General features: G+C 41.7%; 7 protein-coding genes, 2 long non-coding RNA genes, 4 other non-coding genes and 1 pseudogene across 21 annotated transcripts; 10 read left to right on the top strand and 4 right to left on the bottom strand.

Annotated features, from left to right (window-relative positions):
• The first annotated feature begins 5,018 nt into the window (after positions 1-5,018).
• Positions 5,019-6,111, top strand: LOC110505130. Its single transcript, XR_002470693.2, has 4 exons — positions 5,019-5,210; positions 5,302-5,420; positions 5,518-5,591; positions 5,733-6,111. It is a non-coding gene; the product is annotated as an uncharacterized LOC110505130 (long non-coding RNA).
• A 3,700-nt stretch (positions 6,112-9,811) lies between these two features.
• LOC110514095 (ribosome biogenesis protein BMS1 homolog) lies at positions 9,812-40,787 on the bottom strand. 2 transcript variants are annotated; one of them, XM_021593647.2, is made up of 22 exons: positions 40,630-40,787; positions 33,864-34,055; positions 33,335-33,525; positions 32,943-33,022; positions 32,345-32,533; positions 30,649-30,791; positions 30,228-30,349; positions 29,740-29,933; positions 28,938-29,089; positions 27,876-28,525; positions 27,275-27,376; positions 26,884-27,038; positions 26,498-26,579; positions 25,902-26,170; positions 23,870-24,058; positions 22,971-23,151; positions 20,946-21,004; positions 18,553-18,675; positions 15,059-15,206; positions 12,836-13,011; positions 11,323-11,484; positions 9,812-10,601 (listed from the first exon to the last, which is right to left on the bottom strand). In XM_021593647.2, the coding sequence occupies exons 2-22, from the start codon at positions 34,043-34,045 to the stop codon at positions 10,374-10,376; spliced, it is 3,777 nt and encodes a 1,258-aa protein (XP_021449322.2). In that variant the 5' UTR covers positions 34,046-34,055; positions 40,630-40,787; the 3' UTR covers positions 9,812-10,373. The 2 variants fall into 2 exon arrangements, with proteins under 2 accessions (XP_021449322.2, XP_021449328.2); XM_021593653.2 differs by having other exon boundaries at positions 33,864-34,051; positions 40,630-40,785.
• A 6,445-nt stretch (positions 40,788-47,232) lies between these two features.
• Positions 47,233-54,466, top strand: LOC110514079 (homocysteine-responsive endoplasmic reticulum-resident ubiquitin-like domain member 2 protein). Its single transcript, XM_021593645.2, has 9 exons — positions 47,233-47,338; positions 48,130-48,515; positions 51,590-51,667; positions 52,087-52,203; positions 52,724-52,884; positions 53,077-53,202; positions 53,354-53,686; positions 53,803-53,914; positions 54,091-54,466. Exons 2-9 carry the CDS (start codon positions 48,369-48,371, stop codon positions 54,268-54,270), a joined length of 1,254 nt encoding a protein of 417 aa, XP_021449320.2. The 5' UTR covers positions 47,233-47,338; positions 48,130-48,368; the 3' UTR covers positions 54,271-54,466.
• A 3,540-nt stretch (positions 54,467-58,006) lies between these two features.
• Positions 58,007-65,090, top strand: snrnp48 (small nuclear ribonucleoprotein 48 (U11/U12)). Of its 2 annotated transcripts, XM_021593606.2 has the most exons (13): positions 58,007-58,322; positions 60,102-60,428; positions 60,536-60,617; positions 60,727-61,220; positions 61,758-61,891; positions 62,195-62,308; positions 62,584-62,644; positions 62,763-62,843; positions 63,499-63,684; positions 63,809-63,930; positions 64,032-64,135; positions 64,261-64,428; positions 64,587-65,090. In XM_021593606.2, the coding sequence occupies exons 4-13, from the start codon at positions 61,181-61,183 to the stop codon at positions 64,663-64,665; spliced, it is 1,089 nt and encodes a 362-aa protein (XP_021449281.2). In that variant the 5' UTR covers positions 58,007-58,322; positions 60,102-60,428; positions 60,536-60,617; positions 60,727-61,180; the 3' UTR covers positions 64,666-65,090. The 2 variants fall into 2 exon arrangements, with proteins under 2 accessions (XP_021449281.2, XP_021449288.2); XM_021593613.2 differs by lacking the exon at positions 58,007-58,322 and having other exon boundaries at positions 59,895-60,434.
• Positions 65,091-65,888: 798 nt separating this feature from the next.
• Positions 65,889-91,531, top strand: LOC110513982 (fibril-forming collagen alpha chain). Of its 3 annotated transcripts, none has more exons than XM_021593599.2 (27): positions 65,889-66,222; positions 69,294-69,378; positions 69,696-69,761; positions 70,864-70,997; positions 71,105-71,245; positions 71,496-71,549; positions 71,694-71,747; positions 71,993-72,046; positions 72,361-72,414; positions 74,132-74,185; positions 74,464-74,517; positions 74,807-74,860; positions 75,005-75,058; positions 76,092-76,136; positions 76,474-76,527; positions 76,628-76,681; positions 77,006-77,059; positions 77,853-77,924; positions 78,020-78,055; positions 78,298-78,342; positions 78,460-78,492; positions 78,918-79,064; positions 79,212-79,388; positions 79,482-79,572; positions 79,724-79,801; positions 79,958-80,194; positions 91,300-91,531. In XM_021593599.2, the coding sequence occupies exons 1-26, from the start codon at positions 66,202-66,204 to the stop codon at positions 80,167-80,169; spliced, it is 1,977 nt and encodes a 658-aa protein (XP_021449274.2). In that variant the 5' UTR covers positions 65,889-66,201; the 3' UTR covers positions 80,170-80,194; positions 91,300-91,531. The 3 variants fall into 3 exon arrangements, with proteins under 3 accessions (XP_021449274.2, XP_036828132.1, XP_021449267.2); XM_036972237.1 differs by lacking the exon at positions 91,300-91,531 and adding an exon at positions 80,947-82,548; XM_021593592.2 differs by lacking the exon at positions 91,300-91,531 and having other exon boundaries at positions 65,890-66,222; positions 79,958-80,824.
• LOC118947118 lies at positions 67,395-67,859 on the bottom strand. The gene is made up of 2 exons (XR_005041774.1): positions 67,745-67,859; positions 67,395-67,567 (listed from the first exon to the last, which is right to left on the bottom strand). It is a non-coding gene; the product is annotated as an uncharacterized LOC118947118 (long non-coding RNA).
• On the bottom strand, positions 81,772-93,387 carry LOC110514034. Of its 4 annotated transcripts, none has more exons than XM_021593628.2 (6): positions 93,205-93,387; positions 87,664-87,776; positions 87,176-87,298; positions 87,059-87,095; positions 86,901-86,960; positions 81,772-83,019 (listed from the first exon to the last, which is right to left on the bottom strand). In XM_021593628.2, the coding sequence occupies exons 1-6, from the start codon at positions 93,236-93,238 to the stop codon at positions 82,964-82,966; spliced, it is 423 nt and encodes a 140-aa protein (XP_021449303.1). In that variant the 5' UTR covers positions 93,239-93,387; the 3' UTR covers positions 81,772-82,963. The 4 variants fall into 4 exon arrangements, with proteins under 4 accessions (XP_021449303.1, XP_021449298.1, XP_021449318.1 ...); XM_021593623.2 differs by having other exon boundaries at positions 87,664-87,791; positions 93,205-93,385; XM_021593643.2 differs by lacking the exon at positions 86,901-86,960 and having other exon boundaries at positions 93,205-93,386.
• A 34-nt stretch (positions 93,388-93,421) lies between these two features.
• LOC110514021 (CD83 antigen) lies at positions 93,422-96,499 on the top strand. Its single transcript, XM_021593617.2, has 5 exons — positions 93,422-93,546; positions 93,638-93,774; positions 94,537-94,771; positions 94,923-95,023; positions 95,162-96,499. Exons 1-5 carry the CDS (start codon positions 93,519-93,521, stop codon positions 95,312-95,314), a joined length of 654 nt encoding a protein of 217 aa, XP_021449292.1. The 5' UTR covers positions 93,422-93,518; the 3' UTR covers positions 95,315-96,499.
• A 7,711-nt stretch (positions 96,500-104,210) lies between these two features.
• On the top strand, positions 104,211-106,784 carry LOC110503922 (annotated as a pseudogene).
• A 311-nt stretch (positions 106,785-107,095) lies between these two features.
• Positions 107,096-107,167, top strand: trnae-cuc. The gene has a single exon. It is a non-coding gene; the product is annotated as a tRNA-Glu (tRNA).
• A 1,170-nt stretch (positions 107,168-108,337) lies between these two features.
• On the top strand, positions 108,338-108,419 carry trnas-aga. The gene has a single exon. It is a non-coding gene; the product is annotated as a tRNA-Ser (tRNA).
• A 1,128-nt stretch (positions 108,420-109,547) lies between these two features.
• trnas-aga lies at positions 109,548-109,629 on the top strand. The gene has a single exon. It is a non-coding gene; the product is annotated as a tRNA-Ser (tRNA).
• Positions 109,630-109,739: 110 nt separating this feature from the next.
• Positions 109,740-109,821, top strand: trnas-aga. The gene has a single exon. It is a non-coding gene; the product is annotated as a tRNA-Ser (tRNA).
• Positions 109,822-112,445: 2,624 nt separating this feature from the next.
• On the bottom strand, positions 112,446-123,290 carry LOC110513964 (scavenger receptor cysteine-rich type 1 protein M130). Of its 2 annotated transcripts, none has more exons than XM_021593581.2 (13): positions 122,987-123,290; positions 121,787-121,867; positions 120,040-120,339; positions 119,423-119,737; positions 118,278-118,337; positions 117,983-118,129; positions 117,345-117,458; positions 117,111-117,227; positions 116,822-116,968; positions 116,495-116,578; positions 116,201-116,335; positions 115,912-116,013; positions 112,446-113,189 (listed from the first exon to the last, which is right to left on the bottom strand). In XM_021593581.2, exons 1-13 carry the CDS (start codon positions 123,075-123,077, stop codon positions 113,047-113,049), a joined length of 1,836 nt encoding a protein of 611 aa, XP_021449256.2. In that variant the 5' UTR covers positions 123,078-123,290; the 3' UTR covers positions 112,446-113,046. The 2 variants fall into 2 exon arrangements, with proteins under 2 accessions (XP_021449256.2, XP_021449258.2); XM_021593583.2 differs by having other exon boundaries at positions 117,983-118,126.
• Between the last annotated feature and the right edge of the window lie 19,223 nt (positions 123,291-142,513).

Below are 142,513 nucleotides of genomic sequence, written 5' to 3'. Positions count from 1 at the left end.
TGTATGTATTCTCTCCTGCTTGGCTCTATGGTGCACAGTCTGGTACTCTGACTAAAGTGCCAGAGGTATGAGGAGAGACATCCTCCTTTGTATTTATGGGAACAAATATTTCCTAACACTTTGGATCCTACAGTGCCTTGCGAAAGTATTCGGCCCCCTTGAACTTTGCGACCTTTTGCCACATTTCAGGCTTCAAACATAAAGATATAAAACTGTAATGTTTTGTGAAGAATCAACAACAAGTGGGACACAATCATGAAGTGGAACGACATTTATTGGATATTTCAAACTTTTTTAACAAATCAAAAACTGAAAAATTGGGCGTGCAAAATTATTCAGCCCCCTTAAGTTAATACTTTGTAGCGCCACCTTTTGCTGCGATTACAGCTGTAAGTCGCTTGGGGTATGTCTATCAGTTTTGCACATCGAGAGACTGAAATGTTTTCCCATTCCTCCTTGCAAAACAGCTCGAGCTCAGTGAGGTTGGATGGAGAGCATTTGTGAACAGCAGTTTTCAGTTCTTTCCACAGATTCTCGATTGGATTCAGGTCTGGACTTTGACTTGGCCATTCTAACACCTGGATATGTTTATTTTTGAACCATTCCATTGTAGATTTTGCTTTATGTTTTGGATCAATGTCTTGTTGGAAGACAAATCTCCGTCCCAGTCTCAGGTCTTTTGCAGACTCCATCAGGTTTTCTTCCAGAATGGTCCTGTATTTGGCTCCATCCATCTTCCCATCAATTTTAACCATCTTCCCTGTCCCTGCTGAAGAAAAGCAGGCCCAAACCATGATGCTGCCACCACCATGTTTGACAGTGGGGATGGTGTGTTCAGGGTGATGAGCTGTGTTGCTTTTACGCCAAACATAACGTCTTGCATTGTTGCCAAAAAGTTCAATTTTGTTTTCATCTGACCAGAGCACCTTCTTCCACATGTTTGGTGTGTCTCCCAGGTGGCTTGTGGCAAACTTTAAACGACACTTTTTATGGATATCTTTAAGAAATGGCTTTCTTCTTGCCACTCTTCCATAAAGGCCAGATTTGTGCAATATACGACTGATTGTTGTCCTATGGACAGAGTCTCCCACCTCAGCTGTAGATCTCTGCAGTTCATCCAGAGTGATCATGGGCCTCTTGGCTGCATCTCTGATCAGTCTTCTCCTTGTATGAGCTGAAAGTTTAGAGGGACGGCCAGGTCTTGGTAGATTTGCAGTGGTCTGATACTCCTTCCATTTCAATATTATCGCTTGCACAGTGCTCCTTGGGATGTTTAAAGCTTGGGAAATCTTTTTGTATCCAAATCCGGCTTTAAACTTCTTCACAACAGTATCTCGGACCTGCCTGGTGTGTTCCTTGTTCTTCATGATGCTCTCTGCGCTTTTAACGGACCTCTGAGACTATCACAGTGCAGGTGCATTTATACGGAGACTTGATTACACACAGGTGGATTGTATTTATCATCATTAGTCATTTAGGTCAACATTGGATCATTCAGAGATCCTCACTGAACTTCTGGTTTGCTGCACTGAAAGTAAAGGGGCTGAATAATTTTGCACGCCTAATTTTTCAGTTTTTGATTTGTTAAAAAAGTTTGAAATATCCAATAAATGTCGTTCCACTTCATGATTGTGTCCCACTTGTTGTTGATTCTTCACAAAAAAAATACAGTTTTATATCTTTATGTTTGAAGCCTGAAATGTGGCAAAAGGTCGCAAAGTTCAAGGGGGCCAAATACTTTCGCAAGGCACTGTATTCTTGGACAGTTAGACACAATGCAAAAAAATAAAAATGACTAATTACTGTCCATGAGTAACCTCAACCTTGTGGGTGTTTGGGCCAATAAAGTGCCAACTCAATTCTACCACTGACTAGTCTCTCATGCCCCTATGAACGGGGACACAGGGCAATAGTTTTTAATCTAAACCAGACCTTTTTTACTGGAGTACACTCATTTTCTTGACACACAGTAGCAGTTTATCAGATAAGAAGTCAAGAAGAACAAAAAGTAGATTGTTGTAAGGGTGTATTACATCCTGTGCTGGCCCCATTGTCATATCCATGTATGTGTATACATTTTCCTCCCAAGACAGAACTGCCAAAGAGGATGGAGTTGCAATCTACTGCAGAGTTCTGTCATGCTATCCAGGTCTGTGCCCAAACAGTTCGAGCTTCTACTTTTAAAAATCCACCTTTCCAGAAATAAGTCTCTCACTGTTGCCGCTTGTTACAGACCCCCCTCAGCCCCCAGCTGCGCCCTGGACAACATATGTGAATTAATTGCCCCCCATTTATCTTCATGGTTAGGTGACCTAAACTGGGATATGCTTAACACCCCGGATGTCCTACAATCTAAGATAGATGCCCTCAATCTCACACAAATTATCATGGAACCTACCAGGTACAACCCCAAATACGTATACTCGGGCACCCTCATAGATATCATCCTGACCAACCTGTCCTCTAAATATTGTTTTTATTTACTTTCTGCTCTTTTGCACACCAATATCACTACTTACACACCATCATCTGCTCATCATCATCTGCTCATCTATCACTCCAGTGTTAATCTGCTAAATTGTAATTACTTCACTACTATGGCCTTCCTCACGCCATTTGCACACACTGTATATAGACTTTATTTTTTTCTATTGTGTTAGACTATACGCTTGTTTATTCCATGTAACTCTGTGTTGTTGTTTCTGTCGCACTGCTTTGCTTTATCTTGGCCAGGTCTCAGTTGTAAATGAGAACTTGTTCTCAACTAGTTTACCTGGTTAAATAAAGGTGAAATAAAAAAAACACCTCTGCTATCTTCAACCAGGATCTCAGCGATCACTGCCTCATTGCCTGCGTGCGTAATGGGTCCGCGATCGAACGACCACCCCTCATCACTGTCAAACGCTCCCTAAAACACTTCAGCGAGCAGGCCTTTCTAATTGACCTGGCCCGGGGATCCTGGAAGGATATTGACCTCATTCCGTCAGTAGATTATGCCTGGTTATTCTTTAAAAGTGCTTTCCTCACCATCTTAAATAAGCATGGCCCATTAAAAAAATGTAGAACCGTGAACAGATATAGTCCTTGGTTCACTCCAGACCTGACTGCCCTTGACCAACACAAAAACATCCTATGGTGTTCTGCATTAGCATCGAATAGCCCCCGCGATATGCGACTTTTCAGGAAAGTTAGGAACTTATCGGCAGTCTCAACAGCCTTGGTTTCTCAAATGACTGCCTCGCCTGGTTCACCAACTACTTCTCAGATAGAGTTCAGTATGTCAAATCGGAGGGCCTGTTGTCCGGACCTCTGGCAGTCTATGGGGGTGCCACAAGGTTCAATTCTCAGGTCGACTCTTTTCTCTGTATACATCAATGATTTCGCTCTTGCGGCTGGTGATTCTCTGATCCACTTCTATACAGATGACGCCATTCGGTATACTTCTGGCCCTTCTTTGGATACTGTGTTAACTAATCATACAACTCTCCTTCTGTGGCCTCCAACTGCTCTTAAATGCAAGTAAAACTAAATGCATGCTCTTCAACCGATCACTGCCCGCACTTTCGCCCTCCTAGCATCACTACTCTGGACGGTTCTGACTTAGAATATGTGGACAACTACAAATACCTAGGTGTCTGGCTAGACTGTAAACTCTCCTTCCAGACTCATATTAAGCATCTCCAATCCAAAATTAAATCCTATTTGGCAACAAAGCATCCTTCACTCATGCTGCCAAACACCCTCGTAAAACTGACTATCCTACCGACCCTTGACCTCGGCAATGTCATTTACAAAATAGCCTCCAACACTCTACTCAGCAAATTGGATGCTGTCTATCACAGTGCCATCCGTTTCATCACCAAAGCACCTTATACCACCCACCACTGCGACCTGTATGCTCTTGTTGGCTGGCCCTCGCTTCATATTCATTGCCAAACCCACTGGCTCCAGGTCATCTATAAGTCCTTGCTAGGTAAAGCCCCGCCTTATCTCAGCTCACTGGTCACCATAGCAGCACCCACCTTTAGCACGCGCTCCCATCAGGTATATTTCACTGGTCACCCCCAAAGCCAATTCCTCCTTTGGTCGCCTTTCATTCCAGTTCTCTGCTGCCAATGACTGGAACGAATTACAAAAATCACTGAAGTTGGAGACTCATATCTCCCTATCTTTAAGCACCAGCAGTCAGAGCAGCTCACAGATCACTGCACCTGTACATAGCCCATCTGTAAACAGCCCATCCAACTACCTCATTCCCCATATTTTTCTTTTTTAGCTCCTTTGCATCTCTACTTGCACATTAATCTTCTGCACATCTATCACTCCTGTGTTTATTTGCGAAATTGTAATTACCTCGCCACTACGGCCTATTTATTGCCTTACCTCCCTAATCTTACCTCATTTGCACACACTGTATATAGACTTTTCTATTGTGTTACTGACTGTACGTTTGTTCATCCCATGTGTAACTCTGTGTTGTTTGTGTCACACTGCTTTGCTTTATCTTGGCCAGGTCGCAGTTGTAAATGAGAACTTGCTCTCAACTGGCCTACCTGGTTGAATAAAGGTGAAATAAAAAATAAATTAAATTATGTGGGAATGTCCGTTCTACATGTACTGTTGGTACATGGAATATTCCTCAACTGCATATATCATAAATTGCTATTGCAAATAGAAGTATTATGTTCAACAACTGACATTTTCAGATATTATTTTGACAAACGCACTCTGGTGCTTACAATTCATTCTCTATTGTCATAGAGTTGGTGGGCACTGTCATCTTTGTGATATGACTTTCTTTAAGCACATACTGATGAAATTGTCACTTAATATTTTTTTCTTGAAGTCTACAAACGCTCGACATTTATTCACTCTGTGAGGGTTGGATCCTATATGCTACTTTTATTATTGTCCTGTAAATGGTTCAGTGCCTATAATTTAGGCTGTGTGTAGAATGGGGCATAAAGGAAATTACCTCTACTAGATTATAGTGATAAGGAAAACAGCATTCAAATTTGGCTTGTGTATTAATTTGCCTGTAACTAAATCAGAATTCCATTATGTTTACATAAAAAAGAGAATCCTTCAAAATGAGAAGATCCTGCTATGGAAAAGATGACTGGGTGGAAAGGAGTGGAAAGTGGAAAGGAGGGGAAATAACTCCCACCATGCAGCAGGACACCTTCAGCTGTGGGGTCTTTGTAATGCAGGTTTGATTGTTAGTTATATTTTCAATAATGAATTGTTATGTGAGCTGTTATGTGACTATTAGGTCAAAAACTATTTTATTTTTTGATGTAGCTGGTCAAGGAAGTTGCACAGAACTTCCCCAACATCCCCTCCCAAATTGATATGGAACCTTCAAAAACACATGGAGCAACTACGAAAATAAATGGCTGAGGATATACTAAAAATGTCTGGTATGTAATGACATTTAATTCAAAGAAAATGTAAATTCTTTATTTTTATGTAGTTGAGTGGGACAGCCATATGTTCAGTTCATGCCTATGATTTCAGAGTTCAACAAAGCCAACAACTGCTTCATGTGTGCCACTGATAAAGAACCTGGATGTGGCCCAAAGACTGACTGGGTTAGTAACTTTATTTAACTTGTTTATACTCTTTTGACAACAGTGACGGCATGTAAGACAATTTATGATATAACACAATGGATGGCTAATTCGTCATTCTGCATTGATATTTATAATGTGTTACTCTTTGTTTTGTTTTAGATTGCATGTTTTGCATACCAACGGTGGTTCCATGTGATGTCACTAGGAATGAAGACAAAATAGTTCAGAGTAAAGAACACAAACTGGAAGTGCAGTCTTTGTTGTTGGAAATGTATGCTTATACCCCATCCACACTGAAGAGGCTCTGACATGTACATCAAACAGGAATAAAGAGAAAGTTAACTTCAAATAAGTATGAAACATTTCAGTGTTACGTGTCTGTTGACATGTTGGAAAAGATTAAAGGTCTACAATTTCTGTTTAATTTGTCAATATTACATTTGTATTCATTGATTTACTGGCCACCATTACTGTGGTTACATGTTCAGTATATGTATTGACCAGCAAGCCACTGCAGCCTACCTCACCAGCTCACTCTCCATCCCTGCTTTGGACAAATAATAGCATGACTCTCGTACTTATCCCTTTTCCTTTATGGTTGATATTAACAACGAAAGGAGATATTATCTGTCTCTCTCCTATTGTGCACCGTTGTTAAATACTGTGGAAAAATAAGTACTTAGAACCACCAATTATTATAGATAAATATTAAAAGGTAAACACAACACTGGACTGAACCCCCTAGTTGTCAAACTAATATTAATGTACAACAATATAGAAGAGGCATGACTAGAGGTTGTGCAATATGGGTGTATATCTACTGCACGCTTCTTAGGTGTGTAATTGACATGACCAAGGAGCTATTGAAATGTAAAACTATGAAAAATGTACGTTACACCGTGTGATTTTACAGTACACAAACAAGAGTGTGCAATATAGAAGGGTACATTCTGCACCAAGTCAGAAGGTCACATGATCAAGGAGCTATTGACATTTTACATTTAGAAAAATGTATGTAAAAACGTGTGAGATGAAAATGGACAAACTAAAGGGTGTGCAAAGTGTAGGCCCACTGAGTGGACATTCTGAACCCTGTTTGAGTTCAGTAGGTCATATGACCAAGGAGCTATTGAAATTAAAAAATGTAAATAAATAAGTTAATAGTGCGAGATGTAAATCGACAAAAAATAAATGTGTGCAATGTGTGTCTATGCCATCGGGTTAGCTAGAACCAGTTTTGAAAGTTATAGGAGTAATGGTTAAATAGCTATTGAAATGTGAAAAAATTGATTTGTCACTATGTTGACGGTCCCTAACTGCTGTTGGTGGACGTAAGAAAGACTACAGGCAAATATCCAACCTGAAACTGTCTTTACCTCGGTGGACAATCGGCAGAGTTCAAATATGTTGTTAAACATTTGTGACAGACAAGGGACGTTTATTTATTTTTTAGATGTGTGTATGGCGTTGCCGAAACAATTTAAGGAATTGCCACATTTCGTGACTAAGCAGCAATTTAACATCTGCAGATAGACTAATAAAGCACTATAATTCACCTTTTGCCCACCTTGCAGTGTTTTGGTTGATGTTCTGCATAGCTTGTAAGATAATTTGAGAACTTTTAACCATCATTGTATCCATATTATTTAGCACAAAGAAGGACACATTCACTATGCTTTCTCTATGGGGACAAGTTAACGAAAACAGACAACCAAAATGGACTACCACAGTGCATCAAGTGAAGTGGAATTTTCTTCTTTCCTTAACCTGCAAGGATTTAAAATAGGTGCTGGATTGTTGAAGACATCTCCCTGGTAACGACCCACAATAGTACTTTCACCTATTTGGAGTTATCATATCAGTGCAGATTGCAGATGAGACAAAGGAGTCAGATCCAGCCAAAATAACTGTAGTTAGTGACATAGTAATCAGCTGCTGCACACGAGATTCCCTAAAGACACACCGCTACGACCAAAAGTGACTTTTCGTAGCAGGTTAGGAAACCCTAACCCTTTCCCTAACCTTAACCTACTTCTAACCTAGTAAGTTTAGGCAAAGGTTTCGTGAAAATGCTTTCCTAACACGCCACACTTTATTTGACCTTATTTTTAAACTGAAAAAGTCTATGGTAAACACAGGCTTCGATTTGACACGTTTTATTCTATGAGATCATGTCCATCCGCTAACGCCACTTTATGAACTTTGAAGCATTCATGTAATCACAAAAGGCATTCATTAAAAAGTCATGTTAACCGACTATCTCAGAACACAGCGTATTAAATCTCCTTAGCCTGTGTTAATCTATATTCCAATGACCACTAACAATGAAAATACATGTTCTCAAAGATGGATGGCAGGTGTGGGAGGAGGCGAGATCAGGTGGGACCAGTCTAGCCAATGAGAGTGCAGATACGAGTGACAACAGGCCATAGAGACAGAGGACTTTTTTGTATCTGACAGTAAAGTACCACAGGTTGAGTCATCATACCCATAAACAGGGAAACAGTGACCTACGTGATTCGTGTAAGCCACTATAGAGAGATAAATTATACCACACACTTTCCCTCTTTCTCAATACAGTGGATACAAATGCCAGGTGTACTCTGTCTGAAAGAGACCCTTTGTTGGCATAATTGATATCATGCTCTGCTGGCACATTGTCGAACAGATGTCCACAGGCAGAAAGTGCATAATGTGCAGTGTAGCCCAAAGATATTGCTTTTGTTGAACTTGACAGTAACACGTGTGTTTCTGAGTGGGATTTGATTTTTTTTTTACTCAGGATATTTTTGCACATATGTAGGCTTGTGCACTTGATCAATGTTATAGTGGCCACTATAATAGAGCAAAAATAGAATGGCTATTTCGTTCTATTTCTACTTTAAGATGTTTTTTTCACAAGTGTAATATTTGTGTGTGTGTGGTCACAAGCGTTCTATTATAAAGGCTGTCATGGCTAACTGCAAAATTTGTGTTGTTTTTTTTCTCAATTCCTGAGTGTCATTTGCTGTAAAGTCTAGGCAACAAATAACATTGGATTGATTTATTGACATTTTTTAGCTGTGAGTTAGGTTCACATTAAACACTTTATTTTACACAGACTGATCATGTTGATCATATTCTTTGTTGTTTAATTCGTTTAAACCTGCATTTCCCTCTAGCAAGATTTTTTTTTGTTCACTGCAAAGGAAAAAAAAGTGTCACCTTTTTGGTCCCTCACTAGTTTGCATCCCTGCATAAAACCTAGTGGTCAAACGGAACGGAAATGGTTCCAATCGCTTTTCCACCATTCATTTTTCTCCATGGGGGTTTTAGAAAATCATATGGGCCGTGTTTCGTGTCGGCTTACCCTGGCGTGTCATTTAAAATCTCTCTAGTCTAGGACAAGGTGGCCTTTATCAATATATTTGCCTGTAGTTAACCCCCCAAAATTAAATGCTAATGTAGCCATCATAAAGAACTACAAATGCCACGATGATCTGAACGAGACTGCCGAATAGAGGCAACGGTAAGAATCTCTGGATTAACTATATGTTAGCAAAATTTAGTCATGAATAAATGTCTTTAAAATGGCCACTTCTGTGAGCTGTCTTGCATCAGTTTTAAATTGACACAATACCTGTTAGCAAAGGTGTCAGAGATGACGTGCCGGATCTTGTAGGGATTTGTAGTCTGGCATGAAGTCTAATTAGCATTTTAAAATCAGTGTAAAAAGAGCTGAATATATTGATGTCTCCTTGTCCATGAGAGATTACCACGGTTATCAAAACGTCCCGCCAAGGTAAGTCTACACGGAACACAGCCCTTATTTTAAGTGTTTCTAACATTCCCTATGTGAAAAATGAAAAGTGATTACCATTACCCTGTTTGACCACTAGGGTATTATGACACCTCCGCTGTGGGGCTCTAGCGTCTGACAGCCACAATGGTGCTGCCCATGATATCGCCATTTTAAAGTAGTACATTTTTCTTCATTGGCTGATTGCTCCCAACTCAGGCATCCCACTCAGTTGACTCCTTTAAAATGGTGGAAGTCCACAATGGCAATGTCCATGATGAGTTCTCTCTGACAATAGGCACAACTTCAAAGTTGCTGAAATACCATGTGCTTCCACATATCAGTGCATTTGTAACATGTGTAACAACCTAGCCATTACGAAACTTCTACTCGATCAAAATTATTATAGAATTACACTTACTTTACTTTTATGTTCTTTTAGAGTTAAGGCACTCGCATACTATTTCTGTAATTTATTTTTTATTAAAACACCACGCAAGATTGAAGCTAGACAAGTGATCAATATATGACTAATATACAGTTCTTTCTAGTTCCTCTATGGAACCACTCTTAATGAGGTGCCAATAACTGGGGTTGAAAAACCACATTACACAACCAGGCTACAGAAGCTGAAGGATGTTCATCCATTCCTGCAGTACTGGGGTCTCCTACCCCAGTACTGCAGACCCTCTGGGTGAAGATTCCCCTTGGCACAGATCTAGGATAAGCTTCCCCTCCCCCAATCTTGCCTTCATACTGGATGCAGAGACATACAAATCGTATCCATGAATGAGTTTCTGACTATAGGGAAGTAGACAAAGGGCTTCATTACCAAAATCCCAAAGTATCCCTTTATCCATTAACGGGGAAATGCTAAACTGACCCAAGATCAGCATCTAGGGGCAATTTCACCCTACTCCACTGCAGCCCAACAGATTATGCTTAAACAGAGGATTATTCCATTGGCAGGCCGAAACACTGGTTATTACACTGGTCTTTAAGAAGTCATATTGAATTACAAATCAGTCATCAAGCGGCGCCCCTTTTAGACTGGACCTCTGACTCTTCTTTTCCTTCTGGCCCATCATACGGTAAAGCTTCTTCTTTGCCTCCTTCTGCCTCTTGAGCTTGTCCTCCTCCGCCTTGTCCCGCTGCCGCAGGAAGCCCTTGTGCTTAGCATGCTGCGCCGTGTGCGCTTTCTTGCTCTTGTAGTTGTGCACCGTGCTCAGTGCATTGAGCAGCGCCGCCACCTGGTGGACAAGAGAAGGCACATGCTCAGATTTAAAATGCAGTGTCATTCCTGTTTTTGTGTGTGTGTGTGTCAGGGGCAGTCATTGAAGCCACAAATGTTCAAGGCTGATCGCGGTACTGCAGGCAGTACAGTGAATGAAAAAAATGACAGTCTTCGTGGTCCATCTTACTGTATAAAAAATTATAAGACAATCATGTTACCAATAATTACTTTTATACACCGGTTGTAAGTCCTTGAAACAATTATTTAAAAATCTCACACAGAAGTTATGGATAATTTGTTGAAGGGGCAGCACTGAGCCTGCAACGTCACTTAACCAACTTAATTTGGCTTCAATGTGCTATGGAGTCTTCACATAGGAATGAATGTCGTCCCGTCATCAATGGCTTTGTCCATTCATATATACAGTTATTGATGTGCGTGCCCACCATATATTATGGGGGGGGCGACAGTGTAGTTTTTTTGTTACAGCCCAGCTTTTACACCGATTTAGATAATCAACTTCGTCTTAAATCTAGACCACCATTTGTTGAATCAAATGTGTTACTGCTAGAACACAAGTCTGCACCTTGGCCAGCCTGATTTCTTATAAAATAAGGTGGTGATATATGCTTTCACAGCATATTAGTACATCAGAGATAAAGAAAATGAGCAATTCTGACAATCATCACAGAATCCAATGGGATTTTTCCTTATCGTTTCCGTAAGGAGACCTTTACCTTCCTCTCGTGGGGCTCCCGTATGACAGCGGGCCTCTGGAGGTCCTTGGGTGTCTTGCCCTTGGGCTGGTCCTGTTTGGGCTTGCTCTTGAAGGGCAATGCCTTCTGCAGCTCCTTGGGGATGTGCAGCTTGTTGAAGTGGCGCTGCGCTCGCACCACCGGCTGCCAAGAGGGGAGAAAGGTTCAAGGGTTAGGTCAGAGGTTCAGAATCCAACCAGGCCAATAGTCTGGCTTCAGCAGATACCTTTTCATACTACAGACGCTGTGAGACATTGGAGCTGAGAACAGATGTCAAATGGTGCCAGAGAAGATGGAGCGTTAACGTGGTGAAATCAGATTTAAACAAACTTTACTGTCCACACAATGTGGAAAGTTGCCTTTGGTTTCACATACGGACAACAGACATTAAATGCTGGGCGCTAGTTAGAGATACGTTTATTCTGATGGGCGAGCAAGAAAAACGTGTAATATTGGTCACCATGGATGTCACGGTGACATGCGTTGGGAAGCATGATGACAAGCCTGTGCGAATGACCAGTGCACCGGTGTTGTATCGAGGCGCCTGCCAACCAGAGGTGCTTCCCACGGGGCAGCTGTATCACGGTGTTGCTGGTGTTCGCTAACGTTCCCAAATATTTTGCGACAACTTTTTTTATTCCAAGTAGCATAGCAGCCTTTATGAGAAATAACTTCTATTGGTAACCACCTGGATGTCACCGCGTGATACAGTCTACTCAGTGGGGAGAGCACGCACGGCAAGCAGGTGTTTCACAACATCACCCCCGCTTGCCGAGCACAGCTTTCCCACAGATCCTTTAACCTTACAGCGAGGGAAGTAGTCAGGCCAATATACCAAGGTGACAGCTAAAGCACAAGCAAAAGTGGTTGCTTAGTTGTAGTGATTTTTCATTGAAAATATACAAGTAGGATATGTATCTAAAAAGTTTTACAAAAGTAAATGAATCCTGAACACTTTCCCAACGCCGGCCACTACGATATGTAGCGGCTCAAATGATGTGTTTAGTGCACTAACGCCCTGGACAGGAGCTAGTGATAGAGTATAGCTCTGGTCCAGGGTGTTAATGCAATGCACACATGCCATCTGAGATGCAAAAACACTATCTGAGACACACACACATGACTTTTGAGATTCGCCTTCAGTGCACAGCTGGATGGTTCTCGGATTGGCAGGAAGTAGGAAATGCACTCATGAATGAATCTGTGTGGTGTTATGTTTAGCTATGCACCATTTTTATTTATCAAATCCTTAAAGTTACATTATTCACCCAAAATACCTAAAATGACTAATAAACACACCTCTTGTGAACAATAAACAGCTGATAGTCTAACTGCCTCCATATTTAATAAATTGAGCTTCATCAAAAGATCAGATCACACTTTATTTGGATAGTCCCCTATAGATAATCTACAGATGGTCAAACTGTTGATATGCAACTGCTTGCTAGGTATACGGTTAGGTTTAGCAGCAGAACAGTGAGCGGACATTCCTTACCTTGTACAGTGAGTCTGTGTTGGGCTTGTTGCGGACCCCCATGTCGTGTTTGAGCTGGCCCACTGTTCTCATGCCCGACCAACTGTCCTTCTGGCCCGCTGGCATCAGCAGGGAGGTCACGGGGTTGTAGAGCTGAGGGACTGACACCGGGTACCAGGAGCGCAGGAACACAATGTCTACACACACACACACACACAAGTAATTAGTAACATTATGGCTGACCCCAATTATTTGACTGGTCGATTGTTTGGCCGACAAATATTTTTTTTTACGTCGAACAGTAGCAAATATATATTTCTCAGTGAACTAATCCAATGATTAAACACTGTTTGCAGAGCGCACAACCTATGCTACACTTGTGAGAAACAGGTTTGGATTTATTACATTTATGAGTTTTGTCAATTTAGTTACTGTCTTTTGTTTGGAGCACTCCTGTCAATGTTGAGTAAGGTTTACGCATAGAAGTAGGCGTATTGGCTACCTGGCCTGATCGCAAATGTTGACATATAAACGTTCCCATTTTGGGATCTGATAGAATTTCTGATTGGCTAATGAGCTGTGGAGCTTCTCAAAGTAATGTTGTTTTCTTCACCTCAAACAAAGTCTGCTTTTACATCCATTGAAAATGACAATGCCGAGCTCACTGGCACAGGAAACTCTGCTTGTGTCTGTCTACATTTGACACATACATGTGACTTCTGCTATCTGAATACAAAGACTGCAATGAAAAGACTGGTCTAGATGCACAAAAGTGTGGTCTGATTGTGTTCAGATCTGGCTGCCCACTTCAGAAGGTAGTCAGGCTGCATTGTGTGTAGTAGGAGAAGTCATCAACACTCCTCCCACAAGTCTCAAGAATACTTCTGTTCTGGGACCGAGGCACCTTTTAATTATAACGTTGGAGTAAATGTGTCCCTAGTGTGTGAGTAACGTGTTTGCTGGCCTCATAAATGCTAGCCAGCTAGCTAATATTTTGAATATAATTTTTTGGGACTAGAGTTACGCTAACCCGTTTGCAATCCCTTTGGTGTTGCTTGCTAGCTACAGAGGTTAGCTGGCTAGCTACAGAGGTTAGCTGGCTAGCTAGCCTCAGTAGTTATCTACTGCCATCAGTTGTTGTGTTATCATATTTAGCCTATTTCACCGTTTGTAGAATGCATACTGGCATTTGAATATAGCGTGGAATAGGGAATCCGGACATGGTAGACACATTTAAATGTAGGCGTAGATGCATGATGCGTACGGAATTCCGTGAGCAGAACTCTATGATCAGAATACTAAAGCTGCGTGAACTGTCAAGTCTAGACACGGCCTCTGGGCCCAGAATATTTTATACAATATTGCAAGGCGCTTCAGGTCGGACCTAAGTTAATACAATGTTTCAAGTTCGTTGCAGAAAGGCCACGCGTAGCCAATATTTATTTTTATCAGGATATTTTCTACCTGCAGGCTGCAAGGTTTTTATTTGTTGGCTTTATAGGCTATTTTTACATAGTTGGCAAGGGTAGAAGTTACTTTTTAGGTTAATCATTTTAATTTGGATAGACATTATTATAAATAAAATGAAACTGTTGCACGAAAATGTACATATGAAAACCATAACTGGCACGCGATCAGTAGAAATGGTAAGATAAATTTGCATTCCACACATTTGCTAATAGCCCATTACCAGCAACTTCAGATGCGTAACGGCAGAATCTGCAAAAGCCAGTAGGAGCTGTGGGGGGTCAGGCCATGTTAAGGCTTTTTTCTTCAGTTTCACCAATTGATTGGTCGAAAGAACAGACGCCTTTCGGTCAACCAGTATTTTTTTTAGTAGGGGACAGCCCTAAATAACATACCAGGAGCACAGCTAACCAATATCTACAAAACACACAATTCAATATCTACACACAAGAGTAATGAACAACATGTAACAGGGGCACAGGGACGCAATATGTAAACACACCCAGAAGTACTAGCTAGGAATATAAAGGCAGTATTCCGTGTAAATTACTGTAACGTCCATAGAAGCTTCCATAAAATGTGCAACCAAAACAGTAGGAGCAACCTGCTGCAGGCAATTTGTCAAATTGTATAAATCCTACTACTACTGGAATTTTGACCATATTACTTTCACCTATCCAAGCCTTCAGATCTCCACAAGCTCATAGAGGGTAGGGTGAGGGGGCTACAGGTTGTTTTTGGGACTATGAAATGCTCTAGACTGCGCCAGTTGCTCACCACTCATCAGCAGCCTGTCTTCGAACGTGGCTCTGTAGGCTCCCGCCGGCGTTGACAAGGCCTTCTTAATTTGACCTCTGACCCCACTGACTGTTCGGATGGAGCCCCCTTCAAATTTCGCCACCTCCAGCACGGTGTTGAACATTCCCTGGGAACAAAACAGAGGTGTAAAGCTCACGGTTTTCTTAATTTTGGGGGGTGGACCTGAGTCTCATTCATACTCAGAGTAGTAGGGCTGACTTTATATATTCACACAACTTCTAAGGACATATACATAAGGTTGACATACCAAATTTCATGGCCCCATGTTCATCGGTTCAGTTCTTATCACACCAGGGCTATGAGGGCCATCTAGTGGTGTAGCGTGGACGACTTTGAATGCAGCAACTAATCATTCTCAAATTCATTAGAGGCTAATTCATTGAGTCTATAGATGGGTTAGCTGACAACGTCACGAAAACTATGTGCACGCGTCAATGGGGCAGAAGTCTGAGTTGTGATTCTGTTGGTAGCTATCTGGCCACCCAATGACAAGAAACTGCCATGTGGGGAATCGTAAGTGACTCGTTTCAGCTAGTTTCATCTTGTACTTGATACCATGTCTTGTTTTGAGGTGTTTAGACTGATTTAAAGTTAATACTAATATGGCTAAAATTTACTAGCTAGCTAACCAACAACTGTAACAATGTTTTTGAGAGACTAAACATTGGAGAAGAAAAATAGGTTCACATGTTGTCGACAATCTAACCCAACCCAGTCTGTTTTGCCCCATAGCAGCGCATGTGTCGGTTTTGTTGCTAAACAACCAACCCGTCTATATACCAAATCTGATTTATGATTTGTAAAGGAATTTTAGCATTAGCATATGTGCTAACGTGCATCTATTGGTACAGTGCAGCCATATGAATGCAATAACAAAACAATTCTAACCCATTGAAGACTGATGTAATGAGTCGAAATACAAAATCTGGAGTGAATCTGATGCATGGTTCATGAGGAGAAGATGATTGACTATTCACATTACATATTCAAATAATGAGTTAATAGTTTCCTTGTTTTTTGAGATATCAATACCAAATACAGTGCGGATCATCTTAGGGAAGTCCATGTTAGCGATTACAAGTTTCAAGTTGGTAGGCCACTGTGGAGTGGATTTACAGTGCTTAAAATGGACACGTAAAAATGTTAAGTATTCTTTTTTTGCATTTTAGTCCTAATATGCATCTACTGGTATCGTGTGGCCATCTTTGAATGCATCAACATTATTTTCTCATTCTTTAGGGACTATTGCAATTGGTCCAAAGACGCCAAGTTTGAAATATTTCCTAATTTATCAATAACCCAGCCATTTCTTAACAAATTCCTTAGCTTTTTTTCAAACTAAGTTAAGAGATGTAGCATGGGCATACAGTTGAAATCGGAAGTTTACATAAACTTAGGTTGGAGTCATTTAAACTCGTTTTTCAACCACTCCACAAATTTCTTGTTAACAAACTATAGTTTTGGCAAGTCGTGCATGACAAGTAATTTTTCCAACCGTTGTTTACAGTCAGATTATTTCACGTATTATTCCCTGTATCACAATTCCAGTGGGTCAGAAGTTTACATACACTAAGTTGACTGTGCCTTTAAACAGCTTGGAAAATTCCAGAAAATTATGTCATGGCTTTAGAAGCTTCTGATAGGCTAATTGCCATCATTTGTGGCAATTGGAGGTGTACCTGTGGATGTATTTCCAGGCCTACCTTCAAACTCAGTGCCTCTTTGCTTGACATCATGGGAAAACCAAAAGAAATCAGCCCAAAAAAATTGTAGACCTCCACAAGTCTGGTTACCCTTGGGAGCAATTTCCAAATAGCTGAAGGTACCACGTTCATCTGTACAAACAATAGTACGCAAGTATGAACACCATCAGACCACGCAGACGTCATACCGCTCAGGAATTAGACGTGTTCTGTCTCCTAGAGATAAACATACTTTTGTGCGAAAAGTGCAAATCAAACCCAGAACAGCAGCAAAGGACCTTGTGAAGATGCTGGAGGAACCAGGTACAAAAGTATCTATATCCACAGTAAAACGAGTCCTATATCAACATAACTTGAAAGGCCGCTTAGCAAGGACGAAGCCACTGCTCCAAAACCGCCATAAAAAAAGCCAGACTACGGTTCTCAACTGCACATGGGGACAAAGATCATACTTTTTGGAGAAATTGTCCTCTGGTCTGATGAAACAAAAATAGAACTGTTTGGCCATAGTGACCATCGTTATGTTTGGAGGAAAAAGGGGGAGGCTTGCAAGCCGAAGAACACCATCCCAACCATGAAGCACGGGGGTGGCGGCATCATGTTGTGGGGGTGCTTTGCTGCAGGAGAGACTTGTGCACTTCACAAAATGAATGGCATCATGAGGAGGAAAATTATGTGGATATATTGAAGCAACATCTCAAGACATCAGTCAGGAAGTTAAAGCTTGGTCGCAAATGGGTCTTCCAAATGGACAATGACCCCAAGCATACTTCCAAAGTTTTGGCAAATTGGCTTAAGGACAACAAAGTCAAGGTATTGGAGTGGCCATCACAAAGCCCTGACCTCAATCCTATAGAAAAGTTGTGGGCAGAACTGAAAAAGTGTGTGCGAGCAAGGAGGCCTACAAACCTGACTGTTACACCAGCTCTGTCAGGAGGAATGGGCCAAAATTCACCCAACTTATTGTGGGAAGCTTGTGGAAGGCTACCCAAAACATGTGACCCAAGTTAAACAATTTAAAGGAAATGCTACCAAATACTAATTGAGTGTATGTAAACTTCTGACCCACTGGGAATGTGATGAAATAAATAAAATCTGAAATAAGTCAGTCATTCTCTCTACTATTATTCTGACATTTCACATTCTTAAAATAAAAGTGGTGATCCTAACTGACCTAAAACAGGGAATTTTTACTGGGATTAAATGCCAGGAATTGTGAAAAACTGAGATTAAATGTATTTGGCTAAGGTGTATGTAAACTTCTGTCTTCAACTGTACATACTTTGATGTTATTTGGATTTATGGTTAATGAGAATACGTTTTTCCAAAATGTCCAAGATGGAGGGAAATCTATCACTCTAAGTGAGTGATTATAACAGCCCTATAGGCCAAATAGTGCCATTATTTTTGACCAAGTTACTCATGGCCTCTAGTTTGTGTGCCAAAAAAAAAAGTCAAGAAAAAAAATAGGTTTTCCTTTGCTGTGAACCATTCATTTTATATTAATATATTCATAAAGCATAATGTACACACAGTTGGTCCATAATTTCCACGAGCATTTCGCTACACTCGCATTAACATCTGCTAACCATGTGTATGTGACAAATAACATGTGATTTGATTGTGTTAGATTATTTATCTTATTCTGTTCTACAACAGATTAACAAACGCCTCAAATGTCTACCACAAAAAGTAAATATACTGTAGCTGAACTATGGTATGTCAGTAGTGCTATGAGGTGCATCCTACCTTGATGAATGATGTGTTCTTGTAGATCTTGTATGGGTAGCCAATCAGCTTGAGCTTTTTGACTATGGTCACAGATTTGTCCAGGTCAAGGACGACTCCTGTAGCTGCGATGCGGAAACTGGTCTGCAAGAGAGAGAGTGGAAAACTTCAACAAAGATACTACTAGAAGTAACCCATACTGTGTACTGGTGCATGGTATGTTACTCCTGACAAATGAAGATGAGACACCTTTGGTGTAACAGGTGTACATATTGCGCTAATAATGACAAATTAATACAAATATCCAGTTCACCATTTACCGGGTATTTACATTATATGGTAACATTTTAAAGGAAGAGGAGGAGGAGCTGAACTCAAAAAACAACTTCTCTGGTTGAAGATATTGCATCAATATGAGTCGTAAACAATCGTACTAGTTGCAAAATTCACTAAAAAGTGTAAGTAGTAAAAAGTCAATATCTTCCAAAACTGAGATTTGCGGCTGGCAGCACCCAAGTAATTATTGATTTGGAGCACGGCAACATGCGACCCGATTGTAGCAGCAGAATTAACCTACAGCACAGCTGCACGCTATCCAATCATAGCAGCAGAATCAACCTAAAGCCCGCTCTTTTCTTTAGACAGCAGAGTTGACCAATTGAGGCATTAGCACACAGTGTCTCGGAATGAGACATGCAGTGCCTTCAGAAATTATTCATACCCCTTGACTTATTCCACATTTTGTTGTGTTACAGCCTGAATTCATAATGGATTAAATATATTCCCCCCCCCTCACCCATCTACACACAATACCCCATAATGAAAGTGAAAACATTTGACATTTCTGCAAATGTATTGAAAAAGCAATACAGAAATCTCTCATTTAGATAAGTATTCATACGCGAGTCAATACTTTGTAGAAGCACCTTTGGCAGCGATTACAGCTGTGAGTCTTTCTGGGTGAATTCATCTCCCAGTGGCTGGTGGAAAACAGACTGAACAAGGTTCTCTTGTAGGATTTTGCCTGTGCTTAGCTCCATTCAGTAATTATTTTTATCCGGAAATACCCCAGTCCTTAGCAATGACAGGCATACAACATAGCATGATGCAGCCACCACCATGCTTTCAAATATAAACATTAGTTTAGTAATGTGGAGTAACTACAATGTTGTTGACCGAGCCCCAGTTCTCATATCCCAACCATTAAACTCTGTTTCAAAATCACCATTGGGCTCATGATGAAATCCCTGAGCAGTTTCCTTCCTCTCCTGCAACTGAGTTAGGAAGGACACCTGTATCATTGCAGTGACTGGGTGTATTGATACACCATCCAAATTATCATTAACAACTTCACCATGCTCAAAGGGATATTTAGCGTCTGCTATTTTTATTTTTACGCATCTACCAATCGCCATCCTTCTTTGCGAGGCATTGAAAAACCTCTGTTCTTTGTGGTTCAATTTGTGCTTGAAATTCACTACTTGATTGAGGTACTTTACAGATAATGTGTGGGGTACAGAGATTGGTTACTCATTCAAAAATCATGTTAACCATTATTATTGAACACAGAAATGAATCCATGCAACTTGTTAAGCACATTTTTACTCCTGAACTTATTTAGGCTTGTCATAACAAATGGTTTGAATACTTGACTCAAAATATTCCACTTTGACATTATGGGGTATTGTGTGTAGATCAATGACAATCTAAATTTGATCAATTTTAAATTCAGGTTGTAACAACAAAATGTGGAAAAGGTAAAGGAGTGTAAATACTCTGAAGGCACTGTACATGTAAACAGGGCTGAAAAGTGACTGGAAGCAGGAATATATAAATACTTATGGTATTATACTAGTGGCAATATATACATGTAAACAAGAGTAATAGTAACTGGTAGCAGGATAAAATAGATAATAAAGGTAATGGCAATCAATAAATCAATGAACAGCATTTGGGGGGGGGGGGGGGGGCAGTAGTTGTTTATCCATTTAACAGTCTTATAGCCAAGATATAGGAGCTATTTAAGAAGTCTGTTGGCCGGAGCCTTGATTCACCGGTACTGTCTGCCGGACGTGAGAACAGTCCATGTTTTGGGTGATTGGAGTCTTTGGCAATTTTTCAGGCCTTTCTCAGACACTGCCAGGCATGCATGTCCTCCCAGTGATGCGCTGGGCCTGCCGCACCACCCACTGTAGGGTCTTCCGGTCAAGGGCGGTGCAGTTGCCATACCAGACAGTGATACAACCAGTCAGGATGCTCTCCATGGAGCAGCTGTAAAAGTTCCTAAGAATCTGAGGGGCCTTGCCAAATAATTTCAGCCTCCTGAGGGAGAGGAGGCACTGCCATGCATTCTCCACAATTGTGCTGGTGTGAGAGGATCAAGTTAAGTCTCTGCCTGCCTCTGTGGTACTTACCTTAGTTCCTGCGACTGACTGCACAGCCAGGAAGCCAGTACCCTGAGGTGTGATGGGACCTGGGAACACAGCAGAGAAGGACAGAGTTCACATTTATTCATTATTTTACCTATATTCTAACAGGTAAGTTGATTGAGGATCCATGTAATTCTGACCAGGGGGCCATGTCAGTTTACTGAAATAACGTAAAATGTCCAACTTCATAGAGATGTGTAGTTACAGTGCCTTGCGAAAGTATTCGGCCCCCTTGAACTTTGCGACCTTTTGCCACATTTCAGGCTTCAAACATAAAGATATAAAACTGTATTTTTTTGTGAAGAATCAACAACAAGTGGGACACAATCATGGAGTGGAACGACATTTATTGGATATTTCAAACTTTTTTAACAAATCAAAAACTGAAAAATTGGGCGTGCAAAATTATTCAGCCCCTTCACTTTCAGTGCAGCAAACTCTCTCCAGAAGTTCAGTGAGGATCTCTGAATGATCCAATGTTGACCTACATGACAACTGATGATAAATACAATCCACCTGTGTGTAATCAAGTCTCCGTATAAATGCACCTGCACTGTGATAGTCTCAGAGGTCCGTTAAAAGCACAGAGAGCATCATGAAGAACAAGGAACACACCAGGCAGGTCCGAGATACTGTTGTGAAGAAGTTTAAAGCCGGATTTGGATACAAAAAGATTTCCCAAGCTTTAAACATCCCAAGGAGCACTGTGCAAGCGATAATATTGAAATGGAAAGAGTATCAGACCACTGCAGCTCATACAAGGAGAAGACTGATCAGAGATGCAGCCAAGAGGCCCATGATCACTCTGGATGAACTGCAGAGATCTACAGCTGAGGTGGGAGACTCTGTCCATAGGACAACAATCAGTCGTATATTGCACAAATCTGGCCTTTATGGAATAGTGGCAAGAAGAAAGCCATTTCTTAAAGATATCCATAAAAAGTGTTGTTTAAAGTTTGCCACAAGCCACCTGGGAGACACACCAAACATGTGGAAGAAGGTGCTCTGGTCAGATGAAACCAAAATTGAACTTTTTGGCAACAATGCAAAACGTTATGTTTGGCGTAAAAGCAACACAGCTGAACACACCATCCCCACTGTCAAACATGGTGGTGGCAGCATCATGGTTTGGGCCTGCTTTTCTTCAGCAGGGACAGGGAAGATGGTTAAAATTGATGGGAAGATGGATGGAGCCAAATACAGGACCATTCTGGAAGAAAACCTGATGGAGTCTGCAAAAGACCTGAGACTGGGACGGAGATTTGTCTTCCAACAAGACAATGATCCAAAACATAAAGCAAAATCTACAATGGAATGGTTCAAAAATAAACATATCCAGGTGTTAGAATGGCCAAGTCAAAGTCCAGACCTGAATCCAATCGAGAATCTGTGGAAAGAACTGAAAACTGCTGTTCACAAATGCTCTCCATCCAACCTCACTGAGCTCGAGCTGTTTTGCAAGGAGGAATGGGAAAAAATGTCAGTCTCTCGATGTGCAAAACTGATAGAGACATACCCCAAGCGACTTACAGCTGTAATCGCAGCAAAAGGTGGCGCTACAAAGCATTAACTTAAGGGGGCTGAATAATTTTGCACGCCCAATTTTTCAATTTTTGATTTGTTAAAAAAGTTTGAAATATCCAATAAATGTCGTTCCACTTCATGATTGTGTCCCACTTGTTGTTGATTCTTCACAAAAAAATACAGTTTTATATCTTTATGTTTGAAGCCTGAAATGTGGCAAAAGGTCGCAAAGTTCAAGGGGGCCGAATACTTTCGCAAGGCACTGTATATAGGCATAGTGTAACCAGATCAACGCCCTCAACATATTTTACAATTTAGCTTCTTAAGGAACCAGATAATCAAGAGCTATATCTGAATATTCATCAAACTTAGCGATCCTGCTATGTGATACAGCCCTCTGATGAATAGTTGCAATGGAGGAAAAAGGTGCCACCTGAATCAAATAACTAACAAATACTAAAACTACAGCCGCATTACTGCTCTCACCCCAGATGGTGGCACCACAGTGCATGTGCTGCGGTGTGTACTTGAGCAGGCGGTGGCGCCCGTTGTGGTCCTCGATGTGGTATAGGGGGATGGTCTGGAAGCGACGCCAGCCCAGGGACAGGATGAGAGGGTCGCGCGTTTTCAGGATCCGGCTGTGCCATCGATGTTTCTTTAACCGCATCTGGGACAAGAGAAAGACCACCTTGAGGCACTTGGAAAAGTTCTTTACAAATTACACTTATGCCATTTGTTTAGATCTTAATTTATAGGGAAATAGATCGTGCCTTTCGCTTGATAGAATAAATAGTTCAGTTGACTTTCCGTCACTGTGATCTGAATCAGAAAGTGGGATGGCCATCATTGGCAATGCAGAGAGCATTGCCTTCTGTTCATTTATAAAGCGCTCCTGCAGAAACTACCATACTACATCGCTCCTGACCTACAGAAGTACAAATACCTTACTCGCTCACAGTAATGGTTAATTCTTGAAATTACTGTTCTCATTACTGAGTAAAACCGCCTTTAGTTTTAGGTGCCACATACATGGAACACATTTCGGAATACCCTACAATTGGACGCACCGTTGCCTTTCAGACATTTCAGGGTATTGGTAAATTACCTTTTTACAGAGGAACGCATGCGTTTTCAAAATTGTATTTTTGTATGTTTCATGCTCCCGCCTAGGATTTTTCTAAATGTCAGTAATTCCTTATTTTGCTGCATTTTTGTGAATCAGGGCTCCCTTGCAAAAGAGACATCGGTCTCAATGGGACGTCCCTGTATTTAATAGGGTGATATTTCAGACACAGCCAAGGGGTTTTCAGTTCTTGAACTGGAAGTCCAATTCACTCTACTTCAATTTAAATGGATCAGAGCCTGACGCGTTAACCCTCGCTTACCTGCAGGTAGCCTACGTTCCCCTCGCTGGCACCTAGAGCCCCGAGGATGATGGGATAGTGGGGGTCAAAGTTGGTGACAAATTCGCAGGGCAGGGAGGGGATCTCCACACGCACATACATGCCAGGCCGGAAGCCCTCGTACTGGACCCGTGTCTCGTCATCCACGTCCTCAAACTCAGCCCGGTTCAGCTAGGAAGAGGAGAAAGGTTTAGAGATTGTGGTGAAATGAAAGGCTCAGTGGGTTAGAACATGGTGTTGTCAACACCACGGTTGTTGGTTTGAATCCCACACGGGCCACATACTGAATATACTTTGTGTCAGTGCCAAGGTTGACTGTCCTGTAAGTGGATTTAAAATGCACAATTTTGTGTTGCGTTTCAAGACTGATTTTCCCTCGTTGTCTGATCGGAATGTCACTGACAACTTTGGTTTCCATATTAAGATGTTACCTTGACCCCGTTTGAATAATTTCCAAATGCATCCTTCCTTGTTTCTTAGATGTAAGCACAGATCTGGTGGTTGGCTAGGTGCAAGTAAGTTTACCACCCTATCGCTCACCAATCCAACCAATTCAGATCTGTATTCACGTGCAGAGCCGTGGTTGAGTGGTAACACTCCCGCCATGTCACATACGACGCTCCCCACTGGAGACAATACCTTGCAACTAATGTTCCCTCTGTGTGAGCGTGCAGGTGCGCAGCCGTGCAGAAGAAATATGAGCGAGCGCACAGTAGCCTGAGATTGAACGTCCCTCTACTTTCTACAGTTTTCCCCTTTAGTTAACACTATCAACGTTTCACTCTACTGTGGCAATTGTGATCATATCAACGCAATATTAACCACTTTCAATGTTATATACCGAAACAAAACTACGCAAGATTTCGTATGCAAAATTAACTGTGCAAGAGATTTTCTTGCAGTAGAGCGCATTGGAGTAGGATTCTAATGCATTGACAGGCATGTCTCCGCAGTATTCTACACAGAACGGTGCACCATAACTAATCACAGCTGCAGGAGGCCTATATGCAAATAGCCATTGCCATATGGATATGTGCCATTCACTTTGAACTGGACTGTGTTTACAGTATGAGCTTTCGAGTAGATGCGCTTGTTGTGAGAGCTGCATGTAGCCATGAGTGCACATTTGTTCCTATTCTTTGATAGAGTTATTAGCTCAGTTATAGCTCATTTCTAGTCAACAATGAAGGAGTGATTGCGTCCAACAAGAGCACAAAATGTGTGCATTTATAGCCATCTTTGGAAAGCAAGTCAGGTACTGAGCTTTTTTGTGTCTAAAAGGAGAATTGGTGTATTTTGAGATGGTCTTGAATAAGTAGCCAATTGGCAGATTGTAGCATAATTCTCTGTAATAATGGTATGGGAATAATAAAGAATTTGATTTTGTAAAGTGGTTTCTTCCGTCAAACAACATTTTCAGTCACCTCCTTGACTAAACAAGTTAATGTCAAGCCCGGCATGTTTATATTTTTTAAAGTCTAATGGAATGTAGGCATTGAACACCACACATTGGCTGCAACTGTAGGCTGAATGATAGCTGTTCTAGTTCCATGTTAATATGTTCTGGGATGTGTTTTTCTCCATTGTTTTTTTATGGTAGGCCTACATTATGATCAAATAGCCACAGTAGCCTACTTGGCCAGTGTTAAAACTAATTTAAATCAGGTACAGCCTCAGTGTGCACAGTAAACGCATGCTGGAAGTTGCACAACATTTTCACAAAGTTCAAGTTTGTGCTCAGCAGACCTGAAATTTGCTCAGTGACTACATTTTTTCGGGAACTTTGCCTGCACCCTCTCTTCCCACTGTTTCTCCCACCTGTCTGTAGTCCCCACTCATTTCATAGCTGTCTAAATGAAGTGTCAAAATAACTACACAAAACATATATATTATTTGTAAAACAATCTGTGACTCCATCAAGGAAAAAGGAGACATTTCTGAAGTATTCGAACAGGGCCAGACACTTCTGCCTCCTGTCATATCAAATGTTACCTATGACCCCATAACCCCTCACCTCTGCCTGTTTTTGCATCTCCTCCTTGAGGTCGTCAAAGTAGGTGGCGTCTCCGTCGTCGTACTCTGTGTCGAAACGCTCCTTCAGCCGCCGTTTCTTCTCCAGACGCTTGTTCTTCTGGGTCTCGTCGTCCACATTCATCAGCTTCTCCTCCTCCTCCTCCTCCTCATCATCATCACTTTCTTCCTTGGCTTGGTCCTTCTGCTTGGCAGCTTTCCCCTTGTGCACTTCCCCCGTCTCCAAGTCCTCAAATTCGCCATACAGCTCCTCTAAAAGAGAAAAGAGCGAGTTAGCAAGGGGGTGATAACAAACAGTGGACTTCTGATATACCGTGCATATCCCTGGTGGATTGGGGCTACTCTGTTGGGAATATGAGCCCATATCTGGAGCACATGAAAATAATTAGAATTGGGGAAGATGAATTTCAATTCCTCTCTGCTTGCCATAGTCGATGTGCACACAGGAGTCGACCTTAACAGATTTCATTTAAAATGGGACAGACTGCAGTTATAGAACACTTTTTAAAAAGGACAAGACCAAAAGAAAATCATGAAAACAATCCCAACAGTATTGAACAATGAGCAGCAACTCCTTACCATCCTCTTTCAGCAATGTAGCAGCATCTTGATCGTCTTCCCATTTCCCCGTAACAAAACAGTCCCGTATCGAGTCCAGCATCTGAAACACAATATTTATCTCAATTACAAAAAATATTCTCAAGTTTAATTCATCTTTTGAATTGATGGAAACTAAATTGTATTGACCCCAACCCAGGTCAGAATATGAATGTATGGATGCCTCCATCCATAGCTCCTAACACCTAATGCCTTTCTTCAAACTGTTGGTCTTTCCACACTTTAAATGTCCAGTACCAAATAAGGTGTGCTAGTACTGGGTTAAAACAAAAATGTGCAAAAGAGTAGTAAAAGAGATGGGACAAAGGAAAGGGGCGCTACAATATGGTTTTGTAGATTTCTTTTACCTCTTCCAGGTCCCAATTGCGAGCAGCATCGGGGTCAAAACGGGAGCAGTCCACGCCGTCCGCACGATGCTTCTTGCCCTTCTCGGGGCGGCTGACTCGAAACAGCCCTCCCAGCTCCTCCTCATCCTCCCCCCCATCACCATCATCCTCTGCCACTGAAGGAAACAAACGTAGTCAGTCAGAAATCAAGGCTAGGCACAAACGGAAGCAAATGGGGCGAAATAGTTCAATAAGAAACGGCCATTTTTATCGCTATAGTGTGCATTAATGAATACACTAGTGCTCAACAAACAAGATCCGCCATGACATTAGGATAAAAGGGAAAACGTCAGTAAAATTCATAGCATTTTTTAAAAATATATTGTTACTGAAACCCAGGAGGAGACGTTACCTGTGCCATACACCAGTTTACGCAGGTTGGGGGCGGCGCGCTGTTGCCGTAGAAACGCCTCCGACGCTTTCTGTTGCAGGCCCTCCTTCCACCGCAGTGACCCTGAGAAACATGATGTGGGTTACGGTCAAATTAATTATTGGTTCTTGTTCCATTTAGCCACTTCCCCTCCCCATCAGTGTTCACAAGGTGAAAGCAATATGGCAGACAGAAGAAGCATGCATTCTGAATGCTAAATCGACCCATAGCTCCTAGGCACTCCTGTAAATGTAATACGATTAGATAGGGATTTAGATTATCCTATCACAAGGCAAGAAACCTATCCGGTCAGATCTACAGGAGTTCCTAGAGCGTAAGGGCTAGGTTGGTTTTGAAATCAACAGACAACTGTAGGGGGTAAGGTGCATCCATCACAATATTGCATACACCAGTGTGTGCAGGTTTTTGTTCCAGCCCGCCACTAACACACCTGATTCAAGTATTCAACTTGGTACTCAATTCAGAGCAGCATTATTGAACAAAACTCTGTGGACCCTGAAGAGGTAGTATAGACAAGGGGGAGGGGCCACAATGAAACTACGCTGAATAGACAGAATATTACCTGCACTTTCATAGCACAGCTCTCCTCCCTCCATCTCCTCATCTTCCTCTTCCATTTTGGAGGTGGCATTCGACTTCTTGCCTTCTTTGCCCGAGACATTGGTTTCGCAGTCATCTTCTATTGAATCACTCGCATCCTCCTCCTCCGAGCAATGACCCGAGTCTATCGGTTTGAGATCACCCCTTTCCACTGCACTGTCTTCTTCATCTTCTTCCCCCTCCGAATCGCTTTCCTCTCCTTCACTCTCCTGCTCTCCCTTCCCCCCTTCCTCCTCCTCACTCATTTCCAGCTCATCCTCACTGTCTGCAAAGGCAGGTACCTCCACCACTGGCTCTTTCTCCACTTTCCTTTCCTCCATCTTCTGTCTCTTCGCCGGAGGGATGGTCTTTATTCCTTGCTTCTCTTTTGGTTCAGTTTTGTCCTTTGCCTTGTTCTTCAAAACCGTTTCTTCTTCTTCTTCTTCTTCCCTTTTGTTTCCCCCCTCATCTTCCTCATCCTCTTCTTCAGACTCTCCTTCCTCATCCCCCTCTTCTTCACTGCTACCCTCGCTGTCATCATCGTCATCTTCCTCTTCAGTGAAGACAGCCTTCCTCCTCTCTCTCTGCGTCTCAGGGTCCCAGACTCGGCTCTCCTGGGGTCCTGACGTCAGCCTGTAAGACAAGATGGAGACCAACACAAGTCAGAGGCAAAAATGTATATCATTTTCTATATGCTTTTATTCAAGAGTCCACTTTTTATTTGATAAAAGAACAAAACAGCAGCCACTTCGTTTGCTATAAAGCTGAGTGATAGGACTGGAGAAATTTAGCAACTCTCAAATTGCAAGGACTGACAGTCCATGACATGACGATGAGGTTCTCTTTTAACAATCCGTTTATAAAACAGATTTTAACAATGATTTTAGGGCTGTGACTCTTGACAATTAGTCTTTAACCAATTTTAACAATGAGTTTAGGGCTGTCTCTCAACTGATTCCATAGTGGCTTTCAAAAGTAGCACATAATATATGTGATAGGGTGTCATTTGAGATTTCCAAGACATTGCTGTCTGAGCATCACTCACCCATTCTCCTCCTCCTCCTCCTCCACTTCCCCGGGGGTCAGGGCAGCCGCCCCTGTGAACAGTGACACTTTGCTGGCGGCCATCTTGGCATCCAGGGTGGTGTGTGTACTGATGAGGGATTGGACCAACTCTGTGGTGGGACGGACCTCCTCCTAGTGGACACGGGACAGAAGTAACTGATTATAGGAACGTGTGCACACACACATACATATTACCGAAATCCTCTGGACATTATCTAGGTTTAGGGGAGAGGGAATTTTCAATGGCCCTTGACACTTTCGGTTTAGTACACTCATTACAACAGTCTCAAGCCATTGTATATAACAGTAGTCAATTATATTCAAGGGCACTTTCATATCACATCCATCAACTACCTGACTTTGACCAATCAACTCAAATGTATTTATATAGCCCTTCTTACATCAGCTTATATCTCAAAGTGCTGTACAGAACCCAGCCTAAAACCCCAAACAGCAAGCAATGCAGGTGTAGAAGCACGGTGACTAGAGAAAACTCCCTAGAAAGGCCAAAACCTAGGAAGAAACCTAGAGAGGAACCAGGCTATGATGGGTGGCCAGTCCTCTTCTGGCTGTGCCGAGTGGAGATTATAACAGAACATGGCCAAGATGTTCAAATGTTCATAAATGACCAGCAGGGTCAAATAATAATAATCACAGTAGTTGTCGAGGGTACAGCAAGTCAGCACCAATAAAAATACATCGTTTTTTATTTTTTGTTAAATGTTTCAAAGAATTTTCCTTTTCTGTGTCTTACTGAACATGGCCCAGGGGTTGGAACTGACCTGTTCTTGATTGACGTGGCCGCCGGGCAGGTCGATGTACACTGCGTCCTTATCGTAGACGACCCCCCCGACCCCTGCCATGGGAGCGTAGAGCAGCCGCTCCTTCTCGTTCAGCGCCCTCTTCTTCTGAGCTTCAGGCAGAGCGCAGGGGTCTGGCAGGAAGCTGATGTCTGCCACCGCAAAGTCCCCCACACCTGCAGAGGGTGCCATCACGTGTTAGGTTTCAAACCAAATTGCCCAATGTTAAAACAATATAGCTTTCTGAATCAATGTTTTCAAAACCCCACCCATCGAGTGAAACATTTCCCAAAAACACCATCGCAGTAACCACATGCTGTTTATTTGCACAATACATTGGTGAATGTGAATAGTGCATGTCAATATGTACTAGCTTTGATGCAGTTTTAAATTCATCTCTTCTCCACAAGTCAGTGTTCCTAAAAAGGGCTCAGATTCTTATTTGCTCTTAATCCAATGAGCATACTTACCAGGGATATGGACCTGGCCTTTATTCTTCAAGTATGTCCCCCTCAGGTAACCATAGAGAGATACAGTACGATCACACTTGGGGTCCACCCTCACCATCTCGGGGTCCGTCAAATCCTCCATGCTGTGTAGATGGTGAATGTGATCGAGGGACAGTGAAGGGGTACAGTTCAACAAGAACATTTGAAAACCGAGTGAAGATGGAAGCAGGGTAGTAGGATCCATCACTCACAGGCACACAAGTGTGCACAACACACACGCACAAACCATAAACATTCTTTCTATTAGAAAACAGCTCTGTTACACACAATAACCATATATGGCACCATTCAACAGCATGTATCATGTCACTTTCTCTACTCGGAATCTGTTCTAGCTACTTTCCTCTACAAACACATTGCTCTAAAAGGTCTGGACACTCACCGGTCTGCCACGACGTAGGGATGAGATTGCTGCCACACCAGCGGGCGGAACTTCATGACGGAGATGAAGCGGCCCAGGTTCTTGACCTCCTGGGTCTGGTACTCTCCGTACACCATACCGGACAGGTAGAAGAGTTTGGCACCCTGTGGGAACAAAGAGGGAACGTGGAACACTGTTCAGGAAAGGGACTTGTGTTGGATTAGGTTCAGAGAAAGACTGCATGGCCCTTGACACTGCAGCTGTACATAGTCTATTGGTAAATAGCCCACCCATTTTCACCTACCTCATCCCCATACTGTTTTTATTTATTTACTTTTCTGCTCTTTTGCACACCAATATCTCTACCTGTACATGACCATCTGATCATTTATCACTCCAGTGTTATTCTGCAAAATTGTAATTATTCGCTCCTATGGCCTATTTATTGCCTACCTCCTCATGCCTTTTGCACACATTGTATATAGACTCCCCCTTTGTTTTCTACTGTGTTATTGACTTGTTAATTGTTTACTCCATGTGTAACTCTGTGTTGTCTGCTCATACTGCTATGCTTTATCTTGGCCAGGTCGCAGTTGCAAATGAGAACTTGTTCTCAACTAGCCTACCTGGTTAAATAAAGGTGAAATAAAAAATAAAATAATAACTTTAACACATTTACAACATGCAAGCTGACAGAGTGTACATCTTTTCATTTTTTTTTTGTTTTTACGTCTTATCAAGACAAACCTAAGAAAATCACAAGTCAACTTGTCACTTCGATAGCACAAGAGAAAAAATATGAGTTGCAGGATGTATGAAAGGGATGTGCAGGGTTGGCAGAGACTGGCCAACTCTGCAAATTTACCTCCAAGGTTTATCTAGCACATCAGAAATATCTCAGCACTTGCCAAGAAATTAAATATGAAATGTGCTCACTATAGATTGTATATAGTTAGTTACAGTATGGTGTTCAGATGTTGTTGCTTTTGATATTATCCATGATTTGAACTGTTTGAATATATTTGTGAAAACCAATAAAAATACTTCACAAAAAAACCTGCCAAACCAACTCCATCATCAAGTTTGCTGACGATACAACGGTGATAGGGCTGATCACTGAGAATGACGAGAAAGCCTTCAGAGAGGTGGTTAGAGCCCTGGTAGAGTGGTGCCAGGACAATAACCTCTTCCTCAACCTCAACAAAACCAAGGAGGTGATTGTAGACTACAGGACGGCTGTAGAGGTTTGGTTTGGCCCCTCAGATCCTCAGGGACCTTTACAGGTGCACCATTGAGAGCATTCTGTCTGGCTGCATCACCGCCTGGTACGGCAACTACCCGGCCTGAACCACAAGGCTTAACAGAGGGTGGTGAAGACTGCCCAGTCATGCAGGCAGCAGGACATCTACAACAGGCAGTCTCTGAGGAAGTCCAGAAGATTGCCAAGGATTCCAGCCACGGACTGATTTCTCCGCTACCTTCCGGCAGGCAGTACCTGAGCATCAGGTCTCGGACGAACAGGTTCCGAGACAGCTTCTACCTCCAGTCCATAAGACTGTTGAGCAGCTAACCCTAAGCTGTCTACCTGCACAGACCCATCTACCTGTACTCACCTGCATTTTAAGAGACTATTTGCACTGACTCCCTCAACCTTACACACACAATTGCTAATACGATTTATGGTGTGAAGCCAAAGATAAAATATTTTGGTGCTGACCTGGTAGACCTCAGTCCAGAAGCGATGCTTGAGCCGCTTCTTGGTCTTGCGAAGGGCCTTGTTGTTGCGGAACGAGTCCAGGTGGGTGAGCACGCCCATGATGCGCGGGAAGCCGTGCACCTGGCAGATGTTGAGGAACTCAAAGGTCTCCATTTCAAAGCCGAAGCTGGCGTCAATGAGCATCAGCACCTGGTGGACCACAGGGATGTCAGTCTTTAGCTCACTGATTGCCCCACGTCAAGTCCATTTTTATTGTTTGGTAGGGAAATCTGGGTTAAATTCAATTGTCACAGATATGTGCATCTCAAATGGCACCCTACATGCTATATAGTGCACTACATTTGACCAAAGCCCTATGGGCCCTGGTCAAAAGTAGCGCACTACATAGAGAATAAGATGTAATTTGGGACTCACAATAGTGTTTATGCCAACACTGCATTTTTGTAGCATGATAAAATATACTAAAAAGCCAACAATAAGGCATCAAAACAGACACTGTACGTATTCCAATATCATAAGAAGTACAATTCTATCTTGTCATCAATGCCTTTAAAATTCAGACATTTTGCCTTTAATCACCATACACAAATGAACTTACCAGGTCAGCAACCTTTGCCAAGTCAATCATTGTGTTGATGTCATTGCTACACTCAATGAAGGTAAGACGCCTCTTCTTTCCTGAAAGGAAAATGAAGATGGTGGTGCGGCGGCATTAGCACACAAGCTAAACACAACACAATAAATGACAGCTCTGTGGTCACACAAGGTAAACACAACACATTAAATGACAGCTCTGTGGTCACACAATATTGTATTCACTAGGAACTAAACAGAAGCAAATGTGACAAAACAGGGAGGGACTACCTTAACTTTTTCAAGAAGAAGTGCTTGTTTTCATTTTTCGGTTGCAAATTGCTTTGCTATGGTGTGCACTAATGAATACGACCCAACTGATCTCAATACAGAAAGAAACATCCAAGCTCAGCTCACCAGAAACAATGGTCACAGGCCCGCAGATGTCCGCTAGTTTCTGCCGGGTGAAGTTTTTGATCAGGCAGCGGATGAGGGTACTCTTGCCCACCTTGGGGGGTCCTACCACCACCACCACTATCGGGGGAGGCTCTAAAGGGGTGCGGTCCACCAGGGGTATGTGATGTTTCTTGGCCTTTAGGTCCTGGGCTCTAGGAGAGGGGGAAAGAACAGTGTTTATAGTTTCCTACAATGTTGAACTGTGTCTGTCTGCACTGGTTGTGCTGCTGCCTCTACACCACTTTTCTAAATCTCAACATCTGACCATCTGTCTGAACCACTCAAGATACATGTTAACAGCATTCACTCCTGTGGCTATTTCTATGAACACAGATTAGTGTCACACTAACTAAAAAGACAACAATATACTATGTAAACCTTGTGAAATAAAACTAAATAAATGATAAAAATGCAAACATGAAAGTGGATGGTGGGATGATTTTTCATGTAGTGTAGTATGGTGGGGCATGTATATATGAATGCTGCTGACCTGTGGAAGGTTTTGGCCATGCGCACTGCTGACTGGACCGCAAACGCTTTGGGGTTCCTCTTGCGCTCGTCATCTCCGGCTGGAGTTCCCAGCTGCTTCCTGCTCTTCTTCCTCTCCGCCTTGGGCCCGCTGTGCTTCTGCTGGTGCCGCTTCTGTTCCTTCTTTGGCTCCTTCCCCTCCATCTTTTCCTATCTGACAATCACACACGCGTCAGAAACTGAAGCTTGGAGGATCAATTGTAGCTTTGGCTTATGCACATCCCACTTAATTAGGTGCTTCATGTAACAATCATTTAGATAGTTCCAACTACCTCCCTGTATGTGAGTGAACTACCTACAGTATGTCAAGAAACTTGCCCATAATGGTTGTAGTGCATTTGCTAGTAACAGCAGGGTCACTCAACTCATGGAAATTTGAAATAAGTATCAGTAAGAGGTGATGGTGATGGCCAATATAAAAGTAACAGCAGGGTCACCCAACTCATGGACATCTGAAATAAGTATCAGTAAGAGGTGATGGTGATGGCCAATATAAAAGTAACTGCAGGGTCACCCAACTCATGGACATCTGAAATAAGTATCAGTAAGAGGTGATGGTGATGGCCAATATAAAAGTAACTGCAGGGTCACCCAACTCATGGACATCTGAAATAAGTATCAGTAAGAGGTGATGGTGATGGCCAATATAAAAGTAACTGCAGGGTCACCCAACTCATGGACATCTGAAATAAGTATCAGTAAGAGGTGATGGTGATGGCCAATATAAAAGTAACAGCAGGGTCACTCAACTCATGGACATCTGAAATAAGTATCAGTAAGAGGTGATGGTGATGGCCAATATAAAAGTAACAGCAGGGTCACCCAACTCATGGACATCTGAAATAAGTATCAGTAAGAGGTGATGGTGATGGCCAATATAAAAGTAACAGCAGGGTCACCCAACTCATGGAAATTTGAAATAAGTATCAGTAAGAGGTGATGGTGATGGCCAATATAAAAGTAACAGCAGGGTCACCCAACTCATGGACATCTGAAATAAGTATCAGTAAGAGGTGATGGTGATGGCCAATATAAAAGTAACTGCAGGGTCACCCAACTCATGGACATCTGAAATAAGTATCAGTAAGAGGTGATGGTGATGGCCAATATAAAAGTAACTGCAGCAACTTGGTCTATGCTACACATTGTACAAGCATTTTACACAGCTCACAACACAGATTGTAGGACCGGGACGATTTTACATACAGCAAGTTTTTAAAGGACCAAAGAGTTACCAGCTTCGTGTTTTCATTTCTGCCATGGAAATAAGATTGAAATACTGGTATCGTCCCGGTCCAAATAGCTAGTGGGTGTTTTGGGAGCACCACTTCCGACAAATCAACTACATGTAACCACATTATCCTAAATTGTTTTCCTCATTTGACGACCCTTACGTCAGTCGTCTTCGTGTTTGTATTACGACATTTACTCATCAATCAAGTGTTGAGGAGTCTCTTTTTGTACTTCCTGACTGTTAATACACTAACTGCATATCTAGCTAGCTACCATGCAAACAGATTTAGTTTTGAGCTCATTTCAACGTAAGCCACAGTTTGTATTCCAGATAACGTGATATAACTTAATACGTTTCCATTACTGGGCATTACAGGCTGACCAAACCACGCGTGCGTCTGTGTGCACAAGTTGATTTTGTTCACCCACACCAGACGTAATCATGACACGCAGGTTGAAATATCAAAAAACTCTGAACCAATTATATACATTTGGGGACAGGTCAAAAATCATTAAAACATTTACAGCAATTTAGATAGCTAGCTTGCTGTTGCTAGCTAATTGGTCCTGGGATATAAACATTGGGTTGTTATTTTACCTGAAATGCACAAGGTCCTCTACTCTGACAATTAACCCACAGATAAAACCATAACACAAATTCATTTCAGGTCATCTCTCCTCCTTCTGTTTCTTTGGACTTTATTTGGCGGTTGGCAACCAACTTTACAGTGCATTACCACAAAGATGAACTGAGTGTGGACCTCAGTTCCTCTTTCAATCACCCACGTGGGTATACGCTCCTAAAAACCAATGAGGAGATGGGAGAGGAGGGATTGCAGGCGTTGAGCATCACAAATCCAACCAAGTTAAATTTTAGCGCCTGGCCACGCAGACGCATGTGTACATTTATCTTGCACTGCTCGCGTCGTCAGCATGTTACAGGTTAGCTCAGACAAACTGTTGCCATAGATTTTAACTTACCTGTTCTTGGCGACACTTTTTTTGTTCCGATTCGGTGAAAAGAGTATCTTAGAAATGTCTGTGTCCGGTTACAGGTGGTAAAGAAAAATTTGACTATGGCAACTTTTGTTTAAGCTAACCTGTAACGCCCAGTAATGGAAACGTATTATTAAGATATGACATCATCTGGCATACAAATTGTAGCCAATTGTTGCCAAGTACCTCAACTCCTCCACGTAGTTAAGAGCAGACTCCAGTTTTTTAAATGAACCCATGTACATCCTCTGTTGTTGCGGGCCTTTGCTGAAATTCACACATTTTAATAAAACCTTAAATCAAATACAACCACTGACTGAAATACTATGAAAGGCACGCAACAGAGGACAAACATAGATACACGGGAAGGATTTAATGTAAATTTTTTAAGTATTGACGCATAGCAACAAAGGAGTCTGAGGTTCATTTAAAAAACTCTAGTCTGCTGTCAACTCTAGCCCAACCGGCGCTATTGTTCCTTTAACATCGTTTTTGTCAACTGCATTCAACTGGAATCTATGCAGCTATCCAGCAGATTCCGACTACTATCACGCTTGTTCACACTGAGTTGCACTGGAGTCGGAACGCCATCATGGTTAGATTTAGACACTGCAGAGCCGGCGAGAGATGGGCTGGAAAACATACCTCAATGCAGGGACGCAGTTGAAAAACAACCTAAGAGGAATATTAGTGCCATCTGCCAGCAGGTGCCGCAAAATACCCATGAGGGCCTTCTCTCTTGGTGATTGCCAATTAAATGCATTACATTTTTACTTTCCTTTGGTGCTTGTGAGCACAGAAACTAGGAGCTATCATAAGCTTTTAGTCAAACTAAACATTTATCATTATTCATGGTACTTAAATGCAATTTCTGTGAACTACACCAGCCCAGGGAATTCTTCCATTAGACAGCCGAAAATTAAACGGAGCGTAAATTATCAGAAGTGCTCAACATGGCACAACATGTTGGCAAAACATTTGTCTAATGTAGGGTTTCTTAAACTATGGGTTGGGACCCAAACTGGGCCCTGGGCATGTGAGAGGTGGGCCGTGAGTTATGAGAATACATCTATCAATCACCCACAATTTCTTCTTAATTCAGGTGACGATTTGGGTCCTGGGAGAATGGTCAATTTCTCTTTTGGGTCACAAGCTAAAAAAGTTTAAGAACCCCTGGTAATGGGTACAGTACTTTGGACATCATAGAGAGTTTATTGTGTGTATTTGTTGAGCAACAGTCATTGGACAATATGAAAATGGTCATGTTTCAGTTTGATGGTATAGGGTCTAGGGTTTTTCCTGTTCACATCCCTGTCACATGATCAGGAAAATCTCCTGGCCCTAGTTATGAAGTGTTTTAAAGTTAACAGTAACAGTGGTTATGCTTATCATGGTGTGGAAACTGCAGAAGTACGCTTTTCCCTCAACAGGGGGAGATGTGGCTCTGTCAGGTTAGAGTACCTTACACTGCCAGTAGATCTGCAACATACCGAGAGAACAGACCACCCTAAAGTCTCTCAGCTCCTGAGGTGACAGACAATGAAAAAGAGCAGTCAGGTAGACAGGATATATAGCCTACTGCTTATCTGTAGCCTACTGGATTTAATAGGACTTGACATACTACATGGTTCCACTAACAGAACTATGGAAGTTCACTTCCATACAAAGGCTATACTGGACGTATCCAAGTGTGCATGATTCACATGACACAGGCATAGTAGAATGACACGCCACTATAGTAAAGAGTTCAGTATGGTTTAACAAAACAGTGGCAGTTCACCGCCATAGAAAGGTTAGGCCTATACATTGAGCATGTATTAATATTTCTTATAGTACAAGTTCTTTATAGATCACTGACTGTATGTTCCATGCAGGAACACATCTGTGGTACAATAACAGCAGCTTATTGTCGTATGAAGTTTGATAGGGAACAACAAAACAACGTCAAAACAGAACCAGAGATCAATATATATTTTAACACTAAAATAGGAATAGCAAAGCTTTCATGTCTGCAGCCCAGGAAACGGGTCGACACCCACTGCCGGGCAGAGAGTCCTACACCGTAGCACCGAGAGCAACGTCACCGATGGGCACAGCGACTAAGGCTCGCTACTGAGATCCCATGCCTGGGTTCAGAGACATCTTACATCTGCAGCAATTACAGATTCTCCTGCTTTCTGCATATGCTTCTTCTAATGGGGCTACATGTACCCCTGCAAGCATAGAGGTGAGTAGAGAAGAGGAAAAGAGAGCAGGATAGAGGGAGTATAAGTAAAGGGAGTAGGGAGGGAGAGGGAGATGTGGGAGGAGAGGAGAAGAGATGAGGATAGAGGGAATAGGGGAACGAAGGAGGGAGGGAGATCTGTGAGAAGAGGAGCTTTTAGGTCATGTTGTAATTATCGTATTATTACACCTCAGAAAAAAAATCTAGCAGGAGGCTGTCTGACCGAAAGATCACCTCCTGCCTCGGTCATAAACACTTTAGAAGAATGGGAGTTACATTTAGACCTATAGACAGAATAGGACCAGCACACACCTGTGGTTATATCCAGGCACGGTATGTGTCATATGATATTGGCACATTGCTGAGTAAAAGACTGCCTCCATCGTATAGGATATTGAACTAAGGCTCCATGGAAATGAAATAGACACATCTGTCATTATATCCAGTTGTACTGTATGTCATAAGATATTGGCACATAGATATAGGACAAGATGAATGTCTACATCTGTATTATAATACACTAAGGATTTTGAGCTGAGGGAGGATCTCTTCCTAAAATGTTGGGATGCTTTTCTTCCTTTTAGGCTCAAAAGAAGTGTGTCGTCCTCCCACATGGTATTGTCTACTTTACACTGAGTATACCAAACATTACAAATGTTCCTAATATTGAGTTGTATTTTTGGGTCCCACTTTAAACGAAGCACAACTGATAAAGACTTTATATAGCATAGAAAATGCTTCATAAGCACTATATAAATGCTTCACAAATCATCTATAAGCATGTCATACTCTATAAATGGTGTGTAAAGTGTGACATAACCATTCCTACTAAAGGGTGAAATGCTAAAAATAACATACCGCAATATATGTTTATACAACATTTATAGAGTATGGCATGCTTATAGATGATTTGTTAAGTATTTATGTAGTGCTTGTGAAGCCTTTATGTATACTGTATATTAAGCCTTTATAAGCTGTACTTTGTTTAAAATAGGACCTTTTGTCTATTTCCCCAGTTGTTGTGTTTGGAATGGCATGGTTACTATTGTATCATGTCAATGCCATTATGACATCATTTTTCTACCAAGGAAAGCCTATAAAAGCGCAGGTACAGCTCCTCAGTGGGTATAGCAATAATCATGCCCAGACGTAGACAATCAACCACTCGCCCAGTCCGCATGAAGCGTAGAGCCACTCGGACCATGAGGCATAAGAGGAGAATTGGCAGGAGGAGACTTTAGGTCCCTTACTAACTAACCATCAAGGAGTTGAGGAAAAGTTGAGGAAAAATTGTGTTTTACTCAGGTAGTTTACCAATGAAAAAAATGGGCAGTTCCAGTCTACTTAAGGCTCACCCACAGATACCAATCTCATCATGGACAACTTGAGCATTTTAGCAATTTTTCAACTACTTAATACTTTTTAGCTACTTTGCATGTTAACCTAACTCCTAACCTTAACCCCTAGCCTGGAAGGTTGTAAGTTTAGCAAATGTGTAAGCTATAATACGAATTGTAATTTGTAATATATCATACGAAATGGATGGACATTCACAAATTAATACATGTGAAATGTAACACATCATATACTGAACAAAACACTGGGGACAGTAAAAGGCCACCACTCTTAAATGTGCAGTTTTGTCACACAATGCCACAGAAGTCTCAAATTTTAGGGAAGTGTGCAATTGGCATGCTGACTGCAGCAACATCAACCAGAGCTGTTGCCAGACAATTTAATGTTAATTTCTCTACCATAAGCCACCTCCAACGTAGTTGTAGCGAATTTCGCAGTATGTTCAAACAGCCTCAGACCACGCCAGCCCTGGACCTCCACATGCGGCTTCTTCACCTGCGGGATCGTCTGAGACAAGCCACCCAGACGAAACTGAGACATATTTCTGTCTGTAATAAGCCTTTTTGTGGGTTAAAACTCATTCTGATTGGCTGGGCATAGCTCCCCAGTGGGTAGGCCTGGCTCCCAAATGGGTGGGCCTATGCTATCCCAAGCCCACCCACGGCTGCGCCCCTGCCCAGTAACGTGAAACCATCATTAGGGTCGAATGAAATGATTTAAATTGATTGATTTCCTTACATGAACTGTAACTCAGTAAAATAGTTGCATCAGTTGAATTTATATTTTTGTTCAGTATACATGGAGTGTGTCGGATTTACATACAGTATAATACGAAATGCTCTGAGACCAGGTCTCTGGTTGAGGTACAAAGCTAATTGCAACTATGAAGGCAGGGAGAAATAAAACCACATTAAGTTACCTGTGAGATATCTGCTTCCAACGACTTGATTTCCAGTCAGTTAATGAAGGGCCTTTGTTAACTCATCTGGATAAATATAATAGTTGCAAAACAAACGTGCTTCTAACTGCCTCACGTGCGTACTGCAAATCCGGAAGTGATGGCCATCTGTATTTCCAGACGTCTAGGAAACATCACACCAATTTAATGGTTCCGCCTACCTACAACGTTCCGCCGTTTTTGGTTGTAGTCTAGTCTCTGCAAAAATATATCTCTCAAATCTATCAATGACAAAGGAAGAGTGATTTAAAAGCTTTCTCATAAATTAGACTCAAATTACTGCAGTTGTTATGGGGCGGCAGGGTAGCCTAGTGGTTAGAGCTTTGGACGAGTAACCGCAAGGTTGCAAGTTCAAATCCCAGAGCTTATAGGGTACAAATCTTTCCCTTCCCCTGAACAAGGCAATACAAATGTGTTCTTGACTGACTTGAGTTAAATAAAGATAAACTGGTTGTCCTATTTCATTGTCAATAATAAATTACCAAAGCAGCAGTTCACATAAAGGAGGTGTTTTATTTGGAGATAATTATGCAAAATAAATTGTCAAATTCTACTTAAATTATTCACCATTAAATACGTGGGTCCCAGGGTCCCAACACCTGGAGTGTTGGCAACCCTCGCCATTGAAGACTTAGTAATAAGGCAGGGGTGTTTACTGGTCCTTCCACTGAACTCTGCTCCATCTATATCTGCCCAAAGATGTCTTCCACACACTGGGAAGACAGTTCAGGTAGTGGGGCTTCTTGCATAGCATCAAAGAGCCCGGAGGGAATTGAGTACTCATCTGAGACTTCCCTGGTTAAATACATGTTTTAAAAATACATAGATTAACCCTATATTAAAGTAGTAACGTACCAGAGCAGCAGCTAATTTCATTCATGCAACAGTCCTATTGTACAGTCCTATTGTACATGGCTAATACATTCAGGTCTGCCTATATGTTGCCAAACTCATTCTGGGATTGGTTATAAGTCCATTGACATAATTAAAATGTTCATTATTTGCTTAATTGAAACAGTCCCGGAATATAACTACTTCTCACAAGAGCTAGACCTATTCATACCTGGAGTGTTGGCAACCCTCGCCATTGAAGACTTAGAATAAGGCAGGGGTGTTTATTGGTCCTTCCACTGAACTCTGCTCCATCTATATCTGCCCAAAGATGTCTTCCACACACTGGGAAGACAGTTTAGGTAGTGGGGCTTCCTGCATAGCATCAAAGAGCCCGGAGGGACTTGAGTACTCATCTGAGACTTCCCTGTAGAGGAAACCCTGGTCTGTGGGATTGGGGTTCTCAACTCCTATGTCGCAGCAGGCTGATTCCAGTGAGGTAGGTCAACTGGAGAACGGGTCGAAGGTTCTGCTGGCACGAACGGACTGGAGTCCACCGTGGGTGTACTGGAGATGAAGAAATCCAGACGGAGGTGAGTAGTGGAAGGCCTGGCCCTCGCCCTGGGAGCAGAACGAGAACTCCTGGGCAACGTTCCACAATCGTGCTTCTGGCAAAGCACCTGGAGAGCTAGTGCCCAGGATCCTGCCGTGTCTCACTCCCACACTGAATGAGGGACTGTTGTATCCGGCATCCCCCGGAGAGAGCGGGAAGGTGGGGGGGGGGGGGGTGGGGGGGGTAAGATGAGGGACAGTAGAAGCAATCCTCTTCTCCCTCCTTGTGCATCTGGCTGTGGCTCAGCAGCTGGTAATGAGAGACTTTCTCTATGTCGGACCTGGCAGGTCACATCTTTGATCCCATGGAGGAGTTTGGAGAAAGACTGTGTAGGTAGAAAGGGACTGGGGATAGGGTGAGCTGACTGGCTGAGGGGGAGTCTGTGCTCCCTGTGCTTCAGGGTTCTGGCTCTCCTGTTCTGAAACCACACCTGCAACAGATAGGGATAGCTAGATGAGAATGTGCTTTTTTTCGCGCACTAGTGGCTCCTGTGGTGGGCCGGGTGGAGTGCATGCTGACACGGTTGCCAGGTGCACTGTGTTTCCTCTGACACAATGCCCACTTAACCTCTGGCTTCTGGGTTAAGTTGGCATTGTGCCAATGAAGCAGTGCGGCTTGGTTGGGTTGTGTTTCGGAGGACGCACGGCTCTTGACCTTCGCCTCTCCATAGTCCGTAAAAAAACTGTGTAAAATGGGGTAAAAATAAACAACAGCATTCGGCTAATGAAATGGCAGTATGGGATTATGGAGAGTGAATTCAATCATATCTTCATCATCTTGCTAGGTAGTTATCTAGCTGTGGCCATCTGGCTAGTATAATCAAGGCTTTCCACAAAATAGCAAGATTAGCGCAATCTAAACCATAAGCATTGCCAAACAAAGCTACTGCCACCTGGTTTGGCGGATGTTAACAAGGTGGCTGGCGAATTCAAGGTCTTTGCTGTGTGAACACAGAAGATATTGACTGCTGACACTGTTCAGAGGTGCTAAGTACTGTTGGTAGGCAAACGTTTGACAATCCTACCGGTGTGTCTGAGCTGTAAGTGTCACATTATCACAGAGTCATGTGGACAACATAGAATGCTTAGAAGATTAGTGCATTTCATTTAAGTGATGTTTTGTGAGATCATCAGTCATTCGTACGACATTAGCATGACAAGCATGTTGATTCACTTCATCAGTAGGTCACAGGTCCCTTGACTTTTGTTTTTATTCATTTTGATCTTATTACAAAACTCGTTCAAGTTATTAACACGTTCAATTAATCCCCAAAAGAGGCATAACAGTGTCCACACGATAAGACAAGATATGACACCAGGAAGGAATATATAAAAGAGGGCCAAAATACTTTACATAAGACATGGGTAAAAAAGGAATAGTTAAATACATAAAACTAATTTAGTTGAACTTATTGCTTATTTTGAAGGACATTTTATTCTGTTTAGCCAACCATTAAATTTTCACATTTCTTTCATAAAAAAGTGGTTTTGGAAAAGTTTGGCTTAATAATAATATATTAATATAATATAGTAATATAAAATGTTCAACTTACAGTAATAAATAATGACCAATCAGTTTAAACAACTTTGCAAGAAGACTGGTCAGTATCATAACTTAAACATAAGCACAAGTGTTTTTAAAAGCTTGTTTGCCAGGATATATATGGGCTACTTTATTGATTAAATGTTTGTAACATAAACGCAGAGTCAGGAAGCAAGTGCAGTTAGTGAGTTGGATGACTAAGACCATAGAACAAAACAAGAGATGCTTCTAACATGGTGGGTGATAACAACGGAGTGCAAGATAAATGGGAAGTAATCAGGGAGGTGATGAAGTTCAGATGTGCCTAATGATGAGGCGCAGGTGTGCGTATAGATGGGTAGACCGACATCGAGGCCCGGAAGTAGACGTGACAATTCTAAACAAAATGAATGACGTCTTAATCAATACAAATGTATTAACTCCTGTGATTGGTGTATGATGAATCCACACGGTTTTCCTTCTGCATTTCTTACGTCACAACAATGCAGTACAATATTGCCATTCGCCTAAGAACCTCCATCTCCCAGCTTCCTCCTATTGTGACATCATTTTAATCAGTTTTGCCCACTGGGTAAGGAGTCATGGGTCTATTCAGTGAGGTGAAATGTTTTTAACGTTTCAGGTAGAACAGTAATGGATAGAGCGAACATGATTCCCTATTCTACCTAAAATATAATTATATCCCACACAATATGTTTGAAACTGAATATTATTTTTGTATAACTTTTTTCTCTATCTGAAAATTCTATAACATTGCTCTCTCCTGAACACACCCCTTAGATCGCAACAATATTCACATGAGCCCTACTCTTCTGCCATCACCAGACATCAGACAATTGTACATGTGTGCGCTTGTGTCTGTGTGTGCATGCATGTCTGTGTATGTTTTTGCATTTGTGTCGGCCTACTAGGTCTTAATTAGCCTATATAGGACCACTCTGAAAGGCACTGATACCCACCCTTGACAGTACACTCCCAAGAAGATACACATGGAAATGACTGTAATCTGGCCCTATAACTACAGATATAAGGTCATAGCTGTCTCTTTCTCTCTGTAGGCATCACCTCTCGGGAGGAGTCTGAGTCTTTGCTGATGAATGCTTCAGAGAGATGCTTCCTGGTTTGAACCAGGGATTAGATCTGGGGTTACACCATAGAGATAGATAGAAGCCTCATCTTTCCATACCTGCTATTTTAGCGTATGCAACAGCATGCATGGGCAGCGCCAGTGACACTCAATTTTAAAGTAACATATTTTCTTCTTATTTTGTGTTTAAATAAAGTGTAAAGCTAATATTGCTGATTTAGTTCTGAAACCAAATCTTGTGTCATTCATTTATTGTGGCCACTAGATGGTGGTTATATAGTTTAAAGCCATTTACAAACCATAGCACCCAATGTAAATTGGAAGTAATTGGCTGATTACTCCCAACCAAAAGGAACACCCAGCCAGTTGACTACTTTAAAATGGTGGACGCCCTCAAAGGCAATATCCATGCTAAAACGAGTTATAAATGAGGGCTCCTGAGTGGCACAGCAGTCTAAGGCACTCCATCTCAGTGCTAGAGGTGTCCCTGGTTCAAATCCAGTCTGGCTGTGATTGGGAGTCCCATAGGGCAGCACATAATTGGCCCAATTTGCTCTTACTTGCCTGGTTAAATAAAAAAAATATCCATATTGAGTCCTCTATGTCTATGGGTCAAACACTTCAAACACTTCATTGTGGATGTCTCTGGAGAAAGCTTCCTGGGCATTGACCAGAACAGGCTTGTCACTCTGGCCAACATTGAATTCCATAAGGTCTTTACTTTTAGTCTGTCTTTCTTTTCTTGTCTGTCTGTGGTCTCTGTCTATCGTTCTGTCATGTCTGCCTGTCTGGGCTTGATTTAGCTCTCACTTGTCTATGCGAATTTGCTGTGTCTGCACTAAATGAATCTGTGTGAATAGGATTTCTGTCTCAATATCCAATATCTATTCTTCACTACTGTGTTATTTTCCCTAGGGCGAGGTCATCACTACATCGGGAGGAGAGCTCCAGCAGGAGTCACGTTGACAAACCTTTCCACTAACTACAGGGGTCTATTTCAGTAATACCCCCTCCACCCCTCCTGACAAACATACCTGTCCTCCATGACACCCAGTGAAAGCTAATTGAAATTCTAGTTCCAAAATGGAAAACTTTCTCATTGAAAAGGAATGACACTATTCATTCTTATATTTCAATGTATCTCCTGATTTGATGGAATTTAAATTTAATTCCAGCCCCTGGAAAGAGAGCACTGTCACACAAAAACAATGGAGTGAATTTACGGTCCTATTCAGTTATTCAGTCAAAACAGTGACAGGGTAAAAGCAATCTGTAAATCACTAACAACATTCCTGTGTGGTCAGACTGTAGAATTCTATAAGATATTCCATTTATAATGAGGATAACAGATTAACAGGTAGTGTAACAACAAAATATAACCAATGTTTATTCTGACTCCATATTATGTTATCAAATGCAAGACTCAGTCAAGCTACGAGGCAGCCATCATACAATTAGATCTCCCCAAATGTAACTTATATTCAGTGCCTTCGGAATGTATTCAGACCCCGTGATTTCTTCCACATTTTGTTACATTACAGTCTTATTGTAAAATGGATTACATTTTTTTTTAAATCCTCAGCAATCTACACACAATAACCCCTGAAGCAAAAACAGGTTTTTAGACATTTTTACACATTTATGAAAAATAAAAACAGAAATAGCTTATTTACATAACTATTCAGACCCTTTGCTATGAGACACTAAATTGAGGTCAGGTGCATCCTGTTTCCATTGATCATCCTCGAGATGTTTCTACAACTTCATTGGAGTCCACCTGTGGTAAATTCAATTGAATGGACATGATGAACAGAGCAAAGTACAGAGGCCTCTCCTTGATGAGAACCTGCTCCAGAGAGCTCAGGACCTCAGACTGGGGCAAAGGTTCACATTCCAACAGGACAACTACCCTAAAGACAACACGGGAGTGGCTTCAGGACAAGTCTCTGAATGTCCTTGAGAGGCCCAGCCCAAGCCCGGATTTGAACCCAATCAACATCTCTGGAGAGACCTGAAAATAGCTGTGCAGCAACGCTCCCCATCCAACCTGACAGAGCTTGAGAGGATCTGCAGAGAAGAACGTAAGAAACTCCCCAAGTACTGGTGTGCCAAGATTGTAGCGTCATACCCAAGAAGAATCAAGGTTACAATCACTGGCAAAGTGCTTCAACAAAGTACAGAGTAAAGGGTCTGAATAATGTAAATATGACATTTCATATATTATTTTGTATTTTTATACATTTGCAAAAATGTCAATCAGTTTTGGCTTTGCCATTATGGGGTATTGAGTGTAGATTGATGAGGTTGGGGTGGGACGATTTAATCAATTTGAGAAGAATTTGTAAGAATTTTTATAAAATTCCTCATATTTTTTGTTAGTTGAGAATCTTGCACTATCAAAAAGAACAGCACAAACTTGAAGATAACACATATGCGTTAATATAGTGCCCTCTATCTACCTCTATGACTTTCACCCAATAGCTGTCAGTAGAATATTATTACGTAGTTTCCGGTATTACGCCCCGACCCACCAAAAAAAATCTGTCGAACTGGCAAGGAGCATTCTAAAGGTGTCGAAAATACTCAAAGAATCTTCAGTAAGTTAATGTTGTGTCTGAATAAGCCTCCCGTCCCCGATACTGTCACGTGGTTGTATTATCACAACAAGTAGCAAACAAACATTTCATGATATGCTAACGCAACGTTAGCTTGGCTAATATGTAACGTTAGCTTGGCTAATATGTAACGTTAGCTAGGCTAATATGTAACGTTAGCTAGCTAGTTAGCAATAATCTCTGGAGCGTTGATAGCACAGCACTCGTGTAAAACGAACGTATATTTGGCAGATATGCTAAAGTAGTTAACATCATACAATTACTTTCTACATAGACTAGTTTTGGTGGCTAGTGTAAACAATAAACAAGTAGCTCGCTAACTAGTCTGGCTGGATGGCTCGTTTTGACAGCTGTATGACGCAACGCGACAGGTGTTCTGAAGACTGGAATGTCTCTCCCTGAATTGTTGCAAGCTAGGTCAGGGGTGTCAGAGGTCCAGTGTCTGTGTTTATCCGTGACTTGTCTGTTGAATATAGTCAAATGGTGACTAAGCACTTGAGCAACAATATTTTCTTAAACTGGCCATACATAGGATTAAATAGTGATCATCAAGACTGGCTGTGTCTCCCTCATTAATTACATTAGAAAAGTATTAGCTAGCTAGCCAATATCCCAGTTTAATATATTATAAATTAACATAAACAATTCCAGAGACTGTCAATATGTGCATGTCGATACATTTGAGTAGCCTAGCTAGTACCACAAGTAAGAACATTCAAAATGTTCAGATGTTTGAGAAGCATGGTCTTAATCACTTTCTCTCTATTTGACAGAACCCCAAGAAACATAGCTGCTTCACTCTCCACCAGGATTACATCGTGATTGGACACAGGACCATCTCCCTGTCAATGACAGCTTTTTAGAGGGGAAATGTCCATGTCAACCATAGTCACTGGCTGAGCTGGACTTGAGATCACAATGATGAAGATGATCTGAGGGAGTCTTCCTCCTCAGGTGTAGGAGGCTGGCCCTGTCCTTTCCCATCCCCTTGACACACCCATTAATATGAACCATGGACCCAGGAGCAGTTGACAGTCCCGTCACCTTAGTTATCAAGGCCCCCAACCAGAAGTATGACGACCAGACAATAAACTGTTTTCTCAACTGGACGGTGGAGAAACTGAAGAGTCACATCTCAAATGTGTACCCAAGCAAGCCGGTGAGTGGGTACTGCCATTTTTTGGTTTCCTCATCCCCACCATTCCATTAACTAGGGAGTGGATAGGGCAGGGGGAACCGTCCGCCTGGAGAGCTGCTGGGTGTGCAGGCTTTTGCTCCAGCTCGGCTCTAGGTCTAACTCTCAAAGGAATAACCACAGTAAAAGTATCTGCAAAGTATCCCGAACAAAACTATAAACGCAACATGCATCAATTTCAATGATTTTACTGAGTTACAGTTCATATAACCAGTCAATTGAGTTACATTCATTAGGCCCTAATCTATTGCTTTTACGTGACTGGGAATACAGATACACATCTGTTTGTCACAGATACAGTTGAAGTCAGAAGTTTACATACACTTAGGATGGCGTCATTAAAACTAGTTTTTCAACCACCCTACAAATTTCTTGTTAACAAACTATCGTTTTGGCAAGTCGGTTAGGGCATCTACTTTGCATGACACAAGTTATTTTTCCAACAATTGTTTACAGTCAGATTATTTCACTTATAATTCACTGTATCACAATTCCAGTGGGTCAGAGGTTTACATACACTAAGTTGACTGTGCCTTTAAACAGCTTGGAGAATTCCAGAAAATGATGTCATGGCTTTAGAAGCTTCTGATAGGCAAATAGACATAATTTGAGTCAATTGGAGGAGTACCTGTGGATGTATTTCAAAGCCTACCTTCAAACTCAGTGCCTCTTTGCTTGACATCATGGGAAAATCAAAAGTAATCAGCCAAGACCTCAGAGAAAATTGAAAAATTGTAGACCTCCATAAGTCTGGTTCATCCTTGGTAGCAATTTCCAAACACCTGAAGGTACCACGTTCATCTGTACAAACCATAGTATGCAAGTATTAACACCATGGGACCACGCAGCCGTCATACCGCTCAGGAAGGAGACGCGTTCTGTCTCCTAGAGATGAACGTACTTCGGTGTAAAAAGTGCAAGTCAATCCCAGAACAACAGCAAAGAACCTTGTGAAGATGCTGGAGGAAGTAGGTACAAAAGTATCTATATCCACAGTAAAACGAGTCCTATACCGACATAACCTGAAAGGCTGCTCAACAAGGAAAAAGCCACTGCTCCAAAACCGCCATATAAAAGCCAGACTATGGTTTGCAACTGCACATGGGGACAAAGATCGTACTTTTTGGAGAAATGGGAAAAGGGGGAGGCTTGCAAGCCAAAGAACACCATCCCAACCGTGAAGCACGGGGGTGGCAGCATCTTGTTTAGGGGGTGCTTTGCTGCAGGAGGGACTGGTGCGCTACACAAAATAGATGGCATCATGAAGAGGAAAATTATGTGGATATATTGAAGCGGCATCTCAAGACATCAGTCAGGAAGTTAAAGCTTGGTCGCAAATGGGTCTTCCAAATGGACAATGACCCCAAGCATACTTCCAAAGTTGTGGCAAAATGGCTTAAGGACAACGAAGTCAAGGTATTGGAGTGGCCATCACAAAGCCCTGACCTCATCATTACTTTAAGACATGAAGGTCAGTCAATACGGGAAATTTAAAGAACTGAAAGTTTCTTCAAGTGCAGTCGCAGAAACCGTCAAGCGCTATGATGAAACTGGCTCTCATGAGGACCGCCACAGGAAAGGAAGACCCAGAGTTCCCTCTGCTGCAGATGATATGTTCATTTGAATTAACTGCACCTCAGATTGCAGCCCAATGCTTCAGAGTTCACGTAACATACACATCTCAACATCAACTGTTCAGAGGAGATTGTGTGAATCAGGCATTCATGGTCGAATTGCTGCGAAGAAAGGACACCAATAAGAAGAGGCTTGCTTGGGCCAAGAAACACGAGAAACTGAGTCCATATTTGAGATTTTTGCTTCCAACCACTGTGTCTTTGTGAGACGCAGAGTAGGTGAACGGATGATCTCCGCATGTGTGGTTCCCACCGTGAAGCATGAAGGAGGAGGTGTGGGGGTGCTTTGCTGGTAACACGGTCAGTGATTTATTTAGAATTCAAGGCACACTTAACCAGCATGGCTACCACAGCATTCTGCAGCGATATGCCACCCACTCTGGTTTGCGCTTAGTCCCACTATCATTTGTTTTTCAACATGTCAATGACCCAAAACACACCTCCAGGCTGTATAAGGGCTATTTGACCAAGAAGGAGAGTGATGGTGCTGCATCAGATGACCTGGCCTCCACAATCACCCGACCTCAACCCAATTGTGATGGTTTGGGATGAGTTGAACCGCAGAGTGAATGAAAGCAGCCAACAAGTGCTCAGCATATATGGGAAATCCTTCAAGACTGTTTGAAAAGCATTCCTCGTGAAGCTGGTTGAGAGAATGCCAAGAGTATGCAAAGCTGTCATCAAAGCAAAGGGTGTCTACTTTGAAGAATCTCAAATCTAAAATGTATTTAGATTTAACACTTTTTTGGTTACTGCATGATTCCATATGGGTTATTTCATAGTTTTGATGTCTTCACTATTATTCTACAATGTAGAAAACTGCGAAAATATAGAAAAACCCTTGAATGAGAATGTGTTCTATAACTTTTGACTGGTTCTGTACATAATGTGAAAATTCTGTAAAGCACTGTCTTGTGACGCTGCAGGCATGCGTTCAGGTGTGTAATCTACTCCAAACTAATGTAATCTAATCTGAATATGCTTAGTCTCTTCTGGAACACAAACTGTGTTTCCATCCAAATGCTGCCAGATTTTCATGCAAATATTCTCAAATCTACATAAAAACAATGTGCACATTTTCCAACCAGAGATGTTTCTAATGTCATGTACGGTCATTGTATCAGATCAGTGAAACATTTAGGTCAATGGTTGCAATAGTACTTCTGTATTAATAAACATGTATGTGTATGTGCAAGAAATATTGCCCTACCACCTTGTTGATATACTTTCAACAAGCATTGTTCTTGCAAGCATTGTTCTTGCATAATTAAGAGCTAGAGGCACGTGTTACATTTTTGTAATTTTTTGCATTTAGGGCTTATTAACCCAAAATATGTGATTTTAAATGCTCTAGTTGTGTATTCTGCAACAGGCTTTCTCAGACTGACAGTTGTGTTGTCTTAGTCATCCAAGGATCAGCGGCTGGTATACTCGGGCCATCTCCTCCAGGACCACCTGCAGCTGAGGGATGTCCTCAGGAAGGTAAAGACCACCCTCGACCTTGTCTCTGTTTTTCTGCTGTGGCATATGGTCGATGTTTGGAGTGTGGTGGACTAACACTGTATCTGAAATGTTAGAATTGTTATGCAATATCACAGAAATCTCACTCAACATAACAGACAACCGACTGCTGAGCCTTTATTACATAGGGCCCACCCCCTTGTGTTTGTGAGAGAAGGTGAGCGTGAGGCAGAAGAGACTGTGATGGTATAACAATAGCTGATCTAATGTTGTAAGCAACATTCAGGTTGGCTTTGTACCTGAATTCTAGCCTGTTCCCTGAAATTGCCCCTCGTGCTCGCTCACTCTCTCACTCACACCGATCACCAAGACAGAATCAAATGATTAATTACACCCCTCTCCTTTTCCCCCCACATCCAACCCTCTATTTCCACCTACAGCAAGAGGGTTATCACATGATGCACCTGGTGTGTGCCTCTCGTACCCCTCCAGCGTCGCCCACGCCGCACTGCTCCGCCCCCAGCTCTTTGATCTTTGACCCCGGCTCCAGCTCTGGGGTACGTCTAATGGTGTGGAGTCATTCTGTGCAGCTCAACAATTCAATCAGATAGAAATGAAATGTCAAGTTCTAAATATGCTTTATTATTAGTGCATGACCCTGGGGTGGCAACACATACATTCTAAGTGTTTTTAATAGGGCTTTGGACATTCAATGACATTTCAACCAAAAGTTGGAGTATAGTGGGCACACACACTGTCTGACACAATGAATGAAAAAGTGAGGGAGAGGCTATTGTGACAGGGTAGGAACCAACTGCCATTACACATGGTGGAGAGGCATAACACATTTAACAAACTAAACATTGAAATACTGTTATACAAGGTAAAGTAAAAACCCAAACTTGTCTGTGCGTCAACACCGGTGTGTGTGTGTGTATATAGTAAAATACTCTACCGCCCAGCCCTACTTTGCAGCTGTCCTTATTCCCATAATGGCATTGTTTTTTACCAATATATTAACGCTTTTATTCCTCTTTCCTCTGCTGGTTTATGATTGGTGTATGTATTGTCACTCAGAGTTCAGACACTGCTGGCTCCACCTCCCAAGCCACAGCACCAAATGAGGACAGTCAGTCCGCCGCCTCCTCAGTAACAGGAAGTTATGATGGGCTAAGGCACCGTGGAGGCTTCCCCCAATTGAACCCTCAAAATCCTTCCTCTACTGGTATAATGCAATGGTAAGCACTATTCTTGTGTATTGGGATCAATTTTCTAACTGGGATCAATTTTCTAATCTAATTTTCAGTTTCTACGTAGTCAGGAAATGAAGTGAAATTACATTTAAAACTTTAAAAAATGGTGGGGAAAATGCAGAAAATATTGTGTGCCCATAGTTTTTGAATGCACGTGTGACTGTTTTTCCTCCACAGGCCAGATGGGACGCAGGTCCCGGTACAGGGGGGTATGGCTGCAGGTGTGCCCCCCCACCCCATGTACATGCCCATGCAGGTCCTCTGGTGGCAGCAGATGTATGCACACCACTACTACATGCAATAGTAAGTCAGGGTCATCTGCACTTAGGGCCCAATCCTAACAACCCATAAGGACCACAGACTTCTCTACGTTGGAATGAGTTATATTCACTAGCTTCTATCAGCTAATACTTATTTGTCTTTCTTTCACTTCCCCAATCTCTCCCTCTTCCAGTCAAGCAGCAGTGGCGGCCTCACAGCTCCCCTCCACCCCTCCCTCCTCCCCCAGTCCCACCCACTCCCCCCAACCCGCACAGCCAAATGAAGCTCCGCCTCCCCTGGGGCCTAACCCCGCCCCTAACCCTATCCAAGAGGACAGGCCGGCCAATCCCAATATCCAGATGAATGCCCAGGGCGGGGCCGTGCTAAATGAGGACGAATTGAACCGTGATTGGCTGGACTGGATTTACACGGTCTCCCGCGCCGCCATTTTGCTCAGCATCTTATATTTTTACTCCTCCTTTGGCCGCTTCGTCATGGTGATAGGCGCCATGCTGCTCGTCTTTTTGTGAGTTCTCATCTGTACACTATCCGTTTGACATTAGAATGGATAATTTTGAAGGACCTCGTTTACTTTGTATCTGTGTGTGAGATACTAATTTTGTGATTGTGTTTTTTAACTAGGCACAGGGCTGGTTGGTTCCCTTTTAGGCCAGAGCTGCAGAACCCCGGAGGAGGAGGAGCGGGGTTAGCTCATCAGGACGAGGCAGAGCGACACCAGGACATCCAGGAGATGGTGGGTGCTCCTTGTCTAAGATGAATTCCATCTCTGTCTGTGTGGTTATGTCTGATCTGTCTGTGTCCAAGCTGCTCCTTTCTCTCTGCCACATTCTCTCTCTCCATCTCTGCTTTTCAAACCGATGGTCCTTCTCTTATTCTCTCTTTTTCTCGTTCTGTTTCTCTTCATCTCAGGAGCGGATGATGGATGAAGGGCTGGAGGATGAGGAGGGCGACAGTGGAGAGGAAGGCCCAGAGGACCCGGCAGCCCCCGCTGCCCCCCGCCACCACGGCTTCCTGGCCTCCACCTGGTCCTTCATCAGCACCTTCTTCACCTCCCTCATCCCAGAGGGACCCCCCCACCCAGCCAACTAAACCAGGGAGGGAGAACCTCCCTCCTCCCCAGCAACAACCTCCCATGCTGCCAACTACCAGACTGTAAATAGAGCTGCAGTGTGGGAGAAGTCTTGAATAAATCAATGAACAAGCTAACATGTTATGCCATGTTAAACAAGCTAACAATGCTTTATATTCCAGAGGCTTCTCTGATTTCATCATACAAACTGATACACACACACACTTTTTCTTTGATCATGTCTGCTCATTCAGATTTTGGTGTCATTGAATGGCCTCGAAGGGTCGTCCATTGTAAGCAGTGATACAGCCGTTGCATTTATCCTTTTGTTTTTTGAGAATAGATAAAAGGACATACACACCTAAATGTGTATGAATATTTTAATGACTCTAGCACACATGTTTCTCTCTGTGTATATGAGCATTATCTACTTACATATAAGTATCTACACCTTAGTTCTTGACTAAATGCATTTTTGAATAAAAGCCTTGTGGTTTCATATGTGTGAATTGTCTTCTATGATTGGTTCAATTTGAAGGACAAGTGAGCTGTTCTCTATTTGACCTACTGTATTTGGGAGTCACTAAGTGGAAGTTAGTGCTCTTTTTCATCTGGTGCAGTTGACATAGTGGAATTGAATCATCCAGTCAAAGCCCTGTAACCATAACTGTTCTATGTGTGAAACAGCTTAGGTAACTCAGGAATTCTACTTCATCCTCCAAGATGGCTGCTTGATGACTTTACTCAAATCAAAATAAAATCTAAGTGTATTTGTTGCGTACATAGAATTTCAGATGTTATCGCAGGTGCACAGAAATGCTTGTGTTTCTTGCTCCAACAGTGCAGTAATACCTAGCATTAAACTTCATACCCAACGGGCACTAGGATGTTAAAGTAGAGGAGCAGCAGCAGGAGGAAAGTGAGAACCTATGGCATGATGGTGGTAACTTCAATCTAGAATTGAGGCTTTTTTTGAGACCACCTTCTGGGCCTCTGGAAACTGAAGAAACCTCTAGCCACCTTAACCTCTATGACACGGGTAGGCAACCATGTTCCTGGAGTACTGCAAGATTTTGTTCCAACTAGGCACCACACCTGGCCAACTGAGCTAATTGATCAATTCAGAGATAATGTGCTGGAAAAAATGTTTTTCCCACACTACAGATGGCTATACTGGTCTGCTAATACAGGACTAGTAAAGGCCCAGTGCACTACTTTTGTGAATAAAATTAATTATTATTCAATTCTGCTTTTTCAGGGGTTGGAGCAGCACCCCTACTTCCCATGGCTTTACTTGTAACATGTATTCTAAATTCTGAGGGTGATAGTTGATTTTGAGAAATAAATATTCTCATTATATGACAAATGATACTGTTTCGGAGTTATTACATTTTGTGACAGGTAGACTATTAGTTTTGATTGTATTAAAGCATTTTGCAAGAGAAATGTGTTTCTCAACTCATTTGTGACTGCTACATTTCTATAGGCAATGTTGGTAATCTCTAAACAAAATAACTTCTAGGATTGGTTCAATTGAACGACGAGAGAGGTTCTCTAATTGTCCTGCAGGTGGTGTCATTGTAAACAAAATATAAATTACGCTTGTGATTTTAGAACGGTACTGTTTAGCTGTCTATGGGTGATCAGTGAACGCTAGGGCTTTGTCGGTGTCCACTGAGCCTGAGTGATTCTCAGTAGACCTACAGGCTGGATCGGTGATTTAAAAAAAGTTAAACAAGGCACGCATGGCCTGGCAGAATCTTCCTATTTCTCATGCGGTGAATGTCAGGTGCAGGAGAAACGTGACTCGTGGCACACTTCAGTGCTCTTTTTCATCTGGTGCTGGTACAGATGGCGGGGGAAAAATATTAATTGAGACCGAAACAACGCTATGCATTTTTAGACTACAGTATGCTGTTTTGACTGTGTTGAGACTAACAGATAGCTCAATATGTCAAGCTAAAAGTCTTATTACTTGGCCTGCAACAGCAGCAAAATATCCATAGAGAGGGTCTTGCTGCTGACCAGGGTGTCCTCCAAAGCCAGGGCCACCAGCAGGGACGCCTCCATGCTGCGAGACAGACAGACAATGAGACAGATAGAAAATGATGACAACATTGGTCAGGTGCCATGAAAGTGACTAAAGTTGAACATCCCAATGCCTCACTCTGAACTACCTAACCAATAGTCTATAGACAACAGACAATTATGTCTCAAATCAGTGCATTGACAGCTTGTTCTGCAGAGGTCAAGGGGCTGAGAATGATTTCATATTGATTATTTATTACAATCAGTAAGAGTGTCAAACTGTACTTTGGCCAGCAACACCAGGACCGTGAGTCCCAGCTATTATGTGAAGCTGACCACTCCCAGGGTTGGGTGAAATGAGTCAATTCAAAACCAGTACTTCTATCGACCTATATGCTACTGAACTTTTTATACAAAGTGTTGGCCCTATACTCCATCATAGCATTTGCACTTCATGTAACCCTTTGATCAGCTCAGATTGTTACATTGTAAGAGTGTGTGCCTCTGTTGTATCGGAAAAGTGCATCAAGCCTCTTCACTCCGGGAATAACAGGTATCCCTGGAGCAAAGAGGCGCATCAAGCATAAAATATATGCTACAGCTTGCCAATGGTAGCGATTCATTGGCAGGCAGGCCTACAAATTGTATTAGATACAACAAATAGTATATGCAAAACACTGTGCAATATACGCATGTCATATTATGCATATTTCTTCTATATAAATAAGATAAATGGGTATCGGCAGGACCGTTTAGTTGTCCGGAAGTAGAACTGCAAACCGGTCCTGCCGATACCCATTTATCTTATTTATATAGAAGAAACTTGTCTGTAAGATCTTACCCCTCCTGGGTATCCGCCTGTGGGAGCACCATATCCAGGATAACTCCTTTCTATGAATGAAAAGAATAACATTGTGATACCAACTGGCAATAAAGTATCCCCTTCCCTGACTTGCCCAAAGTATAAACATACAAGGGGAGTTTCGGGTGTCTTGCTTTACAATAAGCAATGGGAGGGATGAATTTGAGTTTTAGGTTGTTGTCTTTGCAAACCTTTATTTGGAGTAAAAGAGTGGATGTAGTTGAACAGAAGTCAAAGTATAAACTTTTAAAAGAGTGTGTTTTTTTTTACATGAAATGAACACTTGAGGAAGTAAATGGTATACACCAGGCACATTCCAGTGTTTTAAGTTTCATTGAGGCTCTCAATGCACTATTTCCAGATTGGCCTTGCAATAACATGTGACCAGCTGCCTGCCAATCACATGACAGTAATACTTGTCAATTAAGATAAATACAACGCTGACTGCATTTCTCTAAGTAATAAAGTAATACTATATAGTAGTAGTACTTATAGTAGTAGATTTGCATATAGTGAATACGATGCCCAAATTGTGAGTTGTCTCAATTGTTTCTGTGTCTTACTATTGTGATAAACAACATTATTTTCACCAGGCAAACCATTGCATTGTGTATTGTATTTTGTGTATATATTATGTGTGAGTGTGCATGTTCCTAATGCTACTGCACAGCATTAACTGTTTCACAGGCTAATAATGTTGTATTTTATTTGTGCTGTATTGTAATACAGTAAGACCACCAAAAGTCATCATTACATCATTACACAAGATCAGAAACACTCTTGTCTCAGAACCATTGGGGTGCACTTCCTTTATGGACAGGAAATATTGAATCGTGCCTCCACTGAAAAGCTGTTCTGCGGCTGACAGGATCAGAAGGCACTGCTGCGGAGCCCATGCACAAATCTGGCTCATCTCTAGCCTATAGACCTGCTATTATCAACTAGGGAATCAAACACGCAAAGCTATTTATTTGCCTTGATATACAGTAGAAGCCCTGATTGAGATGTATGGACAGAACCCTAACTGGTTGTGGTCGAACGGGGAGCCTCTACGCCACCATAGGCACCTGGGCAGACTTGGCTCAGCAACCCTGAGGCAATGGGAGGATGAGGAAGAAGGAAAAGAGGAAGAACATGCAATTTGGACCAGGGAGCATCCAGCAATCTGTTGCTATACTACAAGTAAGAGTGAGGTGTATGAGTTAACTGTGAGAGAATATTGCAGGCTCAATATTGCAAAATAGTACAGGGGACTTTCATTGCTTGTCTGTTTCAACCCTGATTTAGATTTGATTTCAAGTGGCATGCCATGTTGTCTTGGGGTAAACAGGGTTTATGCTGGTTTGTATCAATTAACATGTTTTCCCAATTCTGCTATTCTGACTTTGCTTACCTACCACTGCCTCCGTGCTTGCCAGTGTGGGCAGATGACTTGTGACTAAGAGCCTTGCCCAAACTCGGCAGGCCCATTGGCAGGCCAAAGAGACAGCAGGACCAAACACGTGATACAACGACAGACTGCAACAGAACAGCACCCAACCTTCCATCCTACCTTATGTCATCGCTTCTCACCACACCTTACTATTATCACTCCTCCATCTCTTCCCTTCTATCTCCTCTCCTTGCATCTCTTTATCCACATTTAGTCTTCATCTCCCCTATTCCCATTTCTTTGTATGCTCATTAAAGTGCTATCCAACATACAGACATACAGTGGGGCAAAAAAGTATTTAGTCAGCCACCAATTGTGCAAGTTCTCCCACTTAAAAAGATGAGGCCTGTCATTTTCATCATAGGTACACTTCAACTATGACAGACAAAATGAGAGAAAAAAAATCCAGAAAATCACATTGTAGGATTTTTTATGAATTTATTTGCAAATTATGGTGGAAAATAAGTATTTGGTCATTAACAAAAGTTTCTCAATACTTTGTTATATACCCTTTGTTGGCAATGACAGAGGTCAAACATTTTCTGTAAGTCTTCACAAGGTTTTCACACACTGTTGCTGGTATTTTGGCCTATTCCTCCATGCAGATCTCCTCTAGAGCAGTGATGTTTTGGGGCTGTTGCTGGGCAACACGGACTTTCAACTCCCTCCAAAGATTTTCTATGGGGTTGAGATCTGGAGACTGGCTAGGCCACTCCAGGACCTTGAAATGCTTCTTATGAAGCCACTCCTTCGTTGCCCGGGCGGTGTGTTTGGGATCATTGTCATGCTGAAAGACCCAGCCACATTTCATCTTCAATGCCCTTGCTGATGGTAGGCTTTGTTACTTTGGTCCCAGCTCTCTGCAGGTCATTCACTAGGTCCCCCCGTGTGGTTCTGGGATTTTTGCTCACCGTTCTTGTGATCATTTTGACCCCACGGGGTGAGATCTTACGTGGAGCCCCAGATCGAGGGAGATTATCAGTGGTCTTGTATGTCTTCCATTTCCTAATAATTGCTCCCACAGTTGATTTCTTCAAACCAAGCTGCTTACCTATTGCAGATTCAGTCTTCCCAGCCTGGTACAGGTCTACAATTTTGTTTCTGGTGTCCTTTAACAGCCTTAATACAGGTAACAAGTGGAGGACAGAGGAGCCTCTTAAAGAAGAAGTTACAGGTCTGTGAGAGACAGAAATCTTGCTTGTTTGTAGGTGACCAAATACTTATTTTCCACCATAATTAGCAAATAAATTCATTAAAAATCCTACAATGTGATTTTCTGGATTTTTTTTCTTCTCATTTTGTCTGTCATAGTTGAAGTGTACCTATGATGAAAATTACAGGCCTCTCTCATCTTTTTAAGTGGGAGAACTTGCACAATTGGTGGCTGACTAAATACTTTTTTGCCCCACTGTAATGCCATTTGCTTGGTTTCTCCATTCACTTGAATCCCTTTAGACATCAATGGTATGAACAGAATAGCGTTTTGTCAAATGTTCTTAGGTTCTCTCCTCTGTCCCCTGTGTCTTCAGATGGCCATGGCCTCACCCAAGAGCGTGTTCAGAACCCCTGGGGCTGGGCTTGTACTGAGAGTACCTTTGGCCCTGTCCACACAGACCTAGTTAGCATCCAAAGCCAGAGTGACACAGGGCTACATGCCCCTGAAATGTGGATTGATGTCCCCCCACACCAGCCCTCCTTGGGTGGTGCTGATGGAGAAGAATCACCCCAGCATTGTTTAGGCAGTCAATGGAGGAGCCACAGGACAGAGGGCCATGGCTGTGTTTGTGTGCATGGACCAAGTGGACCAGGAAGATGTTGCCACAGTTTGGCTGGTTCCCCTCTCTTCAATTTTGGAAGTAAGTGTATGTGTCTGTTTATGTGAAAGAGGGTCATTCTTCTCTATGGTGATCCAGTATGGCTGCAATGTAGTTTTTTTCTCTAATCAAATACTTCTGTTTCCCAGTGAGGAAGACAATAATGGTAGGAGTCGAGGTGGAAATAGTGGAGGAAGTAGCCTATGAGGACACAGAGACACTTGAAGTAATGTAAGTAGTTAAATGATTCAAGGTCATGGTTTATTTACACATTGCTGAAGCACATAAACATAAAGTAGGGCTATGCAGTAGCTAATGTTTGTATGTCTTTTTTTTTTAGATCAGAAGGAGTCTATCCAAATTATTTGATGGAAACCATATTGCTGCATGATGACCAGCTTTTCGCCACCTAAACATGCATTCCTTCAAAAGTTGTTTGCAAGTGAACTTTCTGTGTTTTTAAATGTCAGCCTTGTATTTTAAATGTATTTTACATTTATTTAAATGTAGTTTAAATATTAAAATGTATTTTAAATACCATTTAAATGCCTTTTTTATGTCAGTGTTATGGGAGGTTCATTAATTACAATTTTTTTTACCCAATAAAATAAGAAAACCTTTGCTTGTTGTCTTGATTTGAACTTCTAATGAAGATATAGTATATGTAACTTCCAAGACCTTCTGACAGTCTACACTTGCTTTGTCCATCCAGTGCTCCAGTACTCTGCTCAAGTATGGCAAGTCTCACAGCCCACCAAGTTGAAAAAATCTAACGACATGCTACCAAAATCATCATGGGCACCACCTACACCTACACCTACACCTGGGCTTGCAGTAAGTGGAGTCCCGCCGCACCCACCAGCAGATCCTTTGTCCAGAAGCTTGCAAATCCCAGCAACAAATAACGTTAGCTGCCTCAGACGATAGATAGGTCATGTCAGTTTTTAGATCTACCCATCGAATCCTTCCCCCTATTCGGACTGACAGATACTTCAACAGCACTATGCCTTACTTTGTGAAGCTGCTTAACTGTAATACTTTATACTACATCTCATGTTTTATTTTATTTAATTACTTACGTAGGCCTATGTATGCTGCAATTCAGCTTTTAGCGGCAAATGTGTACAATTAAAAACTCAACCTTAAATTAATTTTGATTCTTCAATTACCAGAATGCACCTCAGTCAGGCTTACGTCATCTACATGCGCCACACAGCTAACGCTATTAAAATGCGACAGTGGTGCTGAACAACGTTCGAAAATCTGCATATCCAATATAGGTTGGACATTAAGTCGTAAAATGTAAGAAAACCCCTTTTAATGTAAACACAATTTAGATTTGACCTGACTACGACATGTGCGATTCACCAGAAAATCAAACGCTCCAGGCTCGTCTGCGAAGTTTGGAAGAGTTGACGGAGTTCACCGAGAACTGCCAGAGACAACTGAATGAGCTGTTCGAGACGCTGGGATGGAGACAGGACCTGGACAACGGCTCAGTTCAGGTAGGTCAGGAAGCTAGTTAGCTATATTTATTCAACTGCTCAGATACGATGGGCGGTTCTCCTAGCCCTGAAAGCGCGGCGTTCTTTATAGGACTAGTTTACCCCATAATCAGTGTTTTCATAACGTTACCTGAGCTAATATCCGAAATCCATACTTAAAATGTGCACCATCTGTTGTGAATGTGTAGCTAGCTAGATATGAGGCCTCAAAATAAATGGGGGATTCATTAAATCTCTGTATACATGACATGCATGCTACAACAAGCAGAGATGATATTATAACTTGTAAATGACCTTCCACAGGAGCCGATGGAGGTGTGCCCCTATGACCCGAACCACAGAGTGCCAAGCAGGAGCATGGAGAGACACAAAGCCACCTGCCAACTCAGCCAGATGGGATACTCCCATGAGGAACAGGTTAAAGAGCTATACTGTGTCACATATGCACACACATACTCTAATGAAATATCAACTGAGCCATCAACACCTTTTGGTGTAGCTTGTCATTAGGGTAAGGATTTTTCCTGACCATAGGGCCAGGCCTAGATAAACTGGACCCTATAACTAGAGCGGACCAAAGTGGTGAGGTCAAATGATCAGGAAAAACTCTCCACCCTAATTATGCAACAACCTTATCTGTTATTATGTTCTTAAAAGCTTTCATAAAAAGTAAACTCCTTTCCTTTCCCAAGGCTGAGATGTATGACACCTCTCTGTATTATGAGAATGCCAGCATTACCAGCTTCACAATGGGTGAGTGTCACACTATTCCACTTTTTAATGTAAAAGTCCAAATTCCCTGGACTGACCCTGGGTTGGGGAAGCCCAATGCTTGTCTCATATCTTTCTTTGTGTTCTGCCTCACCTGTAGACAAACACACACAGCAACAAGTGATTCTACAAGCAAGAGCAAGTGCACCGTCAATTAGGACAGAGGGACTGTACAGCCAAAGTAAGGTCATTACACCCTTACATTAGTGTTAGGTCACTGATAAAACCCTATACTTGTATTCATGGCCATCAGCATTAGTGCTGATACCCCACAAAATATTTATGCTTTTATTATTTTATTCTTTAATGGTAATTTCACCAAAGAACAACCAATGTTTATATTTTCTTTTACCAAGCTTGTAGGTCTTCAGTGACTTGCCCATGTCTAAAAAGGTCTCCATTAACATGCATTAATTCATTATTAACACGGCTAAATATGGTGGCTGTTGTTTTTTTTTTTTTTATGATATAGTTTCTTTGAGTTTGTCATCTGTACGTGTTCTGTGTTTTGTTTTCAGTGACAGGGGTGAGTAATTACAGGAGGTTCTCCCCTCGTTCAGGCTTACTGATTACGTGCAGTATCCTTTAATGCCATATCCTTTCAAACATGCTGCCTCTGTTGGTGGCATTACACACATGTACACACACATTTTCCCTGTACGTATTGGGGAAAGGCCTTTACTCTTTTTTAACCCTTTAATACTGAAGGTGTGAGTGATCATCTCAATGTGATCGATGTGTTCTTAAAAGCTTTTGAATTTGTGACTTCTCATGACTCTATCTGTACTCTGTTGTAGCATGTGAGTGTGTGTAAAGCCCTTTTCATTGTGCTGCAGGTGAATACTCCACAGATCCTTCAGAAGTTCCTCAGAACCACAAGCGAGCTATCTGTGACCTTACTGTGGCAGACCGACTGGCTCTTTTTGATCACGTGACAAGGGAGGCCATTCAACAGAAGGATCAAGCTGTTGCAACCGACAACGAGGACCTCTATGTTGATTTGGTGGCCAAGCTCAAAAAGGGTAGGCCTATAAACATTAACTATTGAGTGAGACCAGTAGTATGGTTTAAACCAATTTTCCTATGAATTGCTCCTCTAAATTAATTTGTGTTCCAGTGAATCTGTTGTTTGTTTCTGTTCATCAGGTAACGATCAGAACGAGCACAAGTCTCACCTGGAGCTGATGGCTGAGATGAGGGACTACAAGAGACGGCGGCAGTCTTACAGAGCCAAGAACGTCCACAACACAAAGAAGTCCTACACTGAGGTGTGTGGGGGTGTGACTGTTTCAATAGAATGTTAATGGATGTACTTTACTTTGAGGTGTGTGTGTGTTATATCTGGCTATGTTTTTCATGAATCCTGCAGGTGATTCGGGAGGTAATTAATGTCCACTCTGTTGAACTGTCCAGTCAGTGGAAAGAGGAGGAGAGGAAGGAAGAGGTTAGAGAGTCCAAACATGCCCCTCACAGGTAATCCAACAATTGTCTTCTTACCTACATGACGGCTCATACAAGATCCAATTAGTACTGTAATACTTATCAGAGGATCATGTAAAAAATAAAATAAAAACTCCACTGAACCGTTTGTCTCTCAGGAGAAGGTCTGAGGACAGACGGTCTGCCTCCACAGAGTCCCGCCAATCTCATGTCAGCTCCAGGGATGGACACGGCTCCCACCACAAATGCCAGCGCAGCAAAGACCCCAGCCCAGAGCAGAGCCAGGAGCGCAGCCGAGAGAAGGAGAGCAAGAAGAAGAGAAAGAGGTGAGTCAGAGTAGTGGATTGACTGAATATCATTGTCTCATGCATTCAAATCTGACAGTGTATGAAGTCACCATCAAGGCTGGTTGCAGACATTTAGTGGTTGATGAATGCTTTGGCTGTATATATGTTTGGTGAATTGAATGTGTGGACATTCACAGGGAATCCTGCTCTCCGGATGAGAGACTTCATGATCGAAAGAAGAAAAAGAAGAAAAAGAAGAAAAAGGAAGAGAAGTGATTTTCAAGTTTAGTACTTTGGCTTGGAAAACCAGAGATTAGGTCAAGGAGCCAACCAAAGCTACCTTCCAATGTTCATAATAGCGTACCACTTAGAATGCACGCCTTCATACTAAGTGCTCAATTCATGGCTTCATATTAAATGGTATGCATGTGTCGATATAGTAGTTTGACTCGCAGGCAAATCTTTCTTTGTTGTAATCTGATGATATTTTAAAGCAACAGTGGAGCTCTAAACATTTGTCTTAAACAGAGGTTATTAAATGCCTGTTGTATTAGATTACAGAATGTAAATAAACTGTTAGAACACGATTCTCGGAATTCTGTTGTACATTCACGATTACCCCTGTGTTGGATGTTTAAAGTTAAAACTACATTGTGTTTGAGCTTTGAATAGAGAATAAAAGCTTCATATGTGTACTTTAATGATCATGGTCATAATCTGTGTGTAAAAGCTTTTGTGTGTATGATGGCCCTTATTTAGAAGTATTCAGAGAACCAGAAAAATGACTTGTGTTGTAAAGCCACAATTACTTGAGAATTCATGGATTACTTCCTTTTTTAACAAGAACTCTGCATAAACAATTGTCAATGTCTTTCCATATTGCGACTAGAAATAGTCAGAAAAATCTTCACATTTCCATTAGATAAATATATTCATGTAATAATTTAGGTGTAAATGGCCCTGCCCAGGCCAACCCTATTGGTTGAGGCCCCTCAGGGCAGTTTGTGCAGTTTTCTTAGTGTGTACTGTATGGAATGTTGGACAGGAGTGTCATAGCTGGCACACTTTTACCAGCAGGTCAAAATGACACAGAAGGTCAGGCCTGGAGTCAATGTCCATCTGCAGTCTTTTAATGATGGGATGAAAATACTTTTCAATATCTGTCACAACACTATTCCATTGGTACTGAGTTTGATCACCTGTTAAACCGTTACTTTAAATTGGTATTCAATTCATTATCAGAATGTCAATTGATTTTTTTTTTGACTGAATGACTAGAATTGACCTTAACCTTCACTGTACTACTTGAACATGGCTCCAAATGTCGACGTGTGAATGTTTTTAGTCATTGGGGTATTCACCACCTGCAGAACTGTGTCCGTCTACTAAAATGCTCACAACAAAATGTACCCTGTACCCTCATCTCTATTTTAAACCCTCCCTCTCTCTGTATTTGTTATATTCTCCTTACTCTCTTCTCTCTCTCCTGTCTTGGTCTTTGCCCCTGTGTGTATTTGGGGTTAGGGTTAGACTCAGGTATTTCTCACCCTGTCGAGGAGAAGAGGGAGCCGAGCCCGTGGCTGCCTGAGAACCTTATGGAACCCTGAGAGAGGGAGAGCAAGGGAGAGAGCGAGAGGAAGGGGAACCAGTGCCGTGAGTGGGGAGCGAGAATGCTGTAAAGAGCACAGTTCAGGGAGGAAATAAACTGGACTTTTCTGTCTATATTATTTTTTTAAACTGGACTATCTGATACGTTGAGTGAGTGTCTGGTCTCAGTGGATTATACAGAACCAAACAGACAGAACCAGCACCATGGGAGCCCCCAGGGTAAAGGTAAGCAAGCAGAGCAGGCATCATGGTCTAAGAAGGTTTCTGAGATGTTGCTACGCCAGATTCTGAATGTGAACACTGTATTTGGTCCAATAGTGTGGTTCTTGGGCCTAGGTTCTCTGGTCCGCAGGTGGTGTACTCAGTGATGCTGGATTGAGGAACCTAATCTAACTATTGGTTGTGTAATGATACGGTAATGAGGGTTTATTTTTGGTACTGTGTGAGAGTGTATTTGACATGGACTGATTTAGTTGGTGTGTTGTGAGCATAAAGAAACCTAAATATACATTGGCGTTTAAATTAAATACTATGTGACCTATTTTCAGGATGATTAGCCTGGTGGGTCACATGCTGCCCCTAACAGTGTTTGAGTTCCCTCTGAATTAAGAGTAGTTTGTTTGAGTTCCCTCTGAATTAAGAGTAGTTTGTTTGAGTTCCCTCTGAATTAAGGGTAGTTTGGAGGTAATTACTTTAGTTTGTATGTTTCTCAGGAATGTGCCGATTTGACTTTATTTACCTTACAGAGCACTCCACTGCACACAACAGCAAGTCAACCGACAAAGCTTAAAACTTTACAACTTTGAGAGGTGATTTTGTTGTTTGACAGTTTGGGTAAATGTATGTTTTTTTGTGAAACGTAGATAAATATAAATAAATAGATAAATATAAATTAACAATATCAAATTTGCATCCTTCAAGAAGTCCAGGATCTCAGTTTACACTCTGGATACAGATGGAAGCAGTTGCTTTTCTTCTTTTTTGCAGCAATTCTTTGTGGATAGTATTACTATTCAATGAATAGTGATTGTATTGGAGAATTAGTCTAAGTAAAGAAGCTTTTTCATGACTACTAACTGTTCAAATGGAAGGATTAGGGTTAGTGGAGGTGAGCAGTCTGTATCCCACACTGCACCTCAGTGTCCCAGGGGGCCTGGAGGTCGGTGGTGATCACCGATTTATACCACCAGGCAGACGTATGGCGTCAACTCTACATCTACACTCTACATACATACTCTACTGTATGGAATACTCCAAATCAATTGGTTTATTTCAACAGATAGACTAAATTATCTGTGTTATCATTGAGTACCATTTGTCATGTATACACTGACATTTATTTATTGCTTAGGTGCTCTTATTCATTGTCTTTTAATAATTGATTTAAGTCCATTATAGACTACTGCACAAGTGTTTTATTGATGATGTCCTCTTTGTAGTTTTGAATATAAAGCTGGAAATGGCATATGGATGGAAAGTGGTGGACTCATGGTGGACAGACGGCTGCTTGACATCACAGCAAACAGAGAAAATACCTTTTACCGTCTCAGAGGAGTGGGATGAAGAGAGCCTTTAGAGTACAGAGAAAGTGCCCTGGAATGTGAGAAGGGCCTGAGAACTGCTGTGGCTCACCTTGTGGTTTTACCCTAACAAAGAGCTTTTTGAGCCTGTATTTCTCATCTCTATCTTGGTCAAGGCACAGACGAGCTCTTGCCTAAATCTACAGAGCATAATACAAACCTATCACCTGGATTGCTGACCCCTGCAGAATCTCCTCCCACATGTCTCATGTCATGTGATATCCAATAGGCTGCTGTTAATCCAAGGATGTGACTTCAGTTTATTGGCCCATTTTCTCTCTGGAAAATAAAAAGATGCTACTCAATTTTTGGACATGATTTAGCCATAAGGCTCAATACCAGAAATGTAGACTTCGTGACATGTTCCAGTGTGTCTTTTAACAAATATTTAACAAATATTCCGGCCAACTATCCAACCACCGACCATCTTTGGTCATCTCCCCTAATAACATATAGCCTTTTTTAGTGATGGTCTGATAGGCCACCTTACAGCCCAATTTTTATTTCAACAACCCCAAGAAACAACTCCACAAATTGTTGCTTTCTGTGAATTCATTTTGAAGTAGGATACACACACTTGCTGCTTGTCATACAGTATATACAGTTTAATGAAAAAAAAGTTAGCATTTTTCTTATTTAGCAGATTAATCATTGGCCTTGTAGGTAGGCCTAAACATAGACATTTAGCCTACTCTTACTGCAGGCCTATATGATACATATATATTTTTTTGTCTGATATTTTACCAGATAAATTGACTGAGAACACATTCTCATTTGCAGCAAACAACCTGGGGAATAGTTACAGGGGAGAGGAGGGGGATGAATGAGCCAATTGTAAACTGGGGATTATTAGGTAACCATGATGGTTTGAGGGTCAGATTGGGAATTTAGCCAGGACAAACACCCCTACTCTTACAATAAGTGCCATGGGATCTTTAATGACCTCAGAGAGTCAGGACACCCGTTCAACATCCGAAAGACAGCACCCTACACAGGGCAATGTCCCCAATCACTGCCCTGGGGCATTGGGATATTTTTTTAGACCAGAGGAAAGAGTGCCTCCTACTGACCCTCCAACACCACTTCCAGCAGCATCTGGTCTCCCATCCAGAGACTGACCAGGACCAACGCTGCTTAGCTTCAGAAGCAAGCCAGCAGTGGTATGCAGGGTGGTATGCTATGACTATAGGCCTATGATCTTACAGAGGTCATATTATGATTGATATGAAATCTGATGTTTGTCAAGAAATTTGTCAAATATAGACCATATAAATGTTGAATATTATTCACACATGTTACATAGCCTACAAGTGGGCAATTAATACATGTCTGGAATGCCTAGACAAGAAAACAGGATCTTGAGTTGAAGGAGTTATGCGCATAAACACCACCAGAGAGAGATATAGCTGACATTTTAAAAGGGCTATGATAATTGGGTATAAAACGTTCTTAGTGATCCATTAGCCTTCATTAGCTTAGACGTCTATAGTCACCTAATTTTTCGTCCTCAAAACATGTATTCATTTAAGGAGTTAAAAGTATAACGAAATAAGAGTGCATGCAGGCTATTCATTTTGAGCAGAGAGGTCTTCCATCTTCCAACAAAGGTAGGTCTTCCAACCATTACCTTTTGTTTATCTTTAAAGCGGCGACGAAACAGGCTTCGGCCTACATGGTCGTTTTAACCTTGCTTTGTTTTCCCCGCCTTTTCTCTAGGTGTCCGTTATCTCGCCGCTACTCGTGCTCCTATTGTGCATCCCTCCCTCCCACGCGCAGGACGAGTACTCTGGTTACCACTCAGGTGAGCTGTTAGCCCCATTAGCCCTCGCGCCAATAGCTACTACAAATTATCCACATTTCTAGAGGTAAGCAAAAACAGTAGGTTATATCTTGATTTTATTTCAGTTTACCTAGATTGTGGTTAACATGTATATACTTATATTCCCATGTCACCACAATGAAACATTTTTGATAATTGTGTACAAACATTACATTGGTTTATCTATCTAATAACAGGCTCATTTGTTTTGTAAACAGACTATCATTTTACTGGGGAGGTTTCCGGCTTGTTCAATTATTGTTTCAGGCTTGTTCAATTATTGTTTTGTGTCATATTAGGTGATGAACACACCTATGAGGGCTCCTTGGTCGACAACTATGAGCATTCAGGATACCCACAACCAGGTAATAACTACAACATAGCAAAGTCCCTTCCCCCTGGTCAAAAGCCAGAGTTTGGTCCAAGTCTTCAGAACCCTTTTATGCCTCCTCCAAATGCCTTATATGCATCAACAAACCAAATCATTTTTCATTAATAATGTGAATTGCTGGTGGGAACAATGTCTGTCCCCACTGCAACACAAAAATACTTAAATACATGTAATTTTGCCCTTGAAACATTTAATTGAAATACTGTAGAATTCCATTCATTCCTATGGACGACTGCTCCTACTGGGCAGTGCCAATATGGTTGACCTGTGGCTTCAAAGCCTCTCAATGGCCAATACATAGCATCAGCAATCCAGGGTTTGTATACGTCATTGGATGGAAATCGACAGAGGTGTGGTCAGATTATAAAGTATTTTAATACCCACCTGGATCCAAAATATACACTGGGTGTACAAAACATTAGGAACACCTTCCTATTATTGAGTGTGCACCCCCTTTTGCCCTCAGAACAGCCTCAATTCTTCAGGTCATGGACTCTACAAGCGGTCGAAAGCGTTCCACAGGGATGCTGGCCCATGTTGACTCTAATGCTTCCCACAGTTGTGTCAAGTTGGCTGGATGTCCTTTGGGTGGTGGACCATTCTTAATACACACGGGAAACTGTGGAGCGTGAAAAACCCAGCAGCGTTGTAGTTCTTGGCACACACCAGTGCGCCTGGCACCTACTACCATACCCCGTTCAAAGACACAAAAATCTTTTGTCTTGCTCATTCACCCTCTGAATGGCACACAAACACAATCCATGTCTCAATTGTCTCAAGGCTTAAAAATCATCCTCCCCTTTGTCCACACTAATTGAAGTGGATTTAACAAGTGACATCAATAAGGGATCATAACTTTCACCTGGCCAGTCTGTCATGGAAAGAGCAGGTATTCCTCATGTTTTGTACACTCCGTGTAAGTACACTAGGTGTACAGTCAGACACTAACTACTACTACAGTACAAACTCTATGGTATGATGCTTCCTTTGACATGAACTAACCTGTAGAATGCAAACATTTCCCTCTCACTTGCCTCACTTTAACCCCTCCACCGCTTGACATTCCTCGCTGGCAGAGGAATACCCACCGGAGCACACTCACAGCTATGAGGAGCAGCAACCCTCATCTGGATATGACCCCTATGTACCAGCCCCCACCAGCGTGAGCATGATCACAGAGGACTCCTACCCCTACACCACCACCACACAGGTGAGGGGAAGTCAAGGGGGAAAGTATGTTATGTGTGATGTTTAGTAATGGCATGTCATGTAACATTGTGTTTTGTCATGTAATGTAATATCATGTTATAACTGCAGGTGCCATACGAGCAGGAGCCCTACTACGAAGAGTCGCTCCAGGCCCCTGGTGGTGGGGAGGCTTCTCTGGGGGAGGAGGGGCCAACAGACTGTAACTGTGAGCCAGGAGAGCCAGGGTTCGCTGGGTTTGCAGGGCCCAAGGTAGGACGAAGGCTCTAACCTAACGCTCAACGCCATGCAAATGGAAATTAGAACCTTATAAACAGCAAACATCCATGTACTTTGCTGATGACTACTGATTAAATGGCATTTCTATAGCATTCACTGGGTCCTTAAGTGATTTGCATTGTATGGGGGTAGCTCACCCCATCCACCACCTGTGGTATCCTTCTGTTTTCTGGACTAAACAAAATATATGTCTGTCTGTCTGTCTATCTGTCTGTACATCTAGGGAGCCAGAGGACTGCAAGGTAAAGATGGCTTCCCTGGGGCTCAAGGACGCGAGGTGAGTGTTAAATGCTGTATAATCACTATATCAAATTCATAGTACATGCCAAATTACACCCTCCATTGTGCTTAATCAATGAATCACTGCTCATATCCCTATTGGAGGAATGCTGTTGATATAGTTCCTGTGTGTTGTGTTCAGGGGTACAAAGGATTCAAAGGAGTTCTAGGAAGAGGAGGAGACACAGGGCCTGAGGTGAGGAAGTCAAAAAAGTAAAATAAAATACCTCACACAAATACCCAAAGCAGCCTTAGACACTATCCATCTCCCTAAGCGAGGCTTGAACCCAGGTTTCCCAACACCACGGCAAACACGCTTGCCACAACCTCAAAAGAGAAACAGTATCTCCCTGGGAAGAATGTTTGTAACTACAAAGTCTGGCATCAACATTACACTAGAACTTGACTCAACAGCTGTATTGACTTTTGCCATCTCTACAGGGTGACTCCGGGCCTGATGGGGAGGATGGTGCCTCTGGTTTCTCTGGAGCCCAGGTAAGTAAGAGGCCTATAGAGGATATCACAGATGTAATGTATCTCTCTTTCATTGTTTTGCTCTTTTCTGTTTCTATGCTCTGGTCTAAATTCTGCAACATGGCACAAGCAATGCAACTTTTTCTATATTGATTATGGCCAGTAGATGGTGATCTCTTTATTATTCAGAACTGGAAAGTGACACTGTTGTGTAGTTGAGGTGAGGCTGAGCTTCAACAACTATGATTACCCATTCTCTTTCTCATTCTCTCTCTTGGTCTATACTTTATTCCATTCTTTTGCACCTTGTCTCTCATACTTTCTCTCTCCTACAGGGCTTGCCTGGTCTTCCTGGCGATCCAGGTGAGACTGGGGTGCTAGGTCTGAAGGTAAGACCCTTCCTCAAAACCAGTCCGGCATCCTACAAAATATGTATGACATCAAACAAAATCACTCTTTACCTAAAAAGCCATTATAACCCCATATCAAAAACAGTGTGGCCCTTCACAAAATCTTATTTGAATGTTCACTAATAACAGCCCAAGCCACCATAATGTTTGACTAAAGTTTAAACCTACAAGAAACATCATGACATCACATAAAACCCCTGTTATAGCACCGAGAACCAATATTTTTTTCTTTCTTTTTTTTAAACAGGTAGGCTAGTTGAGAACAAGTTCTCATTTACAACTGCGACCTGGCAGTTGACATAACAGGGAACCAGTATGACATCAAGGAATTCCAAAATGACATCACTGAGTACCAGTGTGACATTACAGAGAACCAGTATTGCCATGGTCAAGACAACTTGGAATTCAGAAACTCTTAAAAACTTGTGTGGAAAGATGAGGTCCGAGTTTTCCACTTGGAAAATATCAGAATTGACCAACAGGAAGCGCTACGCAAAAAACATAGGTACATTTTAACTCAAGAGTTTCCGAGATTCTGAGTTGTCTTGAAAGCACCATAAGACACCACAGATCACTAGTATGACATAACAGAGAACCAGTCTGACACCACACAATTCAGTTTGAATCCCCATAGATGCAGTATTGAGGTCAATCGATCCTGACCAAAACATTGGATTTGCCATGGAAACGAGTGGGGGAAAGGGCCGTGGGGGAACGATCCTGAAACTTCTCATTGCCCGTAACAAAAATATCCTACATTTAACCTATTGTTTATACAGTGAGGGAAAAAAGTATTTGATCCCCTGCTGATTTTGTACGTTTGCTCAATGACAAAGAAATGATCAGTCTATAATTTTAATGGTAGGTTTATTTGAACAGTGAGAGACAGAATAACAACAACAAAAATCCAGAAAAAGGCATGTCAAAAATGTTATAAATTGATTTGCATTTTAATGAGGGAAATAAGTATTTGACCCCTCTGCAAAACATGTGTTTTTCTGGATTTTTTTGTTATTCTCAGTATTAAAAAAAACCTACCATTAAAATTATAGACTGATCATTTCTTTGTCAGTCGGCAAACGTACAAAATCAGCAGCGGATCAAATACCTTTTCCCTCACTGTATGTGTATTTCACACTATGGTGAGGTAAAAATCAGAGTATAATGGTTTTATGGATGTCAACCCCAACACATGTTCATGTCATTGTCACCAATCAACTGTATTACAGTTAAAAACTACTTTGACTACCACCACAAATTTCAGTATGCTAGCTATGCTAACCAGCTTATACGAACGGAAGTTAGCATTTAGCAGTCACTTCTAAACCTGAAAAGGGACAACTTGTAAATGTTATACAGAGAAAACAGACAAATATATCCAAATCGCATCTAAGTAACCACATTGACCCTGTTACGAATATCCACTTTGTTGGAACAGAGTTGATGAATGTGTGCCAATATGGTCATTTGAAATGGTTTGCATTTCATTGACTTCTTTACCGCATCCATCAGGTAAAACCTGCAAAAAGGTATGACATTATAGACCCCCACTGTACCACAGAGATATCACAGAGTACCAGCATGACATCATAGAATACCACTATACCATCACAAATATCAGCTAATTACACACATTTTATTTTTTTTACAATTTCAAACTGTCTCTATGCCTGAGTGTGTTCCTTATCCTCAACAGGGTGACATCGGTATGGAGGGGCCACGCGGAGGAGTCGGGGTAACGGGTGAGACTGTGAGTATTGACAAATGCAGCTTTTATGTTTTGTAGGTAACCATATTTGGTTTGATATCAAGAGATTTTTTAAAATTCATCTCAAATAAACAAATAAACAATCCATAGGTTATTATTGTGTAATTACCATTTTCTAAGGAAACCCACTACCTGGTCATTTCTGTAGCATAAAATAAAGTGCTTCCTCAAATGAGTGTAAGGAAATTTGGTACAAAATCCCCAGCATGTTTCTTTCTGTCTGTCCCTACTCATGTGTTTAGTTTTTTGTATTTTTCTAGGGTCCAATTGGTGAGGCAGGGCCTGGTGGGCCTGATGGAACTGGAGGTATCAAGGTAAACATGGTGGCCACCACAACTCAACACTATCCAATCACAATTGTTGCCACCACTCAGAGTTGCTACCACAACTCAGCACACACTGTCTTCTCAACATGCTCAAATCAATTCTTCACTCAGCTCCTTACACAGCTCTCACTAGAAGCAATACAAGACTGTATGGTGTGAAAGCCTCAAACAGGCTATGTGATGTGATCATTTCCATTTAACATATAAACAACATACAAATTATTGTTATTTGTTCTGGCTATGTTGAGACAGTTTTTCCCCCAACCTTTCTTCTCAGGGATCAACTGGAGCAGAAGGGAAACAGGGTCCTGAGGGAACAGAAGGGGAAAAGGTAGCGCCATTCAACCTCACTTTGTGACCATGATTAATTAAACCATGGTTGAATAACTCATTCTTTTTTATTTTTTATCTTATGATTTCATCTTCCATTTCCACTGTCTAAAATGTCTTCCATCTCATCCTTTCTCTTCCACAGGGTCAGATTGGAGCACCTGGATTCTCAGGAGACCATGGGGAGATGGGCTATAATGTAAGATGGATGTCTGTCTATCCGTCACACCATTCATCTCTCTGGAATGGGTGGCCAGTAATAAACTGGTCCTGAAGATCTCTAAAACTAAGAGCATTGTATTTGATACAAATCATTCCTTAAGTGCTAGACCTCAGCTGAATCTGGTAATGAATGGTGTGGCTGTTGAACAAGTTGAGGACACTAAATTACTTGGCGTTACCATAGATTGTAAACTGTCATGGTCAAAACATATAGATTCAATGGTTGCAAAGATGGGTAGAGGTCTAGCCATAATAAAGAGATGCTCTGCTTTTTTGACACCACACTCCAGAAAGCAAGTTCTGCAGGCTCTAGTTTAGTCTAATCTTGATTATTGTCCAGTAGTGTGGTCCAGTGCTGCAAGGAAAGACCTAGTTAAGCTGCAGCTGGCCCAGAACAGAGCTGCACGTCTTGCTCTTAATTGTAATCAGAGGGATGATATAAATACTATGCATGCCAGTCTCTCTTGGCTGAGAGTTGAGGAGAGACTGACTGCATTGCTTCTTCTTTTTATAAGAAACATTCATGTGTGGAAAATCCCAAATTGTTTGCATAGTCAACTTACACACAGCTCTCTCACACACACACTTATCCCACCAAACATTACACCATAGTCCCCAAATCCAGAACAAATTCAAGAAAACGTACAGTATTATATAGAGCCCTTAGTGCATGGAACTTCCTTCCATCTCATATTGCTCAAATAAACAGCAAACCTGGTTTCAAAAAACAGATAAAGCAACACCTCACGGCACAATGCCTCTCCCCTTTTTGACATAGATAGTTTGTGTGTATGCATTGATATGTAGGCCACGTGTGCCTTTTTAAAAATGTATGTAGTTCTGTCCTTGAGCTGTACTTGTCTAATGATGTTCTGTATTATGTCATTCTGTATTATGTTTCATAAAATTTGGACCTCTTGTTTGTCCTTCTCTACAAAGACTATGCTATTCCCTACATGGAGGGAGACCATTAATCCTACTAACATGCTTTTTCTTTCTGTGTTTTATAGGGGTATCCTGGAGAGCCAGGAGGCAGAGGAGAGACTGGTCACAAGGTATGTTTAGGGGGACAGGAGTAGTGTTGTTTTCACAGAAAGTACTGTGGTTGCTTTCAAAAGTCATTGGCCATTACTCTTCACAGAAACTACTCTGGTTCCCCCAACATTTCTGTGTGTTCATGGGTGTTTTCCCTAAACTGCATACTGTTATTTTCACTGAAGGTTTTGCTATTGTTGATTTTGTGAGTCATGTGGCTGTTCAACACTTTTGTCCATAACTATAGCACGTCCTCTACGTGGGAGATTAGATTGATACTGTAGTAGCAATGTCTCCCTTGCTCTCTTCTCTTCCACTTTCTGTTTTCCCTGTATCTCTCTCTTTCCTCTCTCTCAGGGTGACCAAGGCCCAGGGGGCATGCCAGGCAGTGATGGGGAACCTGGAGAGGATGTGAGTATCAGTATGATAACCACTAAATTAGTAATAAATATGTAAGGAATTTGTCGATGGGATTTCTCCTAACAAACTACATTTACTGTTTATTTTCCAGGGTCCTCTTGGAGTTCCCGGGGTGATCGGCTTTCCTGGAGAGTTTGGACAAAAGGTAAAGTGAAGGAGAATTGCATGCTGGGTATCTGGATGACATCATCACAATGGCTGAGATGTATAATCCAAACATGTCTAGTTGACCTGTTCTGCTGTTATGACATGGATGTAATTTGTTATATTGTACAGTACATTTATTCAAATCAAATGTTATTTGGCACATGCGCCGAATACAACATGCTTACTTACAAGCCCTTAATGAACAATGCAGTTTTAAGAAAATAAGAGTTAAGAAAATATTTACTAAACAAACTAAAAGTGGACATGTACTTTTAATACTTAAATGAATACTTTGTGAATAATGGCCAGTCTTCCCTCTTAGGGCGCGAGAGGGGATCGTGGTGTGAGGGGACCTCTTGGGAGAGTAGGAGCTGGGGTAAGACTGGCTTTATAAACTGGGTGGTTCGAGCTGATTGAATGCTGATTGTTTGACAGCTGTGGTATATGAGACCGTATACCATGGGTATGACAAAACATTTATTTGTACTTCTCTAATTACATTGGAAACCAGTTTATAATAGCAATAAGGCACCTCAGGGGTTTGTGGTATATTGCCAATATTCCACGGCTAAGGGCTGTGTCCAGGCACACCGCGTTGCGTCGTGCATATGAACAGTCCTTGGCGTGGTATATTGGCCATATACCACACCTCGTGCCTTACTGTTTAATTATAACCACTACATGAGGTGCTCTAATCTCAATGACATGTGCACAGTAGACTACAGATCACAGTACATAAACTGTCACTTCCACATTCCTCAGTAAATTCCCCTCCATGTTGTTGTTAATTAGATTCAATTCCAAGTTGCTTGGGGGTTTTGTGTGGGTGGACAGACAGCTATGTGATATTGTTGACAGTCAAAACAGGAAGGTAACATATATGTTAGTAAAGTCCCTAAAAACAAGAGATCTGTGGGTAAAGTCCGTGAAAAGGTTTCAGTGTCAGGTAAAAACAAAGATGGTCATGCTGGTTTTAGTTAAAACCCCCAGCTTAACTGTCAGAGATGTTATGACAATAGTACCGTATATCTTGTTATAAGTTTAGACATTTAAGAATGATCTGTCATTGGAAATTCAACAAAATTCCTATTTTTGAACAAAGGTTCTCATTCTAAAGTGTGTGTGTACAGTATTTGCAGCAGTTTACCTATATGTATTTCATATTATAGGGGCCTCAAGGAGAGAGGGGAGATGCAGGAGTTCCAGGGAAACCAGGACCTAAAGGCCTGCAGGCCCAGCCTGTGTGTATATGTCATAACTCAAACATTGTCGTAACCACTACAATTATCATCACTTTGATGATTATGTAATTGTTGATTTAATGCTTTGTTTCTAGGGAGCCAAAGGGGAGACAGGTCCCGATGGTGATAAGGTAACCTTTTATTTACGTTCCCCATCAGACTGCTAAATTACCAGTCAGTTAATCAAACACACACACACACACACACACACACACACACACACACACACCAGTAAGTGAAAGTGGATGTGTATTGGTCATCTACTGTTTATGTTTGGGTCTTTCCTTTGTGACTCAAAAGCTGTAATAAGCAGTCCTATCATTGCCATGGCATCTTACTGACTCATCTCATGTGCTGTTTGTTCCTTCCTCAGGGTGGGGTTGGAAGAACTGGAGTGAAGGGAGGGAAAGGAGACAAGGTAATCCTGTGACAATGCCGAGGCGATGTCACTCGCGTATCTACTTCCTGTTTCCATTGATGTAGTGGGACCGATTTTCTTCTTACTAAAATTGTTTCTGTTCCTCTTTCCAAACAGGGAAGTTTTGGAGCACATGGTGACAAAGGACAGGTTTGTATACTTCATTCTGTGAATGTATGAGTTTTTTTTCACCCTAACTCATTCTATGTCACATAAAAACCACAATACTGACACCATAGGTTGTTCCTAGATGACAGCAGACACAACAGCACATACTGTACAGTGTTGAGTTCCATTTACATTATAAAATCCTAATATAACTGTTTTAATTAGGTAGAAGTATTGAGAAGTAAATTATTTGATTAGGTAGAAGTATTGAGAATTTGAATTATTTAATTAGGTAGAGGTATTGAGAATTACATGAATTGATTAGGTAGAAGTATTGAGAATTAAATGATTTGATTAGGTAGAAGTATTGAGATAATTGAGTTTAAATCATGGCTTTCTGCACTCAGTGACTGAACAGTGTCCCCCCTCTCTCTGTCTCCCTCCTTCCCCTCATCTCTGAATGGCAGCAAGGGGAGAGAGGTACCATCGGCCCTGATGGCATTGTTGGACGAAATGGACCCCCCGGCATCCCAGGCTCCAGAGGAGAGCCAGGTCCAGGCGGTGACCTGGGCGTCAAAGGTGGCTCTGGACCTAAAGGAGTGCCAGGTGCCCCTGTGCGTATCAGGAGCCAACTCCAGTCTGCCTGGAGGAAGGGTCTCCCCCTTATTTTACATTGACCCATATCTAGCAATAACTTTTACTGACTGATTGATTGATTGTTTACTTGCTTGGTTGATTGATTGCCTGCTTTTTGACCTCAGGGCCCTGGGCTGACAGATGAGCAGGTATTGCAGCTGTGTAAAGGAGTGGTGACAGCCCAGATCTCCCAGTATGCAGCTTCCATCCGGGCCAAGTGTTCCCAAGGCTGCCCCATCAACAACCGCACACTCATTGGGCCGCCCGGAACCAGGGGACCAACTGGAGAATCAGGCAAACCCGTGAGTCACACAGCCCCCAAACTAACCCCTATCTACTAAGGAAAGCCTTTATTCCAAACGATGATAAGTTCTGTTGACCTCTGTCTCTCTCAGGGTAAAGCGGGCAAAGCTGGAGTCAAAGGAGCCAGGGGCATCCAAGGGGACACAGGAGTGGATGGTCAGAAGGGGGCAGAGGGGGAAAGAGGTATGTACTCCAATTGTCTTAGTTAAACCAGACTTGATAACTGGTAAACAAAACTCTGATGACAAAGGCTCATTTCAAGTGAAAATTAGTGGAGCACCTTTGTAGTCATAGCTTCAGAGTTCACTCACAGGCTCTCTGTTCTACTCCACAGGAACAAAAGGTCCGAAAGGAAAGGGGGGTGAGCCTGGTAAAGGTCTGCCAGGACACGATGGGCATCAAGGTCTCAGAGGTAGGACACTGTTTCCACTGGTGTGAAACTCTCAGGTCTACCTCAAAATTGCTTGTCTTAGAATTGTTGGAAAGTATCTGTAACTCACTTCCAGATTCACTTTTTCAAGAGAACTGTTAAGACGCCACCTCCAACTATTTAATTTTTCCCCCACAGGGCTGCCAGGCCACCCAGCAGAGCCAAATAACGGTATGGCAGGTCCCAGAGGGCCCCGTGGTTTCACAGGCGCTTTAGGTCAGCCTGGCATGGCGGGCAACGCAGGAGTGCCCGGCTTCTGTGAGGCACGGGACTGCAGCATTCACGCGCCTGTGATGCGCAAGGAGCAGGGCCTAGTGAAGGGACCCCGCGATCTAAGCCCCAAGATCTAACCCCAACAAGGAGCTTCAGGAAAAGGTGAAGGAATGGTCAACGATGAGGGGTCATGTTGGACGGTCGCTCCATGGCAACGTTGGGGTTAATTCCATTCACATCTCAGCCATACCAGGAATTGAAGTTGACATTGAGTTTTGAACTGGGAAATGACCAATGTGTACAGCGTTGATCTTTTTGAATTTCATAGCTAATTCAATTCCTGTAATGACTGATATTGAAATGGAATTAATCCAAGCATTGTTCAATGTGGCTCACCAGTGTTGGAAGGGTTTGGTGGGACACGCTGGACTCTGCACAGGGAGATGAAGGCTCCCAATGAACTCTAATGTTTAGGCATAATTGATCACTTTTTTTTCTAGGCGAAAACAATCCTTATGAATTTTTTATGCTAAAACAAAAAATTCAATTGTCTTCCTCCAAGCAAACCTAAGTAAAGAGGCTTGAGAAACTGGCTAAAAGAAATTGGCAGAAAATGAAACTTGCAGGTGTCTCTGGCTACCAGTCAGGTTTTGTTTTTGATATGATCAACAATGCTGCGCTTACATTGAAAATAAAAAGTTATGTAAATAATTTTGTAAAGTATCGCAAGTACATGTACTGTGTGTTCTGAAATATCACTGTTTTAGATAAATTCTGTCTTACTTTTCTTAAGATGAGTCCTCACTTTTTTTGTCGCCACAGTTTGAGTGTTTTTCTGAGAATGGATCTCTTTCAGTCATCTCATGTTATTCGGGTTAATCTAAATAACTTTTTTTTACCATTCTGTCACGCAGGACTAGGTGTGTGAGGTAGGAATCAGGCGCAGAGAGCAGAGAGTTCCAAGGGAGAAGTGCACTTTAATGTGGCACCAAAATACAATGCCCAAACACAGGGCTCGAAAATACGGACCAACCCAAAACACAGGGTAGCCAGTCCGGAGCATGAACACACCCAACAACACAACACGTAACACCAGAATAATCCCGCCGAAAACAATGGCGGGTTTGCTAGCCTTAAATAAGGACGCCCATCAGGAAAACATAATAGGACAGAGGTGCAACTAATAAGACTAAACCAACAGAAAAAGGAAAAGGGATCGGTGGCGGCTAGTAGGCCGGTGACGACGACAGCCGAGCACCGCCCGAACAGGCAGGGGAGCCAACTTTGGCGGAAGTCGTGACACATTTACAGATGTTCACAGACAAGATAACAATGATCAATATAAAATAAAAACGTACTATTTCATATTATTTCATATTAAAAATAATACATGGACATTTGTTATACAGTGTGTATTGTATATGGAATTTATATAGTTATATAATCTGCCAATGATTTGTAGCACAAAATGTCTGTCGATTAAATTAATTTGCTATATTCATTGGATGTAGGTTTTGATTTATTAAATAGATTTTCATGTACATTCACGTGAACAGGATGTTCAACTCCTCTTAACTGATATTTTTGTCATTGTCAATCTTCATTTGAGAATCATCCCAACACGTTACAAGGCGGAAACATAGCCCTGTAAACTCAATTATATTACACGTGTTCTTAACATTTGTACTTTTGTGTACATATGTTGGCAATCAGAACCCTGATAAAAATGCATCACAATGTTTGGAAACATTTTTTTTTAATGCATCACCACCACATCACATGACAGATTAGAAAATGAGCAGAACATGAACATGGGTGATAGTCTCATCAAAAGCATGCAAAACATTACAACTATGCTACGAAAGTACACATACATGGCATCAACGGACAAGAAAATGAACTTGTTTAACGCTGCTCATGTTCAAAAGGGCTCCTCTTAATGTGTGTAAAATGATGGTTGTTAGTTCATATAAAAGTGTTTGGTTGTATGGACTGGGGGCAGGTAATAAGTATTATTAATACCAAGTGTTAAACAATATTTTACAGTATATCTCTCTGAAATCTACCTGGTGAAATCTATCCACTTCATTGAGTCACTTGTCTCTAAGCTTATTGTCTGATCTAGGGGTCAGTAGGTGTAGCTATATTTGTACCAATACAAAATGGTCCAATGCAAAGTGGATATTATTTTAAAAACGGACACTACTTAAAATATATATTCTTAAAATCTTGCAAAATAAATTCCTTAATTTGATGGGACATAAAAACACATACAATTTGACATTGGTCCCAAGGCATATTGAAGTACTGCCATTTTGTGCCAAAACATTGTCCATAGGAGAGATGATTGGCTTGTAATGGACCATTTCACAGCTTGTTTTTCTAGCTAATTGTACATTCATACTTTGGTAATTTGTGCTTTTTAGAATTAATAGGTAATAAATAGCTTCATAAATATATGTAATAAATAACACTGTCTACATGGCACAACATGTTGAGGCAGTGGTCAGCAGCAACACATTTCCTGTTTAATTTTGTGTTCAGTCAAAAAACACTATGGCTTTCTTTCTTTCTCTCTTAGGTGAAACTACATGACGTAAACTTCACCCATCCTACATGTAAACTTAGTTTGCAGAGTATTGAAACAGAAGGTAAAAAAGTGCATAGAAGACAGCAATGAGACTAAAACATGCAATTAGAGTCTGGAGATTGGTGGCGGAAGCCATATTCTTCCTTTAAAAAGCAATCAAGGTCCTGAGTAGATAGATGTCTATAATACTATTGGCTCAACTTTGATGTTAGTTTGTGTAGTGTGTCCCAACCACTACAAATGCACAACTGTTCTTCAATGGCAGGATAAAGGATGCAATCTGGGTTCTTTGGAGACCAACAATCTAGGACCAACAATGGGAGAGGCCCCTCAGACCACATCTACAGTACAAATTGAATGATCATAGAGACCGAAAGAATCAGGAATGCCCCGAGTCCTAAAATATAAACAGAAGAAGACAGTTGTTAAATAATAAGTTATTTTGTGTTTTCAAAATCTCTCATTATAGCATCAAAACTTATTTTGATACTAATAGAGCTCTGATAATATGCAGTTATCTATACTGTAATACGCTAAGGATTCTAAGCTGCAGGGGGGTCTCCTCATACAATTGTGGGCCAATTTTCTTCATTTAAGCTCAAAAGATGTGCGTCGTTGTCCCACATGATATTGTCCACTTTATATTCTGCTGTATTTTGTATTTTTGTTTATTATCCTGTTTTTTGTGTTTGGAACTACTTGAGTCCGTTCTCGAGGCCAGTTTGCTTCAGCAGTAAAATAATCCTGCAGCAACAGGAAATGTGAATTATTATGTGGATTATAATTAATGGATATTTTTTGTAAATTCTTCGTTAGGGCAAATCAAGTCTGGAAATGACAACATTTAGAAAACTTTTTGAACCTTGAATACACAAGTTTTCATTTCCTGCTGTGCAGGTAAATTCTCAGCAACAAAGGAGTGATCAAATTAAGATCCTACATCTGTATTGAGTGTCTCGGTCTTGACTCGGTGTTAGATACATTTTTAATTGGTCTTGATTCTGTCTCCGGACAGTGAGGACTCATAATTTCTTGAATTGGACCAGCGGAGTGAAAAACTCATAATTATCAGCTCCGTTTCGCCAGGCCAAATATCCACACTCATTTCATGACACATTAATATCTTATTGCCTATTGAAACCAGGGCTTCCTACTTTACCCATTACATTACTGTCCTTCACTTTCTCCGAAAATGATCCTCAAATATTGTCGCGCTCGTCAGAATTGATTCGCTGGTAGGGAAGAGTACTATTACTATTATTAGTAAGGGGAAACTGGGGGAAATTCGTGATCATTTGCAGAGTGGCTCTCTATTTGCTGTCAGCATGATTTTTTTTATTCTCACCATTCTGAATGTCTAAAGAATACATATCTGACATATCAACACAGCAATACTGGACAATTTGAACTCTTATTATGGTGGAGATTTGGCACAATTAATGGTCTTGAACTGGTCTCGCATTTTTCAGGTCTTGACTTGGTGTCGGACCCCTAACCACCCTCCTGGTCTCGGTCTTGACTTGATCTAGCCCCACCTCTGGTCTTGGTCTTGACTCAGACTCAAGTTGCTCCGGTCTTGGTTTTGAATTGGTCTCGCTTTAGGTGGTATCAAACACAACACTGGTTTGGAATGGCACGGTTACTATTGCATCATGTCGATGCCATTATGACGTCATTTTGCTGCCAAGGCAAAGCCTGGGCCTATAAACGCGAGGGTCCAGCTACTCAGTGGGTATAACAATAAGAGGCCACTAAGAGTACGCCCAAGAGAAGATGACAGTGATGAGGAGGTGAGTCATAATGTGCGTACAGTGCGCCAGGCTGCCACCTTGGCCGTGTCCAAACAAAGAGTCTCATGGCTACGGACTGGACATTCCAAATTCCCATGGCAATCATGGGACATGCAGCCAGCAATCTGCGATATCCAAGGTACAGTACTTCCTATCAACTGCAAGTGACCTGCTGCGCTTATAGTCAGTCTATGGAAGGCCCGGGCGTAAAATCTTCAACAGCATAGTCTCATGACCAGTTGTCCTGTTTTCCCCAATTCTTAAACCAAGCCTAAAATCCTTTGAAATAATGAGGTCAAACAAAGCAAGGCACAAAATTATGCATCACAAAATTCATTTTCTATTGTAGGCTACTGTTTTAATGGATAACATGGTTTAGGCCTAACGAAACGTGCCAGCAACACAAGTAGCCAAGCTGACTTTTGTATCGGTCCAGAGAGCAAGTGCCTATAAACAAACACAGTAGCCCCCAACAAGTTTTTTAAACGCACCGGAGTTGAGAAGGTTGATAGCCTCATACAGTGCCTTCAGAAAATATTCACACCCCTTGAGTTTTTCCATATTTTGTTATGTTACAAGCCTTATTCGAAAATCATTTAAATATATTTTATTTTTTTTCAGCAATTTTCACACAATACCCCATAATGACAAAGCGAAAACAGTTTTTTTATTTTTTATTTTAGCAAATTTATTACAAATAAAAAACAGAAATATCTTATTTACATAAGTATTCAGACCCTTTGCTATGAGACTCGAAATTGAGCTCAGTTGCATCCTGTTTCCATTGATCATCCTTAAGATGTTTCTACAACTTGTTAGGAGTCCTGTTGTAAATTCAATTGATTGGACATGATTTGGAAAGGCACACTGTCTATTTAAGGTCCCACAGTTGACAGTGCATGTCAGAGAAAAAAACAAGTTGAAGTTGAAGGAATTTTCCGTAGAGCTCTGAGACAGGACTGTGTCGAGGCACAGATCTGAGGAAGGGTACCAAAAAAATGTTGCAGCATTGAAGGTCCCCAAGAACACAGTGGCCTCCATCATTCTTAAACGGAAGAAGTTTGGAACCGGCAAGACTCTTCCTAGAGCTGGCCGCCCGGCCAAACTGAGCAATTGAGGGAGAAGGCTCTTGGTCAGGGTGATGACCAAGAATCCGATGGTCACTCTGACAGAGTTCCTCTGTGGAGATGGGAGAACCTTCCAGAAGGACAACCGTCTCTGCAGCACTCCACCAATCAGGCCTTTGTGGTAGAGAGGCCAGAATGAAGCCACTCCTCAGTAAAAGGCACATGACAGCCTGCTTGGAGTTTGCCAAAAGGCACATAAAGACTTGCAGACCTTGAGAAACAAGATTCTCTGGTCCGATGAAATGCCAAGCGTCAAGTCTTGTGGAAACCTGGCACCATGCCTACGGTGAAGCATGGTGGTGGCAGCATAATGCTGTGAGTATGCTTTCAGCACATGGACTGGGAGTGTCAGGCCCTGATCTGTTTCACCTGTCCTTGTGCTTGTCTCCACCCCTCTCCAGGTGTCGCCCATCTTCCCTTTAATCCCCTGAGTCCGCCTGCCGTCCTGTACCTTTGCCTTACCCTGAATCTTCGACCCCTGCCTGCCTTGACCTGTCTTTGCCTGCCCCTGTTGCCACAATAAACATTGTTACTTTGACAGTCTGTATCTGGGTCTTACCTTGATTCTTGATAGGGAGACTAGTCAGGATCAAGGGAAAGATGAACAGAGCAAAGTACTGCGAGATCTTGATGAAAACCTGCTCCAGAGAGCTCAGGACCTCAGACGGGGGCGAAGGTTCACCTTCAAACAGGACAATGACCCAAAGCACACAGCCAAGACAACTCAGGAGTGGCTTCAGGATAAGTCTCTGAATGTCCTTGAGTGGCCCAGCCAGACCATGAACTTGAACATCTCTGGAGAGAACTGAAAATAGCTGTGCAGCAAAGCTCCCCATCCAACATGACAGAGCTTGAGAGGATCTACAGAGAAGAATGGGAGAAACTCCCCAAATACAGGTGTGCCAAGCTTGTAGTGTCATACCCAAGAAGACTCGATGCTGTAATCGCTGCCAAAGGTGCTTCAACAAAGTACTGAGTAAAGGGTTTGAATACTTATGTAAATGTTATATTTCCATTTTTTTTTATATATATATATATATATAAATTAGCAAACATTTCTAAACCTGTTTTTGCTTTGTCATTATGGGGTATTGTGTGTAGATTGATGAGGGGAATTCTTTATTCTTTTATTTTTTTAATAAGGCAGTAAGTAACGTAACAGAATGTGGAAAAAGTCAAGGGGTCTGAATACTTTCCGAAGGCATTGTACATAGGCTATTTGCTTTGAATGAGGGGGGGAATTGCATTAAATCAAAATATTAATTTGCAATGATTTACCGCTAGTAATGTATATTTTGATAACAGTGCCACTTATTTGTGCAATCAAAATGTAATCCATTATTTTTAAAATCATACTTTACCATAGAATTGCTTGTTTGCAGTGTTAGTGGTTGTCATAGAGACAGTTGGTCTGGTTATCACTAATGGAGCAAAAAGAGCAATATGATGACCACAATGCTCTATATGAATATCAATGGTTTGTTGTGTTATACACCAATAACATCAGGAGCAACCATACCTGAGAAGTGTAGCCTGGTCTCTTCATATACCCCATCCTGTGAAAGAGAAAGAAACAGGTTGACACTTGGCAGGAAGTAACAAAGGAGAGGAATGTGAATTGTATAAGTTGACCTACTTTGGTGGTGCAACCAGTAGTTAATATGACATCGGGACATTCTCGGAGGATGACTTTGCCAGAGAACACGTGCTTGCATGGAAACCTGCATTCACCTTTGCCATTTTTGTAGTAGGCAATGGGCTGCAGTAAGAAAAGACAAAAAAAATATATATATATATTTCACGTCATGTTTCAATTGTTGTTGTTTTTGGTATTTTATTAGGATCCCCATTAGCTGTTGCAAAAGCAGCAGCTACTCTTCCTGGGGTCCACACAAAACATGAAACATAATACAGAATGACATAATACAGAACATCATTAGACAAGAACAGCTCAAGGACAGAACTACATACACTTTTAAAAAGGCACACGTAGCCTACATATCAATGCATACACACAAACTATCTATGTCAATTGACATGGCTCCTGACCCTCTGCATACTATTGATGATACCATCAATGGTGAAGTCTAAATAATAGTGCTAATAAAATAGATAATAGATTACCTTTTTGCCAGTGGTCCAGCTCTGTTCACAATGGGGATCCATTGCTCCAAATGGTGCTTCAAGTGTGATTGTACCCTCTTGACATGTGTAGGGAATGTTCTCCACGACAAGGGCTGCGGACAATAAGACTGAAAAGTGAATAAAGAAAAGGATTTGAATGGGATTGGGAATCCACCAGTGGAGGCTGGTGGAAGGAGCTATAGGACAGGCTCATTGGAATGGAATGAATGGAACGGAGTCAAACGTGTGGTTTCCATATGTTTGATACCATTCCATTCCAGCCATTACAATGAGCCTGTCCTCCTATAGCACATCCAACCAGCCTCCACTGGAATCCACCTAGCACTAAGAAAGGATGATGTCGACCTAAATCCACTGTTATGCTACATACTAGGCAGTGTCAGCTTAATGGAGGTGGTTACTATAGTATATTTGCATGTATTCCGGATCCCCATTAGCGGCTGCCAAGGCAGCAGCTACTCTTCCTAGGGTCCAATCACAATTACATACAACAAAACAATACATAACACAACACATTAATACACACTACTTTGCCATAACATATCTACAATACAAAATCAATAATACAGAAAAATAACAATGTTAAAATGTGTGTAGAGTGCCTGTGTTAGCATATGTGTGTCTCTGCACAGTCCACACTGTAGTTGTATCTGTTTTTACTGCATTACATGATATGGAATAGAGTTCCATGTAGTCATTTATTTTACTAGGCAAGTCAGTTAAGAACAAATTCTTATTTTCAATGACAGCCTAGGAACAGTGGGTTAACTGCCTTGTTCAGGGGCAGAATGACAGATTTGTACCTTGTCAACTCGGGATTCGATCTTGCAACCTTTCAGCTACTAGTCCAATGGTCTAACCACTAGGATACGCTGCCGCCCCTCTATGTAGTACTCTGTGCTTCCCGTAGTCTGTTCTGGTTTTGGGGACTGTGAAGAGACATCTGGTGTGGTATGTCGTGTGGGGTATGCATGGGTGTCTGAGCTGTGCGCTAGACGCTTAAACAGACAGCTTGGTGATTTCAACATGTCAATACCTCTCACAAAAACAAGCATTGATGCAGTCAATCTCGCCTGGAGAGATTGACATGCATGGCTCTCCGTGTACATCTAAGGGCCTGCCGTGCTACTCTGTTCTGGGCCAATTATCAAGAAAGCGGAGCACTCGTGTTTGCTCCCCCATGCGAAGCCATAAGTTCAGAGGGCTAAGAGTCTTGTGAAAACAACCTAGGATCAAATTCCGTTGGTTACATCAGTACATAGAACTATACTTATTGAAATGACAGGTAGTACTTGTAAACATGATGACTTTTCTGAAAAAAACGAATAAGTCTTGACTAACCATCAATATTATTACACCGGGCAGGAACTTGTGGTAAGCACAAGACATGTACGGGGAGGGTTAGGGGGAAGGTGTTGTGAGAGATGATTGGTTGGTGGATTAAGCAGACTAAATCAATGCCTATGCGTCTGGAGTTTCTCGCAATCTTTCTGTACTGGCTAATGAAGGCCAAGTTTGACGCCTTGGTCCACTAGACTATTCGCGCATTTGGGCGGAAGTGTCTGGAAATTAGATTAGATACATTACCATGCAAACTGCATATCCTAAATTAGGTATGACTAGGCTGCTGTTGATATCCCCATTCAGCATGCGTGAACTATTTTCATGATGCATCTCACATGTGAGATGTAACCTAATCTGTCACAGCCCAATTACTCGAACGACCACACTGTCACACACTAAGAAAATAGGGTTCCTCGAGGGTTCATTGGATTGGGTGATGTTTGTACCATGTTTTGTGCTGCTGCCATGTTGTGTTGCTACCATGCTGTGTAGTTGTATTAGGTCACTCTTTATGCAGTGTTGTGGTGTCTCTTGTCATGATGTGAGTTTTGTCCTATCTTTAAAATGTTTAATCCCATCCACCGTCCCCGAAGGAGGCCTTTTGCCTAGAAATAACCTTTTGAAGAACAAAACAGCTTTTTTTCTGGTGAGCCATTTTATATTGTTAAATTTCCATAGGTTTTTATTTGTGTGTTAATTGGTTTGTATCAGGTGTGCTAACTCTGGAATGGCTGTAGGCTGTCATTGTAAATAATAATTTTTAACTGACTTGCCTAGTTAAATAAAATACAATAAAAAAATGGTTCTGTCTAGAACCATAATGACTCTAATAACCCTTTGAGCAATTCAGGGGTTCTTTACAGTTCACAAAAAGTGTTTTTGCTCTTTTAGTGATAACAAAGATCTGTATTTAATGATGAGATGCTCATGTCTTCGCCCTAACAATGGGAGTCGTTGTCCCAAATGAGGGAAGGCAGACGACAAGATTAAATCCAAAATAAAACCATAGAAACACATTGGGCTTATTTTGGACAGATTTTGGCGAGTGAAACCTCTCTCTTTGCCTCTTCCTCTCTGGTCATAATTAAAAAGTATAAAAGGCAGCTCATTCAAATATTTTGAGGTGAAAGTGTCATTCCAGTTCATCTAATCTGTTGTGCTATACTGTTACGTGTTAAATATGCCCAGTGAAGGCGTCTTGTGACAAACTCATGTATGGCCTTGCATCAATTGAGAACTGTGATCTAAATCAGGGGTGTTCAAACCTCTCCTCAGGATCCCCCAGTTGTTCCAGAGTTAGCACCCCTGATATAAATGTTGGGAAAGTTATGATTAAATGACTGAACAAATCATTTTAAATGGAACTGTAACTAAGTAAAACTTATACTCTGTTTTATTATATCTGATTAACAATATGAGTTCATAAGAAGGGATTGTGAGACACGGACAAGGAGTAATTAAAGTTAATGAACACCATTCCAACTAGGAAGAAACAAATGGGTTGTGGACTGTGTAAACACATAAGGTCGTTAACCTAGGGTTGAACCTACGAAACTGAGCTCTGGGGTTTTTAGGTAAGACAGTGAGTGCATTCCTAAGTTTTCTGTTAATTAGAACTGTCAGCTCATCGATAATGTTGAGGGGTCAAAAGTTACCTGGGAGTGTGTTAGTAAGTTAGAATGAACTTTTCACCTCACTTTGTCCTGGTCGAGAGGAGGGGATTCTGTTAAAACAATGAAATGACGTCATGATCTGTATATAAACTGTTGCTCGTGGTTAAGTGGCAGCGCGCTCCGAGAATAAATTCTGTTACCTATTATTGAAAAGACTGGTCTCCATCTATTTTATGCACACAAGAATCTTACAAATTCTCATAAAATAGATTAAGGGTTTTCAATTAATGAAAGCACATTGGCATAATTCAATTACAGTAACAATAAACCAATTAACTCAACAATAAAACCTATGGAAATTTAACCATTTAAAATGGCTAACCAGAAAAAAACCTGTATTGTTCTTCAGAAGGTTATTTTTAGATTGAGAAAGGTTTTATAAAAAGGTCCACAAAGGTTCTATAAAGAACTGTTAAAATAAATTATTTACCGCACCAAAAAGGGTTGTAGCCATAGTGGAACCCCTTTTGAGGCCATTGTCATAGCTGTGACTTTAAGCATATTTAATATAACAAGTGATTTCATTGGCTAACTGACTAGTCATGTGATTATAGCTTCATGTGTTTAAACCCCACCTATTTTTTGTGTTTCTTGTCAGCTGTCCACAGGAAGTGAATGTTGTCTGGAGGCATGGTGGAGATAATTGGGCAGAGAGCTTATGGTTTTGTTTGGTGAGAGCACATTGCTAATGAAGTTTGAGCTTCAACTGAGAACTGGAGAAAATGGACGCCTTTCTCCTGGGCTGCATCACTCATGAGCCCCTTTTGTTTTCTTAGGTTTGTGTGTTTCTTCTGATTTTTTAAATAAACTATCTTGGTTTAAAAGTGAAATGTAGTAGGAAACGTTTTTTTGAAATTGAACCTTGATAACTGACAAGTTGAAACTAATTGAAAACCATTCCTTACAAAACCAATGTTTAGAAAATGGCATTTGTTGTCTGCCTCTGCTTTCTCTGTCTGCCTGCTCAAACTAGATCTAGAACCTGTCACTTTCCACCTCATGACACTACTATAAAACCTTGTTTTAATAGTCATTTATAGAACAAGGGCAGCAGGCAACCTAGTGGTTAAGAGCATTGGGACACTAACTGAAAAGGTCACTGGGCTAAATCCTAGAGCAGACTAGGTGAAAAATCTGTTGATGTGCCCTTGAGAAAGGCACTTAACCCCAATTGCTCCAGGGTCAGCGTCAATAATGGCTGATCCCTGGCTGTGACCCCACTCTCTGAGAGAGTCTCAGGGAGAGTTGGGATATGCAAAAAATACATTTCCATTTCACACCTTGCACAGGTTACCCACTTGTACGATTAAGTTAAACAGAATGTACAAGAGGATATATTGGCAGCGGGGCAGTTTTTTAATTGCTCGGGAGGATACTTCTGAAGTAAGGAATGGGCTGTTCTCTGTGTGGAGCTCAAACTTTATCATCGAGTCCTAACAATACAGAAACTCTAGAGACGCCATGATGACATCGCACTACCTGCATGCCCTTGGACATGCTGACCTGACCACCACCTCCGCTGACCATCTAGCTATGAGACTAGCTATGAGCTTCCAGATCCTCATGACTATGGCTGCCCATCTGCTGGAGGCGTCAAGAAACACTCAGACTTCATCTAGCTGATCTAGCTACTGTTATAGACTATATTTCTTAAAAAATGACTTGTTTATTTTGTTTAACAAGCACTTAGAGATTTTGTCTGTAATGAAAAGCACTATAAAAGTTTAATAAATGTATTAAATAAAAATAAAAACCTATTTGACCTTTTTAATGGTTCTTTATAGGACCTTCCAAAAAAGAGTTCTATATGTAACAGCATAGCTTTTGTTCATCTCCTCGCCCTACCTGGACTAGAACCAGGGACCCTCTGCACACATAGACTACAGACACCCTCGAAGCATCGTTACCCATCGCGCCACAAGGGCTCAGAGCGAGTGACTAGCTCATGGTTAGGGGATTCCCTAATTTTGCTTTACCAGACATGTGTGCAATTGCGCAGCCAGTGTGGTTATTCACAGGCGATGGAAAATGAATGTGAAATTTCAGTAAGCAAAAAGCCTATATATATATATATATATTTATTATTTTCGAATTAACGCCTTCTCATCTACCGAAATAAATCTAAGTAATGCCAAGCAGACAGACACATCGCATGTGTGAGCGTGCGTAAAATGCATCTGATGCCTAGCCAGCGACGGATGAGAAACGAGACACCCCACTCGCTGTTTTTTCTGGTTCAATTGAAGTCAATGAACTAAGTCGACCAGGCCGAGCTGCTATCGCCTATGGGATAGCCACCCCGTTAAGCAAACAGGAACGGACCTTTAATTTTTCAATTGTAAATTACCTGAATTAAATATCTTCATTTATCCACCATATTTGGCCCATCTACTAATAAACTGCTAAATAAAGTATTGAGTTAACATTCAGAAATAACATCCAGTGACAACGGTGCTTAATTTTAACGCTGTGTATGAAAACATATGTATGAAAAACAGCCTACCGGAACACACCAGGATAATGCCTCGTATCGCCATGATATGCTCAAGAAATACAATTCCAGTGGAGAGTGCACGCGCACCTGAGACATCACCCCCAGAATATGTAATTCAATGAGATCACATTAACACCTCATACAGGACCCTGGCTGTCCCGTCTTCATTTCGTACTGAAGCGGATAGTTTCTCATCCATCTACACCCACTGTGACGAAGCACTCTACGGGAATCCCCTTAGTTTCACTTCCATTTTAGCTTACTATATAAAATGATTCACTTATTTTCTGGATCATCATCTTCATTGCTGTAGTTCTACAAATATGTTTTTTCAACTCGTCTGCATTCTAGGTATGTTGTAATTTCTATTAAACAATGACTTTGATATCAGTCTAACTGCAGACTCATCTGAAATGATGATTTACCTTGTGTTTGTCTATAGCTGCCTACTTGCAAGGTGGGCTTACACAGGATAAGCCTACACAAGAGGTGAAGTCAGTTTGTGGAGAGGACTCAATTCTGAAATGTAAAGCAATACGTAAGCCTGGGGTCCAGTACCGGGCGGTGAGGTGGTACAAGGTAAGCTTTCTATTATTATAATAGCACAAATGTTGTGTTTTGAACCATGCAATATATGTAAAAAAAAATATACAGCGCTGGTCCTAGACCAGCAACTTGTCTTAGAGCATTTTGTATTATTCTGTAAGTAAATCCATGAAACTCAATTTAGTGTGATATGTTACGTTTGTTATGGTAACAGACAGATGGTTACTAAAGGCAAAAACTAAAGGAGGGGGAGTGGTCGGAGTGGATAGGTGGGCATACAATGTAAATATTTAGCAAATCAAAGGTTGCGAGTTTGAATCTCATCAGGGACAACTTCAGCATTTTAGCAACTTTTTAACTACTTAGCATGTTAGCTAACCCTTCCTCTAACCTTAACCATTTTAGCTAACCCTTCACCTAACCTTAATATTTGTAGCTAACCTTTCCCCTAACCCTAACCCTTTAACCTAACTCCTAAACTTAAACTTAACCCCTGAGCCCAGCCTAGTTAACATTAGCTAGAGTAGCTAGCATTCGTAACATATCATACGTTTTGCAAATTCGTAATATATTTTAAGTCTAGCAAATTTGTAACATATTATAGGAATTGTAATTTGTAACATATCATACAAAATGGGTAATGGACATCCACAAATGAATACATACCATACAAAATGTAACATATGATACATATCATACAGATTTACGTAAAGAATAATATGACATTCTATAAGGTTAAGCAGGTTAAGACCAGCTGTTAGGGGCATAAAGTAACCTCACACCCTCTTCTTGCAGCTGGGTGAGAAGCCCTATAATAAGGAGTCTGGTCTATTGATGAAGAGGCTATCACCTAACAGCACCACCCTACGGTTTGCAGGTTTGGAGCGTGAAGTGGAACTTTTGGCTGACGATTCTTTCGATATCTTCCTGCCCAATGTAACGGCTGTTGATAGCGGGAGGTACAAGTGTCTCCTGGCAGCACCTGTAGGAGAGCAGAACCAGGAGGGGCAGGTTCACCTCAGAGTGACAGGTGAGTGTGTTCTACTCCCAATGTGTGCTTGTTTTGGTATGTAAGCAAACTGTATACTGCATGGGAGTGTTTCTAAATTGGAGCCAGAGAAAGTTAATCTTTTAAAACATTTCCAGTGAGGCTCAAGGATTTGTGGATACTTGTTTTGCAGGTTGCCTTGAGTCCACATACCAATCAGAAGAAATGGATACCATTCTAGTTCTTTCCATTGTGGGGATTGTTGCGGCATTGCTGATATTCACCATCAGCTATGTGAGTTACTACACTGTCAGCTGTTCCTCTGAGTTATCTGGTTTTTTTAAACAGATGAAAGAAACTAACATTTTATGGTGATGGTTTCCATGTATTTCATTTTCCTTATTTACTTAATAATGCTAATCTTTACCATAGGTCATCCTAAGGAATATGTTATTGCAAAGGAGTAAGAAGTATCCACAAGAACCACTTCTAGATGCACCCCTTGAGAAAAAAGATTTAATGTTGATCTACACTCTGGGGCCAAACTGGTCAGGACAGGGTTCCATAAAACATGTCTGTGTGTGAGACCCTGTTCTGCTAGTTTGGGCTCATTGTATACTTGAATGTGAAGAGGAAACACAGAGAAAGACTAGAGCCCATTTGAAGCTGAGCAAGGAGCCTAAGAGTCATGTCTACTTTCCAGAGAGTTCACGTCTAGAGCAGAGGGAGGCAGACAAACCTCTGGACGATCCTGTAGAACTAAATTGTGTAGGTATGACTGCAGCATTCAAGAGCAAGGAGCAGGGCATGGTGAATGGACCCCACGATCTAAGCCCCAAGATCAAACCCCAACAAGGAACTTCAGGAAAGGGAGAATAAATAATGAATGATACGGCGTGTGGGGTTCTGAGAATATGAAATATACTTATTCATGTCACTGAGGGAGAGAGGGTAATGTATAACGTTTACATTATATCAGGGATCCTATGGTTATCTGTAGGAGGAAGGTATATAGTGTGTGCAATTAAGCTTGGAATGTGCTGAGTGCAGGGAAGCGATCACATATGGCAGGCATTGATAAGGGGAGAGAGCCATGGATTAGTGATGAAGGGGGTCGAGGTCAGGTCAGGTCACGTTAAGGGAGAAAGAAAAGTTTATGGCCATATTACTTAGTTTCCTGCCTAGCAGTAAAGATACAATCAGATGGGTAGGAGGAGACTCAGCCTAAGAGAAAGGGTTAAATATCAGTGCTTGTGTGAAAATCTTTTTGTCTAATGCAGCTGTATTGATCCTCTGGGAAGAATAAACTTGGTAAAGCTTTCATAGTGCCATTGAGTTTTTACTCTGAAAATTAGAACCTAATAGGGGTCATTCTGCAGGGTCTTTCCATGGCAATGTTGGGGTTAATTCCATTTACATTTCAGTCAACCCAGTCAATTGAAGTTTCAGTAATTGGAAGATGAAATTGATTTTGAACTGGAAAATGATCAATGTGCACTGCATTGAATTTCATGCCTAATTAAAATCCTTTATTGACAAGTATTGAAATGGAATTGATCTGAGTACTGTTCAATGGGACTCACCCGTGTTGGAAGGATTTGGTGGGACATGCTGGACTCTGCACAGAGAGATGAAATCAACCAAGACTGCATTCCATCTGAGCCAAGCAAAGCTCTCAATTAACTCTAATGTTCAGGAATTATCGATAACTTTTAGTTATTTTAGTTTTGTGAGGTCAAAACAGTATATACTTTTTTATGCAGAACCAAAAAATTAAAATGTCATCCAAGCAATACAAAAGTGGGCTTTGGTGAATATTGGCAAAAAGTAACTGACAGAAAATAAACTTTGTATAAATCTTTATCTGGTTTTTGAATATGATCAGCAATTCTGTGTATACGTTGAAAATAAAGAAGACGTGTAAATAATTGTAATGTACTGTATCTGACGTACATGTGCTATGTGTTCTTAGATAAATGTTATTTTACTTTTTCTTAAGACGAGTCTTCACTTTTTTAGTCACCACAGTAGTGATGTTTCTCTTAGATAAGTTGATTGTTACTCAGAATATTTCATGTTATTAAGATAAATTATTTACCTTACCATTTTACAGAGGCTTTACAAACTAGATACATAACTATTTGTCTGCATAGTATACTGTTTGAGGTGCTAAATGGCTGGCAACAAATCTATACCTATTTCATACAACACATTCTGTCATATTTTATACTAGTCACAACTGTAACTAGGCCACTCAGGAACATTCAATGTTGTCTTGGTAAGCAACACCAGTCTATATTTGGCCTTGTGTTTTAGGTTATTGTTCTGCTGAAAGGTGAATTTGTCTTCCAGTATCTGTTGGAAAGCAGACTGAGCCAGGTTTTCCTCTAGGATATTGCTTGTGCTTACCTCTATTCCGTTTATTTTTATCCTAAAAAACTCCTTAGCCCTTGCTGATGACAATCATACCCAAAACATGATGCAGCCACCACCATGCTTAAAAATATGAAGAGTGGTAATCAGTGATGTGTTGTATTTGCAGCTAACATAATGCTTTGTATTCAGGACATCTAATGCTTTCACATTAGACAATCTGACATTAGATCTATTATGGAACATTGTTGTAGAATTCAGACTGCTGTCACATAGGCCACATTTAGCCAGCAGCATACCACCCTGAATACCACTGCTGAATTACCTCTGAAGATAAGCAGAGTTGGTCCCTGGATGCTGCTGAACAGGTTTTGGAGTGATTGGGGACATTGCCATGTGTAGGGTGCAGTCTTTGGGAAAGTTAAATGGGTGTCCAGACTCTCTGTGGTCACTAAAGATCCCATGGTACTTATCGTGTCCTGGTTAAATTCCAAAATCTGCCCCCCCACCCACCCTCCCACACACACACACAAATGTAAATATTCCCAGGTTGTTACTGTAAATGAGAATGTATCCTCAGTCAATTTACCCTGAGAGGGACCCAGAGCTTTTAGGAGCCCTTGAAAATATAAGGAGAAAACTAAGAAATAGAAAATCACAAACTAGAGTTTGACATGCATTAACATATTAAAAACAATGTTGAATTTTATATAGTGAGTGTCAACAATTAATATCAATCAGACAGTTTACTCTTAAAAATTGTATCTCTAATGTAGGTGGACACCAGATTTTTTTAAAGTAAGCCTTGGCCAACTAAGCAGAGCTCTAATACCCATGGGGGACCCCAGATTTTCTTTCTGTTTTAAGGGGCCTCGGAAAATAAAAAAATGAGATGCCCTGGCCCTTTGGGAAAAGATCAGGCAATGATTTGACTTTTTATTCAAATACCTGTGCTGTGAGGGAGAACTGACTATACCGAGATAAAATGTAAATGAACATTTTGGTGGACCTTTAAAAGAATACCAGTGACTCGACTCCTGCCAGGGGCAGGATCTTGGTGTCATGTATTGTCATGTTGTGTCTTGTTCCTGTTCTTTCTCTTCACCCTGTCTCCCTCTGCTGGTCGTATTGGGTTGCCTTCTCTTCCCCTCCTTCCCCCAGCTGTTCCTTGTCTTCTCTAACTACCTCGTTCACCCTTTTCCCACCTGTTCCCTTTTTCCCTCTGATTGGGTCTCTATTTCTCTCTCTGTTCCTGCTTCTGTCTTTGTCAGATTCTCGTTTGAGTTTCTCATGCCAGAACCAAACTATCGTCTTGTTTGCGTCAACCTTGTCCTGTCCTGTCGGAATCTGCCTGTTCATCTGAGGCTACGTGTGATCAGGTACCTCTGTCCTCTACAACCCAGCTAATCCCCTCTGCTGCTAGAAGAGGACTCTAACCCAGCTATTCTCCTCTGCTGCTAGAAGGGGAACTCTTCTGTGATTTTCAGAAGGACTTTATGTTTCATTTGTCGCCCTCTCTGCGGGTTGTTTATTTTGCCATCATATCCATTTCAAGAGGATCTATGTCTTACCTGTGTTTCGACATTAAAGAACTCTGTTTTTGTTAAACCGCTTTTGGGTCCTCAATCACGTGCATGACACTTGGTCCAGTGCGTGGAGAGCACAGCCGACCCTGGTCCAGAGCAAGGGGTATTCCTCGGCTGACACCTTTTAAATATAGTTAAGATGTAAATTATTACATGTTCTTATAAACACAGACCTATAGGATTTTTTTTATATGCAGTCACACATAGACAACATACCCTCGTCGCGATTGCGCACAGGGAAATATGAGGAGTATCTGATTGGTGCGCGAGACTGTAGCAGCCTAGTGGTTTCGATACATTTTTCTTATCAAAATAAGGTCCATGTTAAAGTTATAGTCTGAAATATATTACATAGAGACCATAACTATGTCTCATTTCAATTGCGTTTTACGTTGCCTTTCCTACCTACCAAAAACGTTTAATCAAAGGCAAGAGCTCCATGTTTGATGCTTGACGAGTTAATCAATAAATGCGGGGCGTGGAAATAGGACAGTCAACGGATTTACTGCAGTCAAAGATTATAGATTTTCTGACAAAACACATGTCTCTCCGCTCTAACAATGGTAGATGGCTCCCGCCTCTCTTTTATTTGGATTGGTGGACACATCTCATTATTGTATCAATATTTTTGAATATTCGATGAGGGTTGGTGACGTCACGGCCTGTATTCAATTTATTTTTTTAATTTTTTTATTTCACCTTTATTTAACCAGGTAGGCAAGTTGAACAAGTTCTCATTTACAATTGCGACCTGGCCAAGATAAAGCAAAGCAGTTCGACACAACGACACAGAGTTACACATGGAGTAAAACAAACATACAGTCAATAATACAGTATAAACAAGTCTATATACGATGTGAGCAAATGAGGTGAGATAAGGGAGGTAAAGGCAAAAAGGCCATGGTGGCAAAGTAGATACAATATAGCAAGTAAAACACTGGAATGGTAGATTTGCAATGGGAGAATGTGCAAAGTAGAAATAAAAATAATGGGGGTGCAAAGGAGCAAAATAAATAAATTAATTAAATACAGTAGGGAAAGAGGTAGTTGCTTGGGCTAAATTATAGGTGGGCTATGTACAGGTGCAGTAATCTGTGAGTTGCTCTGACAGTTGGTGCTTAAAGCTAGTGAGGGAGATAAGTGTTTCCAGTTTCAGAGATTTTTGTAGTTTGTTCCAGTCATTGGCAGCAGAGAACTGGAAGGAGAGGCGGCCAAAGAAAGAATTGGTTTTGGGGGTGACTAGAGAGATATACCTGCTGGAGCGTGTGCTACAGGTGGGAGATGCAATGGTGACCAGCGAGCTGAGATAAGGGGGGACTTTACCTAGCAGGGTCTTGTAGATGACATGGAGCCAGTGGGTTTGGCGACGAGTATGAAGCGAGGGCCAGCCAACGAGAGCGTACAGGTCGCAATGGTGGGTAGTATATGGGGCTTTGGTGACAAAACGGATTGCACTGTGATAGACTGCATCCAATTTGTTGAGTAGGGTATTGGAGGCTATTTTGTAAATGACATCGCCAAAGTCAAGGATTGGTAGGATGGTCAGTTTTACAAGGGTATGTTTGGCAGCATGAGTGAAGGATGCTTTGTTGCGAAATAGGAAGCCAATTCTAGATTTAACTTTGGATTGGAGATGTTTGATATGGGTCTGGAAGGAGAGTTTACAGTCTAACCAGACACCTAAGTATTTGTAGTTGTCCACGTATTCTAAGTCAGAGCCGTCCAGAGTAGTAATGTTGGACAGGCGGGTAGGTACAGGTAGCGATCGGTTGAAGAGCATGCATTTAGTTTTACTTGTATTTAAGAGCAATTGGAGGCCACGGAAGGAGAGTTGTATGGCATTGAAGCTTGCCTGGAGGGTTGTTAACACAGTGTCCAAAGAAGGGCCAGAAGTATACAGAATGGTGTCGTCTGCGTAGAGGTGGATCAGAGACTCACCAGCAGCAAGAGCGACCTCATTGATGTATACAGATAAGAGAGTCGGTCCAAGAATTGAACCCTGTGGCACCCCCATAGAGGCTGCCAGAGGTCCGGACAGCAGACCCTCCGATTTGACACACTGAACTCTATCAGAGAAGTAGTTGGTGAACCAGGCGAGGCAATCATTTGAGAAACCAAGGCTGTCGAGTCTGCCGATGAGGATGTGGTGATTGACAGAGTCGAAAGCCTTGGCCAGATCAATGAATATGGCTGCACAGTAATGTTTCTTATCGATGGCGGTTAAGATATCATTTAGGACCTTGAGCGTGGCTGAGGTGCACCCATGACCAGCTCTGAAACCAGATTGCATAGCAGAGAAAGTATGGTGAGATTCGAAATGGTCGGTAATCTGTTTGTTGACTTGGCCTTCGAAGACCTTAGAAAGGCATGGTAGGATAGATATAGGTCTGTAGCAGTTTGGGTCAAGAGTGTCACCCCCTTTGAAGAGGGGGATGACCGCAGCTGCTTTCCAATCTTTGGGAATCTCAGACGACACGAAAGAGAGGTTGAACAGGCTAGTAATAGGGGTGGCAACAATTTTGGCAGAGAATTTTAGAAAGAAAGGGTCCAGATTGTCTAGCCCGGCTGATTTGTAGGGGTCCAGATTTTGCAGCTCATTCAGAACATCAGCTGAGCAGATTTGGGAGAAGGAGAAATGGGGAAGGCTTAGGCGAGTTGTTGTGGGGGGTGCAGTGCTGTTGACCGGGGTAGGAGTAGCCAGGTGGAAAGCATGGCCACCCGTAGAAAAATGCTTATTGAAATTCTCAATTATGGTGGATTTATCAGTGGTGACAGTGTTTCCTATCTTCAGTGCAGTAGGCAGCTGGGAGGAGGGGTTCTTATTCTCCATGGACTTTACAGTGTCCCAGAACTTTTTTGAGTTAGTGTTGCAGGAAGCAAATTTCTGCTTGAAAAAGCTAGCCTTGGCTTTTCTAACTGCCTGTGTATAATGGTTTCTAGCTTCCCTGAACAGCTGCATATCACGGGGGCTGTTCGATGCTAATGCAGAACGCCATAGGATGTTATTTTGTTGGTTAAGGGCAGTCAGGTCTGGGGAGAACCAAGGGCTATATCTATTCCTGGTTCTAAATTTCTTGAATGGGGCATGTTTATTTAAGATGGTTAGGAAGGCATTTAAAAAAAATATCCAGGCATCCTCTACTGACGGGATGAGATCAACATCCTTCCAGGATACCCCGGCCAGGTCGATTAGAAAGGCCTGCTCGCTGAAGTGTTTCAGGGAGCGTTTTACAGTGATGAGTGGAGGTCGTTTGACCGCTGACCCATTACGGATGCAGGCAATGAGGCAGTGATCGCTGAGATCTTGGTTGAAAACAGCAGAGGTGTATTTAGAGGGCAAGTTGGTTAGGATGATATCTATGAGGGTGCCCGTGTTTAAGGCTTTGGGGAGGTACCTGGTAGGTTCATTGATAATTTGTGTGAGGTTGAGGGCATCAAGTTTAGATTGTAGGATGGCTGGGGTGTTAAGCATGTTCCAGTTTAGGTCGCCTAGCAGCACAAGCTCTGAAGATAGATGGGGGGCAATCAGTTCACATATGGTGTCCAGAGCACAGCTGGGGGCAGAGGGTGGTCTATAGCAGGCGGCAACGGTGAGAGACTTGTTTTTAGAGAGGTGGATTTTTAAAAGTAGAAGTTCAAATTGTTTGGGTACAGACCTGGATAGTAGGACAGAACTCTGCAGGCTATCTTTGCAGTAGATTGCAACACCGCCCCCTTTGGCAGTTCTATCTTGTCTGAAAATGTTGTAGTTTGGAATTAAAATGTCTGAATTTTTGGTGGTCTTCCTAAGCCAGGATTCAGACACAGCTAGAACATCCGGGTTGGCAGAGTGTGCTAAAGCAGTGAATAGAACAAACTTAGGGAGGAGGCTTCTAATGTTAACATGCATGAAACCAAGGCTATTACGGTTACAGAAGTCGTCAAAAGAGAGCGCCTGGGGAATAGGAGTGGAGCTAGGCACTGCAGGGCCTGGATTCACCTCTACATCGCCAGATGAACAGAGTAGGAGTAGAATAAGGGTGCGGCTAAAAGCAATAAGAATTGGTCGTTTAGAACGTCTGGAACAGAGAGTAAAAGGAGGTTTCTGGGGGCGATAAAATAGCATCAAGGTATAATGTACAGACAAAGGTAAGGTAGGATGTGAATACAGTGGAGGTAAACCTAGGTATTGAGTGATGAAGAGAGAGATATTGTCTCTAGAAACATCATTGAAACCAGGAGATGTCATTGCATGTGTGGGTGGTGGAACTAATAGGTTGGATAAGGTATAATGAGCAGGACTAGAGGCTCTACAGTGAAATAAGCCAATAAACACTAACCAGAACAGCAATGGACAAGGCATATTGACATGAAGGAGAGGCATGCTCAGTCGAGTGATCAAAAGGGTCCAGTGAGTGGAGAGGTTGGTTGGGGGTCACGGCGATTTAGACAGCTAAATCGGTAGCAAGCTAGCATAGGAGCAAGCTAGCATAAGATGGAGGTCTGTTATTAGCCAACTCTTGCGTTCCGTCAGTAGATTAGTGGGTTTCCGTGTGGTAGAGGGGATGAATCCAAATCACACAACAACAACAAAAATAAAAACAATAGATATAGTTATAGAGGCCCAACAAGAAAAATAAATAAATAAATAAAAATAAAATAAAAATTGTCCGATTGTCTATTCAGATAGCAGCCGATAAGATAGCCAACAGCTAGCAGGCCGCAGATGGGCGCCCAGGCAACGTTGCGCCGGAGGAGCCAGCCGGACAGTTCCCTCGAGTAGACAACGTCGGCAGTCTAGCCGTGAAGGCCCGGTGGGGCTCGGCGTAGGCAGCAAAACGGGTCCGGATAGGTGACTGCAGCCCAGGAGTGATTGATGGAACTCTTCAGCTGGCTAGCTCCGGAACAATTGATGTTAGCTCCGGAATCGACGAAAGCCGATAGTCACACGGATAGCAGCTAGCTAGCTGCGAGATCCAGGCATGGACGTCCAGAGCCAGCGGCTGAAATCCAGGGACATGGAGAGAAAAATTTGTCCGATATGTTCTGCTCCGAGCCGTGCTGCGCTGCACCGTACAAAACTGGCGATAGATTCTCGAGCCAAAGGACAGCCGATGACCACAAACCGTAGTCAGCTGAGTACCAACGATTAGCCAGTAAATGAGCTAACTATCTTCTGAACTAGCCCCTGAACCAGCTTCAGAGTAGCTTCTGGACCAGCTTCTGGCTAGCTCCCGGCTAGCTTCTGGCTAATTTCTGGCTAGCCTCTCGGAGGATCACAGATCTGAGGTAAATAATACTTTTTTATATAAATATAAATTGGTGAAGCGGATTGCAGGAGAGTGTTCTGAAGATGAGTTTTTGGAAAATTAAAAATGTATGTGAAAAAAAAAGTTGTAAATATATATATATATACGGGACACGACAGGACGAGGAATGGATGGAGAGATGGAGAGAGATGCTACGCTACTAGCCTCAGACATGAATATGCATATTCACCTCGAGACTCCCGATATAAAGTATTTTTTCTCAAAGTTGCCGGGATGTCACGTGTCCTACTTATATTAGTACACTTGTAACAACTTAACCATTAAGAAAGTATTTATATTCGATCAAATGCACTTTTCGTAGCAAACTAATAAGCCATTTTGTCTACCACTAGGTAGGTTGACATTTCCTTTTAGCGCTAACAAGTCTTTATGTCCTCCCTTCCACCTTTTTTTTAGACTGCTCTCTAACTGCAGTTACATTGCAAAATTACTGCAGTAAAAAAAACGGTGTTATTTTGGACGCAGTATTTGGAGCATACTGCAGTTATACTGATCTCTGACTGCAATCTTTTTCGTAAGGGCTGTCCAACAAGGTTCGTCTTGTCATTTGCCTTCTATTTTCCAGTTTGTGTGCACAGCAGGTATATGAAGGATGCTGAAGATACAAGGTCAAAATGCGGTGAGGATTCGGTTCTTTACCTGGGGTCAGGCACTGGTCAGTGAGGCGGTACAAGGTAAACTACTTTGTGTTACTCTTTTCCAGGGCATTAGTGTGGCCTGCTAATACTGACTAAAGCCCTGGATCAGAGACCTCAGGGCCGGCCTCTCATTAGGCAGGATTAGACGGATTGACGAAGGCAAACCATTTCTGAGCTAAACTGACCAAGACGCACCTCCAACAACACATAAAACCTCACATAATTATGAGACACCATATTAAAATAGAGACACCAAACCATATTTCACATTTTCAGGCTATCCTAACTTCCAATTCTTAAAAACTTGAATCAACTATAACTATATACATTGGCATAAATTAGCACTAAATCACTCACCAACAGTAACTCTTGAACCATTCAGCTAGAGACACCAAACCAACTTTCACAGGTTCTGGCTATCCTAACTTCAAATTCTTAGAAACGTTTAATAACTATATAAATTAGCATAAAACAACTCAGCAACAGTAACCATTGAACTGTTCAAGCTAGAGACACCAAACCAATCACTATATATATATTTTTTTTTTTACAGCTACCTACTTTTTCAAATATAACCAGTCATTACCATTACTACTGCAGTCAGTACCACTACAATAACTTTTTTCAAAACCATAAATACTTTAAGCAAGTTAGCAAGCACAACACATTTTCTTCTGGAAATGTACTTTTCTAGTATTGTAGGCCGCCTTTGTCTAGCCACTTAATCATATCAATCTTCGTCCACTCTTTCCTCCATCTAAAGACAGCAGAACTCATAACTTTTATGTTCCCAGACAATTTAACCTCAGGTTTGTCTCCTGCTGTCCTGGTGAGCAAAATGTGTCTTGAGTTAATTCCTTTTAGCAATTGAACCATAGAACTTGATTTAACTACTATTTGACTATCTGCCTTTTGCTGTTTTTCTGGAGATCTTTGGCTGCTCACACATATGTGGCTCATACTAGTGATTTACAATCTGGTATGTCCTCAGTCCTCATTGTAATCTTCATTATTGAAACTACAGCACTGGCCCCAGACCAGCTGTTAAGGGCATAAAGTAACCTCACACCCTCTTCTCCCAGCTGGGTGAGAAGCCCTATAATAAGGAGTCTGGTCTATTGATGAAGAGGCTATCACCTAACAGCACCACCCAATGGTACGCAGGTTTGGAGCGTGAAGTGGAACTTTTGGCTGATAATTATTTTGATATCTTCCTGCTCAATGTAACAGCTGTTGATAGTGGGAGGTACAAGTGTCTGTAGGAGAGCAGAACCAGGAGGGGCAGGTTCACCTCAGAGTGACTGGTGAGTTTGTTCTTATCTCATTGTGTGCTTGTTTTGGTATGTAAGCAAACTGTATACTGCATGTGGGTGTTTTAAATTTGACCCCCCAGAAAGTTCCTCTGTGCTGATATATACTCAGTGTATTCGTTTCCAGTGTATTATTACTTTTTCATTTGCAGGTTGCCTTGACAATAAGTCCACAGACCAATCAGAAGAAAGCAATACCATCCTAGTTCTTTCCATTGTGGGGCTTATGGCAGCATTGCTCACCATCAGCTATGTGAGTTGTCCACTGTCCTCTGATTCAATGGTGATAGTTTCAATGTATTTCACTTTCCATTTTTTTAATATATTTTTTACAAAAAAATGATTATCTTTATAGGTAACCGTTACAAATATGTTAATACAAAGGAGAAAGAAGAATCCACAAGAACAACTTCTAGATGCACCCTTTGAGAAGAAGGATTTAATGTTGATCTACACTCTGGGGCCAAACTGGTCGGGACAAGCTTCCATAAAACATGATGTCTGTGTGCGAGACCCTGTTCAGCTAGTTTGGGCTCATTGTATACTTGAATGAGGAAAGGCAGAGAAAGACTAGTGAACTTTTGAAGCTGAGCAAGGAGCCTAAATGTCATGTCTACTTTCTGTAGAGTTCACCTCTAGAGCAGAGGGAGGCAGACAACCCTCTGGCCGGTCCTGTAGAACCAATACGTGTAGGCTTTTCAAAGAAATAAAACAGAAACTGTAGCCTACACCCTTTCTGAGAAATTGAAAGTATCAGGGACATTATGACAAATTTACACAGAATGAAAGTTAAAGTGAGAGCTTAGTCTGTAAAATAAAAGAGAAACCACGGCTCCCCATCCATTATAGAATCATTAAGTTAGTAAGTGGTGGCTAAAGTAAGAGAGGTATGACATATGAGAGGTATGAAGTATGACAAAAAAAGAATAGGTTGTGTTTTGTAAGAATGCAGTGATAGCATTATTTTGTAATTAAGGTATAGCCAGACTGTAACGATGTGCGCTGAGAGTCGGGAAGCAAGTTCAGGGAGTGAGTGTTTTAATAAATAAACGCAACATAATAGAAAATAAGAAACACGTATGAGAATAGTGTAGAAACATGTAAGTATTGTTCTATTAAGTTGGAAGTGTCCATGTAACCTCGTAACTGATCCCTGGTGGTCTAGTGGTTAGGATTCGGCGCTCTCACCGCCGCGGCCCGGGTTCGATTCCCGGTCAGGGAACATACTATTTTCCTTTGCTCTGAACAGTTCTTTCTGTATTAACGGTTTGCACTAACATTCTCTTTATAAAGTACATTTTATTTTTTATTTATCCAATTGACTGAGAACACGTTCTCATTTGCAGCAACGACCTGGGGAATAGTTACAGGGGAGAGGAGGGGGATTAATGAGCCAATTGTAAACTGGGGATTATTAGGTGACCGTGGTGGTTTGAGGGCCAGATTGGGAATTTAGCCAGGACACGGGGGTTAATACCCCTACTCTTACAATAAGTGCCATGGGATCTTTAATGACCTCAGAGAGTCAGGACACCCGTTTAACATCCCATCCGAAAGACGAAACCCTACACAGGGGAGTGTCCCCGATCACTGCCCTGGGGTATTGGGATATTTTTTTAGACCAGAGTTCCCTTCCAGGAACTGACCAGGGCCAACCCTGCTTAGCTTCAGAAGCAAACCAGCAGTGGTATGCAGGGTGGTATTACATCAGTGTTCTCTTTATAAAGTACATTTTATATCAGTGTAGGCTGCTGAAGGGAGGACAGCTCATAATCATGGCTGGCAAGGAGCAAATAGAATGGCATCAAACTATGTGTTTGATGTATTTGATACCAATCCACTGATTCCGTTTCCAGACGTTACCACGAGCCTATCCTCCCAAATAAAGGTGCCGCCAACCTCCTGTGTTTTATGTTTAAGTAATAAGGCACGAGGAGGTGTGGTATATGGCCAATATACCATGGCTAAGGGCTGTTCTTAATCACTACGCAAAGTGGAGTGCATGGATACAGCACTTATGAAGAAACCAATTAATTAACTCACTACCCAAATTGAAACATAGTTAAATCAAATCAAATCAAATTTTATTTGTCACATACACATGGTTAGCAGATGTTAATGCGAGTGTAGCGAAATGCTTGTGCTTCTAGTTCCGACAATGCAGTAATAACCAACAAGTAACTCGTACAAGTGAAATTAGGAGGTAGTTATCTAGGCCTTCTGGTTAAGGTGACTAGAAATATTCCCGAGCAGGTCAAAATCCTGCGGACAACGGGTTGTTGTTGTGTGCTGCAGCCTGATGAATCATAATATAAGTCCAAATGTCAGATATCTCTTTTTATGGACAAAAGATGTTGGATATTAAAGATTTCTGCCAAAAGTAATATCAGATGTTGTCGTGGCCGAGTGGTTAAGGCGATGGACTAGAAATCCATTGGGATCTTCCCGCGCAGGTTCGAATCCTGCCGACAACGTGATATTTTTCTCCTCTGGTTGGTAATGCCCAGGCGTTTACATTGTATCATAGATAGCCAGTTATTGTATCACAACACATAAATCGCTAGCTACACGGTATCAATCTTTACCTACTTGAAATGAGATTACGCCTGTCAATCAAGCACTCCTGTTCATGACAGCAGCAGTACCTGAAGCTATGGCGGACGAATTGCTGGATGAGGTTGAAACAAAGTTCTGTCGCAATGTTTCATTGACGCCACAACTTCAAGGGAATGTTTAACACAAACTGGGGGAGAAAAAAACTGGTGCATAGTAAAATGCAAGTGTTAACAGGCTAACCTTAACTAGTACGGGGGAATGGACTAACGTTAGCAAACCAAGTTGTTGACCATGACTGACACAGTGGAAGTTTATGCAACGTAACTAACGGCGGTAGCTATGTAACGTTAGCTAATTAGTTGCAAACGCCAGCCTTCCTAAAATGCATTGTTATTTCATCAAGCATGTTAGCTAAATCACCTAGTTAGTTATGTAACGTTAGCTTGCTAAAACTGTTCCTCGCTTCACACCGTCAGCACCACTGACGATACACGCAGAAAAACGGACAGCGAAGATATAGATAGATGCCCGTCTTGAGGACATACTTGAGGATGACTTCGATTCCCTTGAGCTAAACTTGAGTAAATAACCTTAGCTACATCGCCTTGCAATGTTGAATGCTGTTGGCTAAAACATAACAGCATATACTGTCCAGTAGTAGATAAGCAACCCATAGTCTCTACTTAGCTGGATATCACACGGATGTATTAGCTAGCTATAATTAGATAAATACAAGGCTATGTTTGATTGTTTTTAGCCTGTTTCCAATGGGAAGGTTGCTATCATATTTGACCTTCTGACTCCAATGCATTAGCCAACGTTACATTGCAAAAGGGCTGCCCTCTAGGTAGTCTCATATTTGCTTAATTTTACACATTTGCAGACAGGACAGCTTCCTAAAACGGCAAAGACGAAGTCATTGCCACAGGCAACAAGAAAGTAAGTTTGCCAATAACTCAAATTTAAAGAACCTCACATATTCATGCGAGCATAGTTGGTTGGTAGTAGACGTACATGTAGGTAGGTAGTAGACGTACATGTAGGCAGTTGTCGTGGCCGAGTGGTTAAGGCGATAGACTAGAAATCTATTGGGATCTTCCCGCGCAGGTTCGAATCCTGCCGACAACGGTTTGTTTTGTGTTGCAGCCTGTTGAATCATAATATCTGGCTGTATCGTATAGCATAGTTGGTTGGTAGTAGACGTACATGTAGGTAGGTAGTAGACGTACATGTAGGCAGTTGTCGTGGCCGAGTGGTTAAGGCGATAGACTAGAAATCTATTGGGATCTTCCCGCGCAGGTTCGAATCCTGCCGACAACGTTTTGTGTTGCAGCCTGTTGAATCATAATATCAGATGTCAGTTATCTTAGGCAGACCAAAATGGTAATTCACAGGAAGCCATAAAGTATAGTAATGAGCCTTTGGTAAAGCATGTATTTGATCAACGCTCTCTTTCGATCCCAATTAGTTCTTATGTGAAATATTTTACAGTCTTATGTCCAACAATACAATTATAGAATATATATATTTTGTATTTTTCTCAGAAAACGTGGGGGGCCAAATAAAATCACTCGCAGGCCACCAGTTGGGGAAACCTGTTGTAATGTTAAGTGTGTGTAAGCATGGATCACATTTTAATATGACTCATTGTTTAACCTGTGCTGACAGGTCGTGTGACCAGCTGAAATGTATCTCCTGTGACTTTCGGGTGTCCATGTTTGACGATCATGAATGGGACCCCTCTTGTGATTGCCTATTCTTCAAGTGAGCCTCCTCTCATTGGGCCGGATGTGTCTTTATGGGTTAACAAACTCTTTGCGGAATTTCAATATTGTTATCTTGAAACAAGTTTGAAGTTGTGACAGAAAACCACAAATCCCAAATTTATCAGATTTCAACAGAAGAGGGCAGTGTAGTAGTCGTAAAAAAATAAAACATTTTATTTTGGGACTTCGTGAAAATAAACTGGAATAATCTTCATTTGATTCTTAATGTAAAATACCTTTTAAGTGAAGATTATGACTTTCAACTTGATTGATATCCACCCTTTCAGAGAAACGGCTAACTTTTTGTCAAAGTGAGAATGACTACACAGTGGTTTAATTTCAAACTTTTAACCGTGCTCTGAGATCAGTGCATGGCAGATAGGAATTTCATAGGACAACTGGTACTAGTGGATGGAGACAGGCAGTCAAACAACACAACAATGCCACCTTGGGTGCCTATCTGGTTCAATATTGTGTTGTTTCCCTGACAGAGAGCTTGCCCATGATAACAAAGACTGACACTTAAGCTTAGTTAATGCAGTGAAGTGGAAGATGTTATAACAGTAGCGCTGTAAGTATGCAGGCGTGGGTATTTGGCGCTCTTAACACCAAGACAGGAATTAAATTATTCCAGGCTACACTAATTTGATACTATTGGTGAGAGCCGACTTGAAATGCAAACTAAGACAATAGACAGAAGGGCTGTGCTCGAATGGGAGAAAAACATTTTAAAATAGAAAAAGAGCATGTGCAGTGGCTGATGTTCCAAGCTTGTGGGTTTTGCTGTTGGTGTTCTGGTGGACACTTGGTGGTTTCAGGCTTTGTGCTGGAGTATAGAGGTTTTACTAAGTTGCTGAGAGACTAGGGCTCCTCTACAAGACATGGGGATTCATTTATCATTCAAATGTGCTTGTTAAATGCAACATAACGTATTGTGCAAATGATGCTGAAATGAAGCTTTAGGATGGACATGCTTACCATCCTTACCATACTTCCATGTCCATTGTGTCTTGTCTAATTTGTCTTTCCACCCAAATGTATTATTTCAGCTATAAATTGCAGGTTAACTCTGGAATATTTGTGATGTTTCCAATCATTCAACAATCTTTCAAGGGTCCTTGGAGGCTGGTTTTGTTCCATGCACATGACCAATTTGGGTCAAGTACTTTGTGAATTTAGTACTACTTATCCTATCTATAACTCTACATACCAGTATTATACTGTGAGATAAATTAATCTATTAATCTAGCTCATTGCTTAGCTAACCAGCCTTGTCTCTTTGTATCTCTGCAGGAGCAACATGTGAGACTGTCAGAAGCTGCGGGCCAAGCTGAGGAGAAGAAAGGGGGCGCGGGCATACGCCTGCCAGTGTAGCTGGCACTCTGCTCGAGACCTCACCGACCTGAGAGAACAGCACCAGCTCAAGTGGGTCTGTGGGAAGCATGACGTGTGACAGCCTTCTTTCTATCACACACACACACACGCACACACACACACACACACACACACACACACACACACACACACACACACACACACACACACACACACACACACACACACACACACATCACTTTGCAGTTACTTGAAAACCAATGTCCTCTTGTTATAGACATCCCAACACATATTTTTCTGCCTTGAGAATGATATAGGTCTTTCTCTGCATTACATTTAGTGTGTTCTGGGTTTAAATGAACAAGGTAGGTCTTCTGCTATCTTTAGAGATGTGATTTTAGCTAGCTCAGTTTTAAGAGCAGGTATATGTCAGACCATATTTGTGTGAAAACGGTACTTAGGAAAGATGAGGCTAAATATATATATATATATATATATATATATATATAATGTGTGTGTGTAGTATTTCAGTATGTTACATGCTTTTCTGTAGCCTTTCCTTCTCTGTCTTAGTTTCTATCTCCCTTGTCCTTTTGTTTATTTCCTCTTCTGTCCCTTTGAGTCAAATGCGTTCTCTGTTCAGGGATTTCTAATCTTACCATTCATGTATTGTGTATAGTATGAAGGTGAGGTTAGTGTGAAGTTAAATGATGCAAGCTTTTCCTGTTGCATCTGTGCTAGACATTTAGACATAAAACATTAAACATAAAAGCATCACTTCACTCTGACCGCCAAGTAGTTGATACTTTATAAATTAATCATAATCAAATTAAGTAGTCTGTGGATAGTTTATTAAATATGTACTAATTTATTCATCATCAGGGAACCATAAAAAAAGCTTAACTCCCAAAGACATTCATGGGATTTGTTGTGATAACCCAGTCAGAAGTAGGTATTTTGGAGAGTAAAAAATGTGCTCATATTATGTACAAAACATCTGCATATGCGTGTATAGACTAGGCTATTCACATTTAGTCATAGTTGAATATATGTTGTATGCACTTATTTATTTTTTTAGCTTTTTCTCCTTGATAATATTAACACAATTGAATTTCAAGTTTAAAAAGTTTGATGTGCATTGACTTTGCTTTGTGTGGCTCAGATCACTGTATTAAATCAATATCAGTGACAGTGCAGTTTGTTGACAATGCTGGTCATTCTGTGCAGTGGAGAAGCGAATGGGGTTAAGACCGTTGGGCCAGTAACAGAAAGGTCGCTGGTTCGAATCCCCAAGCTAACGAGGTGAAAAAATATATGTCTGTATCTTTGAGCAAGGCAATTACACTTAATTTCCCCTGTATGTCTTTCTGGATAATAGCATCTGCTAAAATGTAAATGACTCTGTTTTTATAGTTCTCACTTCACTGCTATGTTTGATGAAATGCTAGTAATTTGTTATGTCATCGTAGTCACTGTCAGAAAGAGACTGGTCCGGGTCTTCTTTCACAGTAGCATCACCAATCCCCTCTTCATCTTGGACTCCTATGTTCTCATAAAGCTCAGAGGAGGATGAGCTGCTTGAATCATCTGTATAAAAGACTTACATTACCATCTACATACATCCACAATAGGCTACATGTTTTCAGCAATTGCATCTACAATGCCTTCAGAAAGTATTTATACCCCATGACTTTTTCCATATTTTGTTGTTACACAGCCTGAATTTAAAATATATTAAATTGAGATTTTGTGTCACTGGCCTAAACACAATACCCCATAATGTCAAAGTGGAATTATGTTTGTAGACATTTTAAGAAATTCATAAAAAATGAAGTGTTATGTATGAGACAAATCCAACACATCACTGAGTACCACTCTTCATATTTTCAAGTATGATGGTGGTTGCATCATGTTAAGGGTATGCTTGTCATCAGCAAGGAGTAGAGTTTTTTTGGGGGATAAAAAAAACGGAATGGAGATAAGCACATGCAAAATACTAGCGGAAACCTAATTAAGTCTGTTTTTCAATAGACACGGAGACAAATTCACCTTTCAGCAGGACAATAAACTAAAACACAAGGCCAAATATACACTGGCATAGTTACAGTTTTGACTTAAATCGGCTTGAAAATCTATGGACGGACTTGGAAATAGCTGTTTAGCAATGATAAACAACCAACTTGATAGAGCATGAAGCATGTAAAAAAGTATAATGTGCAACTATTGTAGAATCCAGGTGTGCAAAGATTTGAGAGATTTACCCAGAAAGACTCAGATCGGTAATCACTGCCAAATGTGATTCTAACATGTATTAACACAGGGGCGTGAAAATTTAAATAAGTAAAAATATATTTTTCATTTTCTAAAAAAGTGCAAACATTTCTGAAAACATGTTTTCACTTTGTCATTATGGGGTATTGTGTGTTTTTATTTATGTTATCCATTTTGAATTCAGGCTGTAACCAAGTGGAATAAGTCGAGGGGTATGAATACTTTATGAAGGCAATGTACATTAGACAGTACATGACTCTAGAATCTACTGCACAGTTGTGATCCATGTAGGGGAATACGTGTACCTGGTGCCGCCATTGAACACGACTTAATGTCAAGGACCAGGCTTAATCTTTGTCAAGGGAACCTACCCTTAATGATAATGCATCAATGTTTGAACATTTTAAATCACCTCTTTGTATTAACGGCATGGCCACAGGAAATAGGGGTGATGAGGGTGATGCAGCACCCCCTACTAATTCGAAATGAAATAATACATAAACAATTCTAATGAACAAAAAAAGTACAATTAGAGAACAAATCCTTAATTACTCCTGTATGAGCGGAGAAAAATACTAATCTTCAGTCGCTTAGTAGCCTGTTCTACTCCCGACCAAAAGCCTGTGACTTGTCAATGTGATTTTGTTTCACCTGAATCTCCATCTATATTTGGTTAATTCTCTGGCTGGGCAAATAAGTAGAGGTGGTGACTCATCTATTTGTTTGCTCATCTATCACTGATTAGAAACATTTAGTATGCAATAATGTACCCTAAATTGTTATGCTAGGTCGCGTATAGGCAACTCCAAAAGCCAGCAGTGGTTGTGAAATATGAACAGGAGACTCATGCTTTTTAAAGTATAGATTGCTATTATTTTCTATGGGTATCAGGATGAAGACACTCTCAATGTAAGACCCTACGCCTGCTCCCTATCAAAGCAGAGGGAGGGTAGAAAAGAGAAAAAGCATGGGCTTGCCTTGGGCTCTGTTTCAAAATCACTTTTATTTAAATGACAGCAGTTCCACACGTTGCCGTGACGCAAATTGTGTGGGAAAAATATTCTGGATTTTATTCTGTTATATTTCATTATATTCTCAGCCTACTATGAAATGTGTGTTGACTGTGAACAGTGTAGCCTAAGTGTGTCTTGTCTGTTTAATGAACAAAATAACTTGGTTTTATATGCATGGCACAGCCATGTAGCCTATTGGCTGCACAGACCAGTAACATAATTAAACTCAAAATATGGCATTATTTTGTATTATTTTTTAAATAAATTGTATCGGTCCTATAATGTTTCTTAGGACCTGCCAAAAAAACAAATGAATAGTAGATTTCTTTGTGATGGTGTATATTTATTCAAATAAATCCACCCACATCTACTCCCACTCCTAATCATGCCGGCTTGTGCACAGTAGATATAAAATGCTTATCCCGGCAAGAATGTGGTAAAAATGAATTGGGTTCTAAAAAACATTGGCAGATAAAACCATTTTACAGGCAACATGCAGTAAAGTCTGTCTATAAAGGGTATTAGTGTCCATAGATTAATGGCAGATTAGTGAAAAAACAGAGCCGGCCAATTTCCTCCATCTGAATGAGGACAGTTTCTCTCTTCCGCTCTCCGTTGGATTCAAGCATGCGCCTGCCAGAAATACTACCCTTTCCATTATTCACTGTGATAGTAAATCTGGCAAAAACTAAAGGAATGAAGTACAATTGAAATCGTCACAGATGTTTATGCCCCATACCCAATGGCTCCATCTGTCAGACTACCTTGGTTCTTTGAATTGAGTTTTGACACAACTTGAAATCACATTGGCTTATAAACTTAGAGAAACCTTTTGAATATGATTTGTTCTGTTTCTTTCAGGGATTACACCGGTGGTCGTCAAATTAATGTCAGGTTTTGAAACACAATATGACACCAGCAAGGAGACTGAGAATTAGTCTCTGCAGGGAACATTACACGGTTCAATGGAAATTCTGTCCACCTCTGAAACACACATGCAGAGACTCATCAGAAATATCAGGTACCTTGATTTTGATTGCTCAGTAGGTGGCAGCTACTGTTCACAGGCTGTTGCTGATCCTGGTGTGTACTGGTTGATTGCACAGGGGAATGTGTATAGGTGTTCTCTGAGGAGAAAATGAGAAAATGTGCTCCCAGTGAAGTAATTACGAATCTACATATTTTCTCACCAAAACTTTCAAGACAAAAGGGTAGTGCAAAAAGCCTTTGCTGTTGTGTCTACTCCATCCAGTGTTTAGACACAGCCAGATAAATGAGGTGTTTGTTGTTGTCATGATATTGATTTGAACGGACCTGACTGTAGATGCTGTTCCACTGCCATCCCCACGTTGTAGTAGGATTCCCCTGATGTTGTACTACTACTCGATCCCAAGGATGGCTCTCTTCCACAGATCAAGTCTGTGAGGGCAGTTTCTCTCAAATCTGGACCTGGGTGGTTAGCATTCCACACAGTTACTCTGTTAACGTTGACTCATGAGAATGGATTTCATAGGTGCACTGACTGACTCCACAAAAGCATTTTTGGACTACAATTATTTTATTTTGTTTATTTTTTGCAGCATTTGCCGTTGAGCATTTTAGACTGACCTGAGTCCAGCAGCTCCTTCTCCAGTGTCTCAATGTTCTCATAGCTTTCCCCAGAAGACGTGCTGGATGACACCAGCGAATGACCTGGACATACAAATGGTTGTTAGTGCTAGTATGTTACAATAGGGCTCTAATTCAACTTTTCTGTCACCATGGCAATTTTTAGAAAATTATAACTTTTCTGATTCCTTGTTCTGCAAACGGTTATAGTAAAGTCCCAGATTTTAAGAGGACATTATGTCCTTTTAAGACGAAGAAGAAATCTGTTCTACATGGACACTACGATCATGGTAAAAATCTGGTTCACCCAACCTGACAGTAACTTACGGCTTTGGGTGGCAGTGTTATTTCTCTCAATGCCATTGATTGTCTCAGTAACAATATTATATTTCTCAGGAGCGTCAGAGGTCTCTGCTGTCTGCGTGGTTTCCCATGGCTCTCTGCTTGTGCTTACTCCATTGTCAAGGACCCTGACTAATGAAAACATAAAATACCATTTGGTTAGCACTGTGAGTGAGTCCTTGGACCACTTTCTCCCTTAATAGCCATGTGTCACTTCCCATATTTTTTCTTTTAGAATTGCACTATTTATCCAAAACTATGAAGATGAACTGACCAAGTGCAGTAGCCATGGCAACAGAGGGTTGGTCATTGAAGTCATAGTTTTCATAGTCAGAGTCACACGAGGCGTCGGTGTCATTCTGAGAGGGCTGTTTGGAAAGGTACTGTAGAGCTGCATGAAAGGCCACAGAGAAAATGACAAATGGGACACTTGAAGTAATAAGACATTCCCTAAAATTGCAAGTAACTAATGGGCACAGAGAGGACAAGTGCACCAGTAGGAACTCACTGTAATCAGCTGTGTCCATGGTGACTGTGAGGAGGTTGACACTCTCCCCTCGGTCGGTGTGTTGAGACTGGATGGACAGCAGGCGGCCATCTTGTCTTTGGTGAACCAGAAGTGCTAGTAATGAAGGGAAAGTTTTGCCTTTGGAACTTATCTTTACCGAAGCTAGGATAATAGATTTGTTGGCCTTTGTTGTCTTTGATGTTGGACAAGAAAATAAGGACAACACATCTCAAAACCAATTAAATATTTGAATTAGACCGCTGTCACATATTCAAACATCATCCTTGTGAAATAATAAATGCTGCTTTTAAAAACAAAAGTTGGTGTGAAAACAACACTGGTGGTGGGACTCTCTTAATGAGCAATCAACCAACCCAGGGGTATGCATACTGTTCCAGTTTGGTGATTTCCTTTGTGTACTGTATTGAATCACATTGCATTGTGTTGTTGTATTATCATAATTGGCAAACCATCGAGAAGAATATGTAATACCCTTCAGACAAAGCAGTTTCTCAGTGTTAATTACTACTCATTGATGATAGCATGTTTGTTGTTGTTGGTGTGAACAAATGGGGAGAGTGACAGTTGAGTCTGAGGCAAGAAAAGAGAAAGAAAAATAGAGAAACACGATGACTCACCAGCTCTCCTCCTGTAAGACAGGAAGAGTGAGGCATTGGAGAGGAGTGTGAGGAGGAGGGCTATAGACAATGCGATGCAGCCCCAGACAGCAGCTGCGGGAGGAGAGGACCGGCTCTCTGCACTGGTGACTAGTAGAACTGAGCCTGCTGGAAACAAGAACAAATTATAGTGCAGCGTACAGACTAGATAACAAATTCTTCTTGACATGTTCTAATGAGCATGAGCAGAGCAGACACTCTTGGTGTATTATTACACAGATGGAGGGTCATGTGTGTCAGCATCTATTGAAGGTACCTGTGGTTGAAGTCTGGGTGTTCTGTTCTGCCGTCTCGTTGCCTGGTTGAGATGGAATTCCTGTCAGGGAAATGGAAAAGTCCTAGAGGTGTTAGAGAACTAGAATGTATAACAGATGCATGGCTCACTTCTCCTGAGTGCTCAAGGCACTCTTGTTTGAAAGACGGAGAACATTTTTGCTTATAAAACATTTGCTAAAAAATTGAGTTGTGTTTGTCCATCTGTGTATCTAATGATCTATTGAACCAATATCTGACTCTTATTCAAAAGTTAAACATTTCAGTCAGTCATTTGGCATTACTGCCAGGAATGTTTGCGTTTTTCTCTTTTAAAAAATGTACTTTGAAATGTGTAGGACTCACATATTGATGGATGTAGCCTTTTGAGTAGGCCAACATAATTAACTATCACTTGAGGTGTTCGAAATGGATCGGAAACATGGTCAACAAGCCATGGCCTTGACAGAACTGGAGTCTCAGACACTAAAACTCACACTATACATTTAGCAAAAATGTTTCATTTAGATGCAAGATTCAAAACCCGTGGAAGTGCCGAACAACTGTTGTCATGTTGAGGTCAAGGCAGTTTGGATGTTTTCTCACCAAGGAACTCTTGAACTTGGCTCCCAGGTTGAACATCTTCCATTGAGGGTCTTCCTCAGACAGAGCTGGTGCGACGTGGTATTGAGGTGGTATGTCTACTTTCTGAGGGACATGTATTACTTAGGCCTGTGTGTTTCCTTTTTTATTTTTTTCGTTAATGAAAATAATAATAATTCATATGCAAAGCAGCTGTCTCTTTTCTGCTTACGACCTCTCACATCACCTGATCTCTGCGTTACTGTAGGAGGATTTGAAGCTTGTTCGTCAGTATCAGTGCTGAGTGTGACTGAGACTCTGAGTGCTATCCATTCAGACACGCTGATAAGGTCACGAGTCAAATCATTCTTGATTCGCTGAAAATCGGCGCTAAGATGACGGGGACTTGGTTCGCCACCAAGACACCAGATGTTCAGTCATGGTAATGTGTTTTACATGTTATTACTGCACTACCCATATTCAGACCAATCCAAAGGTAATATAAAAACACTGACATGATTCTGAAAACAGTAACTGACAGTGATAATATTATAGCTGCAGGCTTACCTGAACAAACCACTGCAGCGTCCTCTTTGTGTCCACAGTCGTTGACTGTCCCCATGGAGGGACACTCCCATAGGTTCCTCTCGCTCCCCCCACAGTTCACCTCATCTAAGAGAACCTGACCAACACCCGCTTCAAAGGACCCGTCCTCCCCACTCACATTTAGGGCAGAGCCACAGCCCAATTGGGCACAGACCACGCCCCCATCTCTCAGGTCCCAACTATCGTCACACACCGTTCCCCATTTTTCCTCTCTCCACAACTCCACCCGTCCCTCACAGTGGTGTGAGCCTCCAGCCAATCGCACGGCCTGGTGCCCTGAGGAATGGACAGATCAACCAATCAGTTCATAGATCATCAGATTACCTCGATAGAAGCTGGGCCTCGCTCAGAATCATTAAAAAGCAGCTTGAAAATGGAAGCGTGCTGAAGGGAGGAACTTGTTGCAAAGCGTCCACAAAACACTTGAGACAGCCCATACGATGGCTCTCCATAGCATGCAATTTGCAGGCGTTACTGCAACAATGTGTTTTGGGTTGCTTATTAACAGCGGTAGCTATTAATCTTGCTCAAGATAAATTGTGCCGATCCACTCATAAGCTTTGCAATGAGGGTCTTACCACAGGTTATCTCAGTCAGGTTAGAGCAGTCTGTGTATGAGAGCTCTGTACAGTTCTCCACCAGTAGCTCTCTGTAGACACACTGGCTCAGACACGTTGAGCTGGAGTAGTTTAAAGTAGCTGTGCCATTCTGTCGGAGCTCATACACTGCCCCGCAGCTCAGGTTGGTACATATGTCCTCCACCACTTTGGCCCACTCTGCAGACCCAAGGTCAAAGGTCACCGGCCTCCACAGCCCTCGATGGAGCACCTCGACAACCCCAGAGCAGTGATGAGATAGCCTGGGGGGGTGAGATATGGCTGGAGGGATGGGGAGATGCAGAATCAATATGAGAGTGAAATACAGATGGCTGTTTATATTTCCCCATGTAGTGTAGTCACATGTACAGTACAGGTTATACAGCATAGTACACACACATACCCACACACATTGAATGCCCTAGCTGTTTGTTGGCCTATCGGTTGCTGTGCTCTTTGCAGACATTCAGCAGAGCAGCCACATCCTGTGAGTCATGTCCTGTGGAAATGTCACTGGGTGGTGAATTCGGAGGGGGACACTGAAGTCGACCAACCTGACTCTAGAAACACCACGGGACCAAATACTCAGTGGTTTCAAACCATGTGACACTGGAGCCTTTGGTTCTGCATATCACACTTCAGTCTTCACTTTTTTCCCGGTTTAAATGTGGAATTGCACTTCATTTAGGTTCAACAAATAAATAATGAAAACCAGGTTAGTGTAGTATGATTATAACTGAATAACTGATTGATAGCATTTTCCTTAAAAATCTGACTCCACCGGACCATTTGATATCCTCTATGACACAAATGACAATTGATCATTCTTTTCTTCTTTTTGTTTTCTGTTTGTGTGTTAGAGAGAGCATGTTTGTGTGTTAGAGAGAGCATGTTTGTGTGTTAGAGAGAGCATGTTTGTGTGTTAGAGAGAGCATGTTTGTGTGTTAGAGAGAGCATGTTTGTGTGTTAGAGAGAGCATGTTTGTGTGTTAGAGAGAGCATGTTTGTGTGTTAGAGAGAGCATGTTTGTGTGTTAGAGAGAGCATGTGTGTGTGTTAGAGAGAGCATGTTTGTGTGTTAGAGAGAGCATATTTGTGTGTTAGAGAGAGCATGTTTGTGTGTTAGAGAGAGCATGTTTGTGTGTTAGAGAGAGCATATTTGTGTGTTAGAGAGAGCATGTTTGTGTGTTAGAGAGAGCATATTTGTGTGTTAGAGAGAGCATGTTTGTGTGTTAGAGAGAGCATGTTTGTGTGTTAGAGAGAGCATGTTTGTATGGGATGTTCCTCCCACTTTGCCCTAAAGGAGCCTTACACATCATCATCATAACCCTCAGAACAATGAAAATATCGTCTCACTATGGCTTATTTGATGGTGACCTGTATCCTTATAGTAAAACAAATGCCTTTGCCTCATATAATTTCGATCTCAGTATAACGACTTGTGAGCAATCAAGTTCTCTGCAGGATCGTTGCTTGAGGTTGTCTCCTCCCTCTAAGAAGCACACAGACACCTTATCCATTCATCCTTCTATTTTAGCACCTAGCAATTTGACTGGATGGGCACGAGGGATTGGAATTTGGGGTTTAGGAAGGAATGGGGGGTGGTATTCAGAGAGTAAGATCGATGTAGATTGCAGTGGCCTCCGGAACCAAATGAAGCTTGATTGGAGGCTCGGGTTCTGAGGATCTTTTTAGCATAATACCAACCATTTAAATAAAACTGGAACTCACTTAGATTGGATGTCTGCTGCTCATCAGTCTCTCTCGACCCAGAGAAGTTCCCCGGAACAGAGTAGTCTTTATTTAGAAAGCCTGAAATGACAAACAACAAAGTAAACTAAGATAAATGACAAATGATTGTAGTTATGCGTATTGTAGTTATGAGAGTATTCATGCAGCTGTCCAATCAGTTATTTCAGCTTGCCACGTGTTGTCAATGCTTTATGAAGCCCAGGACAGGCAGCGGTAAATTACCAACAGGTTATTGAATCTGGCTCTAATCAGAATAATCTTTTCCATTTTGTAAACTGTCTGTTGGTGGTACTTCAAGGTGGCTACACAATAGTCCCATTAGAAGGATATAATATGGAGTCTGTAAATCACTATATTTACGTTAGATTTCATAACAGCTATTATCAACTGCCTCAATTGGTTAATTTAGTTGTTAGATGTATATGCCATGAATAACATCTGTGGCTCAATGTTGAATTAAAACTGATTTCACACTAGCAATGTTTGAGGAGTCAATGCAGATAATGAATCATCTGTGAAGCAAAATAGTTTGTTCATGCTTTAACCCATGTCACAGCTCTCCTCCTCGGAAAGCAAATCATTTTGAACTGTCACTTTGTTTATGTATCTCTGTGGCAAATTAGTGATTCATACAAAACGTTTACGTTTCAGCCAATCCTTGTTTACTATGGTTGGTTGATTTGAATTCCCTGTACTTTTATGTTGCGTCAAGCGGTCTTTGAATTTTAGCTAGCTAGTGTTCGATGAATCGTATTGGCTGTTGCAGTAAACTCCTTACATTGGCAAGTAAAGTAATCCTCTGTAAGATTATCCAGCATTTAGCCGACACCTAGTTGGCATCACTCCGGTCAGCCTCTTTTTGTATAAATATTTTATTACTTGTTTGAACACACCAACACATGGCTGTCAAAAAGTAGAATAAAACCAAACAAACAAATTCATTTTAAAATATGGTGATGTTGAAGCATAATAGGAAAGCAAATGTGACTCCACTGCCAACTATTTTGATGTGCATATCTTTAGTATTATCCAACAACTCATACAAACAATTGTAAAATACATTTGATGCTGTGTTTGATGTACATAGAGTACAACCGTCATACTTTCCTTCAAAAGAGCCAATGAAGATAATATAATTGAATACAATCAAAGTAGAAATATTAGATGAAACTATGTTACCTTGAGAGAGAACCAGAACTGACAGAAGTATTGTTGTCCTGAACAGTTCCATCTCACAGAAAACAGTTAGGCCGGGGTCCTTTGAGCACATACTCCTCAACCGGAAACAACTTTGTTCTTTTCATATTAATAACAATCAAACAAATAATGCACGTTACTGATCTTATCATGAATAAAGCAGTGTTCTATATGTCAGAACTTGTGTACTCACTATATTTCTGTTTGCACTGCTGCAACTTGTGGTTTTCCACAAGCATCGTCTCTGACACAAAATCAAATAGGCTTCTGTCTGTAGAGCACACTACTTTCTCAGACACATAGACTGGCTGTGAGATACACCCACTGCCGTACACACAACTACAAGATGTTTAATTGTTGGCTAACACCCTCGACAACTAATTTTAACCTCCCAACGACACTCAAAAAAGGTTGAATAAACAAACTAACTCAAATTCACATGCAATTTAAAAGAGGTTTACCCAAATTACAATTATCTCCTTATATTGATAAAGAGGAGCATGTAAAATGAATCGAAGCCAAATAACCCTGTTTTAGGATTCATGCGAACACAACAATACATCTACCTGAAAAGCCTTATATGCCAGAACATTTTTGAGAAAAGCTGTAGCCACTGGCAATACTAAAACGATATTATTACAGTCTAAATTAAACATTGATCGAAGCTAATACATTTTCATCAGTGTTTTACATGGGCTGGAGAACAATTTTAGCACTGTTTGTGTGATTGTGAACAAAGACCAACTCCAGTACCATTCAGCTGGTAAATTATAGGCCCAGAGTAGGGGAAGACATGGAACGTCTGCCTGTCTGCCTCGACAGTCTGAGCAAATAAGAGTTGAGTAGAAGCTGTCCCCATACACGGTAATGGAATCTATTTAAGGCTATCTTATGGTAGCACTTCACAAACATCCTGAACTTCAGTACGCAAAGGCCACCATTATTACCAATAAAGACTACCTCTAACAAGTAAACGTTTCCTTGTATGTGAGGCAGCTGAACTTCACTTGAAAGGACTAAGCCTTGGCTGTACCATAGCCTTGAATATAATTGATTACCCATATACCAAAAGTCATCAAGATCATTTCATTTGAAATAAAAAGCATTTCTCCCGGCCTTGAAGGCACCTCACAAACCTGAGGGCCAGGCAGGAAGTTATCGTGGAACCTTCCTCATCCACACAGACCGGGCCTATTCCAGTGAATCTAATTAGCACTATTGAAGCTGCCAGTACAGGCCTGGCTCTATGGTTGGAGCCTGGAGGCAGGTTTAGGGACGTCAATACACACTGCCTTTAGCCACTACAGCAGAGCTCCCAAGAGTCAGCCTAGTCAACCTCCCTATCTATTTAACTCTTTAGAGAAAGTGAATCATGCTTCACACACCTTGACCCTGTTTCACCCTGACACCCTTTAAAATTGGGTTTCTATCCAGTTGGCTTCTCATTTCATTTGATTCATCATATAGTGCCAGAAGACCTTGGGTTTCTATCCAGTTGGCTTCTCATTTCATTTGATTCATCATATAGTGCCAGAAGACCTTGGGTTTCTATCCAGTTGGCTTCTCATTTCATTTGATTCATCATATAGTGCCAGAAGACCTTGGGTTTCTATCCAGTTGGCTTCTCATTTCATTTGATTCATCATATAGTGCCAGAAGACCTTGGGTTTCTATCCAGTTGGCTTCTCATTTCATTTGATTCATCATATAGTGCCAGAAGACCTTGGGTTTCTATCCAGTTGGCTTCTCATTTCATTTGATTCATCATATAGTGCCAGAAGACCTTGGGTTTCTATCCAGTTGGCTTCTCATTTCATTTGATTCATCATATAGTGCCAGAAGACCTTGGGTTTCTATCCAGTTGGCTTCTCATTTCATTTGATTCATCATATAGTGCCAGAAGACCTTGGGTTTCTATCCAGTTGGCTTCTCATTTCATTTGATTCATCATATAGTGCCAGAAGACCTTGGGTTTCTATCCAGTTGGCTTCTCATTTCATTTGATTCATCATATAGTGCCAGAAGACCTTGGGGATCTATCCAGTTGGCTTCTCATTTCATTTGATTCATCATATAGTGCCAGAAGACCTTGGGTTTCTATCCAGTTGGCTTCTCATTTCATTTGATTCATCATATAGTGCCAGAAGACCTTGGGTTTCTATCCAGTTGGCTTCTCATTTCATTTGATTCATCATATAGTGCCAGAAGACCTTGGGTTTCTATCCAGTTGGCTTCTCATTTCATTTGATTCATCATATAGTGCCAGAAGACCTTGGGTTTCTATCCAGTTGGCTTCTCATTTCATTTGATTCATCATATAGTGCCAGAAGACCTTGGGTTTCTATCCAGTTGGCTTCTCATTTCATTTGATTCATCATATAGTGCCAGAAGACCTTGGGTTTCTATCCAGTTGGCTTCTCATTTCATTTGATTCATCATATAGTGCCAGAAGACCTTGGGTTTCTATCCAGTTGGCTTCTCATTTCATTTGATTCATCATATAGTGCCAGAAGACCTTGGGTTTCTTAATGCTCTCCATTGAGTCTGAAAGTTTGTTGGAAAACATACACTACTCAATGAGAGGTGACTTCACTTTCATTTCCTGGAGATTGACTTAATACAATAATGTCATACTGTATCAACCATAACATATACAGTCAACATACAGATGTAGGATCTTCATTTGATCACCCTGTTGCAGGAGAAATGTAAAACTAGTAATGTATTTGAGGTTTAAAAAGACGGTGGTGAAGTTTTTAATTTCCACTTTGAAATTTGAGACTTGATTTTCCCCTAGGAAAAATGTATCAACCCCTATACATTTTTAAATTAATTCTAATTCTAATTTCTTGTTGCTGCAGGACTATTTTCAATGATGATATTCACTTCTGTCATCTTCTTCCATCTCCTCTCTCACCCCCACATCTCGTTACTTTGTATCTTTTGGGGCAGTTTTTATTCAGCTTAATACATGACTGACAACATCTAAACCGCCGATGGCAAGGTAAATAAAGGATTGTCAGGATGTGACAGATGGATGACTTGCCCAGAGTTGCTCTGGGAGCGGAGTAGACTTTTTAAGTCATATGTCAATCACGTCTCTCCTAAATGACAGCTCTGCAGACATGCCTGTGACATGATGGGAAAATATATAATCAACTGAGTATCCTAGTGACTGATACAACAACCATATAGCCTTTTTTTCAGTTAGGTAAGCTGAGGACAATGAAAAACCTTAGTGTTTCATAATGTTAATTATTACTTGAGTTAAACCTATATCTTCAATTTGTATTACAGTACCTTTTATTGTTATCCCTGCAGAGTATCTCCAAATGATGCCATGAAGGTTAGTTCCCATGACTAAATGTCTCTTCCTTTTTATATGATAATACGATTCCTACCTACCTTTCCAGTCTGGCGACTTTATCGCCTCCCACTGCCCTCAGGGTCTTGCATAAATCAACGCAGACTCCGTCATTAGCATAATGTGGTCACAATCAGACAATTGGCAATGGAGATTACCTGTCACAGAGTGGGGCTTGAGCTGTTCTCATCTTATTAGAATGATCACTGTTCCTCCCAATGACATTGGTATTATGGTCTCTTGGTCTCTTTCATTACAATTATTATTACTGTTCCTGTCATTCCTATTGATTAATGAAGGAAACAGTGTTTCAGCTTCAGAGTGATAATTTAGACTTGAATTCATATTAATCCAAATGAACAAAACCCCAAAACAGGTTGAATATTGCATTCTGCATTCAAAATAGTACAGCATTCTGAAATCAAATGTTTTGACAAGTTAATAATTTACGTTACAATTACAATTAGCCTCTTTCACCCCCATTTAATCTTACTTTTGGTGTCCCTTTGTAAACTTAGGAACCCTATTCAATCACATATTGTATTAATAAAAACAACTTGCACTGACATAATTGTTTTGTTCCCAAAACTAAACAATGTTCTCAAGAAACTCAAATGCATAACGGTTAGAACTCTTTGGTTGTCTACACTGTTGTGCTACAGGACAGCTACCTGCTAGGAAATACATTCATAGTGTGTAGCTTTGATATCTACCTTCTCCAGTTTTTGATGGGAAAACAATTTCTGGGGCAATTTCTGGGAAATGTATGCTTCACAAGTTCAGTAGCCCAGCAGGCAGATACACATAGATTCTATTTATATAAATCATCGATTTAATCGATTTAAATTAAATTGATAATTTTGGACACTGACTGAATACCAAGCATGTTGGTTTGATAGTGCAGCTAATATGTTGCCAAGGAATACGAGAATGTGAACAAAGTAATTATCAACGAGATTCAGCTAAATTGAATACATGGAATAGAATCGAAAAAGAAATGAAAGGACTTGGTTACTGAGTTTCTCTGAAAGGAGAGTAAACATCTCTCTTCCATTCATTCATGTTTTGATTTGTTTTGTAAGAATATTTCAAAGAGAACTTGTGATTTTTTCCCAACTTGTCTTTGTCTCAATCTTTATTTTTTGAAGTTTTACATAGATCATGTGCTTTATTTAAATGTCTTTCACAACTCAATCATGAATTGTACAGATATATCTCACTTTTTGAACTAGCCCCAGCATTTGCAGTGGGGCTGTACTTATCAGAAAACAGAAGAGATTGGAGGCAATGTTATGCTTGAATAACCCCCAAACAGTTTGAGGCATTTCCAAGCTCTGTCTATGCTCTGAATAAGTCTAGATAATTTACCAGACTTTCAGACTGAGGTCAAAATGTATTTTCAGTTTTATCTTAATTCTTCCCTTTTTCGGACATATGCATAAGTCTGTTTTGTGAGGACAGTTTTTTGCAAACTAGAAATCTGGGTTAAAGGATAGGAAGAAAGAGAACAAGGTAGATGGTCAAGATATTCTGGAGATGGTGTACAGCAGTTTGGAGAGCATCCTAATCATCAACATGACAGTCTGATACAGCAACTTCAATGTGAGGAATAAAAACAAGCTGGCCACAATTGTCAGCCAGCAAAATCATCGGTCAGCCAGAGGAACAGCTGGGCAATCTCTTCCATAAGGCAACTAAAAGGAAAGCGCTGACTGTTGTTAGCGACCAGTCCCACCCTCTACACACCCTCAGTTCAAGAGGCTTCCCTCTCACATTCTGATGGTATATTGTGCTATAGAGAGCAGATATAGTTGAAGCTGGAAGTATACATACACTTAGGTTGTAGTCATTAAAACTTGCTTTTCTTTATTTTTTCAATTTAAAGTTTTATTAAGTTCTTGTTTTTCAATCAACCAACAAAACACATTCCACATTCACAGATGTGACAGACTTTAAAAAAAAAAAGATTTTTAAAAATATTTTTTATAAAAATAAAAATAATAATGATTAAAAAAAAATATATATATATATAAAACTTGCAGCAGCACTATCAAGGTTCTTATTAGCTTATTTCCAGCCTTAGCTGAGACGACGAGCAAATAATGAGTTTTTAGATTTTACATCACCTTACACAACATGTATCTTGCTCACTTCCCTAATCACCCCATTCACTCTGTCCAATTTGAAATATAGTTGAGTAGTGGAGACCAGAGTCTATCAAACCTGGGCTGTCTCTTGCGGAGGTCATAAGTGAGATTTTCAAGAGGGAGAAAGTCAACAATCTGGTCAATCCACATTTTAAATGTAGGAGGGGTATTAGAGGCCCACAATAGAATAATACATTTCTTAGCAAAGTATGTAATAGTCATTAAGTCATTAGCAAATTTTCTCTGTCAGGATCAATAACAAGGTCCTGCTGGGCATGAAGAAGATAGATACAGGGGTCATATAAAACTGATTTGGGCAGACCAGTAGTACAATTGAATGGTGGGAAGTGCAAGACCACCCTTAGATTCAGGTTTCGATAGAGTGGAGAACTTGATCCTAGGTTTTTTATTGCCCCATATAAATTTGGTGATGCTTTGGTTAGTTGTTTTGAAAAAGGAAACTGGGAGATAGCATGGGAGCATCTGAAATAAATAGTTCAGTCTAGGGAGGATGTTCATACAGATGACATTCATTTTGGGTTTGGCTGCTTTAAGTTGACTCCAGGAGGTGCTGTCTGGGGATTGTTTATGTACTCTTTCACAGCATTCTAGCTCCCTCTCAAGATCTAGCCTGTGTGCTTCCATTGCTTTTTTCTTAGAGGAAGCATATGCAATTAGATGACCTCTTAGTGTGGCTTTGGCAGCGTCCCACATTGTGGCCGGAGAAACAGGAGAATCTTTGTTGTCTTGTGTGTAGTTGTCTATCCATGTAGTTACCAATGTATGTAACGCTTCGTTTGATAACATGGAGGTGTTGAATTTCCAGCTCTTTGACCTCGGGATTTTTTTTGCAGAGGTCAAAGCGGAGGTGGACAAAGGCGTGATCTGAAAGTGCTATGGGTCCGATTGTACACGTGGCTGAATTTATGAAACTCTTTGGGATAAAAATGTAATCTATACGGGAGTAGGTGTTATGGACATTAGAGTAGTATGTATAGTCCATAGATGAGCTATTAGTCTCTCTCCAGATATCTATCAGTCCCATCTCTTTGGTAAGATAGTTCAACATCTTTGCAGATCTAGGATTTGTGGTGGGGACATGAGATGATTTGTCTAGGGTTGGGTGAAGGGTACAATTAAAATCTCCGGCCACCACGCCAAAGGAAACAATGCTCATTGAACAGGGTTATACTTTTTTTACATGAAAGCAGGAGTATCTGTGTTAGGGGCATATATGTTTAAGATAGTAATTGGTTGTCCATACAGTGACCAAGTGACCCCCCCCCCCGTCTCAATTCTGTGTTCCTGAAAAAAAAAAAACAGGGAACAGTTAGCAACGCACAACGTCTCCCCCTCCCCACCAAAGAAATGCCTCATCCTCTCCTCTCCCCCCCGCATTGAGTAAGTGACAAAGTAGCCCCCGTCCAGACCACATTAAAAGAAAAAAAAGAAATCAATAGCCCAGCCTACATATACCTCCCCCAAGGGACATAGGGAGCCACAAGTAATAATAGCAACACAAATATGGAAATAAAAGTAGGCTGAAACGTTAGTAGGCCTAGGTTAGGCTATAGAATAGGCCTAGGTTAGGCTATAGAATAGGCCTAGGTTAGGCTATAGAATAGAGCCTATCCCTCTCAGCTAAAGGAAAATAAATATAGATTAGATGGCTATAATGACATTTAGCGGGGCGGGTGGGTCTTTGGATATCGGTTATATGTTGTCTTACCTCCTTTAGTAATACCATTAATCGCATTTAGTCATTGGTCCGTTTCTCATTGACCAGGATTGTCTTTCAAAAAACGTTTTGCCTCTTCGGGAGTTTTGAAGTGTCGCAGGGCTCCTTGGTGAAGAATCCTGAGCTCGTTTGGGTATTTGAATCCCCTAAAGATGCCTCGGTCAATGGAGTATTTCTTCACTTCATCAAACTCTCGCCGCTTTCGGCGTATTCCAGCTGACAGGTCCTGGTGTAAAGTGAGTTTGGCGTTTCCCACTGTAATGGTGTTGATTTTCACCGCCTGTAGGACTCGTTCCTTGTCGGTGAATCTCAGGAAACGTATGGTGATTGGGTGCGGTGGTTGTCTGGCTGCTGGTGGAGCCACTCGGGAAGTTTGTCTTGTAGGTAGCGGATCAGTGGCATGTTTCCCTCTTCTTTTTCGCCCAGATTTAATAGAACACAATTATTCCTTCACCCCCTGTTTTCCAGGTCCTCTGTTTTCTCTTCCAGATGCTCTATTTTCTTTTTAGCATATGCTATTGTTTCCATGGCGTCTGTCAATACGTTTTCCATGGATAGGATTTGCCCCTCTGCCTCGTCCAGGTGCCCCGCGTTTATGGTTATCTTGTTGTTGATGTCAGGCAAAGCATTTTCCAGGATTGTCACCTTGCCCCCTATCGCACTGAGCTGAGAGTTAATGGCATCTAATTTAATGTTGAGTTCTGTAAATTGGGATCTCAACTCAGAAGGGATGTCTTCGACAGAGTGTGGGGTCCAACCTCGGTCCTCTTGCTCCTGGCGCTAGCTTTTTCTGAAGCTAGCTGTTTCTTGGAGGCTTTTTCTGTCGCTAATGCTCAAGTCCGGGTAAAAATGTCACCTGTAATGTCGCCTTTTGTAGCCGCCATGACTTTTTGACTAAAGTTTAAGTTTAAACCTTGAAGTGGAGATAAGATTAGGAATTGGAAACTACTTGTGCAGAGCTCTTAGTTCATGTGGCCATCTCGTTCAAGGGTCACGTGATCCCCTTAAACTTGTTTTTCAACCACTCCACACATTTCTTGTTAACAAACTATAGTTTTGGCAAGTCGGTTAGGACATCTACTTTGTCCATGACACAAGTCATTTCCAACAATTGTTTACAGATAGATTATTTCACTGTATCACAATTCCAGTGGGTCAGAAGTTTACATACACTAAGTTGACTGTGCCTTTAAACAGCTTGGAAAATTCCAGAAAATGGTGTCATGGCTTTAGAAGCTTCTGATAGGCTAATTGACATTATTTGAGTCAATTGGAGGTGTACCTGTGGATGTATTTCATGACCGACCTTCATAGTCAGTGCCTCTTTGCTTGACATCATGGGAAAACCACAGGTACACCTCCAATTGACTCAAATGATGTCAATGAGCCTATCAGAAGCTTCTAAAGCCATGACACCATTTTCTGGAATTTTCCAAGCTGTTTAAAGGCACAGTCAACTTAGTGTATGTAAACTTCTGACCCACTGGAATTGTGATACAGTGAAATAATCTGTGAACAATTGTTGGAAAAATGACTTGTGTCATGCACAAAGTAGATATCATAACCGACTTGCTAAAACTATAATTTGTTAACAAGAAATTTGTGGAGTGGTTGAAAAGAGTTTTAATGATTCCAACCTAAGTGTATGTAAACTTCCAACTTCAACTGTATATGGTCAATATACCACGGCTAAGGGCTGTATCCAGGCACTCCGTGATGTGTCGTGCCTAAGAACCGCCCTTTTATTTATTTTAATTCAACCTTTATTTAACTAGGCAAGTCAGTTAAGAACAAATTCTTATTTACAATGACGGCCTAGGAGCAGCGGGTTAACTGCCTTGTTCAGGGGCAGAATGGGACCATGATTTTTACCTTGACAGCTTGGGGATTCGATCTAGCAACCTTTCGGTTACTGGCCCAACGCTCTAACCACTAAGCTATCTGCCACCCCAGTCAGCCCTTAGTCATGGTATATTGGCAAACATCCCTTAGCTGTGGTATATTGGCCATATACAGTTGAAGTTGGAAGTTTACATTCACTTAAGTTGGAATCATTAAAGCTCATTTTAATATATATTATATATTGGCCATATATTGGCCATATACCACACCCCCTCGTGCCTTACTGCTTAATTTTACGTCAAATACACTGAATAAAAATATAAACACAACATGTAAAGTGTTGGTCCCATGTTCCATGAGCTGAAATAAAAGATCCCATACATTTTGATTACACACAAAAACCTTATTTCTCTCAAATGTTGTGCACCAATGTGTTTACATCCATGTTAGTGAGCAATTCTCCTTTTGCCAAGATAATCCATCCACCTGACAGGTGTGGCATATCAAGAATCTGATTAAACAGCATGATCATTACACAGGTGGTTCTTGTACTGGGGACAATAAAATGGCACTCTTAAATGCGCAGTTCTGACACAATGCCACAGATGTCAAAATTTGGAGGGAGTGCTCAATTGGATGCTGAGTGCAGGAATGTCCACCAGAGCTGTTGCCAGATAATTTAATGTTAATTTCTCTACGATAAGCCTTCAACGTCGTTTTAGAGAATTTGGCAGTATTTCCAAATGGCCACACAACCGCAGATCATGCCAGCCCAGGACCTCCACATCTGGCTTCTTCACCTGCGGTATCATGAGACCAGCCACCTGGACAACTGATGAGTATTTCTGTCTGTAATGAAGTCCTTATGGTGGGAAAAATCTAATTCTGATTGGCTGCGCCTGGCTCCCCAATGGGTGGGCCCATGCCCTCCCAGGCCCACTCATGGCTGCGCCCCTGCCCAGTCATGTGAAATACATAGATTAGGGCCTAACGAATGTACTTCAATTGACTGATTTCTTCATATGAACTGTAACTCATTGAAATTGTTGCATGTTGCATTTATATATTTGTTCAGTATAATTACAAGCTCGTTTAATGACTGGGTCATTCTTCCTGATTTGCAAGGGAGCAGATCAAGATCTTACTAAATGAAAAGAAAGTTGAGATTTTCTATTGGAAATAAAAGTTAGGTGAGGTTGTGTAACTACCTTAGGAAAGGAAAGGAAAGGAAAGGAAAGGGGCTAAATTTGCAGGATAGATGGAGCAATTATATTGACTGACAGCCCACAGAGAAATAAAAATGTACTGTAACAGGATGACCTAGGTGAGAATATTAGCTCAAATGTATTGTGGAGCTCCTGCACCTAAATGTAGTCAGTACCGGACTCAAAATGACTACCGGCACCTATTTCAATCCAAGTCAAGCAGTGCTTTTGAATGAAGCAACTGTAGCTCATTTAAGAAGCCAATGGTATTTAAAACAAAGAGGCTGCCCTCGATTCCATCTTACACCTAAACTCCCATAACTCTTGTCCAGTGTCATGGATCAAGCACACACTCACCTTCCCTGGTCCACCAGGGGGCAAGATTCAACTGAAGCAGTTGCAATGGTGAGAGAATGGAGACCAAATATTCCTCTGGAGTAGTGGATCACACTCTTTTGTACTGTGACATGGCCATCCAAAGTCAATGTGACCTGACACAGGAACGAACACAGGGCCCAGTGTTGAGCTATAACCCAAATGGGACTGAGCTGTGACTCAGCATTTGAGACTGCTCTGCGGTAATAAATGCCTTGGGCCATTGTATTGACAGGCCTATTCTATAAAAGGAACAGGAGTTTAAGCAGTAGAAAATGAGAGGAGCCGGTACTCCTACCCAAGTCGAGCACTGTGCAAAACTAACACAAATCAATAGTCAACTGCCATAGAGAGCCGACAATCAAAAGTTATAGCATCGATGAGACAGAATGTTTCAAACTCTAAAAATATACGAATCTGTAAGGCTGTCTATGATGATTAGATCCCTTGTGTGTGTGAGTAGGGTGAGTCTGCGAGTGTGTAAGATTGAGGATGTAAGAGTATAAACATGTATAAGACTACCAGTCTGTTGCTGCTTTCAACAATATATCAGTTATTTGTTGCTCTGCTAAACAAGCAGGACAACAACAAGTTGGCTGAGGCAGAAACAGACTGGCTTAAGATTTTGTATGACACTAAAACAATATTAAGTGTCACACAGACAACATGTGTTTTCACAGGAAAGGGAAGAGTTGTAGGTTGTCTCACCGGCATGTGTCAAATTTGCGGGTCCCTGCATAGACGGAGCCTTAGCCCCCTTTCCCCAGCAACGGCCCCTTTACATACAGCTTTTCCAGCCAGGCTGAAATGAAACAAAGCTGTGAAAATGAATTCCCTCCTGATGGAACCAGAAATGATTTCTGAATCTGTTTGGTGGTCACTTTTACCTTTGCGGTGGCGTTTAGTGGCTTTAGGGCGGGAAGTTGAGGGGCAGTCACCCTTTGCCCCACCAAGCACAGTGGCCAGGGGCCTTGAGTCTGGTTCAGGGCTGGACCATGGCCTACAGGCTCCATCCAACCTCCCCTGCCTGGGCCCCAGGCCCTGGAGGTCACAGCGTTGCATCTCTGGCTAACGTTCCCTGGACGCCGCCACAGGACCATGGGTGCAGGGGGAGCCGGCACAGGACCATGGGTGCAGGGGGAGCTGCCACAGGACCATGGGTGCAGGGGGAGCCGGCACAGGACCATGGGTGCAGGGGGAGCCGGCACAGGACCATGGGTGCAGGGGGAGCTGCCACAGGACCATGGGTGCAGGGGGAGCCGGCACAGGACCATGGGTGCAGGGGGAGCCGGCACAGGACCATGGGTGCAGGGGGAGCTGCCACAGGACCATGGGTGCAGGGGGAGCCGGCACAGGACCATGGGTGCAGGGGGAGCTGCCACAGGACCATGGGTGCAGGGGGAGCCGGCACAGGACCATGGGTGCAGGGGGAGCCGGCACAGGACCATGGGTGCAGGGGGAGCTGCCACAGGACCATGGGTGCAGGGGGAGCCGGCACAGGACCATGGGTGCAGGGGGAGCTGCCACAGGACCATGGGTGCAGCGGGAGCCGACACAGGACCATGGGTGCAGGGGGAGCTGCCACAGGACCATGGGTGCAGGGGGAGCCGGCACAGGACCATGGGTGCAGGGGGAGCCGCCACAGCAAATAGCTCCTTGAAAGCCTTTGGCTCCTTGGACCTGCTACATTCTAAGTTGGGGGAAGCAGTTTTGGCGATGTGGAACCCAGACCTTTTCCTCTTCCGCCTCCATTCAGACCCCAACCCTGGTCAGAGCTGTTGGAGAACAGAGGGGGGCAATCAGTTAATGATAACCTCATTTTAAACAGATATTTAAATATTAGGTTCAGTTTTTTGATAATAACAAGGTCAATGTAGTTTGATTCTAAAATGTATTCTGTCATTTCCATCCCTTCTCCTTCCATATACCCATTTATAATGTAGCCTAAATGTATTTATCTAGCCTACTTTACAAGACTAGGTAGGCACCTAGGCTACTTTTATTTTTGCTACCTGGAGAGAGAATTTCCTGGGAGCTACGGGTAATCATGGTTGAATTCTATCCTCTTATATCAGTCATGATTTTAGGTAGGTTGAAACGGATATCAAACCAGATATTTGCATCTGACAGATTGTCACATGGCCTTAAAAAACACTCTTGCTCTGACGTAATGTACAGTGACAATTATAAGGTGCCATGATGTAAAACAAAGAGTTGCGTACGCCAGGTGTCCCACACCTGTTGCAAGCAATGACCGCCTGCTTTATGAGTTCAATTGTGCCTGTACTTGGAAAACCCAAAAGAGGGCGCTATTAGTTCTTTCAAAATCGCCTTAAATTGTTGCTTTTACCTGAGATTCCTGATATGACCCATTCCTCCATTTCATGGGTTAGACATTAAGAGAAAGGTTCAAAGCCAAGAGAAAAGCAGCCCTACTTTGCATTTTGTGACGTCATATGCTAACAATATGCTAACAACAAAATCTTCACACCCCTACAACTGTTTTTGAAATCTTGGTCCGTGGAGAGAGGAGACCCACAGAGAGTGCAGGCTTCTGTTTGAACCCATACCAACTGATCAAACTATAGCTGATCAACAACAAACCCTTGACTCATTTAATCAGCTACAACAAGCCCAATATGACCTTACACTATTACAGTCAAACTTTTTATCATCACTAGGCCTACTTAGTTTGGTAAAAAATATATTTGTCAATTCAGCTATTGACCCCTGAGCTCTCTGAATCCACAACAAATAGGTTAGGTATGCATTTTCTGGTCAATAGCCATACCTTTAAAGCTCTGCATAAACACCCAATGAGAAAACATTTTAGAAATTGCCCAAATATCAATTTGTGCTTTGTTGCCAATGACACTCAGACAAGGATGAAAGAAAGCAGTGGAGCGAGATTAAAAACAGCTGTGTGTGTTTGTGTGTGTGTTTGTGTGTGTTTGTTTGTGTGTGTGTTTATGGACAAAGGCACCTGTGATTTGCTCCCTCCAAACACAGTTCAAACAGTTTCCACCCTCCAAACGATCTAAATATAAAGTGAGGAGGAGGTAAAACGGCTATGTTGTTCTTAGTAATAAGTGGTTATCATACACTATATATACAAAGTATGTGGAAACCCTTCAAATGAGTAGATTTGTCTATTTCAGCCACACCCGCTGCTGACAGGTGTATAAAATCCAGCACACGGCCACGCAATCACCATAGACAAACATTGGCAGTAGAATGGCCTTTCTGAAGATCTCAGTGACATTCAACAGATGCCACCTTTTCAACAAGTCAGTTCATCAAATTTCTGCCCTGCTAGAGCTGCCCCGGTCAACTGTAAGTGCTGTTCTGAAGTGGAAACGTCTAGGAGCAACAACGGTTCAGCCGTGAAGTGGTAAGCCACACAAGCTCACAGAACGGGACTGCCAAGTGCTGAAGTGGGTAAAAAATCATCTGTCCTCGGTTGTAACACTCACTACAGAGTCCCAAACTGCCTCTGGAAGCAACGTTAGCACAAGAGCTGTTCTTTGGGAGCTTCATGAAATGGGTTTCCATGGCCAAGCAGCCACACCCAATGCATAGTGGAGGAATAATGTCTGGGGCTGTATTTCATGGTTTGGGCTAGGCCTCTTAGTTTCAGTGAAGGGAAATGTTAACGCTACAGCATACAATGACATTCTACACAATTCTGTGCTTCCAACTTTGTGGCAACAGTTTGGGGAAGACCCTTTCCTGTTTCAGCATGACAATGCCCCCGTGCACAAAGCGAGGTCCATACAGAAATGGTTTGGAGAGATCGGTGTGGAAGAACTCCGTAGTAATGCTTATGATTTTGGAATGAGATGTTCAACGAGCCATTGTCCACATACTTTTGGTCATGTAGTGTACCTTCACTAGAGTGGAAGTAATTTCTCTCTAACTTTGTGTTCTCTCTAACACACACACGCGCACGTCTGAAAAGTGTGATCGTTTAGCAACTTATAAGGAATGGATGGAAAATTGATTACCACAAAATCTGTAATGGGGGTGAGTACTGTAAAGAGATGCTCAATGTCCTACTCCTACACATTAAAACAGTCATTATCTATTGTACATAATGGTGTCTGTTCTGCCCAATAAATGTATATAAAGGCTCTTTAACAGGGTTCGTGTTAAACTGTACAATTTTTTTATTCATTTTAGGGAGCGTCAGGGTGCGTGAGAGTTATTTAAGGCAGGGCTCTCCAACCCTGTTCCTGGAGAGCTACCGTCCTGTAGGTTTTCACTCCAACCCTAATCTAGCACACCTAATAATTAGCTGGTTGATAAACTAAACCAGGTTAGTTACAACTGGGGTTGGAGTGAAAACCTACAGGAGGGTAGGAACATGGTTGGAGAGCCCTGATTTAAGGTACTCTTCAAAGAGGTAGGGTTTCAGAAGTTTTCTAAAGATAGGCAGGGACTCCACTATCCTGACTTTAGGGGGTAGCTGGTTCCACCATTGGGGTGCCAGGACAGAGAAGAGCTTTGACTGGGCTGAGTGGGAGCTGGCCTCCCGCAGGGGTGGGAGGACCAAGAGACCAGAGGTGGCAGAACGGAGTGCTAGGGTTGGGATGTAGGGTTGACATAGCCAGAAGGTAAGGAGGGGCAGTTCCCCTTGCTGCTCCGTAGGCAAGCACCAGGGTCTTGAAGATGATGAGCTTCGAATGGAAGCCAGTTGTGTGTGCGGAAGAGCGGGGTGACATGGGAGAACTTAGGACTGTTGAACACCATGTGGGCGTCGGCTTTCTGGATAAGTTGCAGGGGCTTGATGGCACAAGCGGGGAGCCCAGCCAACAAGAGAGTTGCAGTAGTCTAGATGACAAGTGCCTGGATTAGGACCTGCGGAACTTCCTGCGTAAGGAAAGGTTATTGCTTTGATGTTTGCAGAGAACGACTAGCTGTTGTCCAGTGTCACGCCAAGGTTCTTTGCATTCTTGGAGGGGGACACCGTGGAGGTGTCAACCGTGATGGAAAGGTCTTGTAGCGAGCAGGCCTTTCCCAAGAGGAAGAGCAGCTTCGTTTTGTTGAGGTTGAGCTTGAGGTGGTGGGTGCTCAAACCCTGCTCATCTCTGCCAGGCACACAGAGATGAGTGTCGCAAGGATTATTATAGATGAAAGAGAGTCAGCTTTGGCAGAGCGGAGAGCCTTGGTGGCACAGAGGGGAGCAGTCTTAGTTGAGTGAGCCGACTGGTTAGGGTCAAGAAAATCGATCTGAGAGCGATAACGAGAGAGTTGGTCAGAAACGGCATGCTCGAGTGTTTTGGAAAGAAAAGAAGGGATACCTATCTGTCGTTTTTTGACATCAGAGGGGTCAAGTGTTTGTTGTTGAGAAGGGGAGTGACTCTGGCCATCTTTAAGTCCGAGGGCACGCAGCCAGTAATCAGGGATGAGTTGATGAGGGAAGTGAGAAGGTATGAAGAAAGGAGGAGGGGATGTGGTCAAGTGGGCAGGCCGGGAGGAAAGGGGACAGGTAGAGTCATAGGATGCAGAAAGGGAGGATAATAGAGTCGAAGAGGCAGTCAGAAAACAGGAGGGAGAAGGATTTAGAAGGAAGAAAGGATAGGATAGAAGAGGAGAGAGTAGCGGGAGAAAGAGTGAAGATTGCGGCTGTGTATGACATCTGACCACCAAGGGAAACAAAGTAGTGATCAGAAGCATTGATTGGGGTTAGTAGGCTAACAGCCTCTAGTGAAGATGAGGTCAAGTGTATTGCCTGACTTGTGAGTGGGAGGTGAATGGGAAAGGGTGAAGTCAAAAGAGGAAAAAAAGAGGAAAGGAGTGAAAAGAAAGAGGTGGAAAGAAATGAATTGAAGTCAGGCGTGAGGAGGTTAGTCACCCTGTACGATGAGTGGTGAGCCAGCGTCGGTATGTTAGCTTATCAAGGTGTCAAGCTTATTGAGGAATTCTCCAAGGGTGACTGGTGGGCGATTAGATAACAACAATGTTAAGTTGAGTGGACAAGTGACACTGACAACATGGAATTCAAATGAGGAGATACAGGAGAGAGGTAGAAAGAGAGAATCTCCACTTAGGAGAAATTAGTAGCCCTGTGCCACCACTGCGACGACCTGATGCTCTCGGACTATGTGAGAACACAGATGACGAGAGAGCAGCTGAAGTAGCAGTGTTTTCTGGGGAAATCCATGTCTCCGTCAGGGACAAAATTTGAAGGGACCGCAGATTGGCAGTTCCAAACTTTGCCAGAGGCTAGGAATTCAACATGGGTTGTGCACGCAGGGTACACTAAATTAGAAAGGTTGCAGCCACGGGGTTGGGAGCATCTGTAAAACCTCTGAACTGGGAAACACAAAGCTACAAAAAAGCTAAATGAGATGAGAAAATAACTAGTTAAGATACTCAAATGAGAGTGGCAGGAGCCTTCCTCACTTTCCTTCCTCAAATAACTCTGCAGAACGACTCAGCAAAATGTCTTTGCTTCGCCAACATCTCCGCTTACAGCTACAGCTGAAATAGTCCCCTAACACTGTACTGTGACTCACCTCTACCCATAGAGGCAGACCAGTCACTCGCTCTGAATCTCACTTCATCCACAATTGTTTCCGAATGGACGCCAAATATCTTCCTTCGTTCAAGTCCACCTCATTCTGTCAACCAAAATAAGGATTGGATGACAGACTAGTTCTGTCATCCAATTTCATGACACTCAGTCATTTTCAGAAGACCTTTCTAAACCATGCTTTCAGTCAGTAATTACAGTATGCAATTGAAAATAAACAACTGTATTTGAAAAATGTGTGAACTATGGTGAAGTCATGTCAACATGTGTAGTGTGTATATATATATACATTGGGGCAAAAAAGTATTTAGTCAGCCACCAATTGTGCAAGTTCTCCCACTTAAAAATATGAGAGAGGCCTGTAATTTTCATCATAGGTACACTTCAACTATGACAGACAAAATGAGAAGAAAAAATCCAGAAAATCACATTGTAGGATTTATAATGAATTTATTTGCAAATTATGGTGGAAAATAAGTATTTGGTCACCTACAAACAAGCAAGATTTCTGGCTCTCACAGACCTGTAACTTCTTCTTTAAGAGGCTCCTCTGTCCTCCACTCGTTACCTGTATTAATGGCACCTGTCTGAACTTGTTATCAGTATAAAAGACACCTGTCCACAACCTCAAACAGTCACACTCCAAACTCCACTATGGCCAAGACCAAAGAGCTGTCAAAGGACACCAGAAACAAAATTGTAGACCTGCACCAGGCTGGGAAGACTGAATCTGCAATAGGTAAGCAGCTTGGTTTGAAGAAATCAACTGTGGGAGCAATTATTAGGAAATGGAAGACATACAAGACCACTGATAATCTCCCTCGATCTGGGGCTCCACGCAAGATCTCACCCCGTGGGGTCAAAATGATCACAAGAACGGTGAGCAAAAATCCCAGAACCACATGGGGGGACCTAGTGAATGACCTGCAGAGAGCTGGGACCAAAGTAACAAAGCCTACCATCAGTAACACACTACGCCGCCAGGGACTCAAATCCTGCAGTGCCAGACGTGTCCCCCTGCTTAAGCCAGTACATGTCCAGGCCCGTCTGAAGTTTTCTAGAGAGCATTTGGATGATCCAGAAGAAGATTGGGAGAATGTCATATGGTCAGATGAAACCAAAATATAACTTTTTGGTAAAAACTCAACTCGTCGTGTTTGGAGGACAAAGAATGCTGAGTTGCATCCAAAGAACACCATACCTACTGTGAAGCATGGGGGTGGAAACATCATGCTTTGGGGCTGTTTTTCTGCAAAGGGACCAGGACGACTGATCCGTGTAAAGGAAAGAATGAATGGGGCCATGTATCGTGAGATTTTGAGTGAAAACCTCCTTCCATCAGCAAGGGCATTGAAGATGAAACGTGGCTGGGTCTTTCAGCATGACAATGATCCCAAACACACCGCCCGGGCAATGAAGGAGTGGCTTCGTAAGAAGCATTTCAAGGTCCTGGAGTAGCCTAGCCAGTCTCCAGATCTAAACCCCATAGAAAATCTTTGGAGGGAGTTGAAAGTCCTTGTTGCCCCAGCAACAGCCCCAAAACATCACTGCTCTAGAGGAGATATGCATGGAGGAATGGGCCAAAATACCAGCAACAGTGTGTGAAAACCTTGTGAAGACTTAGAGAAAACGTTTGATCTGTCATGGCCAACAAAGGGTATATAACAAAGTATTGAGATAAACTTTTGTTATTGACCAAATACTTATTTTCCACCATAATTTGCAAATAAATTCATAAAAAATCCTACAATGTGATTTTCTGGATTTTTTTCTTCTCATTTTGTCTGTCATAGTTGAAGTGTACCTATGATAAATTACAGGCCTCTCATCTTTTTAAGTGGGAGAACTTGCATAATTGGTGGCTGACTAAATACTTTTTTGCCCCACTGTGTGTGTGTGTGTGTGTGTGTGTGTGTGTGTGTGTATGTGTATATATATATATATATATATATATACTGTATGTATATATATATATATATATATATGGCAAAAGAATACCCCACTTCTAAAGGAAGAATATTGAACAATTCTTTATTCCAACATTCAACAGGGTATTAAATACTGTAATTTGCATCCTCTCATGTTCAATCAAATAAGAAGACTATTTCCGCCCCTCCAACCATCACAGTCAGTCCTATCTGCATGTTTATCACTGGGCTGGTTTTCCAGATTGATCCAGACTAGGTGTCTGATTCACTCTCCCACAGAGAAATGACAAATGTAACATGTACCGAAACTACCATAGAATGGTTAATAGCAACGTAGCCAGGAAGGTAGGGTAACAAATATGCTGTGGTGCGGTA

The sequence above is a fragment of the Oncorhynchus mykiss genome, chromosome 3, assembly GCF_013265735.2.
Source record: "Oncorhynchus mykiss isolate Arlee chromosome 3, USDA_OmykA_1.1, whole genome shotgun sequence".
Classification (NCBI taxonomy): domain Eukaryota; kingdom Metazoa; phylum Chordata; class Actinopteri; order Salmoniformes; family Salmonidae; genus Oncorhynchus; species Oncorhynchus mykiss.
This window is presented reverse-complemented; position numbering and strand designations above follow the sequence as displayed.

Excerpts from the sequence above, each read along its gene's own strand:
- snrnp48 (XM_021593606.2), top strand. The coding sequence starts at position 61,181 with ATGGGCACCACCTACACCTACACCTACACCTGGGCTTGCA. Across the intron at positions 64,136-64,260 it reads TCCAAACATGCCCCTCACAG|GAGAAGGTCTGAGGACAGAC; the intron begins GTAATCCAACAA and ends TTTGTCTCTCAG. Across the intron at positions 64,429-64,586 it reads AGCAAGAAGAAGAGAAAGAG|GGAATCCTGCTCTCCGGATG; the intron begins GTGAGTCAGAGT and ends GGACATTCACAG.
- LOC110513964 (XM_021593581.2), bottom strand. The coding sequence starts at position 123,077 with ATGTGCTCAAAGGACCCCGGCCTAACTGTTTTCTGTGAGATGGAACTG. Across the intron at positions 118,338-119,422 it reads CGCTGCAGTGGTTTGTTCAG|GAATTCCATCTCAACCAGGC; the intron begins GTAAGCCTGCAG and ends TTTCCCTGACAG. Across the intron at positions 118,130-118,277 it reads CACCCAGACTTCAACCACAG|CAGGCTCAGTTCTACTAGTC; the intron begins GTACCTTCAATA and ends TCTTGTTTCCAG.
- LOC110513982 (XM_021593599.2), top strand. The coding sequence starts at position 66,202 with ATGGGAGCCCCCAGGGTAAAG. Across the intron at positions 66,223-69,293 it reads TGGGAGCCCCCAGGGTAAAG|GTGTCCGTTATCTCGCCGCT; the intron begins GTAAGCAAGCAG and ends CCTTTTCTCTAG. Across the intron at positions 72,415-74,131 it reads CTGGGGTGCTAGGTCTGAAG|GGTGACATCGGTATGGAGGG; the intron begins GTAAGACCCTTC and ends TATCCTCAACAG.
- LOC110514095 (XM_021593647.2), bottom strand. The coding sequence starts at position 34,045 with ATGGAGGGGAAGGAGCCAAAGAAGGAACAGAAGCGGCACCAGCAGAAG. Across the intron at positions 30,792-32,344 it reads TCTGGACTGAGGTCTACCAG|GGTGCCAAACTCTTCTACCT; the intron begins GTCAGCACCAAA and ends TTGTTCCCACAG. Across the intron at positions 27,377-27,875 it reads GCTGTGCTATGAAAGTGCAG|GGTCACTGCGGTGGAAGGAG; the intron begins GTAATATTCTGT and ends CATGTTTCTCAG.
- LOC110514021 (XM_021593617.2), top strand. The coding sequence starts at position 93,519 with ATGTTTTTTCAACTCGTCTGCATTCTAG. Across the intron at positions 94,772-94,922 it reads GGTTCACCTCAGAGTGACAG|GTTGCCTTGAGTCCACATAC; the intron begins GTGAGTGTGTTC and ends CTTGTTTTGCAG. Across the intron at positions 95,024-95,161 it reads TGATATTCACCATCAGCTAT|GTCATCCTAAGGAATATGTT; the intron begins GTGAGTTACTAC and ends TCTTTACCATAG.
- LOC110514079 (XM_021593645.2), top strand. The coding sequence starts at position 48,369 with ATGGACCCAGGAGCAGTTGACAGTCCCGTCACCTTAGTTATCAAGGCC. Across the intron at positions 52,885-53,076 it reads TCTACTGGTATAATGCAATG|GCCAGATGGGACGCAGGTCC; the intron begins GTAAGCACTATT and ends TTTCCTCCACAG. Across the intron at positions 53,915-54,090 it reads ACCAGGACATCCAGGAGATG|GAGCGGATGATGGATGAAGG; the intron begins GTGGGTGCTCCT and ends TCTTCATCTCAG.
- LOC110514034 (XM_021593623.2), bottom strand. The coding sequence starts at position 93,238 with ATGGCGATACGAGGCATTATCCTGGTGTGTTCCG. Across the intron at positions 87,299-87,663 it reads GCTGGACCACTGGCAAAAAG|CCCATTGCCTACTACAAAAA; the intron begins GTAATCTATTAT and ends TTCTTACTGCAG. Across the intron at positions 87,096-87,175 it reads CTACTGGTTGCACCACCAAA|GATGGGGTATATGAAGAGAC; the intron begins GTAGGTCAACTT and ends TCTCTTTCACAG.